This window comes from Lycium ferocissimum, chromosome 7 (genome assembly GCF_029784015.1).
Source record: "Lycium ferocissimum isolate CSIRO_LF1 chromosome 7, AGI_CSIRO_Lferr_CH_V1, whole genome shotgun sequence".
Lineage (NCBI taxonomy): Eukaryota > Viridiplantae > Streptophyta > Magnoliopsida > Solanales > Solanaceae > Lycium > Lycium ferocissimum.
Genome location: NC_081348.1, coordinates 35006256 through 35126030, shown reverse-complemented (window position 1 = coordinate 35126030; position 119775 = coordinate 35006256). Strand labels below are relative to the sequence as shown.

General features: G+C 35.5%; 7 protein-coding genes, 1 long non-coding RNA gene and 1 pseudogene across 24 annotated transcripts; 6 read left to right on the top strand and 3 right to left on the bottom strand.

The window, feature by feature from the left end:
- Positions 1-8303: 8303 nt before the first annotated feature.
- LOC132064625 (mitogen-activated protein kinase kinase kinase 1-like) lies at positions 8304-16359 on the top strand. The gene is made up of 9 exons (XM_059457672.1): positions 8304-9619; positions 10868-10946; positions 11026-11088; positions 11369-11526; positions 12993-13065; positions 13297-13356; positions 14378-14488; positions 15172-15386; positions 15870-16359. The coding sequence occupies exons 1-8, from the start codon at positions 8523-8525 to the stop codon at positions 15361-15363; spliced, it is 1833 nt and encodes a 610-aa protein (XP_059313655.1). The 5' UTR covers positions 8304-8522; the 3' UTR covers positions 15364-15386; positions 15870-16359.
- A 473-nt stretch (positions 16360-16832) lies between these two features.
- On the bottom strand, positions 16833-26211 carry LOC132064626 (kinetochore protein NDC80 homolog; annotated as a pseudogene).
- A 3057-nt stretch (positions 26212-29268) lies between these two features.
- LOC132064624 (WD-40 repeat-containing protein MSI1) lies at positions 29269-35883 on the top strand. Its single transcript, XM_059457671.1, has 6 exons — positions 29269-29699; positions 31562-31888; positions 32347-32499; positions 33779-33903; positions 34216-34311; positions 35400-35883. Exons 1-6 carry the CDS (start codon positions 29355-29357, stop codon positions 35638-35640), a joined length of 1287 nt encoding a protein of 428 aa, XP_059313654.1. The 5' UTR covers positions 29269-29354; the 3' UTR covers positions 35641-35883.
- A 3563-nt stretch (positions 35884-39446) lies between these two features.
- LOC132064623 (uncharacterized) lies at positions 39447-43256 on the top strand. 4 transcript variants are annotated; one of them, XM_059457670.1, is made up of 2 exons: positions 39447-39462; positions 41884-43256. In XM_059457670.1, exon 2 carries the CDS (start codon positions 41897-41899, stop codon positions 42989-42991), a length of 1095 nt encoding a protein of 364 aa, XP_059313653.1. In that variant the 5' UTR covers positions 39447-39462; positions 41884-41896; the 3' UTR covers positions 42992-43256. The 4 variants fall into 4 exon arrangements, with proteins under 4 accessions (XP_059313653.1, XP_059313652.1, XP_059313650.1 ...); XM_059457669.1 differs by lacking the exon at positions 39447-39462 and adding an exon at positions 39550-39568; XM_059457667.1 differs by lacking the exon at positions 39447-39462 and adding an exon at positions 39619-39857.
- Positions 43257-44906: 1650 nt separating this feature from the next.
- On the bottom strand, positions 44907-65852 carry LOC132064622 (separase). Its single transcript, XM_059457666.1, has 28 exons — positions 65124-65852; positions 64664-64841; positions 64479-64586; positions 60987-61148; positions 60511-60872; positions 60043-60148; positions 59750-59875; positions 58393-58686; positions 58158-58268; positions 57808-58029; positions 57577-57702; positions 56755-56889; positions 55422-55787; positions 55234-55323; positions 54651-54878; positions 54398-54521; positions 53762-54298; positions 53539-53673; positions 52289-52523; positions 50484-50598; positions 49759-49953; positions 49017-49072; positions 48701-48930; positions 48385-48622; positions 47699-48095; positions 47046-47312; positions 45580-45667; positions 44907-45471 (listed from the first exon to the last, which is right to left on the bottom strand). The coding sequence occupies exons 1-28, from the start codon at positions 65774-65776 to the stop codon at positions 44954-44956; spliced, it is 6402 nt and encodes a 2133-aa protein (XP_059313649.1). The 5' UTR covers positions 65777-65852; the 3' UTR covers positions 44907-44953.
- Positions 65853-72860: 7008 nt separating this feature from the next.
- Positions 72861-76104, top strand: LOC132064621 (uncharacterized). The gene is made up of 8 exons (XM_059457665.1): positions 72861-73017; positions 73135-73300; positions 74018-74108; positions 74228-74286; positions 74777-74837; positions 75248-75338; positions 75470-75546; positions 75688-76104. Exons 1-8 carry the CDS (start codon positions 72990-72992, stop codon positions 75802-75804), a joined length of 690 nt encoding a protein of 229 aa, XP_059313648.1. The 5' UTR covers positions 72861-72989; the 3' UTR covers positions 75805-76104.
- A 1415-nt stretch (positions 76105-77519) lies between these two features.
- On the bottom strand, positions 77520-83206 carry LOC132064620 (partner of Y14 and mago). 2 transcript variants are annotated; one of them, XM_059457662.1, is made up of 4 exons: positions 82865-83206; positions 82417-82539; positions 78630-78851; positions 77520-77856 (listed from the first exon to the last, which is right to left on the bottom strand). In XM_059457662.1, exons 1-4 carry the CDS (start codon positions 83099-83101, stop codon positions 77713-77715), a joined length of 726 nt encoding a protein of 241 aa, XP_059313645.1. In that variant the 5' UTR covers positions 83102-83206; the 3' UTR covers positions 77520-77712. The 2 variants fall into 2 exon arrangements, with proteins under 2 accessions (XP_059313645.1, XP_059313647.1); XM_059457664.1 differs by having other exon boundaries at positions 78630-78848; positions 82865-83204.
- A 2134-nt stretch (positions 83207-85340) lies between these two features.
- On the top strand, positions 85341-99611 carry LOC132064618 (uncharacterized). 10 transcript variants are annotated; one of them, XR_009416591.1, is made up of 6 exons: positions 87447-87605; positions 93944-94008; positions 94105-94174; positions 94702-95052; positions 95986-98328; positions 99040-99611. It is a non-coding gene; the product is annotated as an uncharacterized LOC132064618 (long non-coding RNA). The 10 variants fall into 10 exon arrangements; XR_009416590.1 differs by having other exon boundaries at positions 95957-98328; XR_009416596.1 differs by adding an exon at positions 88243-88338 and having other exon boundaries at positions 87453-87605; positions 94702-98328.
- An 8615-nt stretch (positions 99612-108226) lies between these two features.
- Positions 108227-117155, top strand: LOC132064617 (uncharacterized). 4 transcript variants are annotated; one of them, XM_059457657.1, is made up of 15 exons: positions 108231-108456; positions 109782-109853; positions 110136-110220; positions 110451-110590; positions 110983-111053; positions 111477-111558; positions 111999-112100; positions 112446-112501; positions 112921-112955; positions 113942-114158; positions 114766-114981; positions 115295-115354; positions 115487-115526; positions 116375-116596; positions 116973-117155. In XM_059457657.1, the coding sequence occupies exons 1-15, from the start codon at positions 108391-108393 to the stop codon at positions 117027-117029; spliced, it is 1521 nt and encodes a 506-aa protein (XP_059313640.1). In that variant the 5' UTR covers positions 108231-108390; the 3' UTR covers positions 117030-117155. The 4 variants fall into 4 exon arrangements, with proteins under 4 accessions (XP_059313643.1, XP_059313640.1, XP_059313642.1 ...); XM_059457659.1 differs by lacking the exon at positions 108231-108456 and adding an exon at positions 108741-108898; XM_059457660.1 differs by lacking the exon at positions 116973-117155 and having other exon boundaries at positions 108227-108456; positions 116315-116430.
- The last annotated feature ends 2620 nt before the right edge of the window (positions 117156-119775 follow it).

The window sequence follows — 119775 nt, the reverse complement described above, 5'->3', positions numbered from 1 at the left end:
GAGTTATTTACACAAAATAATAGACCCTTTCACTTCCTAAACTGAAAAAGAAATGAGAATAAATAAGAGTAAAGGAGAGAGGAGTAATTAAGAGACAGAAGGCAATAATATTTCTTTTTATTTTTATTTTTAAAGATAGCATTTAACATAATTAAGAGGATTAAAGGAATGATTTTTGAGCTTTTTAACATTGCATATAAATGAGAAAAAAAATGGAGAAGATTTCAAAAAAATGAGAAAAAATATAAATAGAATCTTTGGCCAAAGAGAGGTTATATATATATATATATATATATTTATATATATTATTGTGATCTTATGAGTTAATTAAAAGATTATGGTCGTTATCATACTTTGTTAGACTCGTCTTGTTTCCAATTCACATCTCTAATTTGTGCCATCAGTTACTTTAGATTTTATAGGTTCAAGTTAGATAAGGAAAGTAGATCTGGAATATTTTTAGAACCCATTTGATTTGGGAGCACAGTGTAATTTTTTTTTCATAAGATTTGTGCGATGTTTTAGTTTTATATTTATAATTTATTGATATAATTAACCTAAATAAATAAAAGACATTGCACTTTGATTTGGGATCGCAGCTAATTGTCAAATGAAACTTAATAGTTAATACTTTATCAAATGCTCAACATTTTTGTTTTTGGCCAAAAAAAAAAAAAAAGAAGACACGGGCACTATATTTTAAAGTTCTTTTCCAAATACTCACCTAGTAACTAACTTTAAGGTCATTGGAATGGCAGGAATTTGGGCAAAAGATATGAACAAGTCATTAATTTCTTTTTGTTGAAAAATGTTAAAATATTGATACTGAATAAAATAAAATGTAATGTACTAATAATCAACATATTGTATCATGAATCATTGTTGTGAAATAGATTTCGGTCCGATTATAACGCAATTAGTTTCGACGTATAGCTCCGCAAAATTTCACAGCACTTACAAACACGTGTGTTCATGATTGAAAGTTTGGAGTATGCAAAAATTATTCCCCATTCACAAAGGATGTTGCTTTTATAGGACAAATTGCTTGAGTTGGATTTAGCATTGAACTGGTACGTAATTAAAATATGACAGTTATAGTATTAGTTGTTATACATAATTGAATTCGATTGTTACTGTATACTTATTGTGGAGTAGTTACAAATTGAAGTTGTAACTAAAAACGGTAAGAACAAATAAAGCCTGGCTAAAGATGTGCGCCACACACAGGGATGGATGCAGCTTGTCAGTACTGGGTTCATATATGAACCCAGTACTTTCGGCACGATGTGTAAATTCACTAAAATTATAATAAAGGGCATATATGGGTTAAATGCTACGAACCTTAAAAGTTAAGCCCATAAAATTTGAATTCTTGCTCCGCCTCTAGTCACACACGTGTCATGATCACGAGTCGAATGAGACGGCTGCCACGTGTGTGTTTGTCAAGTTTCAACTCAGCAAGTATAGAGGAAACTCAACTAATATCGTGAGAAAGATATTTATATATAAAGTGCTCGAAATAATTTCATTTTTTTATGTGGGACTTTAAATCTTTCAAAGATTACAAAAAGTGGGTGAAAAAAAAAATCCACAAACTATTATTTATCTTTTGTGTTATCAATAAAATGAATAATAATGCCAACACGTTATACATTGAAAAGTGGCAGAAACATGGGAAAACGACACTTCCATTAATCTAAAAATTCAAAAATACACAGAGTTCAACAACTTCCTAGTACCAAATCACACACAATGTTCTCTTTTATATTAAAAAAAAAAAAAAAGGAAAAAAAAAGAGAGAGAGGTTATCGCAACTATTTTCTCCTTTTTCATTGTCTTTTGATGTCAATCAAAATCAAATTTGTCCGTCACCACATAATGAAACACTCAAAAAAAGTATTTTACATGAAATGTACTTACTCTTCAAAGGAAAGACAATGGAAAAGGAGTATTAACAAATCAAATAATCATCAATTGATTATATTTGATATTCCTTTCATATATAGACATCGCGATCGAGTTAAACACGGGGTGTCATTGACTTCTAATTTGGTTTTTTCCCTAGGTTTCAATATAAACTGATATGAACCTTCTAGTATTAGAATTCTACGTGCAATAAAGTTGTCAATTATATATGTTTTTGTGTCCCTTTTCATAGGGTTATTTATCGACAACCAAAGATAATTTTATGCCCCAATTTGGTTCGCGCATAAATAGCTGGTCCCTAAAAAAACTTTTTTTTGCCCTGATTGTCCTTCTTTTGGGGTAGTCTTTAATTTTTGCTCCTCAAATTGCTGGTCTTTAATTTTTGTACTTCGCTTAAAAAGGTGGCAGAAATTACCCCGAGGTTCTGGGTTCGAACCTCCACTCATTAAAAAAAAAAAAAAAAACGCAAGGCAAGACTTTGCAAAAATTTTGCCTTATAAGGCAAAGTCTGTTGTTTCCGACAAACTTTTAGTAATGCCTTAACGCAAAGTCTGCCGCATAAGGCAGACTTTTTACAAAGTCTTGTCTTGCGATTTTTTATTTTATTTTTACGACTAAGTTGGGGTTCGAACCCATAACCTCGAGGTATTTTAAGCGAAGAACAAAAATTAAAGACTAGCAATTTGAGAGGTAAAAATTAAAGACTAGCCCCAACGAAGGGCAATCGTGCAAATCGCCCCCCCCCCCCCCCCCCCCCCCAAAAAAAGGCTGGTCCAGACTTATTGGTAGGGGTTGGCGTTCGGGCCGTCTGATTGGATATAAAAATTTCGATTTGGATTTTTGATTTTCAGATTGAAGAAATTACAATCCAGATCCTATCCAAATAAGCTCGGATTGGATTGAAAAGTTCAATTTTAGATTAATCGTTTTGGATATTTAGAATTTTCAAATTTGACTTTTGAGTCTTTAAGACAGGCTTATTTGTAACTAAATTCATGTGTCCCAATTATTAAGTTACAACGTCTTAGCATAATGTGAAACCAAATTAGAACTAGAAACCAAAGCAATTAATACGCTTTCCGCATAAATTCAAAAGTGCATCTTTCTCTACTCCAACACAAGATTATTTTTCAGGTTTGAGTTCCACAGAGGAAAATCTAGATCTTAATTACTCTGTAATAGTAAGAACAGTGGAAAGAAAAGAATTTCTTGGATAACTTGAGGTAGTTCGATCACCTGGCACAGTGGCACTTGTTGCAAAACGCATTCGGGGCAATGCAAGATAAAATAATTATAAGATTGTAGCCAAATGTGAAAAAAAAAAAAACAAAAAAAAACCCTATATTATATTTGATTTAGTAGAAACTTCTATGTTTAGACTTATTATATAGTGGGTAGGTTCATAGCCCGTGGGGTAATAATCTATTGGCCCTTTTGAAGTTAGATTTATTTGTATTATTAGCCTATTAGACACATATGATATGGGTAGGGTTGAATATAAGGTATAAAAATTTCGAATATCCAAATATCTATAGTACATAATCAAACATCCAATCCGAAATCCATAAATTTTAAAATTATAATCCTCAATCCAATCCATAATCCAAAAATCCAAACAAAAAATTCAAAAAGTTCGGATTTTGGTTTGGATTTCGGATTGACCCAAACTATGTCCACCCCTACTTATTGGGATCATTCAACTAAAGCACTATGAAATGGGCCTGGACCAATCCATCTCGTTTGGTATGAGGGATAAGGATAAGTAGTGCCGGGATTATATTTGAGATGAGTTTATCCCGTGTTTGGTTGGAAAAAAATCGTGATATAACTAATCCCGGGATTAGTTATTTCGAAATTGTAGTGTTATTTTATCCCTATGAGAGAGTGGAGTAACTAATTTCAGAATAAATTATCCTTGTACAACTTGTTTCCAACCAACAACCCCTTAAACAGCCTTATAATGGGCCAAATCGGACCAGTTTTGGGGCAAAATTGGCAGATTTGCCGAGTTTGATCCTCTCCAACATGTTACGAATAAAATAAGAGATTTTTATTTCGAATTTTCATTGTGTTCGACTGGAGGAATATATTATAGGAGATACATTAAGTAGGCGTTTGGCCATAGAAACCAAAAACTTTTTCACTTTTTTGAAATTTTGGAGTTGGAGTTGTAGTTAAATTTGGCCATAGTTTTTGAAATCGTATTTTTTGTTGAAATGTAGTTGTTTTGAATGTGAAAAACAAGTTTTTTGTTTTGCAAATTCCGGAATACAACTTCAAGTTGTATTTGAAATTTTCATGGCCAAACGCTGATTCCGGAAAAAAATGAAAAAAAATTCCGGAAAAAAGTGAATAACTCTTATGACCAAACGGGCCCTAAATAATTAGAGACCAACTTCTTGGGATTAACTTGGGTTTTGCTAAAAAAAATCTATTGATTTTGCTAAATATTTAATATTACAGGTCTCATAGAAGACCGTCAGAGGAAAAGAAAAAAAGAAAAAAAAAAAAAGATTAGCATAAACAACGCTTTATGGTGTAAAAAAAAATACTAAATTTGCTTTCTAGTAGACTGCGGACATAACTTCACCGAAATATGTTTATTCATCTCTGTAGTTTGAAAAATGAATAAAATGTTAATAACGCTCTATCAGAAAATTATTTTTCTTTAATCAACATCAATCAAAATATACTATATCGTCAGTTAACTATTAACTATTAAGTATTAGTGTACTTGTTCGCGCTTCTGGATTAGAGATTTAAAATTTACCTTGAGGTTTCTGGATTTGCCACTCTCTAGTGTATTTATCTAGGAGTTCTTTGGTTGCTAACAAAAACTATACTGAAACTTTAGTACTGGAGTTATTATTCCACGTTGGATACAACAACAACAACATACTCGATGAAATTTCATAACATGAGTCTGGGGAGAATAGAATGTACGCATACCTTATCCCTTATCTTGAGAGGCTGTCTCCGAAAGATCCTAAAAACATGATTAAAAAGGTCAGATAAAGACAAATAATTCTAAACAATATGAAAATGAAAATAACAAAAAAGAATATGCTAATCGAAGTAAGAGAAATAACATATATAGTACTATTATATATAAGCGTGGAGGAGGGATGAACACCGCTCCTCCAGCTTGTACCATGAGCTGCACAAATTGTACACGCAATGAATGCTTGTACCATAAGCTATATAACTTGTACACTTTATCTAACTATTTTTATAGCCCACGTAAACGCGACTGTTGTCATGGAAAAATACTTTCTTTTCTGTTGAAGAAGCATGCTTAACACAACCTATAGCATAAAGGCATTCGAACCGCGTCTAAACTAAATGTTGGGCAAGGGCCCGTACTCTCTCTTCTGTGGATACGCTTAATATTTATTCCCTTCTCATGTATAGATGTATGCACTTCAAATTTAATTCTCGACACATTTGTTTTCTCCGTACACTTTAATTTGTTCGCTTTTGACTTTTCACATTCTTTAAGCATTAATAAATCCCACGTGAATATATGTCATAGTACTGAATATTTATTCTCTTATCGTGTATACACGTATGCACCTCTATTTTAATTCTCCGACACATATTTATTTCCTCCGTAAACTTTTACTTGTTCGCTTTTTGACTTTTCATGTTTTTTCTGAATATTTATTTTCTTCCCATGTATACATGTATGCACTTCAATTTTAATTATCCGATACATACTTATTTTCTCCGTGCACTTTTACTTGTTCACTTCTGACTTTTCACGTTATTTAAGAATTAATAAATAAAGTATTCTTTCCGTCCCATATTTCTTGGCCACATTACTTGACTTTTCACGTTCTTTAAGAATTAATAAATGAAGTACTCTCTTCGTCCCATATTACTTGGCAACATTACTATACTTGACTTTTCACATTCTTTAAGAATTAATAAAAATGAAGTACTCCCTTCGTCCATATTACTTGGCCACATTACTAAAAATATATGTCTATTTTTCTATTCTACATTTTCTTCTTTTCTATTTCTAATATATCTAAGTGTGAAGAGAGGACTACCACAACAATAGAAATTTGTACCACAAGCTATATAAATTGTACATTTTAACCAACTACTTTTTTATCCTATGTGGTCATATGTCATAGTATTAAATATTTATCTCTTCTCATGTATACACGTATGCACTTCAAATTTAATTCGCCGACACATTTATTTCCTCCGTGCACTTATACTTGTTAACTTATGAGTTTTCAAGTTCTTTAAGAATTAATAAATGAAGTGCTCCATCCATTCCATATTACTTGGCTACATTACTAAACTACTTTTTTACTAAATATTTATTCTTTGCTCATGTATATAAGTATGCACTTTAATTTTAATTGTCCAACACATATTTATCGTCCGTGCACTTTTACTTGTTCGTAAATGAAGTACTCAACATTACTAAAAATATAAATCCAAATTACTTGTTCATTTACAGAACCAAGATAAAATTAATTAAATTTTTCACATCTTATCCTCTCCGTCCCATATTATTTGGCCATATTACTAAAAATATATGTCTAAATTACTTGTTCATTTACAAAACCAATATAAAATTATAAGATAAAATTAATTAAATCTTTCCCATCTTACCCTTAGTGATAAATGTTGTTGAAAATAGTCAATTTTGATTAGAATGTATTTATTGGAGAAAGACAGGGGTAAGATAGTAAAATACATCTTTTACTTCTGATTTCTTAAGGGGCGTGCAAAAGGGAAAGTGACAAGTAATATGGGACAGAGAAAGTATATATTTTACCATAATATTCATATTTATTGGTGTAAGTCTCAATAGCCTTTAAAAATAATTTGAAAATGAGTAATTAAAGGGTAAAATTAATAATAAGAACAAACAAATATTCACTCATTAATTCCATGGAAATTAATGGCCAGCCCCTTCTGCATGATTCTCTCCACTCTTCTTACGTTGCCTAGCTTGATGGTCCCCACAATAAATAAAGGAATACAGGAAAAGGAATGATATGTATGCTTATAATATACGCATAGTCGTTATCTTTATACACAATCAACATAATTGAAGTTTCATACTAATTAATAATTATCATATTAGTTTCGTTCTCTTGATATGTTAACGTGGACAAGTAAAAGTAAATAGAGGGAGTGACTTTTATCCCCGTTTTCCTTATTTGTCAATACTTTAAACGTGAAGAGAGGCTGGTTAAAGGGAAAGGGAAGCCAGAAAATCCAAGGAATCGACGTCCCCCAAACTATTAGACTTCCAGAGAAGAGGAGTCCGGTCGCCATTAAAACACGAACAATACCAATGCAAATTTGTACCAAAAGTTTCATAACTTGTTCATTTTTTACTTTTCACGTTCTTTGAGAATTAATAAATAAAGTATATATTTTATCATAATATCCATATTTATTGGTATGTAGTCTCAATAGCCTCAGAAAATGATTTGAAAATGAATAATTAATGTGAAGAGTAAAATAAGAAGAAGATTTTTTTTTCCTTGATATGTGAACGTCGACAAGTAAAAGTAAAGGGAGAGAGTGACTTTTATTCCCGTTTTCCTTCATTGTCAATACTTTACTTATTTACTCTCTTTTGCAGTCTCTGATTATTATTTCTTTACATTTATAAAATGTTTTACTTTATATTTTCATTTCGGAATTAAAATTTGGTGTATTAATGATATAACATATATCTTTCTAATTTTGATTTCTTTGTAACAATTTGTTTTATCTATAATTGTTAATATAAAAAATTATAATATATTTTTTAATTAATTTAATAAAAATATTTTATTAGTTTTGCTTTTAAGAAATCCAATATATACAACAATAGTTCTTATGTTTGAATCTGAACAGTTACTTAATTGAAATGGATATCAACCCTAGTTTGTGATACATATAAAATATTAAAGAATTTAAAAGAAAAAATTTAGAATCAAAATATTAATTTTCCCTCATATTCTTACTAATTTTCTTTTACATCGATGAACAACTTTTATTGTCATGATAATGAGAAAAAAGTCCGACTCTTTCCATCTCAAAGACTTAATTCCATCAACTCCATTTTTAATTATAACTAAAGTGATGGTACATAAAATACATTTTGTATATATTGCTATATATAATGACAATTAGAATGTTTTTAAAAGTTATTTTCAAAATATAAATTTTAAAAATTGGCTAATTAAAGTGAACAGATATGTGATGCACGGGCATGTGTTGCTATTATATATATAATATAATAATATATATGTATGAAAAATAAGAGGGACTACCTGTGACTTTATCCACGTTTTATGTTAGGATAAAGTTAACACACTTCTGCGTGGCACCGCGTGATTACCGCGCTCTACTTATAACTGAAAAAAACACTGAAAGAAGAGCGAAAGATGAAAAGTAGCAATCAACTCACAGCGTTTTGACAATTGCAGTCGTCGCCGTCTCTTCTGAATTCCTCTTCTCTTCAATTCACCAGTCAATAACACAAACCATTAATTATTCATCTGAAACTTACGTATACGTACATGTAGGTATAACTATAACCTAACCTGAACTCTCTCTCTTCTATCTCAATTGAGGGGATGTATGGGAAGCAGAAGAAGCAGCTAAGACCTAAACTTGACCGGCGAAACGCCCTAAAAAACGTCGATTACGACGCTTCACAATCAACGCCGTCATCTCCATCATCGTTCGAAGATCAGCATAATACTCACCGCACTCGTTCGCTTGACCTTTATCCATTAACTGACCGTACAAGTTTCAGAATCCACGGTGCTGCTGGTGAATTCGACACTATTTGCCGCTCTTTAGGTATTTCTCCTGAAGACTTTGCGATTCCTGTTGCTGCTTGGGAAGCTCACAAACCTTGCTCTCGTTCTGATCGGTTACGCAGCACCAGGTTTGCTAGTACCTCTGGTATTAACCTTGAAAATGCGAATGAACTGTCTGTTGACGGTGAATCGGACCGTCCGACGGAAAATGAAATTGACCTGACGGCTAGTGAATCGGACAGTGAGGATGAGGTCTCTGATAGTGTTAGAAATGGTCTTAGGGTTAAATTGAGGCAAAGCTTAAATTTTTCACCTGAAAATGGGATTAGGGTTAGGGTTAGTGACCGGGAGGATGATAATTTGCCTGTGGATGTGAAATGTGGAATTAAGGGTTCTAGACCACCAAGGTTGGCTCGTCCAGTGGAGGATGAATTCACGTCTGCTTGGGATTTTATTAAAGGTTTTGGTCCTGCAAATGATGAAGATGAGGTTTCACCTGTACAGAGCACTTCTGATGACATAATTGGAGACGAGCAACTAGGAGAGATTGCTAAGAATGAAGAGCCTAATGAGGATTATGTAAGAAATGTTTCACAAGTATCAGATAGTGATGGAGTTTGTGAAAAGCCATTGGAGCAAGGTGTAAGAGATGCTGTTGAAAGCTCTAGATCACCGAGTAATGATTCCTACAGCCTGATATCGAAGAAAAGCTCCAAATCGTCTAGTGGTGAATTCTATAGCGTTTTCTCGAAGATAAGTGCTGAGTCACAGAGTGATGAATCCGACACGTTGATTTCGAAGAATGGATATTCTGTTTCTCCAAATTGTTCTCCCAGTATAAAATCTTGGCAAAAGGGCGACTTTCTTGGGAGTGGGTCATTTGGAACAGTGTATGAAGGCTTCACCGAGTAAGTGATTACATTTGACATCATTCCTTATCTGCACACATGAACAGTGATGGTGTATCTTGGAGCTAAGTTGCTTGCTTGTCCAAAATTAGAAGCTTAAGTTTACTAGGATATATCGTTAACAATTTGTGCTATTAGACTCTTCTGGGGAAAACAACAATGTCTATTGTATATTAACCTCCTTATTATCTGACGAACTCTGGTAAGAAAACACTAAAAAAAATTTGGATCAAGAGAAAAAGAATCACTAATGTAGTTTTAGCCTGACCCAAAGAGAATTTACGATTAAAGATAAAGCCGCAGGTTAGGCCTTAGGGATGAGATTTTACCAGCAGGAGTGTAGTAAATTGCCTCACCTTTCTAAGAGGCTAAGACGTTAGCAAGGCATACATGCTTCTAGATCTTATAAGGCATAGAACTATCTGTAATAGCAACAACTCCTTGTATAGGCATAATCATTAAAATCCCCAATTCCAAAAAGAGGATCAGACTTTGTACAATAAAACCTGTGAATCAAAATATCTTTGATTTTGGGGAAAACATATTTGGGAGCGAGTAAACCCTCAGAAAACCATATAACAAGAAAGCTGATCAAGGATATATATTTTGACCAAATTTTAGGAGGCGTTTGGCCATGAAAACCAAATATTTTTCACTTTAGCTGGAATTTTGAAGTTGGAGTTGAAGATGGAGTTGTGTCTGGTTATAGTTTTTGCAAAGAGTATTTGGTTGTATGAAGGGATTGAAAGTGAAAAAAACGAAAACAAGGTAGGTGCTTTTCAAATTCCAAATACAACTTCAAGTTGTATTTGGAATTTTCATGGCCAAACGCTGATTTTTAAATAAAGTTAAAAAAAAATCCGGAAAAAAGTGAAAAATTCTCATGGCCAAACGGGTCTTTAGTTATTTAGGTCTAAAGGTTGATATTTTGACACATAGGGGAAGAGTCCATATGGTGGGTAAGACAAAGTTTCCCCACTCCAGCTGCTTATAGTAGAGTAAATATGCAAGTATCAGCTAGGGCTCCCTCAATCATACCGGTTAAAAATGGATTCTTTGGTCTGCCCTTTGTTCTATTGAATTTCTTGATTCCTTGCATTTTCAGATGGACTTCGTCTCCTCACATGCATTCCTCTAATTTTTTTTGATAAGGTAGACACATGCATTCCTGTAATATGTCTTCTTTTTCTAAGTAGAAATAATATGTTTTTTTTTCTTAAGTTTCTTTCCTTGTTCTTCTGTGTGCAGTGATGGATTCTTTTTTGCCGTCAAAGAAGTTTCATTAATTGACCCAGGAAACCAGCAAAGCCTTTATCAACTTGAACAGGTATCTGTCGGCCATTTCACTACTTATCTTTTGGATATTGATTCTCCCTTATTCTCCTAACACTTGTTTGTTTGTGCAGGAGATTTCTCTTCTAAGTCAGTTTCGACATAGAAATATAGTTCGCTATCATGGCACAAACAAGGTATGCTATTATAATCCAGAGTGTGCATCTTCTGCATATTTACTTCCTCTTTGTTGTGTAAGTTGTGAAATTATAGTTCAAATGTGCTATACACATGGACAAAAGTACTATTAGATATTTGAAAGAAGAAACTCTTTTCTGCAGTTGTGTAACTTAGTTGGGGGTTGTGTCTTTTAATTGGTAACATCATCTACTAGATGGAGTCTGATGACGTGCATCTTGTAACTATGAACTTAAGAGAATTATTCTTCTCATCTTTTCAATGTTCTTCTATCTTCAGGACGAGAGCAAGCTGTATATCTTTCTTGAACTTGTTACAAAAGGTTCACTTGCAAGTGTCTATCGCAAGTATCGTTTGCGCGATTCCCATGTTTCAGATTACACCAGGCAAATCTTGAGTGGGTTGCATTATCTTCATTCCAGAAAAGTGATTCACAGGTGATACATTTGTTCTCTGCTTTGCTGGTTTGTGGTTATTGTTTGTCTTTTCTTTCAATCGATGGAGCATTGTCTTGATTCTTTGCTGAAGATGTGTGCATGCTGAAGTTATCTCTCCATCGCTAGAAGATCGTTTAGTTGTCGTCATGCCATGTTTTAAATAAATGACTTTGATTCTGGGTGGATAGTCTGAGCATTTCTTGCTAAGAAATATCTTGCTGTGATATCATCAAACTACAACATTAGCTCTATCTGCTTGTGAAGAGGCTGAATTTTGCACCAATAGTTATTTCATCTTCAGTAAGTCTATGACAAAGAATGTCGTAGTCTGGTAGTGGTAGGTACCTATTTTGAGCTCTTCTGTCTTCACGTTCTCTTTGCTTTGCCCATTGCTTGTCCTGCTCTAGCACCAGAATGCTTACTCAAGAAGCTAGAGGAAGAGCAGTAACATGTTATACTTTTTAATATGCCAGGACGAAGACTTCTGATTAATATGTCATTTTGTCGATCCTCATTAAAAAAGCCATTTTGTTGCTCCGTTCTAGCAGCAGGGTGCTCTTATCCGAGGAACAAGTCAGAGCACAGCTTCGTGAAGAACTCCATTCTATCAATCCTCGTCCCCTTGACCCAGACATGAACTAATACCTCTCTCTCTCTCTCTCTCTCTCTCTCTCTCACTCTCTCATATATGCTCGGTTTTCGTCGAATCTTTTTATCACCTTCAAAAACAAACCAGAACTCCATCTTGACACGATAAATAGTGATGCCCACTTGCAAAGTGTAGTTCGTCTTGATGTGATTTGAAGAGGAATTTACTATAAGATTGAGATAGATATGTTGGAATTTTTTTTCCTTTTAATTAAGTAATGCATAAAACTTTGTCATGTTCATCCTTACTAACATCCCATACGACAAGTCTTTCTGAATTAGAAGACTAGGAAGCGGAACTAGAAGAATTTTCATTAGAGATGAAAAGATTTCTTGATGATCACATCACTACACTTGGAGTTGGACTCATTCTTTAGAAACTAGACAAAGCAGTGAACTGCTTATCTTTTTCTATATGGTTGGACGAGGATCAGATCAATATGCTCATGGAGTGGTCTCATCAGGTAACTTTTGGAAGGTGTATGTTATGTGCCTATATGAGCTCATTAAAACGCGCTTCTTGCTGCTTACGGAAATCTTCATACCTCTGCATCTGCAAAGAACTCTAATTAGGAGGTGTCAAATAAGTGGTGCTGGTGTTTTTGCTTCGGTAAAGAGGATGATAGGGGAAAAGAGGATCAGTTAGCTGTCAGCCTGTCTTGTTGTCCTATACATAGACGGAGTGGTCAAGAGACTTTTCTGTCATACTATAATATCTTTATGACTGTAGTGAGAATCTGGAAAGTCTCTGAGTACATTTTACATGATGTCATGGAAACTTCTTCTTTCTAAGACTTTTGTTTATGCTCTTCTTGAAGGGACATTAAGTGTGCCAATATATTGGTGGATGTTAGTGGTTCAGTGAAGCTTGCAGATTTCGGACTGGCAAAGGTGAGAAAGTTATGCATTCTGTAGTTTTTTCCTTTGCTCGGTCTTATATCAATCAATCAATATCAACTAAGCCTTGCTCCCAAACTAGTTGGGGTTGGCTGTATGAATTGTCTATATCTGTTCCAATTCTACTCTCCCTGGTTCATTTCAAATTCCAATACCTAATAATTTGTCCTTTAGAATAAATTAAGACTATTTCCTCTACTCTTTTAACTTGCTAATTCTTTACAGGCAACACAATTGAATAACATCAAGTCTTGCAAAGGAACTGCATTCTGGATGGCCCCAGAGGTTTGTCTTCTGCCTCAGAATTTTGGAACTAGGAAGTCGGAAGTCTACAATTCCTACTCTCTCAAACCCCAAAACCCACAGACCATAGATCTGCATGCCTATAAGTGGTTCGAGTCATGGAAAAAGAAGTGGATACAATTTTTTCAGTCTGTACAATGTGCCTTTTTTTAATCGATGCCTCAATTTTATGCAGACATGGGGCAAAATAGCGCACATAGGGAAAAAAGATCCATATAGGTGATACCAGTTAGTTGTGAGTAAGGTTTAGTTCTCGGAGTCTCCTAATTCTGTTAGAGATTTGTATGACAAAAAGTAGAAAATGTAGAGAACTTTGGTGCTAGATAACCTAAATTTTCAAGCAGTGGATTGCTACGGGTCTAATTGGAGAGACATGGTTAGTGAGGATTCACATAGCTAACCCAATTAGCTTGCGATTGAGGCGTTATTGATGCTAAAGTCTCACTGGTTTTTTTTTTTTTTGTGGGGGGGTTCTTTTCGTTTGTAATTTCTGCGTTGTATTTGTATATATTATTGATCCATTTAAATTTTGATATCATTTTAATGAGAAGTTATTAAATAATATTATATAAAGGCTCGCTTAGGTTTCGGAAAAGAGAGATAAATGCACATTATACATGTCTATGCCGTAACACATTTGTTAAGTGTTGATAGATATCACAGTAGCTTGGATAAAAGTTTCTTGTGCAATTACATGGCTAATGAGATACAATGTGACAATTTAGGAGTAGAGTTCCATATATCTTTGCTGAAGCAAATGTCTGTTGATAGAAGCATAACAATTCTGGTTAATACTGCCTAGGAAATTTGTCCCTCCCTTCACCCCTTCAGTTTGCCATATTAAAAATGATTTCCAGGTCACCATATTGTTGGCCATATTTACTCTTTGCTGTAATCTATTTGCATCTTTTCTTATTTTTGAGTGTAGTAATATAGCGAAAGATTAAATTGGTTCAAGATATTTACAGCGTTGGCTCATAAATTTGTCTTAGAGCTATTTCAGGTCGTTAATAGGAAGAACGATGGATATGGGATTCCTGCTGATATATGGAGTCTCGGTTGCACTGTCCTAGAGATGTTAACTGGCAAACTTCCTTATTCTCACTTGGAAGGGGTATGTTATATCTCAAAGATTGATTTTTCTATATGGAAATTGCAGCACTTAATTTTTATGACATGTTTTTTGCTTGAGTTGGAGTATGAGAATGATTTAATCAGATTCTACATTTAATCTCTTGCTTGTTTATGTATGAATCTTCTGAAATATGTAGTCTAAAGTGAAATAGGAGGTTATTATGAACTCAAATGCAAAGCTTTAGTGAAAAATAGAATTTTCAAGAAGTTTACTTTTATGATCTAGTAGTTGACCAGTTCTTGTTTATGCTTTCTCTTTTAACAGCCACTATACATTTTCCTGAAAATATTCTTCTATTAGCATGAGTGTTTGTCTTTTAGTATTTTTTTCTCACTTCAATTTAACAGATTGTCTTTAAGCTTTAAGCTGTAGCTGATTTACAATTCAGAGGCAACTGTTGTTGCATGACATTGCACAACCAGTTTAAGTCTCTTATAGTCTTGGAAAAAGTTTACTTAGTATTAGTACTGGTAAGCACACATGCAACAATATGAGTCCTGAGTGAACATTCTTTATTCTCTTAGATGTTACTTAAAACAATGGAACTTCATAACTAGAAAAAGGTGAAAAAAAACATGGTTTATGGCTTAGAGAAGCTCTAGTTTTCGTCAGGCATTGCGGGGATTCACATGTCAAGATTTTATCCTTGTTTTGTGCGACAGATGCAAGCACTGTTCAGGATAGGCAGAGGTGAGCCTCCTCCTATACCAGATACCTTATCGGCAGAAGCTCAGGATTTCATAAAGAGATGTTTGCGAGTTAATCCGAATGATCGGCCAACTGCAGCTGAACTACTGGAACATCCATTCGTAACAAAGCAACCATCACATTTCTCAAATCCTGCAGCCTCATAAATTCTGCTGTCAATTGTACTGAGGTAAATACCATCTACATCTGTCAAGTTATAGGGAGTTCTCCTATAGTTTGTCCTCCTTTCCACAAATTCGGAAAAAAAAAAAAAAAAGTCTCATGTGGGAGGGATATGAAATTGCTTTTTTGGTTCCAATTTTGTAGGATTTCTCCAAAGGAACTGAAATATCCCGTCTGGTAGCATTAAAAAATATGACTTCTTTATAAAATGGGCTTACAAGAGACTGTTGAGTTAAACTTCCCTCTGGGAAGAGAGAAATGTTTTTTCTTTAGCTTGTTTAACCTCACAAGTCGCCTTACGACTTAGAAGTCCACAATTGATTCTTAACTGTCACCAGTAGGATTTGTATTAATTGTTAAGGGAAATTTTAAGGTCTATTATATGCTTCTCCTGTATTTAGTTAGTTCTTTTTTCCCTTTTTTTTTTTTTTTTTTTTTTTTTTTACCTAGAGTTCACGCTTGCATTGACATGGTATGCAATTTTCTACAGTGTTTATGGTCAGATGAATGAACCGCGGGGAACTCGTATGAGAGTTGGTTTGACTTCCCTAACTATGGCGGAATATTTCCAAGATGTTACTGTCAAGTCTGCAAGTTCTTGCTCTCTCAAAAAAGTCTGCAGCACTGGTCTAAGCTTTGATGACTCTGTAAGTCGAGGATCAATTTCAAATGTGATGCTTGTACAGGGATTGGTTGGTGTAGCATCTGAGAAGTCTGTCGATTGAAAATTGCAAATATTTGGACGTGAGCAGCTGAATGCAGAATGGTCATGGTAACTGTAAGTAGAATGAGCAACAAAGTTCATTCATAGCACTTGTGCCTGGTTGTGTTGTGTCTATCCAAGATAAACTGTAGATTGTAAGTGAAACGATGATAATCTTATAAAGGAAATTGTAAATACCAGATAAACAAGTATTGTTTGGTACAAAAAAGACAACGATTGCAGTTGGAAATGCTTCGTTTGCTGTTTTTTCCTGCTATGTTAGATGTGTAACATGCGATGGGACTTAAATTTTATAGTTTACCTCATCTGATGGAAGGTGAAGTAACTGTGCTTGCCAAGATCCCCAAGAATCCTGGTATGATGGAAAATCACCATAAAAGATTACTAAACGTTGCAAGTCCACTCGGAATTTTCTACCAAGAGCTGCTCATATAAATGAGGTTAACTTATATACACGGATAGTGTAAAGAAATTATAATCCTCCTGGTCGCTTCTCTCTTCACATATGGATGCGTCTGGTAGCGCTCCACTGCCAAAACCTCCAATAACCACCCTTTCCTACCTATCCTGCACTTTCAACGAGAGATTTCTGCATTTATTCAGTGACAAATTTCCACCAAATGTAGCCCAATCCCCGCCTGATATTTGGGTTTTTGGCTAAACAAACATTGTCCAGCTCAGTTATTTGGTATATCGTGGTTTCATTGTCCATCTGAATTTGAGTGGCAGGCTATAATCAGTCTGGAACTATGATAAGATGCCAAAGATCAGGTTTTCCATCACTGGTTCTGGTTCATACATTGGAAACGCATGGTTTTGCCTACAAAAACTTAAAAACGGAGCACAACAAAGCTTAAACTGTGGCAGCAGATATTCACAAGTAAGTTTGGGGCGCAGAAGGTAATTCCCTGTGTTATTTTGCCATCACATCCTCCAACTTCTCCTATCGAGGTGATAATCCATCAACCTTAAAATATTCAATTTTGAATTTGAACAAAGATTTTCTTGCATATGTCATATTGAGGCCACATAAAACAACAGGCAGCCAGAGAATACATAAATTTTCGTCAGTAGATGAGAAAGCTATGTGCACAAAGAATCCTAAGATATTCCTTTCTTTTTCAAATGAGCTGTACATCTAGTAACTGCTAACAAACATATGATTAATATGAGCACCACAATTGTTATAGGTTTAATAACAACGGCTCAGAGCCAGGCAAATCAGCTTTATGCATATCTGCTATAGCCCCTGCAGTTTCTCCGAGAGCATTCTTCATCATGGCAATTTTTTATGAGATATACTCTTTATATTTTGAAAGTGAATCAACAGCGGCAAAGAGTTCACGAGCACACATTTGCAACTTCAGTCTGTGCTATTGTTTCCTGCAGTTTGGCCTTTGATGCCTTTCAAAGTAAAGACAAGCCAATGAGAATCAAGATTATACATCTAAGACCAGAAAACCCCACAAATTGACATTCGTTGTAGGACATATAGAAGTCATGCATTACAATATAAATCTTGTCTAAATTGCAAAGCATTACCTTCAGAAAATCTGCAGCCTCTCTTTCAACCTGATCCGAGTCTCTGTTTCAACTTCCTCAACTATCCTTCTGGCTTCTGTTGCACAACTAGATGTGAAGTCCTGTCTTTCCTTCTTTACCAAGTCCAACTGAGCTTCCAACTGACATCAATCACAAAAAGGTTTTGCAAATAGTCACGTTAGGCTTCAAGGCTGTTAACTGCCATGACTCTTAACTATTACAGAAACCTACTAAATCTATAGCCTTGTGTTTATTTGAAAACAAATTCCATTGGTGTCTCAACCTGATAAGATCATGTGAAAGGACTTATAAACCAAAGCAAGGTAGGCCTCAAAGACACTGGTCAAAATTTGCCAATAAGGGTAATAGTACCTTATTTAATTTTCAAATCCAGCCACTGGAAGGCCAAAATTTCTCAGCTGTGCAAAGACACACATGCATGCAAGTGGAAAAAGAAACACCAAAATTGCATGGTAAAACTGATCAACAATCTAATACGCTAAAGAAAGAAAAAAGAAATTCAAAACTTTGAGGCATGATAAGTCGATGCGTACTAGAATTTCAATTATAAACAGTTCTACAACTGTCAATCCTTAGTCCTTACCCGACACATTCTTTTATGCGTTTTCAATATTCGGAATAGTACAGGTATGCAGATAGAATTCACTTACCTTATATCATTAGATTCAATATCAACAAGTTACTCCCTCCGGTTCAAAAAGAGTGTCCACTTAGCCTTTAATTTTTTATTCAAAAAGATGTCCACTTACCAAATCAAGAAAGAATTAACCTTAATTTTTCAGATTTGCCCTTATTATGTGTTAAGTGACCAAATCCCAATACTTACTAATTAGGGGCATTTAAGTCAAATTATCTATTTTAGCCTAGTAGTTAGTATTTTCTTAAGGGTGCGCAAATGGCTAAGTGGATACTCTTTTTTGAATAGGAGGGAGTATTACGCAAGATTAGATTATATGGGAACGGTGTGTGTGTGGCGGGGGGGGGGGGGGTGCGGCTATAAGGCGATAGGATGCTAGCTACATCTAACATTATCAATGTGAGCCTGAAAGAGCAGCTAAATGTTTCTTCTTTGACTCTACTTTGGAAACCTTCTCAGCTGTCTGTTGCTGGAGAGATATCAACTCCTCCAGTTTCAACATGTAACTCTTCTTCATCTCATCCTCAAAGGACGCAAGCATGGGCTTCAATGTTGCTTTGTAATCTATACCTAAGACCTTCGCTGGTGAGGATCCTTGCGCATTCAATTTATACTGAAATTCATTTCCCAGTTTTAACCTGAAACTTCAAATGAGATAATCAGTTGTCAGAGTCATAAGAAAAGGAAAGAGATGTGAAACAAGTAGGAGGAGAATTTCACTTCAAGCCAGAAAAAAAGCACACACGCGCAAAGATACTTGCTCGATCCAATTTTGATTGACCTAGGCCTAGCTTCAATATCTTGCCCCTCCCAAATTATGATCTATAACATACAGTCCTAACTTTTTTCCCTTCAACAGTTCAATCTGATAAACCAATACTACTTTATAAGTTCAAATTGCCTCCCTATTTTGCGATTTGTCTGCTTTCACATTTCAAACTTTCCTTTTTCAGTAAAAAAACTGTTTCACATGTCAAACTCTTATTTATACAATTCATTATTAATCAATTGAAATGTTTTACTATCAAACTCCAAGAGCACTAGCCTGTATCATTAAAAATGAGACAAAGTATAACTTGGGAAGATTAAAAAAGAAACGAATTTTCAAGCAGCAATAAGAAATATATGTTTGCACAGATATTCTTCAGAAACGAATAGATAGTGCATAGACACTCTCATTTAGTCATTTATCTCCGAAGTGGTAGTTGGTATACCGGTTGCAACTGGTGAAGTCAAGAAAGCAATGTGGTTGAATAGAACAGATGATGCACCTATACGTTCCACAATCCAAATCTGATTCAACCTGGGAGAAAATGAAACGTACTACCTCCGCTAATCTAACAAATTCCGGTGGCTAGGTTCTCAATTTCTCTAGATAATAAGACAATGGCCGATGAGAAGTAAGCTCATCAGGATGAAGCTTCACCCAAAAAATAAAAAGGAAAAAGAAACAACAACAACAAAAAAAAAAAAATCCATCACTAATTCCTGCTCATCAATAAAGTTTATCTTAAGTTAAAACTCTAAGAAGCACAATCGAAAAATAGTCTACATAGAAAACTATAATTAAACTGCACGCCCATTTTTAAGTCAACTAGCTTATCTGCTAAGAATCCAAGATAGATACAGTCTGAGTGCTAACATGCTATAACAGCTGCTATCGCTATTGGTCCAACTAAACTATCATAGTAATACAATAAATCCACCCCCAAGGAACAAGTAACAACAAACCTTAGATTACTGGAAACTTTAATCTCATAATGTCAATTGGAAGTTAAGTTACTGAACTTACTAACAAGAATAAACAACAGGAAAGAGTATGACTACCTCCTTAAAGATTGGTTGCACTCGAGCATTAGCTCTTCCAGCCTCTTGAATTCATTCCTAGCTGCAGAGTCGAAGTCCCACGCCTTCTCCTCCGATCCATTCCTTTGGTTCTCAAACTCCCTCTTCATCCTCTCTGTGTCCCTTGAATTAATCCCTTGCTCCTCCACCCTCTTCTTCAACTCCTCGTTCTCTGCCCAAATCATCTCCTTCTCTACAACCCAGGGGCGGATCTACACATGGCCCAGGGTGTTACCCGAACACCCTGGGCAAAAAATTACAGTGTATAGTTAGGGTAAATTTTCTGTGTTCATGTACATATATTACTTTTTAACACCCTGAATAAATGCAAAAGGCTAGCTCAAGTAGTCCAGTTGTTTTTCCGAACACCCTGAGTGAAAATCCTGAATCCGCCACTGCTACAACCTTAGTCTCAAAGCCTTTATCTTTCTCCTCCAACAACTTCTCCATTGTCACTCTATGGCCTTCTAACTGTTCAATTATTGTGTGAAACTTCTTAAATTTAAATTATGATATATACTGCTATTTTTTTCCTTTTTTCATGAATTTAAACTATATGCGATGGTGTAAAGATTTTTATATTGATATATATATTTAGTTTCCATTTTTAATAGATTACGACATAATTTTTACAGAGATTTACCTTAAACTTTTTTTGATTTGTTCAAAAAAATATTTTGAAAATTCCCTTGGTTCCTTAAGAATTTTACATGCAAATTTAAAATGTTATACTATAAAAAAAGGTATAATTTTCTTTTTCATTTTGCACTCGAGGTATATTTCTTAGTACTTTAATCGTATCTTAAACCAAATTCACTGCGCAAGAGGTGGCGCAAAAGAACAACCCTTAGGGGCAGCATCTTCCTCACGCCACCACTACACCACCAAGCCCGTGGCAACTGCTGTGCTGAACTCCAATTTTGCGTTTTCGTGTGCGACACTTTCAAACCTTTAGCGAAATGATAAAAAATTCTTCAATCTCCTCATGTGCCCCTAGTCATCACAAATATAGCAACATAAGTGCACGTGTTTGGAAGTGACCGTGGAACCTTGGGGAGCGAGCGGCTACAATGATTTGCATCCCTGTTGGGCCGACATCGCTTTCGAGGCAGTGACTTGCCACGACATGATTTTGTGATAATTTGTTTACTGGTTTAACTTTCTGGTTTGAATCAATATTGTACTGCTTTTTACTAACAATTACAACACAACCTAACAGGCTTTTAGTAGCGGTTTTTAAATACGAGCTACTTCATGATTGCTCACTTCCTAGAGATCATAGTTGCTTTATTTATGCATTTTATTTATTTCCCGTGTTGGCATAAGGAGCAATCAAGTAGAATTATGAAGAAGCATCTATTCTCATTTGATTTTGTGGTTCTCATTCCACAATCAGGCCTTCAAATTGATGTCATCTAGTTAAAACATATGCATCACATACAATTGTTGGCATACTACTTCATTAATGTCGTCCAACTAAACTTCATATCGGTAGTTTTAAGTTTGAACTATTAGTGCTAAATTTTAGACCCTTGAATATGAAGTTTCAAATAAAAGATGATTTCACAAACCAATGACCCGAACCCCTTTCAAAAAGTTTCCTGAAACATCAGATTCATTAACTATGTTTCTCACATACGATCATAAGTAACTTTGACGTGTATTTCAAGATTACACTATTGTATTCAATGAAATATGACGTTTAATATGAATACAATTTAAATATTGTAAATATTTACCTCTAAATATGATTGTTGTGTTGTGCCTGATATTGAAGATGAAGAACACCTATTTTGCAAAGGAAAAAATCAGTAGAACAGTGTGGAAGCATTTCAACCAGATGATGGGTATAAGATCTGGACAAGAGGAACTTAGAGAGTTGTTCTGATGTGGTGGATGACAAAGGCTTTTAATTCTATCTAGAAATTAGTCCTTCAAGCTGCTCCCGGCATTATTATATGGCAAATATGGAAAGCAAGGTGTAAGAGTAGATTTGAGAATACTAGGATGTCTTCCAATGGCATCATTTTACAAATCAATCAACAACTAACCCTTCTGGCTCACAAACAGTTCCTCAGAATACCTCCATTCATGAGATGGTTCCATTTTTATGATTTACTAGACAAAGTCAGGCCTGACTTTGAAGTCATCGCAATAAAGTGGCAACCTCCTAGAACTGATTGGATTACATTGAATACGAATGGTTGCTCTAAAGGGAATCCAGGTCTCAGTGGTAGTGGTGGTGTGATAAAAAATTGTCAAGAAAAATTTGTTGGTGCTTTCTCCATTAATTTGGGGTTTATCTCTAATAATCTTTCTGAAGCTCTTGTACTAAACACCAGCCTCAAATGGTGTAGGGATAATAATTTCAACATAATTGAGATTGAGACTAACTCTCTGATGCTTAGTAAACGGATCCAAATCATTGCCTCTGTTTCTCGGAGATTACAACCAGTGATTGTGGATATTAGATCAAATATGGAATTTCTTGAACATTTTAAGACACAACACTGTTTTCGTGAGGCAAATAGAGTTGCTGATTCTTTGGCTAATTATGGACTGAGTTGCAAAAAACTTAATCTTTTTGATGTCCCCTAAATATTGTATAGCTGCTCTTGAGGAGTGTGTATATGCTAACACCTTCTCTTTGGGACTTATTTTTGTGAGCTTAATTGCTAACCTACTCTCATGAATATGTTGGAGCCTGTTCCAAATTCCGCAGGCTTTGGAATTCCCTCTTTTGTAATGCTTTCTTATAAAGATATGCAGGTCCATGCTCAATGAGCAACGATAGACAAGATTTAATTTTTATTTTTTCTAAAAACAAAAAACAAATGTGCTTAATGTTTATACAAATTGTTGTGAATTTATTATAATGAAATAACTTAATAAGGTGATAATTCATGTTAATCTATATATATATATAATTGCGGGACATAGGTCCGGTGACGTGGCATTCTTTAGAGCCAAAAAACCTATTTATCTTTTTCCTCCTTTTTTTATTTTTTTATTTTTTCCCCTTTTTCCCTTTGTAAAATACAAATCAAAATATCTTACAGAGAAGCCATAGGACACGCATCGTTTCGGGAAATAGAGGCAATGCATCGTTCCGTTAAAAACATTATAATACACCGTTTACTTTATTTTAGAATTCCCTAAGTTTCTAACTGAACATTGTTCTGGAACAACAATGGTTAATTGTACCCTTTCAGTTTGTGCAAGAGACTTGAGCAACCCAGTCCCTTACTTCTCCAAAAGTCATCTTTATTGCGTGTCAAAAAACTCCTCTCTGTGAATATGGTCTTCTTCTCCGACCATATATTGTTAAAATTGCAAGAGACAATTCCTTTATGATCCCTGTCAACACAACCCAGTTCACGAAAAGGTACCGTATTGATTCACAGCGGTAGGCCAACAGTGGAATCCCTATGACAGAGTTAGAGTTCGTATCTGGGCTGGTTACATCTAACTGGTTAGATTTTATAATCGTTTTTAATATCTAAATTTCAGTCCTTCCCTTGTACATATTTTGTTTAATTGTACTCTCTGTATGTTCTCACTTATTTGGCAGCATATCCAAGATCATGGTTTCCGAGGGAGAAGCCCAGGAGAAAGGAAGCCCAAGCGAAATAGGAACTGGGTAAAGGAATGAAGAGTTTCTTCACAGAAGGTAATCGCAAAATCCACGGTGAAGACCCAACTGTTATTTATATCATGATAGTTTCAAGAAAATGTCCTTGCCCTGAAGATTCAGGAACCAGAAAAGAGTCTACTCATATATTCCTGCCTAACAACTTTGCTAGAGCATCCTCTATATGAGTATATAGTAAATTAAACAACTCATCCCTCTACGTGATAAAATGGTACGCAATCACAAATATCGATCGGTCGAGAGCTTCAATACATTAAAAAGAGTTATGAACTTCCCGTGCTCATTTTCACTGCCAAAAAAAAAATGTGCTGCCAATCAAGTAATATTCAAGTTAAGCTTTTGTGCAGGGATCGATGCACGCATTATTGTGCCATGACAAGTTCTGTTCGACTGGACATTCTTTTCTGATCCTTATATTAAACCATTGGTATTCTCTTCTTTTCGTTTACTTAAACTTTATCTGTTCTTGCCAGTTTTTAATGCATTTAATATTAACATAATGATACAATATTTTCAATTACTAATCTATCGTATAAATATAAACTTTATCCATTCTTTTCCAAGAGTAGTCAAAGGCCTTCTAGATAGATGAAAATGAAAATTCCCATATCAAATTTTTACTATTGAAGACCGAGACCACCTTGAGTTTCCAAGGATGAAGATATTGCTTAAAGACGGAAGAGGCAAGACAATTCTTAATGTCCTTGATGTAATGTTATAATTTCAAACAAGTTACAATTAGAATTCCATATTATGTTGTATTCTTTTTCCTCTTTATGTAAAGTCGCAATTTTATATACAAAAGGAACATTGAAGAGCAATTTTATCTTTAAGATATTCGATTTCCTATGTTCTTTGAGCAATTTTATCTTTAAGATATTCGGTTTCCTGTGTTTTTTTTGATAAATTATTTTCTGTATATACAAAGGTGGGAATATAATTAGTTGATCAACAAGAAGGAAGACAAAGGTGAAGTTGTAGAAATGTTAGACCTGATGTCTAAAATACTTTTTAAATAAACACAAGATTAAAAGGAAAGATAGCTTTTAAAAAAGTACATTAAAATGTTAAAATTCGATCTATTTAGATCTGAAGTCTAAAATACTTTTTAAGTAAACAAATTATTAAAATATTCATTTAAACGTATACTTCTTCATTTATCTATTTCAAAAAATCTGCTAATGTAAAACCACTTCATCTAAGTCTATTACTAAAAAAAACATTATAAACTTTATTTAGTCAAATATATAAAATTAATTACTGTATTCATATATAAAAAAAATTTAATCTATTCTATCTCAAGTAAATTTACAACAGTATTAATTATGCACTTAGTTTTCAACAACATCCTTTATATACTAACGCCTCGGTCGCACCGCGCGAAGCGTGGGCTACTTTACTAGTTAATTATGTTTCAATACTAAAGGTTTATGTATGTGTCACTTGTCTATTGCTTTGATGTAAAGTGAGTTTAAATACAAGCCAAAAAACAGCTATATCATATAATTATTATTTAAAATTGATTGATCGGGCTAAATTTGGGAAGTTAAAAGGGTTGAATTGTGTATAACCTGTCCAATATTTTTGGGTGAATCTAACGGATCAATTCGGGCTGAATAATGAATCATAACTTAACATGCCAATCAAAATAATTTTTTAGTTTGTGTGTGCTTTTGTAAATTACACGAGCACCAAGTAAAACACAGACAACTTTATCTATCATGACTATTTAACAAACCAATTTTTTATTTTTATTTTTGACAAATTTTATGTGTTAATTTTGGTCACCGAGGCAGCTCAAGTTGTCCAAACTTTTTGGTTGAACTAACTTGGATTATGCTCAAATTAATCGACCAAAAAATACTACACGAGTCTAATTAGCCCAAGCAAAACTAAATTGGTCGGGTCTAGAGACGTCAAAATGGGCTTGATCTTTGAGGCCAGGCCAACCCAGCTCATTATTGAGGTAGAGTTGAGCTAAGATTTATTAAGTCCATCTAAAACAGAGGCTTAATTATAAGCACAGTCCAAGTCAGCTCACTGATCCTTGAGACTCAACGAGGCTGGTCCATTGCCCAAAGGGCTATTTAATTTAAATTAAAAATTTAGAAGGAATTTGTGAAAAAGAAGAAGTAAAAACTGGTAATAGTGATTAACAAATAAGTCTTAGTATCTTACACAATACTTTACTTATAATCGTTAAATCATGATCACCCAGTATAGAAGTTGCATTCGTAATTGCGATTTGATTTCAATTTAAAATTTAAAAGAAGATTGTGAAAAAGAAGTAAAAACTAGGAATTGTGATTACCGAATAAGTCTTAGTATCATGCACAACACTTTACTCGTTTAACGTTAAATCTTTTTTTTTTTTTTTGCGCGGATTGCCCTTCATTTGGGGTGGTCTTTAATTTTTGCCCTTCAAATTGGTGGTCTTTAAGTATTGCCCTTCGCCTAACGCCCTAAGGTTGTAGGTTCGAACCCCAGCTCAGTTAAAAAAAAAAAATTACAATCCAAAATTTCGCTAGGCAGAATTTTGCAAGTTCTGCCCATGTAAATTTCGCTTAAAGAAGGCCAGAATTTGGGCACTTCACAGACTCAGCATAGTAGAATTTCACGCTCGTGCCATGCAAATTCTGCCCGAAAGGCAAATTTTAAAGACCACCATTTTGAGGGGTAAAAATTAAAGACCACCTCCAGCGATGGGCAATCCTGCAAATTGCAAATTCCTAATCAGTGGGTATAAAAGTCGCATCCATCATGAACATGTCCAAACACTTGTTTCTATTCGAAATTGATTGCACGGCTTTACCCAAATTCAAAATAGTAATATTGTTTAAGTAAAATTAAATATTATTAGTTTTTGAAATTAAGTTATTTTATAATTTTTAACTAATTAAAACTATGTATGGTAGATGAAGATGAAGATGTTAATTAAGACAACTTTATCACAAACATATTCAAACGTGCTCGGCAATGTGTTGGCGTTGACAATACTGTAAGTTGTCTCAAATTACGTCCTTCATATTTATATGCTAGAAATGTTAACAAATAATTGACATACTAATAAGTTTGAGTTTAGATTGAAAAGAATTTCTCTTGGAAAAATGAAGGGCTATCGCGACTGGAAAATGAAGGGCTATCGCGACTCTTTTATGGTTGGGTTGGGCTGATCATCTTAAGACCCTTTCAAATGGAGGGGCCCGTCCACCCTATCCCATCAAATTATTAGACATTCGCGGACCGCTTCTTTGGGGCCATTTTTAAATTTTTCTTCATATTCAAATCTTTAAATTTTGCTCCTTGCATAAATTCCATGGGTTTCGAGTTCGGAACCCCCACACAATAAAATTTTAAAAAAAAATTCGCAAGGCAAAGTTTAAATTTATTTATGCCCATCGGCATACACTTGTGAAGAATTAACAAAAGTTATGCGGACCGAAGCATACTTATGCCTTTATGGGCGACTTGGCATAAATATGCCGGTTGATAACTTTGATAATTCCTTTACAAGTTTACGGATCCGCATAAAAGTTTGCCCATTAAAAGTATGCCCATCTAAGATAAACTTGTTAAGGATTTACCAAACTTATGCCGATGGGGGCATACTTATGCCTTATGGGCAAACTTTGCCTTGAAGCATATATATGTATTTTTTCAAGATATATACCAAAGTTACATGGAAAAGTATTATCGTCGCAACCAAATGTCCTTTCCGATACAAATTCACACTTTTCGTGACAATACAAGGTAGATTAGAATCGTTGATAGACTTCGTAAATTTGGCATTCAAGTGCCACTCGATTGCATCTTACGTGCGGACCCAAGAAATATTTTCCCATCTTTATTTTGAATGCTCCATCACAAAAGGACTGTGGTATAGATTATTGGCATGGCCGGGGGTACGCTTAGAAGAATAGGGGGCAAGATGAAATCAAATGGATCTCACACATTGCTGACACAAATCGTGCCATCGCTCCATTACTTCGTCGCATTTTTGGTATGCTAGTGGCATTGGTTTGGAGAGAAAGGAACCTACTGTGATTTCAAAACACTCGGCTTCTTCCGATAGCTACTGAGAGAGATTGCACAACATATTCACATCCAAGGGCAGGAACAACTTCAAATGGCAAAGAGCTCTTTTCTTATGAATTCTATCCCTAGCTAAGTGTAGTTGATTAAACCGTTCGTTGTTTTTTTAATGTAATAGTTGCTCTAGTTTGACTTATACAAGTTAGTGTGTAGGAATTTTACCATGTACGGTTGAAGGTAAAACTTCAACTTTGGCCGTACAAGTTTTTTGGATGGAATAAAATAGACTTTCAACCAAAAAAAAAAAAAAAAAGTTTGCCTTATAAGGCAAAGTTTAAATTTAGTATGCCCCCTAAATGTACTTTTAGTTATGTGTTTAACTAAAAGTACGTACTTTGCTTCGAGGGACGTAATTTTAGTTATGCGGATCCGGCATAACTTTAACTTTTTCTTAAAGATTGTATGTTGGATCATACACCCCCTGCGCCCCGCTTTGCGAAATTATTTTTTATTTTATGCCCGAGCGGGGGTTCGAACCACCAGAACTTCATGTATTCGCTCATCTTTCCAAGCAAAGGGCAAAATTTAAAGACCACAAATATGAAGGGCAAAATTTAAAGACCACAAATTTGAGGGGCAAAATTTAAAGACCACCCCAAACGCAGGGCAATCCGTGCAAAAAAATGAATTCCTTAAGGCAATTTGTAGGATTGTGCTTCTTTGGGGGTGATCTTTAATTTTTGTCCCTCAAATCAACGGTCTTTAATTTTTTCCCTTCGCTAAAAGCCTCTTGGTTTTAAGTTCGAATTCCCGTTCAGTCAAAAATTTTAAATTTTTTTGCAAGGCATAAGTTGGAATTCGCAGGGTATAAGTTGAGTTTCAAACTTTGCCTTAAAGAAAAAATAATAAATTATTTTATTGAAATTTTATAAACCTCTGCCTTAAGATCTAACTTTGAATAAAAATTTACCTAAAGATATAAGTTGGGATCTAACTTCTGACTTGAGGCATAAGTTGGGGTCCATCCCAAAAGAAGGATAATCCGCGCAAAAAACATGAATTCCTTAGCCCATAACACTTGGGTTGGAGTGACCCGTTTTGACTGTACTGTGGAAATATATTCACGAATTAATTAAATCAATCTAGAAAATTTAACCTATGTATGCAGTCTGGATACCAGTGAAACAAAAGTAACAGTCAAATATACAATAGACGTATAATAAGCGTATAGCGACTAGAAGAAGAAAAAAAACAGTGATCAAGCGGCTATTTATGCAAAGATCCCCTTAATCTAGAACACTCGTGCTTCGGGTCACAGCCCACCTATACTCCTACTAATATAAAACCCTTTTAGATATCCACAAAAAAGAAAACTGAAAAATAGCAGTTCCCTCCAATTCTCTACAAACCCTCGTAAAAATCCCCAAACTCCACAAAACCCCCAACACCCGCTCATTTACACACACTGAAATTGAAGAGAAAAAGAATAAAAAAATCGAAACCCAGTTGCTAAAATCGTGTAATGGGTAAAGACGAGGATGAGATGAGAGGTGAAATTGAAGAAAGGCTTATAAACGAAGAGTACAAGATTTGGAAGAAAAATACACCTTTTCTTTACGATCTGGTTATTACCCACGCTCTTGAATGGCCTTCACTCACTGTAGAATGGTTGCCTGACCGTGAAGAGCCACCTGGAAAGGATTATTCGGTTCAGAAAATGATTTTAGGGACTCATACGTCGGAAAATGAGCCTAATTATCTTATGCTTGCTCAGGTTCAGTTACCTCTTGAAGATGCTGAGAATGATGCTCGACATTATGATGATGATCGGTCTGAATTTGGCGGATTTGGTTGTGCTAATGGAAAGGTTTGAGTTTGTTTTGTTTGACTGTTTATGTGGGGTTTGCCTTTTTTGGACTTCTGGTAGTTCTTGGATGCTTTGTTGTTACTCCCTTTGTTTCAGTTTGTTTGTCTGGTTATGACTTGACACATAGTTTAAGAAAGCAAAGAAGATTTTTGAATCTTGTGGTGTTAGATTAAAGATATGTCGATTGTACCAAAATGTCATTGGCAAGGTTTATTTCTCCTTTTGTTTTTATGCATTGTTTGGCTGTTTAAGTGGGTTTTCCTTTTTTGGTGTTCTTGAAGTTTTTGGATGCTTTGTTGTTGATATTTTGGTTAAATTCAGTGAAGGTATGAGATTTATGTGAATTTTCGCTAGTTTAGTTGGTCTAGGGCTGCTTGTTTAAAGATTCTCTTGAATTTTGGTTGTGCGAATGGAAAGGTTTGAATGTCTTGTGTTTTTATGCCTTATTTGACTGTTTTTGTGGGTTTTCTTGAAGTTCTTTGATGCTTTGTTGTTACGTGTTTTGGTTAATTTCAGTGTGAAGGTGTGAGATTTATGTGATTTCTTGCTAGTGTTTAGTTGTTCCAGGGCTGCTTGTTTAAAGAATCTCTTGAATTTGACTAGTTAATTTCAGTGTGAAGGTGTGAGATTTATGTGATTTCTTGCTAGTGTTTAGTTGTTCCAGGGCTGCTTGTTTAAAGAATCTCTTGAATTTGACTAGCTCTGGAAGTTTTTGGATGCTTTGGTGGTACTCTTGTGGTCTTAAATATGCCATGTGGAAAGGTGGAACTAAAGAGTTGCCAAAAAAAGGAAATAGACATTCTTTTCGAAACGGACTAAAAAGGAAAGTAAGACAAACAAATTGAAACAAAGGGAGTACATTTTTGGCTAATTTCAGTGTGAAGGTCTGGGATATATGTGATTTTACTAGAGTTTAGTTGTTCTAGGGCTGCTTGTTTAAGAATTCTTGGATTTGGCTAGCTCTAGGGTTATGTTATATATCACGTGGCTTAAAGTTTTCTCCTTTGTTGAGCTTATTTACTAGGTAGTTGTGAATTGGAAGTTGTCAGTTCAATTCCTGAATTTCAGCTTAAGGTACAATTAAAGTTTCATTAGAAATTTACCGAAGGAGAAAAAAGGGGCTAGCATAAATAGCACAACATTACCAACTCACCATGGCACCTAACAGGCCAGTCCCTTTGGACAGAGTTAACGCTTTGACTGACAAGTTCTTATTGAAGTTTTCTGTATTGTTGTAGTTTGAGTTTTTATTATTCCTCTGCTTCTTTCTGAGTCCTGATATAGTTGGAATGCTCTTTCGTGAAAGGACGCTTGAGGTTGTTATATGAATAGTGATGCTTGGAGCCCAACTCAGTAGTGGCTTGCTGATAGCGTAGGTGAAATGAGTAGTAACAAATAGCCAGTGCTTCCTGATTTGGTTAGAGTTATAAAACTATTGGTTAAGTTGCTCCACTCAACTGAATACGAAGATGATCGAAAACAGCAATGTTGCTGGAGAAAATTAATGAAGTTCTGAATTGCCAGCTAAGGAACTTCGAAAAGCTTCTTCTATGAATACCATTTATGACTATATCCTTTTAGTGTACATTGATGCTACCTGTTATAAAAGTTATTATTGACGTGTGGATTCAGTGGGAAGTTGATAATAAATCCTTCTATTTATGAAGAGGACATGGAACCGTAAAATCCAATTCTCTTAAAGAAGTTTTTTAAAATGGTCTATCGGTGCCAATTATCATTGGAGGCCCCATTTCCATATCTTCTTGCTGTACTATTATTTCCCCATCAACACCAGAGTGAACTTAGTGACACTCTTTCAACATTGAGTGACTTATATATACTGACAAATATTTCTCTTCCAGGTACAAATAATCCAGCAGATAAATCATGATGGAGAGGTCAATCGGGCTCGATATATGCCCCAAAACCCATTTATCATTGCTACTAAGACAGTTAGTGCTGAAGTTTATGTTTTTGACTACAGTAAACATCCATCTAAGCCTCCTCTAGATGGTGCATGTAATCCAGATTTGAGGTTAAGAGGCCACAGCACAGAGGGCTACGGTTTGTCGTGGAGTCAGTTTAAGCAGGGTCATTTATTGAGTGGTTCAGATGACGCTCAGATATGTTTATGGGACATTAATGCCACTCCCAAAAATAAGGCCCTAGATGCTATGCAGATATTTAAGGTTTGCCTTATGCATTTTTGACGAGTCTGCACTGGTTACTGCCTTTTACGCTGCATATTGTTATCAATTTGCTGCACCTGCTTACTGCTTGTACTTTTATCTCATGCAAATTACTATAATTGATATATGGAGGAGAACTTGCATGCTTTCCCTCCTAGCAAACATCCTCAGGCACCTTGAAGTAAAAGAACGGCAAGTGAAGCAGAACTGCATGAGTTCTCTTCACAGACCATGTAGCCCTTCTTATTAATATCATGTTACAAAAGTCAAACTGAAACTTCAATAGTGTCCTAACTTTTACTTTACCTCAAAGGATATTTATAGTCACATCATATCTGCTCTTTGCTGCCTGAAGTTTCTGTCTACAGAACCTGGACAAGAATCTTGTCTCTTGGATTATTTTCCCATTATGCTTTTGTCAACCTTTCTTGGTTTATTCTAATATTTAAAATGTATAGGTTCATGAAGGTGTTGTAGAGGATGTAGCATGGCATTTGAGGCATGAGTATTTATTTGGCTCTGTTGGGGATGATCAGTATCTGCACGTATGGGATCTGCGAACTCCATCAGTCACCAAGCCTATACAATCTGTAGTCGCACATCAGAGCGAGGTGCGCTTAGACTTCTTAGCTGGACTTTTCCATATTTGTGCAGTTGACAGTGCTTTCCTTTTGACTGTTGGGGAACCACCTGGATATTTCTTATTAACATAGTTGGCATTCTTTTGATTTCCTTGCATGGAATGTGAGAATCTTGTGCTTACAAAATAATTACAGTTTTTCTTAAAACTAGAATTTTGTATTTTCCAATTTTTACCCATACTTCTTTATTCATAAGATTTACAATGCCGGAATGTGCAACCAAGTGATAGTGCTGTCTGTGAAAAATATAATTCGACTTTCACGTTTGGGTTGCTTTTTGTCTCATATATACAATGTGGTGCATCTTCATGTTGCTCCATTAGCTCTATATCTCCTTCCCGACCTAGCACACTGCTGAATCAGTTGATTTAGTTCTCACATAAAACACCCTGATATGAACCCTATGATATGCTTTTTTCCACTCTTTTGTGTTGACTTTAGGTGCATGCTGTAAGATATTCTTTGAACTAGCATATGTTTTGATCTATGTTGCTCGGACTCGGTGTCGAGTATCGGATACGGGTACGGATCTAGAGGTCGGATTCGGCATAATCTAAATTTTAAGATTCGGGGGTACGGATCTAGGTGCGGATACGGGTGTGGGGATTCGGCTAAAATAATTCAAAATTATAAGAAAAATAACTAAATCTATGCCTAGAAATAAAAAACAAAAATAATTTTTTAAAGTTATGTTTCATTTATAATTAAATTTTAATTTTTAATTAACTTGAAACTCTTCTAGATACAATAAGTGTCCACTCTTCAAGAGCTCTCCGTTTCTTTCAATTTAGCCTCAAATTTTTTCTCAGATTGGTACTTGGATTTGGTCAAAGTATCCAATGTCGTTTGACCAGATCCGACACGAATCCGGTGTCGTGTCGGACACGGGAACGGCAGCAAAAGTGAAGGGTCCGAGCAACATAGGTTTTGATTGCTTCCCTATGTTTGTGAATTTTGACTTTAAATGGCTCAAGGACACCCCCCCCCCCCCCCACCCACCCACACACACAAAAAAAAAACCACCACCACCACTACTCTATGCTGCTTCATTAGATAGACATAACTCTTAAATGGGCCCGTTTTGATGGTGTTCTGGTTACTTATCATGTGCGAAGCATGATCATTACTGGACATTGCCTATTAGATGAAAAACCTTTCTTAATGCAGTTAAGTAGATCTTTAGTATCTGTAAGCAAGCATGTTTGAGTACATGATTCTGTGTGGTTGACCTCCTTTCTCTTTTGATCAGGTTAACTGCTTAGCTTTCAACCCCTTTAACGAATGGGTTGTAGCAACAGGGTCTACAGATAAGACAGTTAAATTATTTGATCTACGCAAGATTCATAGTGCACTGCATACTTTGGACTGTCACAAGTAAGATGTCTTTCTTACATATACTTCTGAGTAAAATTTTGGCTCTTTCATCATTCATGTAAAATAGTACTCCCTCCATCTTTGGAAACAATTTACCTTTATGCAATGATTTATAGCCACACAAAATATATGTGCCTCATTTTACACCACAAGTTTAATAGTCTTCTCTTTTTTCTTAAACTCCGTGCCCAGTCAAATTGGTTCACATAAATTGAAACGGAGGGAGTATAATAGAAAGTTTGAAGTGGATTATCGCTCATACATCTTATTTTACAGTTAGTCATCATTACTTCCCTTGTAACTTTTCTACAGGGAGGAAGTTTTCCAGGTTGGGTGGAATCCGAAGAATGAGACCATCTTAGCTTCTTGTTGCCTCGGTAGGAGACTCATGGTTTGGGATCTCAGCAGGTTAATCTTCCAACTATCCCTACTAGACTGTAATATCAGAGTGAATGTTCTGTATGTCCAGTGGGTGCTTTTCTTAGTCACAGGTCTGTAGAAGTGGGATTCTCTGTAGCTCTTTGATGTTTTGAATTTTTGTGATTCTATCTATACGTTATCCTCCCCAAACCCCACTCGTGGGATTATATTGGGTATGTTGTTGTATCTATACGTTAACACCTCCCTTATCTTGCCAGCTATAGTTCACCTAGAGTTGGGATGTATCATCCCCATTCCCTCCCTCTTCTGCATCAAGCCCTAGAACTCCGTAGAAAACCACCTCATGAAAAAGTGGGCAGAAAAGCTATGCCATTTCATTGTCTGCTTTTGTTCGTTCATTCTCAATCAATCTCATTTATTTGGAAAAGCATCTTTTAGACCTTGATTAATATTATGGCACTTCACTTTATTAAGTTGCAACTGTGTCACCTTACTCAACTATATGGATTTAGAACTCAGAAATAGGGTCATCCTGTTGTGTATTTGAGCCAATATTGTACGGAATTGTCCTAGCATGTGAAAATGACTATCATCATATGCTCTACTGAGTACTGTCATGTGTGGACTTGAAGTTCCATGTTGATTTGTGCACATGATAATCCAGGTGTACAATTGTAGTATCATGTGGTCCGAATCTTAGTTTCTGATCCAAGTCTCAGTATCTGGGATTTCAAAGTTCAATTTCAAAATATTCACATTTTATTCACTGAATTATTTGGTAGCCATTCTATTGTTTTTTGCTTTGTGAAAAACTTGTCGTATTAAAGTTGGACCAAGAGATTATAGATATCATTGCGTCAATGATTTGAACATGTACTTAATGCGGAACTACAGAAACACTAGTTTTTACCATGATATTTTGCTATGTCAAAAAACAATTTCTGCTCAGTGATACATTTAACATTAGGCTTGAATGCCGTTGCTTTTATTTTTAATGGCGTTACACGGGATTTTTGGATGATTCACAAGAATCACTAGAGGTTTTATATATAATGTTTCTCTCGAGATCTATAGGCAGCAGTAAACCTGAAATTTATTTTTTAATTTTGGTTTAGGATCGAAGAAGAACAAACTCCAGAAGATGCAGAAGATGGACCGCCAGAGTTGCTCTTTATTCATGGTGGCCATACAAGTAAAATTTCGGACTTCTCGTGGAACCCATGTGAAGATTGGGTCGTCGCTAGTGTTGCCGAGGATAATATACTACAAATCTGGCAGATGGCTGAAAACATCTACCATGATGAAGATGACCTACCACCACCACCACCTGGAGATGATGCCTCCAAAGGTCAATAGGAAACTAGTATAGCCCTTAGCGGGTATTGTAACATCATGTAGGAGAGTCCAAAAATATGCTTTTTCAATTTGCCCGTCTACTCCCCACCCATGTTGCGTATTTTTTTGCTTTTTCTTTTTCTTTTTTTGGACTGAGCTTCTCTCTAATGCTGTGATATCTATGGCTGTTACTTCTAACGATTTGTTCTCTTTAACATTTCATCTATGTATTTAGGCCAAAAAAGATTGAGCCTGGTCCTCCCACTTTGGTTCCTTTTCCATTTTTTGTATTGGCATATGATTCGGCCAGCTTTGTACTTTTCTGGATTCTTTTTCTTTTTCCTCTATAGTTGGCTGTGATTGCTTAAAGATGAAAGCGAGGTTCATGTGAGTTGATGATGTAATTTATTCTAGGAAAGAGGAGGATTGTGACAGGCTACTAACATGGCATGTGACCTAAATTGTATGCTTTAATATGGGGGTGGTGATCCGATCCCTCATCTGTAAACCTACAATGTTTCACGCGAGAGACAGTTAACAGATTAACCCACAAAAGATGGAACAAACCCACAGGCCATTTAGCCCAAAAAAATGACCTTTAATATTCATGTTGGAATATCAGGTGTATTGCTTTTAGTCTTACCAAATAGTAATGGTTTCAATTTCTTGCTAATAAACCAATCCTATTTAGAGCCCGTTTGGATTGGCTTATAAGTTCACGTTTTTTTGAGTGTTTGCATTTAGTCGATTAAAAAGTCATTTGTCTTAAAATAAGTTTAAAAAAATAATTGAAACTGTTTGAGCTTAACTTATCTAAAATAATTTATAAGTCTAAAACAATTTATAATTTCTTTTTTTTTAAATTTCATCCAAACAGGCTCTTACTTTTCTCTAGTCTCAAGGAATAGTCGTTTTGATAAACTGAGTTTGTTTCGACTTTTTAAAGAAAAATAAGAAACTATTTATTCTTTTTATTTCCTATCATTACTATTCTACTAATTAGTAGAGTATTAATTAAGTGTGACATTAATGAGAGATTAAAGGTAATTAGATACTAATAATCTTAAAGACATGTAATGCGGATCAAATACAACAATTCATTGATTACCTGTTCTTATGTTTTATTGCTTCACTCTCACTTAGCCTTGGCAATATGTAGTCAATTAAAGCTTAACTTTATTTTCTTTTCTTGATCATTACTACTCTCGTGTCGATGTATACTTACATGCGCAATCTCGCAAGATAATAAAATATAATTCATCTTAATTACGAAATGTAAAGAGTAAGTGATCCAGCACATTAGGTGTTACTTGTAAATTCATAATTTATATAGTTGAACTAGACAAATTATGAGTTGTGAAGGTGTATCAACTATTAGGTACTTATATTGATTCAAAAATAGCCACTTTCTAATTCTATGTAAGGATGTAATTAAAATATAGTAACCATCATGAAATTTCACTATCCTGAGTATGTTACGTTGTTGCTGTTGCCTGTTGTATCCTGAAGTTTCAGTTGTTAATATGGTGGCTATTTCTCAAAAGAAAAAGCTGAAAAGTATAATACATATTTCAAAGTTTCAAATAACTATCTTACAACGCAACTCATAATTAGAAATGCTACTTATTGTTCATGAGATTGTACATTCCGAGAGAGAAAAAAACAAGAGTTATTTGTTATGTTAATGTAGAAAAAATTAAAATAACAGAAGAATCATATTCAAGTAGCAGAACTCTTAGAATTTATTATACTCTCTTTTCTTAATGACTCTTCTTGCCTTACACGCTTTTCCTTTATATGTCTTAACTCCATAATGATTTGGATCAATTTACATTTACAATTACACTATATTTTAAAAAAAAAAAAAAAAAAAAATTCAATACTAGTTGAACTGGGGACCATAATAGCTTAATGGATAATATAAAAAAAAACTAAGAGATGTGGTGGGATAAATGAGATTTCTTTGTCAGAAGTTTTGAGATTGATCCTTGATAATGAATGCTTTTCATTAATGGAACCTTCATGACATGTTGATAAGTTTGATAGGGTATGCGAGTTCTGCATACTAGATGGTTTTAACAAAAAAGATAAAAATGCAAAGGACTATACGAAAATTTTGTTGAATGAAAGGCAGTTTAATAATATGAGTAACATAGATTTTGATGTTAATGTTTTGACATATTGTGCCTAAGTTGAAAAAGAAAAGCAGGTAAACAAAATAGAATGGCTTTCTATTTGACAATGAAACAATGGCCAAATTCTTAGGAACATTGTGAGAGAGTGTGATGGGTAGGTGGGACAAGTATAAATCATAATTGGCATATTAATTGTCTTTTTTTTTATTTATCAAAATTCCTTTAGGTTGATGTAAGTGAAGGATATTGATATCTGTAAAAATAGAATGAACTTGATGGTTTCAAATACTTTTTCATTAGTCTTTTGGAAAATATTGAAAATGGAGGTTTAATTTATTTTCAAATTAAATTTTTTAATTTCATATTAGGGCATTGTTTGTTGGTGGCCATTTAATACATCATCTTCCACCATTACATCACAATATCCTTTGCATTATCATTTGAAGACCAAACAGAAACTTTGTTTTATAGCCGTACAACAAAGATATATTCTTTTATAATTTTGGAAAAATATGTATATGAAGAATTGAGAACAAAAGTTGAAAAGTTTTTATTTTCTGGTACAAGCTCACATGGACATGTTTTAATTGTTAATTTCTTTTCTTAGTACAAGGTTACTCAAAATATATTACTAGCAATACTATTACTTTCATCTGACATTGTTTCGAAAAATGTGAGAAAACATAAAATAGGAATATGCTCTAGTACCTCCGCAAACTTAAAACTGACGTGTCAATTAGTCTAGTGTCACGATTCCCAATGTTAATGAAACACCTCACGTCTCAAACTAATGCAAATACCAATCATCTAACCACTCATCACGAGTAGCTTCACTCTCGAGTAACACACAAAATGCAAACATTCAAAATTTGTGTAAAAAGAAATGTTTATATAATTTTGCTCCTCATAAATGAAATTTATTTATAAATCTTATTGTTGTCTATTCATTTTTTCAAGTAATGTCTCCAAACCTTTGCAAAGTAAGCAATTCACAAGTTTTGATTGAGACGGAGGAAGTGTTAAATAAACAAGAAATAACAAGCTTAAAAATTACTAATAAAAAAATTATTTATAAACTTAAAGATTACAAATAGAAAACTTATTTACTTAGTTATTTACTTAGACTTATAGTTTATTTGTGTATAGAAAAAAAAAACATGAAAATTGTAATTAACAGCGACAGACGGGAGAACCACCAAAGAAAAGATGCAAAAACATAACGCAGATCATAATAGATGATACTTAGATTACCGCGTTCACATTTATATATATATATAAAATAAAACTTAATCAACTGTTAATCGAACTCATTATCTAAAAAGTTCATTAATTAATAACATTTTATAAATTTGAACTCATCAAACTTAAATTTTAGATTTGCATTTATTGTATCATGCATCAAGCCATCACCTTATGTGTTTTAATATTTTTGATTAAGTTAGAATTTTTTATATATGTATTGGCAAAAACATATTATATGAGAATTAAATGGGAGCGTGAATAGCAGGCGCGAGTGAAACCGCCACCTAAGTGTGCCGTCGAGAGGAGAAAAAGAGTAGCGTAGAAATGACTCCACGAATCCCCTCTTTCCCTTCTTTTTCCTCCAAATCCAAAAATTTATTTTCATTTTCAATGCCCGCGCTCTTCTAATTTCCTTCTCCTTTTTTACCAGAAAGAAAACCCTACCTCTCTCTATTTAATCTATTTGGTAAGAATCCTCCTTTTTTTGTTAATTTGATTGTAAAATATTGTGGATAATGGGACAATTGGATAAAATTAATAGTGAATCTGAGATTGATGGGTGATTGCAAAAGGTCAAGGAGTCATGTGCTTGGCTTTGTTTTTTTATTTTATTTTAATAGGCTGTAACTGAGCTTTTTTGTATTATTGGTATTAATTAATTCGTTTAGTTATCTGTATTCTCGCGTGATATTGTTGTGCTGGGGCACGTTGTTTCGTGTATTTTCTGAACCTACCTTTGCTTTAAATAGTAGGTAAATAGTTGGGAGTTGAATTTTATAGGGGTATATATAGAGGTATCGTGTACTTTTTTTGGTGCTCACAATTATCATTTTTTGGATCTAGATTGGCTCGAAACTCAAGGTGGGTGTGAGTCTTCTCTTTTTTTTTTTGATCAGTTTAATTAGCTTGATGGTGTGTGTAATGTGAATGTTCATTCGTGGTGTTTGAATGTATGTTGTTGTGAGGTGTTTTTACCCAATTGGGTTGATGATTCTGTGAGACCGATGGGGGTCAAATTGGCTGGTGTTTTTAGGTCATGTGAATTGCAATTAAGGCAATTCTGACTAAGTCATTGCATAAATTGATCTTTATGTTTGCAGGCAATCAATTTTTAATGACTTGTCATTGGTATTTCGATGTGATCAGGTGGTCGGATCATTTTGTTAATTATAAGAGGTGTTCGGATCGTTATGGCTCCTCGTCTGGCATTACTTTTTGTGATAGTCTGATTATCATTGTTATAATTCAATTGATCAGACTGACTGTCTCATTTGTTGTTTCGGGATTTGATGGTGGTACTTGAGATAGACTCAGGGGGGCATCCCAATTATACTTGCTTGAGAGGTTATAAAAATATTTCCTTTTTCCCTGAAAGAAGAAGATTTATTTAGTTGCAGCAAATGGGTTGAACATTTAGGCGTCTCTTGTTAACGTCTCAAATTGCTGATCAGACTGTCTTTTTTACATTTTGTCATACAGATTTTTGTTGTTATACACACGTGAATATTTGCACATATTAGCTACTCCCCCTGTTTTAATTTATGTGAACCTATTCCCTTTTAGTCTCTTTAAAAAAGAACTACCGCTCCCTAAATTTGGACACAATTTAATTTAAATTTCCCATGTTACCACATAAATGTTAGGATATGTTTAAGATCACAACTTCCTAAAGTCTTTATTCGTTTCTTAAGCTCCTTGTCGAGTCAAATAAAATGAAGCTCCTTTCCGAGTCGAATAAAATTGAAAGGGAGGGAGTATCTGTTTTCATCTTTGCAGGAAATTGACTCGTGAGTTCCTCCCATGAATCATGATGCTGTGGCTTTTTATTACACCTGTATGTCTTCTTTTTTTTTTTTTTTTTTTGGGGGGGGGGGGGTGTTCATAATATACCTTTAGAGACAATTCCTCCTTATTGTCCTCTCTGAGGAGCGTTGGATTGAAGTAACTTCCGGACAATATTCAGATTTTGAATCCATTCCTTGTGTAAAATATAAGGTCTAGGATGTCTTCTGTCAGTCTTGTGATTTACCACCTAGCACCTGCTACTTTTCAGGCAACTGCTGATCTCATTTAATGGCCTTTCTGTGCATGTTTGTATTTGTCTTCTTGATGGGAACAAAAGTTCTTCCGTCCGTCTTCTGTGGTCTTTGGCCTTTTTGGCATGGAGCTGTATTTTTCCTTTGTCTTCTCAGGTAAGCAGAGGGTATCTTTGCGTTCTTACAGTGATGATGCTATTCAAACTATTCCTAGTTGGCTTGGTTTGAATCCTTCACTCCATTTTTTTGAGGGTGGATTCAAGTTAATTGTAAAATTTGACTATGCTGTGAATATTAGCTTCAAATAGAACTTAATTGACACAAAGGATTCATATAGCTAACTCCAACTAATTTGGGATTGAGGGCATAGTTGATTGATATGATGTATATTCAATTATCAGACGGATGCATATAGCTCCTTCATCTGGTACCACTTATTATTTTCTCTGATACTCTCTCGCTAAAGGTGCATCCTACTTTTCTTTCCTGTCTGATCCTCATGCTTTCCTTTGTGTGCGTAGACATACCAGAAAATGAAGCAAACACTTGTCTCTTAGTTTTATGCTTGATCTGTTTTTCAACGTTCTTAGCAACACTATGCACTATGGATTGCTAGAGCACTTAATGTCACTGAATTTTATGATTGATGTATACTGCATGTAGTAAAATCTTTGCCCAATATCTTTTTTTTGGTCCTGCATTGAACTGTAAAATAGGAGGGATATTTTTTCTTCTAAGAAAGGTAAAATAGTTAGGAAGCGTACTTCGAGCACCTATCAGATATCGGATGTGACTGCTCTCTTTTTAATTTTGTGCAATCATCCTAAATGATTGATGTTCTATTCATGCAGATTTGTTTAGGAAATGGCTAAAGGGACCACAGGACGACGTAGGAATGGTTCTCGACGGTGCAGGGCGACCCCATATCCTTTGCCATCTGCTAACCTTTCTGAACATGTTCACCAAAAGAAATGCTCTAAAATCTTTGAGAAGAAAGACTGGGAAGATGCAACATGTTCTGTATGCATGGAATATCCCCATAACGCCGTGCTGCTCCTGTGTTCCTCTCATGACAAAGGTTGCCGCCCCTACATGTGTGGAACTAGTTTGCGCTATTCAAACTGCCTGGATCAGTACAAGAAAGCCTACACTAAAGCAACACTGCCAGATAATAATCAACCTACGCAGGGTACTACTGATACTCCAACTGCTGACTCATTTTCTACTTGGCCTTCTGAGAAAACTGAGGTCACAGAAGTTGCTTGCCCACTATGTAGAGGCCAGGTGAAGGGATGGACTGTGGTTGAACCTGCAAGAGAATATCTAAATATGAAGAAGCGTAGCTGCATGCAGGATGATTGCTCGTTTGTTGGAAGCTACAAGGAGATACGAAAACATGTTAAGGCAGAGCACCCCAGTGCTAGGCCACGTGAGGTAGATCCTTCTCTTGAACAAAAATGGAGAAGGCTTGAGAGGGAACGAGAGAGGGATGATGTTATCAGCACTATAACTACTTCTATGCCAGGGGCTGTGGTTTTTGGTGATTATGTGATAGAAGGAAGCCATTATGGTTTTGATTCGGAGGATGAAGAGGGTTTTGATGCAAATGAGATGATGAATGGGAATGAAGGTTTTGGTGCGGGAATCGATCGCAACTTGATGAATGTGTTTCTGTTTTTGCAGGCTTTTGGTTCAGCAGGTAATATTGGGTCAAATCGGGTTATGAGGCGGCATGAGAGGGACATAAGTGACACTGTGGATAGAGGTGCTGGTGGAATTGACCGAAACCTCCCAATTGGTGGTTTTGAGTACTCTGACGAAGACAGTGACAATAGTGGGGATGATAATGATGATAGTGGTATATCACTAGTTGGACGTCTTCGTCGTGAAGGTAGAGTCCTTTTGGGTCGTTCTGGGAGGAGACGAAGACGTAGAGAGGCCAACGCAGGTCGGAGATAGATGTAATTTGTGTATGTTTGAAACTGTGAAAAAAGAAATAATTATAGGTCTTAGTTTAGGATTTAACTGTGCTCTAACATTCTCATGCACATCTGCCTCAGATTGATGTTTGATACATGGTAGATTGTAGGATGGCTCAGAATTATTGGCGGGCACTTGAAGAAAGCTCAGTTTCACTGTGATTTGTAGTCTGTAATTTCCTTATTCTGTCTGAACATTTATCTGTCAATTCTTGTATGAATGCAATTTCTGATGTACATTTTTATTTCTTGTTCACCTTTTGTACCACTTTAGCTTGTATGAATGTTTTTTTAGATCTGGAGTTGTTTCTCTTCAGTAAATCCCATCCACAGTGAACCAGTTTGGGAGTAGAAGATTAGAGCATGTCTATAACCATAATTAGTTTTTGGTTTTATGAATTCTCTTTGTGGATGTTAAGTATTTGGAAAAAGTGAATAGTGCAGTTACGACATGGGAAGATACTTCTTCTGGAGTTCCGGTAGACCTTAAACTGCTAGTAGCGTCTACTTAGATAAAACAAATTTAAAAGAAAGTTGCACAATGTACTTAGAAGAGACTTAAAACTTATTCACTGTTTAGCGTTTATTAAATTACATGTAAGCGTATTTATGTTCATAACAATGTTTTAAAAGGTGCCGTTTTGCTTAGTACGGAGGGTAAGTCCCATGGATCTTTAAATTGTTAATTTATAATGTAGTAAAATAGTATAATAACATAAAAATTATAAAATATATATTAATAATTTAAAAACATGATTAAAGAAACTCATAGAAAACAAAATTTCTAACATGATTGTACAAGTATAAAATGTTATTATGAGATGCAAACCAACTCTAACTTCTTAACTTTTAAATAATAAAAGAATCACAATTTCTTAAAGCACACTATCACTATCATATATTCCATGCAATTAATCTCCCTAAAAGAAAATAATCAATAAAATTTATCATATTATAATTAAACCATCACTTCATGAATAAAAATAAAATTACTTTCAACTAACAAAAATAATAAACTATGATAATTTTGAGATGTAGGACAAAAACGTGAACAATGACAAGTGAAGATAAAAAAATCGGTTATGTATTTTTAAAAGAAATGTTAAGTGACATTCACCCTTAAATGTGTTATCAAATAGTAAATATGAAATACTACAGCTTGTTATTTGAGTTGCGTTCAATCGTCTTATTTCTATAGATGAAGAAAACTATTAAGCATCATTCATTTAATAAAGAATTATGAGGGTCAATAATGTTAACTGAGCAATTTGACACATAATTTGTGTAAGAACTCTTAGGCGGGCACCGAGCATTGGACGTTAGGCGTGTTGAGGGCATACAATTGAGCGCTTAGGGCGTAAGCCTCACAAATTAAGCCTCGAGACGTTTTGCCAGTGTCCCGCCCCAAGGCGAGTCCCAAAAATGCTTTTTAAAATACTGGTTCATAATTATTGTAAAACATAATAGAGAAGTGTATTTATATTAGTCAATGTGCGTTCCACATTTTATGTTTCAGAACATAATATATTTAAAAACTTTATTTTATCAGGAAGTTGGACATCAATGACACTAAAAATTAAGACCAATTGAATGATACATTCGCAGTTTCGCACAACTCAATAAACCGTAAAAGCTTCAGGGCGTCTGAATCAAATTCGCTGTTCCATACTGATTTTGACTTGTCGAAATGTTGTTTTGGCTCAAGAGGTATTTCTATGCAGGTATAACATCCTGGCATACTAGGTGATGGCCATTTATTTAGTCAATCAAATATTTGAAAGATTTGTCAGTGAAATTGACACTGTTTTCATCACTACGACGATAATACATATCTTTTACCTTTGGTCAGCTCAACAAGAGACTAGAATATTTAAAATGATGGAGATTCATGACAGTACAAGCAATGGGTGTGTAACATTACCATATACACAATGTCATAATACTACAAATTCTTTTTGCTTATTATTCCTGTGGGGACACCATAACAAACTGGGGCTGCTCCAATCAAAAAAGGGAGAGTGCATGCCTCTCGAGCTTGCCCCATGAATGATCCAATCTTTGGTCTATGGTTACAATGGTTAGTTGATGTATTGTTTTTACACATATCAGGTGTTGTATCTTTCTTTGTCTTTACCCTTTGAATTCTTTTTCTATCACTAATTTTCAAGGACTCAAGTTTATCTGAAAGAGTATCACATTGTTCACACGTAAAAGAAACATTTGATCTTTCTCTTAAAATAGCATCAAGCATGCTCTTCCCAAATCTGTCAATATCCTTGTCTGTCACTTCCCATAAATTAGCAACTATAACTGGAGAACCTGCGAATAGATAGCACAGCGGAGCACCTCTAGGAGCATAGCATCCATGCAGATACAGTGACCCACTGCTGCACCCCATAAGCAGAGTAGCAGCGCAACTCTCTAGTTTCTTCACCTCATGCTCTGGGATATATTGTGCTCCTGAAATACCAGCATAGCGAAGTATTATTTATAAAGGAGTTATAGGCAATAATGAGTAAAACCTAATGAACCATGATAATATCGTGGATCAGTTTAAATTGAGCGTACCACTTCCGTGGCCGAAGTAAATAAAAAGATCATGACTCTTCAAGGCCTCAGCCAATTCTTCTACTGCTGGTGCAGTTCCACACTTCCCCTGCACAATAATGTAAAATGCTTCTGTTTAACATATCCTAGGAAAGGGCACGTGACAGGCCACATTAACATCACGTTGTGTAATACGCTCCCGTAAGTATATCTGTTAATTGTCAAAAAACTGTTACTATATACAAACATAATAATTATCTTTTTCTCTCGATAATCTTATATATCACAAATTTTACACGAAATTTTTTCCAGAAAGATTAGGATATCAATGTATCTACCACTTGGGATTTTGCATTTGAGATAATGCTCATTTGCATTAAATGATAAATCATTTTACCTACAATCTCTTGGAATCCATGCAACCTTAGTGAAAGATAAGGAAAGATAGGGCCCAATGAAAGAAAATGATCAACGTCATCTATAACAATTACTAGTGAATACGTTCTAGTCATGTGTCCTATGCTTTTAAGAAGTCCTTTTATCCCTATCGGAGATTTTTATGCCTATAGAGCATATAGAGAACTTTAGTATTTTTTTATTTTTATTTTGTATAACATTGGCTTGAGAAGAAAAGGAAAGACATGTTTAGCAACTATGAATAAAGAATGTTTCTTAGTTCATGAGCTTAGTGTGTACTGTGTGTATATATATAGATTGTTTTTCAAGGGAGCAATAAGATTATTTGTACACCGTTTATATAAGCTCTACAAAGCATAGCTAATAGAAAGTACGAATACAGAAAGGTCACAGTAAGTTGACAGATAAACTTGTAAATAGTTTCAACTATAATGAATCCTCTGAATACTAAACAGAGGCGGATCTAGGATTTAGATTCTGTGGGTTCAATCTTAAGAACTTTAATATTGAACTCATTATATTTTAAAAGTTATGGGTTCATATCTACTATATATACAATTTTAATAATTTTTTACACATAAATTTATACCGTGTCGAAAGTTGAACCCCCACTTAATAGGCTAGATCCACCTCTGATGCTAAATGGACCTTAATAAATGAAATATATACAAAGGAATCATACAACATACCCAATTAATTTAGGAGTAAGGCAGTTGACCGATTGACTAATAAGATTATTTATCCTAATTATTTCCATAGTTATAAGATAGTCTATATCACTATTTTTTAGTGGAAACAAAATAAAATAATAGAACCACTGCAGTTCCACTAAGATAAACAACTTTTTGCTAATTTTCCTCCCATTTAGGAATACCTATAGCTCATTTTTGAAATTCATTAAAAATGATAGGGCCCTTTTAGCATTCATAAAACTGGAAGAAACATAAAAAGCATAACTTTTGTAGAGTATATATATAGATGAACCTTTTACATACATGCACGTGCAGAAAAGGCGAAATGTGATACTTAGTCCAAGGGGTTCTAATTCCAGGAATAAAGTAGAAAAATACCTCGAAATCCTGATCTCTGAACCAGTTTTCAAATTCACTCTGTGTGCTGCTAAGGTCTCCACCTGGATTCAAAAGATAATAGGAATCCAGTGGATCAATCAATGGAATGGAAGGTGCTGGAACCCCTTGTTTCATAGAAGATCCCCCCATCTGAACTTGCTCTTGATAGTGGCAACACTTGATCAGTGTTGCTCTGATGCTGCTAACTGAAGGCATGCGATAAACCTGCTGGTTTCTTAATACCGGTAAGTTCTCCCAAGGAAGCATCTGCAGAAGTCTCTCATTATTTTTCTAACCAAAACCTTCTGTTTAAAAGAGGTTTACTAGACTTTTGCCAATTAGGGAACAGTTAAAAAGAATTTTGCCAAAGAGAAACGTTTCCTACTTGGGGAAGTTCAAAAAGTTACAGCACAGCACAACTGCATAAACTATGCACACTGTATAGGCTGCATGAAACAACAAATAGCAATATCTAACAGATCTATGTTTCCAGAGAATTGAAACTTCTTGAAACATGGGAGGACTTTATATGTCCTTTCTGCAAAGCTTTTGGCTAGCGTAAGAAACTTTAGATATAATGAAGCAGAAAATTGAAGAGTCAAGCAACCAATACTAAAAGAATAACCAGGAAGCAAAGACAAAAGCAAACACACCTGCACCTCAAGATCCAAAACAAGAATAACTGGTCTTCTACTTATGAATTCAGTCTCTGCCATATCTTGGGCTTCATCAAGTATAGACTTGTATACTGGATCACAGAAATTTTCAACTTCTGTAGATGTCTTATACAAAACTTTCGAGTTTCCATGACCCCCTCCATGTAGGTGACATCCTTTATTTATAACCATCTGAGAAATGCAATTTTCTTTCTCACAACCGTACTTTGCACCTCCAAGAATTACTTTAAGAAGACTTTCGTGAACATCTGCTCCAGTTTTACATTTAAAATGATCATAGAGTTTCTTCACTAGTGAATCCAGGAGTTCACATTCTGACAATTCTCCCAAAAGCAAGCATCTCCATGGACCTAACCATGAATCCTCTAGATTCCTGAGGCATAAAAAGTTAAAATACTTTGATGTGCCTTAATTGAAAGTGAATTGACATCATGATAGCAATGATAAACATCACATTCAGCGACTTCACTCTTAACTAACAGATGGAAAGGTGAAGGCATCAACAATTATACAAAATCATCATCATGAGAATGATCTTTCAACTGAACTATTGGAAAAGACGAAATTCCAAGCAATTCAGTTTTGAAGATCATCCATATTAAGGGAGAAGAGCTTTTGCACGAACACTAAAGTAGATGAAAAATTATTTAAATAAGACTAACCGCAAAAATTTAGCAAGGCGCTTATCAAGATGTTTCCTCCACTTCCACCATGATGATCTGCTCTCTGTGGTATCTTCTAATAAGTGTACAGAAGAGGATAGATAATTATTCTCTAATATATCTCTAAAGACTGGAGCCACATCATCAATTACGCTGGATACCCAAGGGCAATGCCAGTGCTTATCTTTGACTTCAAATGAAAGACTGGACGTGAACTCGGCAACATCATCTGAAGCTTCTGATGGCATGAACGAAGAATAAGTTATGGATACTTTCATAAATTTACTGTTCAATTTAGAGTACAAGACTGTATTACCTTTTAAGATAGGATGCGCCGGCACAATTACAGTGATGGGCTGACTTATCGAGCTCATGCGGGATAATAAAACCCATGATTGAATAGGGTATGGAGAATGCAACAATTCAGTCAACAAACTGGAAACAGAGGGCTCAAGCAAGCTAAGACAGACAATTGTACAAGAAGGCAGGCTCTCAAAAAATCTCGTAACAAAATCTTCAAGATCTTCAACTGATTCAGGTGCAAACCTGCATTTGAAGGGGATACAGATAGAACAGAAATGAGCACATCTTCTTAGCAAAGGTTCTTAATTCATGGTAAGACTAAGAGATACCTGAGCATGCTAGGTTCTTCTGAACCAAGATACAGTTGGCTCGAAGAACATAAACCCTGAAAACAGGAAATCCAAAGACATTAGCTTATATGTAGGAAAAAAATTTAGATTCAATAGTAGGTTGTCTTTTAGGCTTTACTGTAGATTCTGTAGAAGCTTTGCTGGCTGTGGCTTTATCTAAGAGTCTTATGGTACGAACAGAATGCTATGTTTTAGGCCTCCAAGATGGCTTCTTAGAGTCATAAACTTTTGATCTGCTCTGTGAAAATTGCTACCCATTTTCCTTGGAACAAAGTGGGCTTCCTCAGTTTGACTTTTCTTCCCAGTTATTAATCTCATTTTCTATCTGATTTATAATTAATCTCTCTGTCTGCTATCCTCAAAGAAGATTTTATACTCCCAAAATATCTGCCTGAGGAATCCAACCCTTAAAGAACACTTTGTTTCAAGGGGAGAACGGCAAAGAAGATGCTGTGCTTGGTTAGTGATTGTCAATCAATAACATGACTATAGCAGAAAAATCACGGCATAAGATAGTCGTTGAACGATAAAAGAAGGCAAGGTACTAGGAGATCATACTTCTAGTATTAGGTGCAAACATTATGCAGAACACACGGCTAGGATTTGGGGAAAAACTGCATAACAAAGAACTGGTGCAAAGCATATAACGAGCACGTAGAAGGAAAAAAAAAAAACTTCTAGTAGAGCAGTTGTTGATGCAAACTAAACTAAGAACACATACCTCATAATCTACAACGTGTTCAGCTTTCTGCTTCTTCAACGGGCAAGAAAAGAAGTGTTGATTGAGATGAGTACCAATTGAAGCTTGATGGAAGAACGATGCCCATTGGCTCTCAGAGATTGCTTTGCTAGGTGCTATACTAAAAGACTTGATAGAAGTTGAAAGTACATAAACTGCTGCAAGCAACCTGGAAATCTGTTTGAATTGCTATAAAAGTCAATTTCCTGGGGACCAAACTGTTTCAGACGTTACGAATTGGAGAAAAACACAATTGCCACATATTTATTTAACATCTCAACAAGCACTAAAAGAATAAGCATACAATTGATCATACACAATTGCAGAATTCATTGCAGTACGGATCCACTCAAATGAACACCAAAAGACTATAAGAGCTGCCACCTAAGAAAATCAACCCACATGCAAGAATCAGAAAGCTAAATGAAAGATATTTGAACCTTACTTTGTAAAATACAGTATTGCAAGTCTTGTTATTTATTGACTTCAGGACATTAACCTTTGTTACTAGTTAGCAATTTGTTCTCACAGAGGCCAGTGCAGACAAAATTACCAGGCATTACTCATGCACCTTATGGTTTGTTTACAAGCACGTAATATGAAGGGCTTAGTCCAAAGGAGATGTAGATAACTCCAAGTGAGTAAAAAGGAAGCAGAAAGACTTATGTCTAAGAATGCAAGTTTCTCAAAACAAAAGAAAGTTTAACCTTTTGAGAAAGCAAAGGAATCTCACGACTGAGAATGAAGGCCAGCTTCAGCCAACCAATGACTTTTGATAACTTAATGCATGAAAAATTACAGCATTCTTTACAGCTAGTTTTCCTGCATAAGAAAGAAATTCAGGAGGACAACAGAAAATAATATTAGAAACTAAAACTTAATGACAATGCCTTACTACAGGAAAAATGTGCAAAGCGAGGGAAAATATGCCGTTACTAAACTTACGTACATATGTTGGTGAACGTTTGAAAAATCAATCCCATTTAGATATATCTATATGTAGGTACCACTATCACAGATCTAGGGGTGGCAAATGGGCGACTTGAGCTGAATTTGGACATGTCAAAATGGGTTGAATCAATAAATGATTTATTGTGCAACCCTGCACAAAAGTTACTTGGGTGGAGATGGACAAGGTCAAGGCAGCCTAAACAAGGGGTCATATCCCAACCAGCCCAACCCTTACCAAGTTTTAATTACTTTGTCTGTTTTCATATAATTTGTTTAATTACCAAGCACATAAGTAAAACTATTATTTGGGATAAGTAATAGTGGGACCCATGAAATTGTCAATTTTTTTATCAGGTAAATGATTATATAAATAAAGGGCAAAGCCCGTATACCAAACGTAGAGCACCTACAGCAAAATATGGTTCTCTACAAAAATATGATTCTCTAAATAAGGTTCTCATATTTAGTGATTATTTGAGATCGTTCAAACTACAAAACAGAAAGATGGATATCAATTTGGATACCAAGCATACCCAACCTTTGGAGTCATATTTCTAACAGTGTATAAGAGTAGAGCAGATAAATAAGGATTATTGAGCAACTAAAGTAGCCAACACATCAGAAGAAAGCAAGTCGCACAAAAAAAAAATTGAAAAGGTAACTAGAAGCTACAGCTCATGCTATTTACAGCAGACCCAGTGAGAGAAGATATGCATCCTTTTACTTCTATAAGGAAAACTCACGAGAGAGAAATATGCCCAGAATTTGCAGGAATGTGAAAGAAACGTCAAGTAAATAGTCCAACACCGTTTTCTGAAAGAAGCTACACTCAGAAATTACAAATTACTGATAATTGGAATCAAGTGGACCCAAACAAATTGGAGAAAGGATTCAGATAGGCACGGATTGAGGCATGATTGTGGTTATTCACTGAAATGGTCACACTAGCCTACACAACTATGATACTAGAAGGTCCAAAGGATCCCCAATGCAGAAGAAATGCCTGTACTTGGATATTTAACAGGTTCTCTCCAACCAAATACACAAGTGGTGGCAAAAACATTCAATTCAATATGCCAATTTTGGCTCGATCCAAATTTGTTGGAGTCGACTACATGAATATTATCCAATCTGCTCTGCCCTATTAAGGTCCATTTCATTTCAACACAAAATAATTGTTGTTGTTCATGCAAATTAAGGGTTCCCTAAAATTAAGGGAAATAAAGTTCTTAAGAACCACAAAGGTCTCCCGACAATTCATGCCAGTTAAATAAATACTTTGAATAACAGTATTTGCTGGACGCCCTTTAATGGAAGGACAAAAGTGTTAATTTATTTAACACTGACAGACCTTTGTTAAGTCATTTGCATGAAGAATCTAATTAACAATGTCTTAGCTGCTGAAGATTGTCAAATGCAACAAATAAAAATTGCTATTGCATTTACACCAGTAATTTGAATTTCGGAATTCATGATAGAGCTGACAGCAAGACCGAATTTTTTGTCCAAAATTCAAGATACGAAAAAATTCAACAACTTGCATATGTTGCTGCACGCGTACCTGGTTGCTTTGCAAGTATAGCTATTCAAAATGGAATAGCAAATGTGGTAAAGCATAACTGAATGATCAACAGCCAATTCAACCACCCAAATATCGTGCCCCATCTGGTCAACCAAGGACATTAGTGGCAGAGAAGAATACTTGGGACAAGATGGATCTGAACTGAACAGCGACACGCTTTTCAGAACAAGCTTTTGTGCTTCATGGCTATCACCAGAAAGACCTAAGCATTTTCCTGCCACAGACAAGATAAAAGGTAAGGCAAATGAAGAAGTTGAAAAACTTAATGAGAGCGAAAAAGATAAGAGGTATGATTATTGCATGCTTCTAGCACTTTCACCAGCAATTCCAGCATTCAATTTTAAGTTCACTACTTCAACAGAAAATCAAATTTTCTGTTTGCAGTTAATCAAACATTGAAAAGAATCACTGTGTAATATTACTTTTACATTTAATTGCATTAGGAATTGTGCTAGTAGTTATCTTAAATTGCAAGATTCATTTTCAAGTTCCCAAACCATGAGTTATAAATAAAGACTTAGATAATAAAAACAAGATAGAGAACAGACAAGAAAACTAGCTCACTCCCAGCACTCCCCGGCACTCAGATGGCAAAAGGCTCTAATAATCCTCTTCTTTTATTTAATTTTTTCTCATCTGTAGAACTTAATTCAAAGATTCAAATGCTTCTTGCTCAGATCATTTCGAACTTCATTGCATGAAGTCATTTTGCTTTACCCATGAGAAGAGATGACCCTGATTCACATCACTCTGTTGCTTTTAGCAACACTGTCCACCGCTATTGAGACATAATAACTTATGCCTCCATGCTCTTGACATGGACACACAAACTTTAAGAAACACTAATAATTTCTTTGTGTTGGTGCTATCCAGGCCAGTTTGCTGAAACGAGGCAGCCTGCAGTAGTACAAAAGCACAGGGGTAAACCTCCCACCAAGACTGAAGCAGATGGACTCACATTAAAAAGTGTAACCTGCTTCGAACCTGGAGCTTCAGGTTACTCCTACACCTCAACACCAATAATGTGACAATTTACTCCTTATCTTTTAACAATCAGGGAGTTGTGAGTTTATTACTAGTAATATATTCATGGGAAACAATTTTTAACAAAATGTTGCACTCTGAGTATCCATAATATGCCGCATAATGAGAAACCAGCCCAGAGCCACAGCTAAAGAAGGTGATATAAAAGATAACCACAATGGCATCAAGAAGGAACGTCATGCTACCCATAGTAGTTAGAAGCCTCAGCAAAAGTTGTCTGCGAACAAGCTCCCATTTCAAGTATATGAAATTACTCAAAGACCCAGATCGGAGAATCTCAAGAGGAAGATGGTGCCAACACTTCAATTTGTAGCACATACCTGTGAATTAATGATCAAAATCAGCAATGGATGGCAGTTTATATCTTAAGCTCTAGCTGAAAAGAGACATATTAGTAAAGTTGCTTACAGCCCATGTCTTCAGCACCACTAGCAGGTTCATCATCCACAGAACTTTCACATTTTCTCATAGAGAGATATCTGGACCGAGTCATCCTTAAATTATGCTCTGGCTCTTTCTTGGTCTTCCTAGTCCTTCTACCTTCAACTGCATTTTCCAGCTTGTCCTTCTGGGATGGGAACTCCTTCAAATCTGAAGGATCTTTTGCACCGTTTGCAAATGAATACGTAGCCTGGTTCTTGGTATGCTGGGAACTTGCTCCTAGAGAACAACCAACAGAATCCTCCCAGCCGAAGTTATTCAGCTTCTCAGAGGCAGATATATACTTCTCTTTAACACTATATACAAATTCCACTGTGGAGGAATTTATAGTATTACAATGTTGGCGTCTCCATAGATCTCCTAGTAGCAGATCAATTGAAACTTCCAGAATAATTCTGCATTTTAGGCAAGAGATGACATCATAGTTTTCTTCCAATGTTTGCTTAGCAGTATTTAGTTCCTTTTCTGCCAACTCCAGGAGATGTTGTTTAGCATATAGTTTTCCTGACATTAAGAAGATACTAAGTTGAAAATTCAGAAACCTCCGGAAAAACAGCCATAGTGATATACGAGGAAAACTAAAGAAATTGGGGAAAGAATTACCTAAGATACAACAGAATGAAATTATGAAGAGGGGCAAACTCTGAAAACAAGAGATGTCCTTCCCCCACACTAGAAGTGTCTTAGCCTCAATTCCATTTCCAAGCATCTCATGGACAGTTCCAACCTGTTGTATTGGTTTATGATATCATGGTCAATTAGATTCTCCACAACACACCCAATTAAAATTAAAGAACTACTTTTGTGCATGTAAAAAATATTGACAATTATAATAACAAATAAAATAGTGATAAACCTGTAAAATGCTTTCCAGATAACATTGGAGGATAATCCAAGGAGTAAGCGTAGAACCATCAAAGTCAAATGAGAGACCTTCGGGAAACCAAGCCTTTGCAGCCACGGAATCATATATCTGGAATTTGGTAAGACCATATACCTCATTCTGCTGCTCTATCTGATATTGGAAGTTTTCTTGAAGAAGTTTACTTCGTAAATGATGGGCTTCTTTTGCATAACCAAGAGCCTACAGGTGTTGCGTAAACATTAAAGAGCATCTCAACAATTTGCAATCAGCACCATGCTCATTAGAGAATAATTTGAAGTTTTGAAACCAAAACCACCAAGATGTCCCACAACCCCACTTTATGGTCCTAGTTTCACATAATAGATGTCAAATCTTCTCTTGGATCCATGTGGTCCGCTGAGGTATGTTAACCGTAGAATAAAATCCCAAGCGGGGGCACCCACATTGGATCTACTTTCCTCTGGTGAAACATTTATGAGTTCCGTGAAAGAGTGAAATTGATTCAAGCAAATAAGGAAGAAAACTTTAAGTTGCAGCCCTATAATCATGCAAAATGTTATAGCCATTATTTTACCTCAATCAATCGTCCATTTAGAATCAGTCTCTCACTCAAGTCATAGTAAAGATGAGCAGAAAGAAAGGCTGAACCGCTGGATAAAGGAACCTAAGAACAAATAGCAGCTCAGATTAACAGGTGCAACCGCACTTGTAGCCTGAATAAATGCAACAACGTAACTTGCTGTGTCTACGTTAGAAGCTTACAGCGTGAATGAGCTCTGAAGCAGTGAGCTTAACTTTATCCTCTGTAATGTCACAGTGGAGAAAGCTTTGATGACTACAAGACACTTTAGAAGAAAGAGAAAGGGTAAAAAAGAAGCTCTGCTGAAATCCAACTAATTGTGGTTGAGATTCCTTCATGCACTTCATCCAGTATTCAACGGACTTGGAAAGTTCACCACAATGGTTCGACAATGTTTTGACGAACATTTCATTCACTGGTGATGTACAAAGTGCATGACTAAGTCTTCTGTATCTCCATAATAACGAAACAGACTTCTCTAATAGAATATTCTTCTTAAATATTTGTATCATCATCTCATATATGTCTGGATGAATCTCCAGGTAGCCCTGAAAAATGGAAGCAAAAGATGATAGAGATTATGCAAATTGTCCTATCTCAATACCAAAAATTCAGCATTCTTCAGAAAATACAGACACACACATGCATATCCATATGAAAGGCAGAAAAGGTTTAAACCAATCAATGTTGAGTTTCAGAGAACCTTTGGAGTATCTTTTACTCCCTCCCTACCAATTTATGTGGCACCCTTTCCTTTTTAGCCTCTGTCTCAGAAAAAATGTCACCTCTCTATGATTAGAAACAACATAACTTTAAAATTCACCTTTTACCCTTAATGAAATGATTTATAGCCACACAAATGTCTAAGGTTTGTTTTAGACCACAAATTTCAATAGTCTTCCTTCCTTTCTTAAATTTTGGGTCAAGTCAAATGGTGCCACATAAAATGGGACAATGAGTAGGAATTGAAGATACTGTTGAGCCAGAAGAGCAATTTTATGCATTTAAATAAGTGATCAATAAGTACCTCTCGAAAAAATAAAAAATAAAAAAATTACAGGGAAGAAGCTTTCAGGAATCCAAGCAATGACTGTTTATGGGATTACCAGACCCCACTTGTGGGATTACACTGGGTATGTTGTTGTTGTTGTTGTGAGCAATAACTATTTATTTATCAAAAAGCATTTATAGTTTATGCTAATGAAACATGTATCTGTCAAGAAAATTGCATCATAGCAAAGGATTCTCATCTTGAAGTGAAAAATGCTTCTTATGGTTCCTACAACTAGAACATGAAACAAAGCCAAAAATAGTATCAGAAACTTCCGAAACCTGATGCATAAAAGCCATCAAAGATATAAGACCGGTCAGAGTGACTGGAAAGAGAGAAGTTTAAAGGGCAAAAAAAAGGTTATGATCAGTTAAGACTTAAGATGCATATTTAAATGAATGTGATGCGAGGCCCTTCTACCATGTTCACTGTAAATACCAAGTGACATCAACATTAGAGATTACCTTCAATGATAACAAGTCAACAATCTGATGCAACATATTCAACACAGTATCAGACATCCTACAATGATCACGTGCATGGCAGTGGTTCAGACTCATCCAGAGTCTAGCTGCAGCATGCATATCTTCATAAAGTCTCTGTTCAAAAAGGTGGGACGGGGGGGAATAAAACAATAGGTCAGTATTCAGCAATTACAGGAATGGATTTCTGAGTCAAGGAGAAAGGAATTAAACTAAAACATAGAAAAAACTATGAAAAAGTATATTAATTTGTACATTTGTTGTGAGATAGAGTTGAAAATGATAAGAAAATTTTCAGATTTCTTTTCTCTTCTTTAGACCAATCAATCATGAAGAAAATGGACCTTGGGCTTAACTCAACCCACAAACAAACTATGAGGTAAGGATTGCCCAAGACTATATAAGGAGACAAACTTTCATTCCATCAACCAATGGGGGGCATCTAACCCACCTACCCCCACGTCTATGGCTACATCTAGAGTGTGGACAATACAACATAAGGACCCAATACTGGCTAAACCAAGAATAGGAATATGTCTGGCTCTGATATCATGTGAGGAAAATAAACCTTAAGTCTAACTCAAACCAAAAGCTAGCTCATGAGGACAGAACTGCCTAACCCTGTATAAGGAGACAACAGCCATTCTCTTAACCAATGTGGGATATTCTAACACATTCAAATAAAATAAAAAAGGAAAAGCTCTCCTTTTCCTTCCAAGTTCCAAATGGAAGGTCATCAGCCCAACTGTTTTCCCCCCAAGGAAACATATCAATGCAGGAGATTAGCCTTTTACATTGTAGCACCTTTGAGTTTGGTTCAATCTCACTGGTACAAAGTGCACGTGCACAATATGCATAGGCTGCCAAATGAGAAGCTGAATTAGGGCAGGCTGAAGTTTCTCCATAGTTTTTCTGTTTTATAAAGCCTTCCTGCAAAAGGTATAACCTGACATAATTAACAACATCAACTAGACAATCAAGCTCTTATTACAGTAACTCAGCAAAGAAAGAGGCAGACACAAACAAATGACTTACTACTGTAGCTATTGCCTCGGATAGACACTGAATGCAATCTTTCAGATATTGAAATCCACGGGCTCTTAACACCTCTCCCTTAGCAATAAGGGCTCTACATCTCTGTAAATAGCTGTCCTTGGAGACATATACTTCTTGTAAAAGAAGACCTATAATTTTCAAACACATTTCCTGACATAATCTTGGATTTCGTACATTCAAATCTCTATATGCCATAAGCTCCTGATGAAGCATAAAAATCAGTTGTCAGCACCGACTGTTGAGCAAACAAAGCACATTAAATCAAATGTAACTGCTGAAAGGGATTACAAATATTATCAAGCTCAGCCAGGAAGGGTTTGTGTTAGAACCTGCTCCAAAATGATTCCAAGAGCCTGTTTTGACTTTACAGAAGGTGACAACAAAGAATACAATGTTGTGGTACCTTCTTCGATATCCACATCGTTAACTTTCAATTCCATCTGAAAGCAGATCCAAATCAGAGAAATTCATTAACAAGAAGCCAGAAACGCCAATATATAATTCTCGACTGCGTTAAATGAAAGGATGGTAAGAGAGGCAAACGAACAAAGCGTTAGATCTTACCTTCACATACTGTTTCACTACAGACATGGGACTTGGCAGTTTCTTGAATAAATTTTCTGCATCAGACCAGCTTTTAAGGCTATCAATGAGGACATTTTGTACCTTACAATCACCGCTATGTTGAAGCACCTCCAAAAGAAAAGCAGTTTTCTCACACGCCTCATCAATGAAGCCAATCACAGCATCTTCGGACAGATCATTTTGAAATTTATCTGATTCATGTTTAAACATTTCACAAAGACGTAACACACGGTTCCAAGATGCTTTGCAGCATAGCGTCAAAGCATTAGCAGCCTGCAAAAGAAGAAAGATACAATCAAAAATGGGACTGGAATATGCAAGGACGTTTTCTTCCAATAACAGTTGATACTATATTAACGTATTTATGCACCATGACTGTGTAGAGCGAGATTCAGAAAGGACTTCAATAAAATGATGGTACGGAGGAACTAGTTTACCACTTTTTAAGTGTTCTAAGTACAAAATAAGAGGAATAGGAAATTAGAATCCCCTAAGGCTCATCTTATCATTTCTTAGGAGTAAAAACAATTGCAGAAATAACGCAGATAATGAAGTCAGAGCAGTGACTTCATCCAACTCTGCCCAAAATATAGGCAACACTATCATATATTGTTTCTTTATGTCAAACTTCTCACCCCCCAAAAATTATTCTATGTCTTCTTCTTTTTTTCTTTTTTCTTTTTTTGGATAGGTAAAATTAATTAGTGTTGACCGTAGGATTCTAACTCCCACCGCTTAGGAGGAAAAGTTATTCGATGTTTTCTCTCCTTTTCCAGAGTAGATTTCCAGACATGAACAAACTATCTTGGTTTCCTATCTCTTTATTTTTCCGATAGATATTTGCTACTTCATCCGTACAGAATTTCTAGAAGTGCTTTTGCAATTAAGGTAGTTTATGGACCAGAATCACTTTGGCTTATGCAGCTTCCTGATGAAATTTGAGCATCTGCAGCAAAACATCATCACGGATCCTTTAAAGTTACACTCCTCTAACATAAACATCTTTCAGAACTAAAACCCATGCTTTTCCCCATGCAACTATCTTGTGGTGTTCTGGAACAACCGTCACTTCTTAAGCACATATAAGGACTAGCTCAAAGTTTCCACATTATGCCATAACACAGGCCTGTCCCTTATCTCTCATCCACCCCAAATACTAGCATACTCAATGACCTGAGTGCCTTCACTAAAGGTAATTTTGCTTCAAATGTGACAAAGCATCAAAAACTTGGAAGTTAATAATAAATCCCACCATCATCTTCATTTATATTAAACCAACCATGTAGAAAGTGAAAACAGTGAAAAGGATTATGAGAATCTCTTCAGCTGTCCATACCTCTTTCATTTGCTTGTTTCTGTACAATAGGACGGCAATGTTGTAAAAAGAGGTGAAGAGATACTTAAGTCCATTGGCTTGAACCCGCGTACTTGAAATGAGATCCTCGATAAATCTAACAGTTTCCTGTAATTATAAAGAAAAAAAGAAAAGATACATTTTATTGTTAAAGTGGAGCTAGTCTGTTTCTATTATTGATTGATATATAAATGTCATATGCGATAGTAATAGTGGTGATACATGATGTCAACAATAATCTTAATCAACTTAGTAGCATGAACAACAACATAAACCTCGGTATCACGTTTTGTTCTTAAAGATAGAGCGAAAGCAGCCACTGCTACAAGAAGTAACATTTTGCTGTTATCTTCACAAGGCTCTTGCTTGCTATCAGCAGCACTGCGTTCAAAAAGGTGAAAAACATAAGGTTTACCTAAAATAGCCTATGGAGAACTCAATTAAATAGAAGTACCGAAACAATCTTAAAGATGAAAAAGACCAGTAAATAGCTAAATCAATTTTAACAGAGAAGCTAAACGATTTATTCAAAAAACAGAAACTGCATTTGCTTATAAATTCAGAATATTCCGAGTCCAATAAACCTAGTAATGGCTTCAAGAATTTATAATTCCATGTCAAACTAAAACACTTTAGTTCTTTGTATTTATAATCTTGAAAAGTATAATAAGTTAAAATATCAAACTGTAAGCTAAAATCAAACTTACAAGAGTGCAAGCTTGTGCTATATGCTAGTGATGTACCTGTACTGTAGGAAGATATTAACGAACTGCTTGAATACATCCTGGATAATTTCTAAGTAAGTAGTATTGCAGGAAACAGCCTCTGTTTCACTAAGAATTTCTTTCCTTGCTGAGATAACATACTCGGCAAGTGGCTGGCACAGGAACTTCAATGCATCAAAATAAAGCATTCTCTTGTGTGAATAGTTGCTTCCTTTGCTGTCTATTTCAAAACAAGATTTTGAAAAATTGAGCAAACTACTTAATTTTTGCAACAAATCATTGCGATCCGAGAAGAGAGCTCTTGAGTCGTGAATACAGGAATCATTAATGAGCAATCCAGTAGCATAAAGCCCCAGAATCAGATCAGTCGGTGGCTCATCCTTCAAAAGAACCAATTCTGTCATAAGTAGGACTTTCCTTAACCAAAGTCTTCCATAAATTCATAGGACTTGGTAAAGAAATAAATAACACCAATAAACCGCTAAAATGGTTACCTGAGAACCTGTTAAGTCAACGTAATGTTCTTTCACGTGCATAGCTAATTCTTCTAATTGGGCAGCGAGGATACTACAAACATTTGAAGTAGCACTTCGGCATTTATGAGCACAGTAACAAACAAGCTCCAGAACTTCTATTATAGTGTTCTCCTGTCCAACCTGCCGTGTAAGATTAACACACCTTCATGAATCATACTACAGATGTAAGGACAATTCTATCGTCAAATGAATAACATAAACAGTGAAAAGCAAGTTCTGAAATAGACAATTGGAACTAATATTGCATTGCACAATTCAATGAAACATTCTTCAGATTATCTTTAGCAGAAAATGAGTTTAAAGATAACCATAAAGGCAATGATTTAGATCTAGTCATTAGCCTGGGAAGAAGAAAAAATCATTTCAGGTCAATAAACAGCATTACCTATCCCACATTATCGCAGTTTCATATTTGGGTTGTCCCAAGGATGTTTATAGTTTCTTTCTTTATTTTATAAGAGCAGTCCATATAAGTTTGTGCGCACCTCGACCAATCAATCGCGTACGTGCTATCTCCCACCATCACAAGTCTTGTGTAGCTCTACCCACCAAAGCTGAGACAAATAGGAAGAAATCACCTAGCTCTTTTCTGACTCTGCTTTGATTTGAACCAAGGTCTCCCGTGGTCCATTCCAGCTCGTTGACCACTTTGCCACACCCTTGGGTGCAGGATGTTTATAGTTTATTAACTAGATTCCATACTTTTTTATTTATAACTGATACATTAGAAAGATGGGAATCAGTGGCCAATTTATACTAGTAAATGGACGTGCCTAATGATTAATGTTCAATAGATCCACCTTTGTCATATATTCCATACATCACACTAGATAGATATCATATTCATGGAATACGATTCACTTTCAAGATGCCTTGGTGGTGAAATGGTAAACACGCGAGACTCAAAATCTCGTGCTAAAGAGCGTGGAGGTTCGAGTTTTTTTTATTTACAAATTTCTAAATAAAAAAAAAGCAAATTCGAAATACTAAATAATCTAAAATAAAATAATCGAAATAAATTCAATTGAAATAATTCAAAAGGTTTACGTTATCTCTACTTATGGCTCTCCTTCCATTTAAATACAATAAAATTGCAACCTGTGACTTAATTTTGCTTTCCTACAAATCAGATCAAATTCAGGACAACGGAGAGTTAACAATAAAATTTGATTGAATATCAGCACTTCTTGTTTTCTGATGAAGACCTCTTTTAATAGTAGCCCTCTTCCATCTCAAGAAGCCTTATTTATAATTTCAGCATATTGTCATTCCCTTTTCATTCGTGCATCTTTGGGATGCGTAGATCCAGGACCCTCGCGTGCAAATCCTAGATCAGATAAAGATAAACCTACTTGTTATGACCAGAACTTAAAATGTGTAAAGTGAACGCTCTCCTCTTTATTAATCCTTACTTCCACCAAACCAAGCAGGTGACATTGCTAATACTTGCATACTTGAATCAACTTCTCTTAACAATGAAAAAAGACTCTTTGAATGCTTAGACATCAATACTTTTGACTAAATCAAAAGGTATAAAGTGATTATCTCAATCCTCATAAAGCAATGGTAAAGGCGTTGTCTTAAATATAATCATGAAATTGCATATTTAGCAAGAATAGAACAGAAAGATAAGATTTTATTATCGGTGCAAGAAAAGATAAGATTTAAAATCATCATTAGACCAATAAAATAAAAAGACGAAAAAGATATTTCAATACAAAAGTACAACTCCAAACTCCTAAGAGAGAGAAAAGAAGTGAAACGAAAAGATATTTTATGAAAGTTATCGAGAAAGAAGCACAAAGCTTAAATGAAGCCATGAAACTGCATAAATTACACTTCTATATAGCAAGGATAGGAAATAAATGTAAAGTTTAGAATCGTTATTGTAACCAAGGAAATAAAAATAAAAAAATTCAACACAAAAGTACAACTCCTAGAGAAAGAAAGGCAGTGAAACAAAAAATAAACATTTTGTGAAAGCTATCAAGAAAGAAGCAAAAATCTTGTATGATGTGTAGGAAGTTCCTGAGGTCACATCAAGATAACAAATGGTTTCAAGAAAGCTACAGTTAAGAAAAAAATAATTAACTATGTGATGTAATGGCAACCAACTGGCAGAATAACATAAAATACATGAAGTTGTAACACAAGTAATTTACAATATGAAGTACACATGGTATAGTTAGGAGTTGTATATATGTTAAATCTCCACACCAGAGCCTAGGAGAATCTAATTTCATTTGTCAACTTAACCAATTATCAGAGTAACTCAAAAGATAATTAAATGCAATTTTAAAATAATATATAAAAAGTCGAGGCAAAGATGATGAAGTTTAACTCCTAAAAGTAAAGAAAAAACATCAGTCGAAAATGGAGGTGAGTAAAATATTTAATAGGCAAGTCATGGTTCATTTTGATTTGGCATGATTATGTTAGAGATTCAGAGGTGTATTGATCATTTTCTTTTATGCAATAAATAGGGTCACGGAGTCCTACTACCTATTTATAACTTCTCTTGTTTTATTTGGAGCAAGTTAAGTGTAGAAGCCTACGAATGTTTCATAGTTCAACTTTAGCAGTCCAGAAGACAGAGAGTTAATTTCTCTGGTGCTTTTATAATGGTTGTTGTAATAGCTTTACTGGTTTTAGCAAATGGCACTATATGCAAACTTTTGCAGGGATCCCAATAGGATTCTGGGTGGAATTCAAAATCTTTTTATTTCCTTCTTGTTAAGTCTCCACACCCTTTAGTCACATACTACATTGAAGAACGATCTGCACCAAAAACAGCTCTAAGTTCTAATTCTTCCACCTCAAACATCCGTCACTTTATCAGATCACATCTCATTTGAAGCCTCGTAATATTATTACTGATCCAACCTTGATTCAGCTACCATATAACCAGAACAAGTAATGAGTTAGATGTACTTAAGCTAGACAACTGTAGCTTCAGGTCCCCTAATTTTGCCCTACAGAAATTCATTAGTATATGTCACTGTATTGTCTCCACGTGTATTGGACAATGCAGAGATCAAGCAAATGAAAAGAATAAATATTAGATCCTATAAACAGAAGAAATATCTGTTTGGGGGTTCATGATATACCATACTTGGATGGCTCGGAATAGGAAAATTTTTGAAGGCTCACATGTACATTCAGAGGGAGTGGTAACACGGATAAAGAAGGAAATAGTGGATAGATTATCTTTACCTTACTTGTATAAGAAACTACATAGATGTAGAGGGATTATGCATAGAATATTGTGTAACTAGTTTGCTGGTTCTGTTGGAGGCTTAAGATCACTGCCAAGTGGGGGTGATTTTAGGTGCTCCTTAGGTTGTAATTCTGGTCTTTTGTTTAGTCAATGGTAATATTAACAGTGTTACCAAAAAACAGAAGAAATATCCTTGTTCTGGTTAATAATCTAAGAGAGGAGCAATATAATACCTTTATTTCTGCAGCCATGGCGTCGAGAACATATTTTAAAGTGTCAACAATCCCAGAGCATTCATCAAGTTCTTGTGAGAATAGAGAAGAGCATATCTTCCGTGCAAACTATGGCACGTATAACTGTTAGCATATACAGGGAAGACATCTCTAGAAAAGTTAAATGTAAAACATGAGAGGTTCACCTTGAAAAGTTGATCCTTTAGGGACGATTGTTTAATTTGACACAAAACTTCTATACAAAATTTGCGCACCAAGTCCTCATTGAATTTTGTGAAGTCCCCTACCATACTCAGTGTTATTCTATTCAAATATGTCACAAGCACCCGATGCAGTTTCTCACGAGCATTCGCATCCAAAACCCTGAATCACCCAAAGTTTGTAAAATTCAATCAGTTAAACAAGTTTTCTAGCATTGCAAAAACTATAATATGATCAAAAATTTCAAAGAATTTAAAAGTTTCAAATATCGGAGACAACCTCTCTAACCACAAATGTAGGGATAAGGTCTGCGTACATCCTACCCTCCCCAGACCCCACTTATGAAATTACACTAGGTATGTTGTTGTTGTTGTTATAAGGTTCAAATATTTCAAGAAATTAATCCACAACATGAGATATAATAATAAATGAAAAGAGGCTCACTTAAACCATGGCCCAGCTTCTTTAACCAAATCAAGAAGTCCATCATATTCATGGACAGCCTTGTTCTGATTTAAAGAAGCACACTTAACAAGCGTAACGACAATTTCCACAACCAAAATCACAAACTCTTGATCCACATTCTCTTCATCCAATTGGGGCAACAACCGCTGAGTCAACACCACTGATCTTGACTTCTTAATTTTACTGTTCGCGTTCTCTCGAAGAACCTTAAGTACAAAAAACCCTTCACATTCCACTTCCTCATATTTCCCCCAAGATTCAAGACAATGAATGTACCGAACTCTTTGCGCTTGAACAGTGTAGGGTTTACAAGACAGCTGTGAAGAAATACTCTCAAGACAGTTAAGGCATAACCTGTAAATATCAAACAAATGAGGGGCAGATTCGTCAGGGAGTTTAAGGGTTTCAGATAGGCGTTTAGGTAAGAGTGAAAGTGATGTGTTGAGGAACGAAAGAAATTGTTTGGCAAGTGAACGGATAGTAGTAATTTCGGATTTTGAGGGTTTGTTTGGGTTGGTGGAGAGAGTGGTGAATTCGTGAAGGTAATTAGAGAAGTCTTTGTAGGTATTTGTAGTGAATTTGGTTGAGGATTGAAGTTCTTTGAGGAGAACAGTGGCGGTGGAGGAATCCATTACGGCGGTGTGCGGTGGCGATTTTGGGAATGGGGACACTTGTTTGTTGAAATTTCAAGGAGCGGGAAAGTGTGCCGCTCTTTGTTATTCAAAATATGTAGTATGGAGAATGGGGAAATACATAGGTAAGTCTCTTTTTTAAAAAAAAAAAAAAAAACGTTGATTACCCTTCCGGGTTTCTAAACTTGTCCTGCGCGCCTTGAAATTTCACTTTTTTACTATTTTGAGGAGTATTAGGGCCATTTGGACATGGTTTGAAAGTTGAAACCATAATTTAAAATTTCAAATCATATTTTTTTGGATGATTTAAAATTTCATCTCATGGTTTCAAATCGCATGTTCAAACGCTTACTTAGTACTACTACTATATTAAAGAGTGGTTTGGTTAAAATTTATTACTTTACCATCAGAATGAATAATATTTTCGAGATAAAAGGAAGGATTTTATCGTGTGTTTGGTTGAAGAGTCTATTTCGGTATGATTAATTCGGATTATTTATAAGATAATTGTGTACTTTTTATATCAATGTTTTATGTGGGATAATAATCTCAGGATTACTAATCCCGAAATAAAACGAAAAAATGATATATTTGCCCATTTCTGAGCTTTTTTCCCAAATCTTTACGAGAACCTAGGTTAAGTTGAAACAAAATGCAAGTTTATCTGTGTAAAATCAAACACGTATTTTATATTATATAGTTTTATTTTTAATCCAATAAATCAAATATCAAGCAATAAAAAAATGGATTAATTTCACTCTATATAAAGGGAATTTTACATAAATGACTACACTTTGGGGGTTTAAAATTTGTCATAGCTACAGTTTCAATATTTACATGGCATAGCTACTGTTTTCTCGCTGTATTCACAAACGATTTTTAGCTGTATTCATGAATACAGCGAATAAAAAAATTTCAAAAATTCTTTTCACTGTATTCAAGTCATATGTATTCAACTCAGTTGTATTCACGTCAATTGTGTTCAACTCAGTTGTATTCATTTATAGCTACTTTTTACATTGTATTCGCGTTATTGTATTTGAAAATCAGTGGTATTCAAACAACATAAATACAAAAAAAAATTGTATTCAGCTTGCACAATTGAGTTGAATTTTCCCAAAAAATTAATGAATACACTCAAATACTGAATACAAGAAATAAAATTCACTGTATTCATTTGTATACACTTCAAATTTACTATATTCATTTTGTATACAAAAAGATCTCCTTCGAAATACATGCGATAAAACACTGTATACACTATATGTATACACTCCAATTTGAAATAAAAATAAATAAAAAGCTCAGCTCTGAGCTGCCACCGGAAAACGACCGGAGGCAGCAACGACGTAGATACAAAAACAAAAAAAGCTTTCTCTCTCTAAGAAAACAATAAAGCTCAGATATGTTGTTGATGATGATGAGGTGGTGACGGCGGCGGCAGCGATGAACGTCGCCAGATCTGAGCATAGCTCCGACGGACTTTGAAGCTTTGAAGCCATTAATGTAACTATGGAGCTTTCTCTCTCTAGAAAAAACAAAGAGATTTAAAGATAGAGAGAGAGAACAACGACGGTGGTGGAACTCACGGAGATCTCCATGGTGAGGTGGCGGTGAGAGAGAAGAAAGAGCGATGGAGGAGGCGTGTGAGTGTTGTCGGAGTACGGCGGTGGTGGTGGTTGTTGGAGCAAAAAAAGACTGCTTGGAGAGAGAGAGATGTGATGGAGGAGAGAGAAAATGGGAGGAGATTGTGAGAGAATAGAGAGAAAATAGTTTTAAATATTAAATACAATATAATTTTACTATACTAGTTATCTTGTGTAATTGACATATACGATTTAGCTATGAGATGTAATTTAGGCAAAATATAGTTACTAAATATAAATAAGGCTTAATGTTCTCTATACCATGTAGATTTCCCATTTTAATTGGGGCAACAATGCTATCAAATTAGGCTCATATTTTACTTTCTTACACCATTTGACTCACTTTGCGTGTAACTTAAACTTTCTTTCCTTCTCTAAGCCCAACAATGCTAGGGCTGTTGCATTTAAGCTTCAGAGGACTTCACTCCAAAATCTCATTTGCAGCCATCTCCCCCGCCTCGTACCCATGTCTTTTTGTGAAGATCTCCACTATCCCAGTTGTTTAACATTTTCCCTGAATCTCATATGGTACTGAAAAAAATCGAAAACCTCCATTGATGGAGCTCAAGTTTCTCATATTTGAAATTTGATTGATTAAAAATAAAACTCCATTGAAGAGCTTAAGCTTTAAGTTTGAGCCATATCATAGATTTCGAGGTTGAAAGTTAAACTCGGATGTGAAATTTGAGATTATTTTTGAAATAAGTGTTGCGGGGTTTGCTTGGAAACTTCATTGGGTATTGTTCTAATTGATTAGAAACATCAACAATAGTTCAAAATTTAAATTTGAAGTGATTTGGAGCAGATTTGAGTTAGATTTGAATTAAATTTCAAAAGAAGTTCAAGGAAGAAGAAGAACATGTGAAGCTCCATTGATACGATTCATTTGTATAATATTTTATAATAGCGTATAGGTGTGTATAAACACCTTTATACACTATTATACAAGATTGATACATCGTTTAAATGTATTTGGTGGAATTCTTCTTCTTCTTCTATAATAGTGTATATGGATGTATAAACATCTCTTATACACTATTATACAAAATTGATACATTGTTTACCGGTATTTAGTGGATTTCTCACTTCTTCTTCTTCTTCTTTAATGTAAACATGTGTTATCATTATTTATACACACCTATACAATGTTGATACATTTTTAAATACTATATATACAAGTGTATATAATTGTATAAGTATGTATAATTATGTATGAGTGTATATGGATGTATATGGATATATGAGTTATAATATTGTATATGGGTGTATATTATTGTATATGGGTGTATAATATTGCATACAGGTGTATATGGATATAAGGGTTATAATATTGTATATGGGTGTATAATATTTGTATATAGGTGTATATGAATGTATATGGGTATATGGATTATAACCTTTGTATAATATTGTATATATGGATTATAATGTTGTGTAATATTGTATATGGGTGTGTATGGGTATATGAAAATACTCTATTTAAAAAAATTTAAAAATAACAATAATTTTTTATTTAAAAAAAAAAAAAGAGGCAGTGGCGAACTCCAACAAAAAAAAAATTAAAAAAAATTAAAAAACGAAAAACAAGGAGGCAGTGGAGAGAGAGGGGAGTTTTGGGTTAGAGCTTTGCAATGTAAGTTTTAGGCTATTTTTTTGCAATGTAAGTGACTCAATCGTATATTTATGAAATTTTCCCTAAAAATATACTCATCAAATAATCGTGTTGTTCAATCTTCTTATTGTAATCCACACACCATAATACTAGTATAACACAAACCAAACAAATCCCTAATAAATAACAACAACAACAACAACAACCCAGTGTTATCTCATAAGTAGGTCTAGGGAGGATAGAGTGTACGTAGATCCCACCCCCACTTTGATAAGGTAGAGATGTTGTTTCCGATCTCGGCTCAAAGAAAGGTGAAAAAAAGGAAAGCAATAAGCAGTAGCAACAAGCGTAAACAACATCAATATAATAGTCTAAAAAATCAAGGCTAAAAAACAAATACAATAGAAATCATGTGTCACGCCCCGAACCATGGCCTGGGCGAAACACGGCACTCGGTGCCTTCGCATGCGACCGAGCGAACCACATGGCTTCTTCGAATCATCATGAGGCATCACATGAGCGGAATATAACGTGAATGCATGATGAGCCTTTATAAAACGTAGTAAGTCATAATACTTAATAAAAATACTTGTTTAAATATGAGTGCGGAAATAACATGAATGAGCCAAAATGGCTATACGACTCCGAATGTCTGACATAACATAACTGACTTGTCTAGTCTATGAAACCTCTATCATGAGTCGGCGCAAACATACTTATCGGACAAGGCCCTGATACCTTAGATGCATAACTAATCATAAAACAAAAGTTGACTAAACCCCGAATGAGATGGGGCTCACCAATAAGTCGATACGAATGTCGCCCTCAAGGGCGATGTGTCATCTTGTATATCGCACCGCATCGTGAAATGCAGGCCCCCGGCAATAAAAGGGGACGTCGGACATTGAAGGTAACGGGTATGAAAGAACCGAAAGAAATAACATGGGACAAAAGGAATAACATGATAACCGAAATCGAAAACTCGGGACATGAACATGTACGAGTACGAGTAGATATATATATATATATAACATAAGTAAAACTTGATAAGTAGGGAGAGCATTTTATAAACCGATAACATGATATCACCACGTGGGTACGTGGAGTCTGGTACCTCGCCGGACTCATAGAGCCCCCATACCTTGCCGTGTATAAGGCGGTAACGTGCTCGATGGATCAATTCGGTGTAAAATTAAGGTATCGTCCTAACCGGGCGGAGTTTTTATCCTTGTCCTACGGTGGCTACGTAGTTTCGGGTTATCCGAGCCTTCTCGGTAATTCGTGCAACTCCCAAAAAACATGAACATAATATAGTTGGAAGCCCATGATTTTCGTGAATTAACTTGTACTTGTCTTGTAATCATGATTTCACGAAATAACTTGTAAACATGGTTTCATGAAATAACTTGTAAACATGGTTTCATGAAATAACTTGTAAACATGGTTTCATGAAATAACTTGTATTTAGCATGTGTGTATCTTGAGTCATGACATGAACATAGTTATAAAATACAATTGCATGAAAACTTGTAGACATATAGGATATTCATGAAATAAGCATTTTTATTTAAAAACATGCATGCAAGAACCCATGGAATACAAGATATGGGTTTTCATGGATTACGGACGGATTCTCAATAATCATAAAGAAATATTAAGAACTCAATGATGGAATTATCACAATTCATACATAATATAATCATGGACATGGATCTAGGGTTATCATGAGCATGGTATAGAAACCCTAGTTTTAGTAGAGAATCATAATTTATGGATTATGAGGCGTGGGGAAGAAACAACGATGTTCCCACACGTAGATAGTAGCTCTACATACCTTAGTCGCTCCAAAACTTGAATTAAAGACTTGAGCTTTGAAGAGGATTTTCAAAATCTTGAATTCTTGAACCTTGAGATGGGTTTTCTTGAAAATCCTAGGTTAGGAATGATGATTTCTTATTTAGATTACAAGGATATATATATTAGAATTGACTTGGAATGATTAGAGTAGGTTTACCTTAGTGTTCTTGATGATGGGAGAGAATAGAAGGTCGTTCTAGGGTTTGGGGGTGTGAAGAATGAAGTGAAAAAGCCTTAAAACGAAGTTTTATAACTGCTGTCGGACCCATTTTACGCCCTATTTTACATGCAGTAAAATTTTTATGGACCGTACGTCTTACCGTAAATTCGTTCCAGTGATTTGGGCTTTCTGGGCCAATTTTACGATCTGAATATACGGCCCATATATTCCAACGTATATCGGCAGAATCCTGTTTTAGTAAAATGGGCATAACTTTTTGTACATAGCTCTGTTCAAGGCCCATAATATATCGTTGGAAAGCTATTTCAAAGGGCTACAACTTTCATGTTTTAAGCTTCCTCAAATTCCCAACGGATTTTTACAAATTCGACCGGAAGGCGTACGTATCAAAACTTAGCCGATTCTATAGACTTTTAAACGCCTTACTATTAGCCATATCGAGACGATCATATCTCCTTGCTCCGATCTCTCGATTGGCCGGTCCTTATATCGTTAGAAAGCTATTTTTACGTACTACAACTTTCATTAGGGTACTTTCCCAAATTAACAATTAATCAAAGAGTTATCACTGCCCGAAGTAGGCCTATCAACCATTTTCGCAAAACGTTCAAACCTTCAATTTTTCCGCTAAAATTCTAACGTTACAAGTCTAACATGAGTTATAAGATACGAGGTGTTACATCATGTCCTCGATGAGCTGAAGTTGTGTCATGTCCTGCCTAATCATCTCACCCCCACTACTTCTTGGACCTTGTTTCTACCAAGCCCGCTACAATCAACCTCTCACACCTCCTTACCGGGCACATCTCCTCTTTACATGCCCGAACAATCCTTAATAAATAACTCACCTAAAGATTTAAGTTTGGAAGTTGGATGACTCCTAAAAATCATAAAAGGACAAAAATTGCCCCTAACATAATGAAAATGACTTAAATCTGCTGTCGTTCGACCTCAATCGCCTTTAGCGTTAATTTTAGGGTTAAAATTTCCTCTTTTTCACCTATTGGACCCCAATTGCCCTGTTGTTGATTTTCGAGTAACAATGACCCTCGTTTTAATGGATGTAGAAGATAATAATGTCTTCTTTGTTTTAAACTGCATATTTTTGTTAAAAAATGTACAAACAAGTCCAACTAATTCTAGATTTAGGTAGAACTCAACTTCTTCATTCTTTAATAATGGTAGATTCTTAAAAATCCAACCCTAACAATTGCCGAATAAATGAGATGCATCGAGTTGCTTACGGGTCAGGTCTAATATCCACACGGATTAATAAATCAATATCACGTATTCCTTTTGACAATTTTGTTAAAAGGATGAGTATTTTAAACACGAAAATTAACAATGGGAAGAGCAAAAGACTCAGAGCGAGAGGAAAAAAAATCTCAGACATTCATTTATAGAGAAAAGGTCAATAAAATATGGCGTTACGTGCTTACATTTTATATGAGAATAATTGAGGATAACTTAATTTCTACAGAACTATGCTGGACAAGGTATAGTTTCTCTGTGACTTTGCCCGAATAGGCATAGTTTCTTATGAAACCTTGTCTTGCGAAATTAGGTCATATATTCGAATTTCTTTTTTTTTGTTTTTTTGCTGTCAGGGGTATTTTCAATCATTTTTTTATTACTTAAAATGCTGAAGGGCGTGCGATTTGAGGAGCAAAAATTAAAGACCACCGCAAGATAGGGTATTCGTGCGAATTGCCCGTTATCCAACCCAAACCTCTTCATCATGAAACCCAACAATTCACCCCAACTTTAGGTAATTGGGCTTAGTAAAACCTTAGGCCCATTACACGCCAAAACACCACAAAGACATTAAAACTAAACGCGCGGCGAGGTTTATACTTCTCTTTCGAAAGCAAAGCAAGAAGTAGGGTTTTAGCTTTCACAAAAAAAAAACCAAGAAGCATGCCTAAGTCCAAGCGTAATAGAGCCGGTATAGTTAAACCCTAGAATTTTCCTTACTCTTTAAGCACTTTAATTGATGTGTGTTATCTATATTTAGTGATTTCTAAGTTATTAAGTTGATTTGTGTTGTGGATTTTGATTGCAGTTACCTTATCTAAGACAAAGAAGAAGGGAAAGGAGCACAAAGAAAGTATTGTTAATTCAATAAGGGAATGTGCGGAAAAGTATTGTTCAGCTTATGTGTTTAGTTTTGAGAACATGAGAAATCTCAAGTTTAAGGAGTTCAGAGACCAGCTAAAGTCTTCTAGCAGGCAAGTTTGATTTACTTGCTTGTTTATCTATGGTTACATATATAGCTTATTGCTATTTTTTGGCTGTGAGTATAGCAAGGCAAGTTGCAACTACTAATGTAGGATACTATGAGCTTTAAACAAGCCCCATATGGAGGAATTTTGTAGTTGTTGTATGTCCATGTTTAGATTTTACATCATGTGGATATCCCGTGCTTGAAGTTTTTAGCCGACACTTTTAGCTGTTCTTGTTTGCAAGAGGATAGTTTAATAGGTACTCCCTCCGTCCCAATTTAAGTGTCTAAGCGGAGTTTAAGAAATAAAAAGAGTTTTTTGAATCTTGTGGTCCAAAATTAAAGATGTGTATAATGTACTGAAATGTCCTTTGAATCTCGTGGTTATAAACTTATCATATATGCTGTTTTAATTGTTAACTTACTAAATATAGAAAGATGCACTCTTTTTGGGACAAACCAAATCGGAAAGTAAGACACTTGAATTGGGACTGCGGGATTATATTTTACTGAACCTGGAATTGGCTTGTGTGGCTAGTATTGCTTGTTTCTAGAGTACATTTCTGTGCGTACATTTTCCCGTTCGAAGCATTTCTGGAGGATTATCGATCAGAAATCAGTATTGAGTTGGGAAGCATATATCTTGAGGGGGAATTTCGTTGGTCTTTCGTAATTAACTATCAGTATGGAGAGTGTATTAAGCATTATTTTTTTTCCATTTCAGATTTTTCCTTGGGTCGAACAAAGTCATGCAGGTAGCACTAGGCCGATCAGTTGCAGATGAGATTCGGCCCGGCCTTCATAAGATTTCTAAGGTAGGACATGCCAATGTACATTATATATCTGTTAAATATCCAATTGAATTAACTTTTTTTCTGAGTTATAACGTATCTATACTAAGTTATGTTTGGATTGGAATATCCTGTCTTTACAGCTTGTACGTGGAGATTCAGGGCTTTGCTTTACTAATTTATCAAAGGAAGAGGTCCAAAGGTAAAACCCCAGATTCAATGATGCATTTGAGATACCGGAACACTACATGTTATAACTCTGTTTCTTCATTAGGTGAAAGAAAGCTTTACATTTTTTGGAGGGTGGGTGGAGTCCCTAGTGAAATTACTTGGGTAGTTTGTTTTCACCCATTGTCTATTTCTTTTTAAAATATTTTTTGATAAGGGTTTTCACCCTTGTCTATTGTGTTGTGCTATATCCAAATTGTTGATGATTGTGTCTACCGCTTAACATTTACTAGTGCATGATATCTACTTATCTAGTTTCCAACAACTCCTTTAACGTGTCTGTCACTTTTGTTCTACATTGTATTATAATTTCTTCCCTTGCATGGAAGTAAGAATTCTTTGAATATCCTTGTTGCCTGTAGCACTAGCTGTTTCTCTTTGCTGGAGTGTGACCCCTGCTGTTTGTTTCCTGCTCCCTCCGTTTCTCTCAATTTTTTCTTGCTCATCATTTTAAACGTTTTCAGGTTGTTTAACGAGTTTGAAGAACATGACTTTGCAAGGACTGGCACTACAGCAGCAGAAAAGGTATGGCGGAAGTTACTATGTTAATACAAGTTATTTTTTTATGACCATGGTTTCCAGCCTGCACGCGCCCTGACTAAACTTCTGAGTACCTGCTATGTTCGTTGTGTCAGTTTGTGATTTGTAAAGCTAAATGCCATTTTGGCAACTATAATAAGGGCCATTTACTCGAGAGCTCTTTCATAAGCTGCTTTCTCTGGTTCAATTTGATGCCTTTGGGTACCCACATGTTGTCTGGTCTATATAATTAAATTAAACCATGTTGATTATTATATCCATTAAAAAGTGGTCCAAGTAGATGGATAATTTGGGAATATTTTTATTAAATTTGACCGGGGCACCTCTAAGGCACCTTGCCTCAATTTATATCCGAAGTACATACTGGGTTTTTATGTTTTGGTTCAATCTATCAGGTGGAGCTACAAGAAGGCCCTCTTGACCAGTTCACACATGAGATGGAGCCATTCCTGCGGAAGCAAGGGATGCCAGTAAGGTTGAATAGAGGTATTAATCATCTGCTCTTTTGTTTTGCGTTTTGCTGATTGATAATTGTAACATGATTTTGCTGTGTCTGATATGTCAGTAGTTAGTTTTATTACTCTATGATTTGTTGAATTCTGTCGGGCGGTGAGCAGGTGTTGTGGAGCTTGTGTCTGACTATGTTGTATGTGAAGAAGGGAAGCCATTGTCACCTGAGGCAGCTCGTATACTGGTTTGTTGATTTTTCCTATTCAAATTTCTGAATATAGTTCCATTCTCTATATTGTGTGTGCAAGTGCCTACTAAAAGTGCAAAATGATCGAAATAACATGTGTGACCAAGTTACTGAAAGCTATTACCTTGTCACTTGCAGCGTCTACTTGATATCAAGATGGCTACTTTCCGGCTTAGCTTAATATGCAGGTGGAGTCCTAATGAATTTGAACTCTACAGAGAAGGATTGGAAGAATCAGATATTGAATCCTCATAGTCTGCTCTGGAACCTCTGAGACAGGCGACTCATGTTTTATTAAAGTTGTACGCTATGGGCATCCTGAGAGATACTCCTACTACCTCTTGCTAGCTGAAGTTGTTGTATAAGGGAGTGTTTTTTTTACTTGGTCTCAAGAAATTACTTGACCAGTCGTCAGTTTTGGCAATATTAACTTTGGCATTCAGACCTCAGTATGTGTGGGAAAAGTGTTCGAATTATTTTTGACTGTTCAATGTAACAGATTTTATGTAAAATCTTTTACTAAAGTATATCGTGACAACTTATTTTGTTCTCGTACATTCTTTGGTGGTTTACCGTATGTCAAGATGCCTTATTTACGGATTCAGTTGATTGGTTCAAGATCTTTCTTGGTATATGCCTTTTTTGAGGGAATAATAGCAGAACAAACGTCCCCACTTAATAGATTACACTGGGTATGTTACTGTATTAGTAGAAAAAACTCCTATAGACAGTTCGGGATTCCAATTTGATGTGACCATAAGACCAGGTGATTTAAGAGTAGGGGTGTTCATGGTTCGGTTTGGGTCGGTTATTGGTTAAAATCATAACCAAACCAATTTAGTCGGTTTTTAAATGTCTAAAACCATAACCAAATCAAGTAAAATAATAACCACCGGTTTGGTTATTGTCGGTTTGGTTCGGTTTTTCAATTTATGACTAGCCGTGACAATTCAAATATTCTCTCTCTACATTCTTCAAATTTCTTATGAAGTCTTTTTTTCTCACTACCGCAAGGCGAACTTTGTTACAGTATATGATGAAAACATACGCGAATGCAATGTAAAATGAAAAGAGATAGTAGGATTTTACTTTTTACCCTTATGCTTACGACTTATTAGAGTTGAGGCTTGATTGTTGATTTCGGACATATTCTTTTAAGACATATGGGCCTTAAAAATAAGTAGATCAAAATTAAATTAATAATTAAAAGGTATAAAATATCTTTAATTATTTATGAAAAGTTAATATTATACATATAAATAATTATAAATTTTATGTATATAATTATCGGTTTAGTTCGGTTATTTATTCGGTTATTTTTTACTATAACCATAACCAAACCAAATATTATCGGTTTTTCAAATTTAAAACCAAACCAAACCAAACCAAACCAAATGTCGGTTTTTTTATTCGGTTTGGTTAAATTTTCGGTTTGGTTTTGGTTTTAACCAAAACTGTGAACAGCCCTATTTAAGAGTCTTTGAAATGGGAATCATTATAGCACGCGCTTGCATATAAAAGAACAAGTTGTATGGCTATTACACATTTTTTTTAAAATAACAGTCATTTATAGCATGAGTTTAAATCTAAAAGGATTAGTTGTGAAATGGCAACACAATCTTTTTGGAATAGCAATCATTTACCGCATGAATACAAGAAATTGGAAATCGGTTCAGCTAAAGGTGTTTGTTCGTGACCTGAAAACTGAGGTTGTGTTTGTCTCATCACTTTTTTATTGAGTACCTAAGTGAAGTTGTTCTTTCGGATGTACAATTATCCAGACAACACAACAAACTTTTCTTCCAACTTCCGCTTCATATAATTTTTGTTTTTCAGATTGCATCTGCAAAAGTGGTCCAACTGACTTGAGGAAAAATTCATGCCACAAGCCTAATATAGTAATGGTATTTCAACCGCTAGTTTTGACGTCTTTAGAAATCAAGGATGAATCAGATCAAGCAGGAGCTATGTCCTCAAAAATTGGAGTACTACCTGAAAAATACCACAAATTAGATCCTCCGTTGTTTTGCCCTAGCCAGTGCACAAAGAACAAAAATACACAGTTCCCTTAACAAAATCTGGGCGTGACGAGTATATTGATGCAGCGGTAAAATCCCACCAGGCTACCGTAGCTTTAAACTATGCGTTTCTTCAGCCTAAAATTCACAATGCTTCCAATTCAGCCTTTTTATCCTCCAAAAGCTTTAACTCTTTTCGCCAGCTTTCCATCTTAGCCACTTTTTCCAGCTGTTCTGGCTTCATATCCTTCTCCTCAGTCTTCTGCTGTTGAGCTTCTGTCAGCCGAATCTACACCAAATAAAGCAGGGGTTAGTTCAGTGAGCTCAACAAAAAATTAAAGCTCCAACGGAGACGGGTAAGTGAATCTTGAACCTTCAAGCTTCAGAACAATGTAGTACAGACAAATCACCAGAGATTACTAGTACATTGATTTTATTTATCTTTTCACAGGCAGTAAAAATCCACATCTTTCTAAAACTGCAGTTTTTTTCCAATGAACAGTTTCTAATATCTGCAGTTATTGAATGACGGGACTATTAGTAGAATGAAAATCCTCATATCACAGTTGGTCAGTCCCAGGAGGACTAACTTCTACCATTTAAAAAAAAAAAAAAAAAAAAAAATCCCAACGGGACTAATAGTAGAAATCAAATGAAAATCCTCATATCACAGTTGGACAGTCCCCAAGTGCTGATATTTGACAGTAGTGTTGAAATAGAAGCAGCACCTTCAACTGAAAAATGCAACTTAAAGGAGGACATATAATGGGTTAGAGATCATACAAAATGGGTAGCTGGAGGAGGAGATGAATTTCAACCAACTCATTTAGTGGCCCATACCATCTTTGGTTAAGAAAAGACTGCACAAAACACATCATTACCTTGAAACGAACTCGAATCATCCATTTTTTCCACCATGCAATTGCGAAGTAGAGAATAGATTCCACCAAGGCATGGAAAACAAAGATGATAGTCGAGTATCTCTAAAATGCTGTAAGATGCATCTAACTTACTTCATAGAGCTCAAATGATGGCATGCCCTCAGGGAACTAGAAAACGTACCTTTTTCTTCAGAGCTCGGATCTTTTTGTCAATGTCCTGCACACTATCTCCCATGGCAGAAGACTTGGTTGAATTTGAAGGAGGGACAACAGGATTTGCAGATATGGCAAGATTGTTTATCTGGGACATAACCGACTCAACCTGATCTGGACCGTCAACTGAATTGTCAGCAGATGATACTTCATCATTCTCTGGATTCTTTCCCTTTTCAGCGGCAGCCTGCTACAAGTTGTGTTAATCAAGCTCAGACGTTTTTTGTGCGATTAATTCTCACTAATATCACAATGAGATCGTTCCAGCTTGTATACAGTTTTTATCTTCCGAAAGATCCATCAAACTACATACACAAATGGCTAGGTCCTCTTTATACCAAAATACAAGTAAAAAGTAAGGAAATTCCAATCTCACCACCACCCAAACGACCTTTATTTCTTGTCCAATGTTACATCCTCAAACTTAGGACTTCAATCATTATTAGTTCGCCTATGTGATACTCATATTGTTGCATAATTCTATTCACATGTATGAAATGACCGAGAGGCCCAAAATTCTTCATCCTAAAGACATCTCCGATTCACCAGTATCTAAAAGGAGCATAAAGCAAATTGAATTGTTTTTTTTTAAAAAAAAAAAAAAGACAAAAGGCTTCCATGATTACAGAAGTGACTTTTTCAGTCAGAAAATAAGAGCAAAGAAAGTGTATTCTGCGCATTGCTTATTGTAGAGTTCAACTGATCTCAGAAATAAATAGTCTAACAGTTCTACTCGTCGTTGCAGCTCTTACTTAATTCAAGCAGTCATAGTTACCAAACTCTCAATTTCAAGTTCTGACAGATGTAGTTTCTACTTTCTCGGAAAATTTTGCATTCGGTTACCATTCAAAAGAGGATTAGGGTCTAATTGTGGAAGAACCTGCAAGATCAAAGAGATGGTACCCACGAAACAGGAGGGCCACCTCCTGTAAGCTCACTTGAGGTAATGCCTGCTTTGGTCCTACCCTGTGTCCTTTCAGGGAGGTCCGATAAGTTTGGAACAATATAGTTTTTATCTACACCACAGCAAGTGGAAACTGTTATAGATACCACCTTAAAGAATAGCCTTAAACTTTTATACCCCATAATCACCTAAGTAGCACGGTTCTATCCACTTCGACAAATCTATATAACATTTTTGCAAGCAAGGATTCTTATGAAATTACACAAATAGAACTTGTTTTTCGCCAAAACAGCTGTTCTTAAAAAATATTGTCTAGTAACCTGAGGGGCTAATGGGGAAAGATTTTATCTAGAGCCCGTTTGGATTGGCTTATAAGTTGCTTATAAGCTGTTTTCAGCTTTTTTGAGTGTTTGGCTGGCCAGCTTAAAGTCATTTTGTGCTTAAAATAAGCTCAAAAAAATAATTGGGCCCATTTGACTTAGCTTATCTAAAGCAGCTTATAAGCCAAAAAAAATAAGTTAGACTACCCCAACTTATTTTTTTTAGCTTATAAGCTGCAAACAGCTTATAGGCATAAGCCCATCCAAACAGGCTCCTACTATGTAATTTACATAGCTTTGAGAAGAAAAACTGTAGTTATAAGAAAACAAACTGCATGCTTTTCAAACAGTGTAGTAAGTGCAGAAAATCACATACAGAAATAGCTTCTCTGTATAGTGTTCAGTTGTTTAGTACGTATGCCTTGAAGAAAACAAGGGGTTAATGTAATAAGTCAATTCTTGCCCCAAAAAAGGGTAACAGTCAAGAAGCAGCTGTCTTCAACTTATGATAACAGTTTGACAAGAAGCAAACTGGAAAGCTGAAAACCAAAGATGGGATGGAATAGAAAAGTATTACACAATTTTCCAATTTCAGTTCTTAGTCACCTGTGTTACCTATAATTGTCCTTCAACTTCGACTAAGTGTAAGGACTTTTTGAACTGTCTCATTTAAGATTCTACCTTCCCTCTTTCCACCCTTTTTTGGATTTGATGCACAGTACCAAGATTCTACCTTCCCACTTTCCACGCTTGAAAGATAAAATAAGAAATTCTATTTGTAGAGTCAGTAAACAGTACCTAATTATAGGACCAAAGTCCTTCCAACATGAAGCAAACAAAATAAATGATAAAGAAAACAGAAGTTATTAAAAACACCATACTGGTGCAACATAAGATACTTTTGAGTTTAATTTATAAAAGAATTATAAAACAGCAAACAGGTAAGAGAAGAATCCATGTCATTTAAGAGATATCAAAGCATATGCTATAACATCTTGAGTGGGACCACGGAGACACATGAGAAAGTTAAAGGAAGAATTCAAAAAACATTTACTTTGAAGTGGCAGATGGGCTGAAGAAAATTCTAACAGAATCCTTGGCTTGGTCACACCTCTTTTTTGAAACCAAGAAATCCCCGAGGGCCACTGGCGCACTGTTTGAAACTCAGTGGATACTGGCCCGCTCCTCCACTTAAATATCATGCTTTTGGTTGTGGCTGGGTTCGGACTCGTAACGTGCCAGTACCCACAAGTGTTGCACTCTTACCACTAGACGAAAGCCTTGGGATCGGCATGGTCACACTTCTTTAAAGGGAGGAATACCCTGACCTACTCACAGTTCTACCTCTTGCCCCGAAATCATCCATAGCTCAATGCAAAGCAAATGGTAGTAGGAATATCAATAATGCAAAGCAAATAGTAGTAGGAACATCAGTTTTAGAAGGTAATTTTAGATCTCACAGATACCCTACACCTACAGGAATAGGATAGGGATACTTTAGGGGCACTGTCAATTGCCTTTGACATCCCATTCTACATATTTCACCACACTCTCGTAGTGCTATGTTTATAATATATTACGATTCTGAAAGAAATTCAGTTAATTGAGGGGCTGATATCTTTTGGAGAAACAGAGAAAATGACTTCATCAAGTGGAAAGGTGATAGTAAAGGGAATTTCACTGAATAAAATTATTGCAGCTTGATTAATCTTGGAACCTCTGGGCGTTGGCAAACAGTAGCCACTAGCCCCTCTTCGTCTCTTGGTTTGTTTGGATAGTGACATGAAGCACGCTTCTCCCAAGATAACTTAGAAAAAGGAGTTCACTTTGTGCAACAGGTGCTTCATGTGCGAAAGTGACATGGTCACATAGACGACCCTAATCATCTCTTCCTGGGAGACAAGGGAGTTCTGAGATATGTTCACTTTTGGATTCAATGGGCAATATCTCGATTTCTAATAGCCGCACACATCAGTTAGGCTGGTAGGAATCCATTAGCATCATTCAGCTTGCATTTCGTAAACTTTGTTGTCCGTTTCATTTAAATTCGAAGAGACATGAATGTTTCATCAAAAAAAAAAAAGAATCTGAAGAGACATGAAATTACACCTTACAGATTGGTCTTGCTGTTTGAGTTGAATTATACCAACCTTTGGAAAGGGTCTGCTTATCTTTGCTCGAGGGAGATAGACTTGGAAGGAAACTGATACCTATTTGCCTTTTCTGGTGCATCCACAAACAAAGGAACAACAGAACCTCGAGACTACTATGCGGAAACAAACCCTATCAGGACTGTGTCCGAATTTATACTCCAGTAAATGCCAGTTTCTTTAATGACCTTTTGTCTGAATATAAAGCTATTATGTAAAGATAGATGTCATGCCCTTTACACAATGGTGGATGCACCGGCAAGGAAGTATTTTTCCAACAAACTGTTCATGCCAATAAACTAACCTCTGGTAACCAAAACAATGCTAACTATGTAACTATAATAAACAAGAAATAATAAGGAAGAGGAACTAAGTATTAACCTGTTGACGCTTTTCCTTCTTCCTTTCATTCCGCTTGGCAGCTTTGGACTTTGGTTTCTCTTCCATTACCACCGGATCATAACCCGGCGGAACATCCTGGATTGACGCCATTTCCTTCTTCAACTGCCATCTCCCCATTCACCAATCAATCAACACAAAACACACATTAACATAAATTTTGAAAAAGAAAAGAAAACAAGCACAAAACATGTATGGCACAGCAGCCACAGGTGTGGCCTAGTGTCAATAAAGTGTATTGAGAACCGAGAGGTCTCCAGTTCAAATACCAGAGACAGAAACACTAGGTTATTATTTTTCTTTCAATCTATCCTAACCTTGGCGGATAGAGTTGCATGGAGTCGAGGTGCACACAAGCTGGCCTGAACACCACGGTTACCGTAATAGAATAAAAAAAGGAACATGTATGGGACATTATGTTAGTACATACAAGAGCGCCTTTAGATTGGTAAATTTGGACTTCATCTTGAGGGACATAGCCAGCCCTAATTCGAATAGGTTTACGTAGGGTTCCATCGGGCCGTCGTGTTGGTGCTAAAAGTCTTTCCCCTTCTTTTAGGGTTTTGCTTAACTCAGCTTCCATTTGTTTCGCTTCCTCTTCTACTTTGCTCGCCATTGCTGTCTTTCTCTCTTTCTCTAATGGAAATGACAAATCGCTTTCATTCATCAACTCATCATGTTTTGATTTGATACTCCACTTGTAATTTCTCTTTTTTACTTCTAATCATCACAATTAGCAAGTAGCAGCTCGTGTTTTGCTCAGTGTAAGATTAATTAGTTAGTCTGAGTCCATTAATGTCACCAATCGTGGGCCGGGTTTTTATTTGTTTAGTAATTTGGGCCTTGATGTTTGCAGGGCAATTCGCAGAATTGCCCTTCGTTTGGGGTGGTCTTTAAATTTTGCCCCTCATATTTGAAATCTTTAAATTTTACCTACTTAGCGCCAAACCCATAGGTTCCAGGGTTCAAACCCACGCACGATCAAAATTTTAAAAAAAAAATTACAAGCAAGTTTAAATTTCGCTATGCCTGGCGCATACAACTTTGTGAAGGAATTACGAAAGTTATCTCGGCCGGCATCTTATGCCTTGCTATAAATGGACTTTTGGCATAAGTATCTTGGGTCAATATAACTTTGATAATTCATTAAAAAGTTATCTTGGATCGGCAATAAAAGTTTGCCGATTAAAAGTATGCCACATGGCGTAACTTTGTGAAGGAATTACAAAGTTATAGGACGCAAACATACTTATGCGCTTATGGTGACTCGCATAAACTTTGATAATTCCTTAAAAGTTATGGTCCGTAAAAGTTTCGATTAAGTATGCCCCCGGCGTAACTTTGTGAAGGAATTATCGAGTTATGCGGACCGTATCTTTATACCATCACCCATAAGGCATGGTATCTGGTCCCGTAAAATGTGTAATTCTTAACAAGTGTATCTTTGTTGTGTAAGCGAAATTTAAAAGCGCATAAATTTTTTTTTAAAATTTATTTGCGCGTGGGTTCGAACTCCGGGACCTATGGGTGTTAGAAGGGCAAAAATTTAAACATTTCAAATATGAGGTAAAATTTAAAGACCACCCCAAAAGAAGGGCACTCCGCGCAAAAAAATGATGTTTGCAAGGATGGAATTTTTACATCATTTTTTTGCACGGATGTATTTTGGGTGGTCTTTAAATTTTGCCCTCAAATTCGCGGATCTTTAAATTTTGCCCTTCATATTTGATCTTTAAATTTTGCCCTTTGCTTGGAAAGATGAGCGAATACATGAAGTTCGGTTCGAACCCCGCTCGAAACATAAAATAAAAAAATAATTTCGCAAGCAGGTAGAGAGTGTGCGGATCCAGCATACAATCTTTGAGAAAAAGTTAAAGTTATGCGGATCGGCATAACTAAATGTCTTACCCTCAAGGCAAAGTCTGCCCTACCGACTGATTAGTTAAACATAACTAAAAAACGTGAGTGGGAGGATACAAAATTTAAACTTTGCTTATAAAAAACCGGTAGTTTACTCATAACCGTGGTTTTGGACCAAAAAAAAACTCGTGGTTTATAAAGATGCTTTAAGGATTAATTGGCTCGAAATATGGACTTGAAGTGATCGCTTTGTTTAGATTCTAAAGAGTGTACATATTTGAAGGCATCGGGAAGATATTATGTGGGAATTGAAAAGAAATTAAGTACATCACTGATTCAATATTTACATAGGTTTGTCTGGATGTTTGTAACTCTGTTCTAACACAGTTGAAGTGGTTAAAAAAAAAAAAATACATATATATGCTTCAAGACAAAGTTTGCTCATAAGGCATAAGTATGCCCCGTCGCGCATAAGTTAATGGGCAAACTTTTATGGGACTTGACATAACTTTGTGAAGGAATTATCAAAGTTATCACGAACCCTAAGATACTTATGCCAAGTCCGCCCATAAGGCATAAGTATCGGTCCAAGATAACTTTGATAATTCCTTCACAAAGTTATCGGGGGCATACTTTTAATGGGCAAACTTTTATCGGACCGCATAACTTTGTGAAGGAATTATCAAAGTTATGCGGACCGGCATCTTTACGCTAATCCTTGTGAGCATAAGTATCTAGGTCCGATAACTTTCGTATTTCCTTAACAAAAGTATCGGTCCGATAGCGAAATTTAAACTTGCCTTGCGAATTTTTTTAAAATTTTAGCTGCGCGTGGGTTCGAACACGAAACCTATGGGTGTTATGAAGGCAAATTTTAAAGATTTCAAATATGAGGGGTAAAATTTAAAGACCACCCCAAAAGAAGGGCAATTCTGCGAATTGCCCATTTTACATTGTTTAACCTTTTTAGCATGTATTTAAAATCTAACCACAATTTTTAACAAATTGTAAATATGACAACTTTAGAGCGGTTGACTCCCGTTTTCTTCTTCTTGATTCACTATTTGTTGGTTATATGGAGGAGAGGGGTGGATCTGAAAATGGGAAGCCGACTGCTGAAGAATATGAGGCGGAATTTACAAAAAAAAACAAAACTTTTTTTTCCACTAAGTAATACTCCATCCGTTTCAATTTATGTAAACCTATTTTCTTTTTTAGTCCGTGCCAAAATGAATGACCTCTTTCCTAATTTGGAAACAAATTCACTTTATGAAATGATTTACAGCCACACAAATATTTAAGACTTATTTTGAACCACAAGTTTCAAAAGTCTTCACTCTTTCTTAAATGTCGTGCCCAATCAATGGGTTCACATAATTTGAAACGGAGGGAGTACTTAGTAGGTGATATTTTAATAAGATAAAGAAATAATAAGAGATACAAATAGAAAAAGAACGAAAAAAGGAAAGTGAAAAAAAAAAAAACAATAAAAACCAAATGAAGACAACTTAGGTGTCTAAATCCTCAAAACTCAACCGACGCCGCCCCTAAAATCTCTCCACCTTCTTTTTAACCATCAATGTCGTCGGAGCTAACAACAAAAACCAAATAAAAACAACTTAGTTGCCTAGATCCTCAAAACTCGACTGACGCTGCCCTTAAAATCTCTCCACATTCTCTTTAACCATCAAAGTCGTCGGATCTATTAGATTGGAAACAAGATCGTTGAAGCTAGGTTCTCCGCCCATAAGGCTAGAGGCTCAATCATTGTAGCTGCACGTGCCGATTTCAGGCTATCGAATTTCATAGGTAAAATTTGTATTCTTTGGTATAGATTCACTTTTATCGCACCTTGAATCTCTCACATGGTGCGGTTAAATCCATATTCAATATGTAAGTTGAACTTTTGGAGATTTTACGAAAATTTTATGAAGCTTTATAATTGTAAAATTGAATTACGATCGTATGACATTGAAAATTATGTTGACAGCTATAGCCTATAAGATGTGACACTGAGCTAATTTTACTATGTAACATAAGATTTCTAGTTATTTGGGGGAATTTTATTTGTTTTGTACAACTTTCTTATTCGCACGGTTTATTGCTTTAAGGAGTGAATTTTTGTCTAATTACATAAAGATTTCAAATAGTTATATGAAGTTCTCAAACCTGCACTCAATATTATTATAATAGTTCTGGTTAGAAGCTTAATTAGTTAAACGTAATGGTTCAAACTTCTTAATACCAATTTTAAAGCCACAGTTTTTCCTTCTCCATTTTGTGTTCACTTAATAGCCTTTTTTTTCGTCAAGTTTATCAAGCGTGTTACTATAATTTGCGTGTTAGATTATATCATTTAAGTAAACATTAATATCATGTTACACAGATATAAGACCATTTTTCAATCCCAAAGATAAGCGACCATTTTGAACATTTCTCCATTAAAATTGGCTAGTTTTTGTAATGTTATCCCTATGAGAATAAGCCTTTACTGATGTATTTGCAATGAAGTTTCAAAATCATCTTTTTTATATTATAAAAGATACTAATGCAACCGATTTAATAAGTAGAAGGATCAAGGATATATACCAATTCAATTTTATTGCTGACATATCTAATTTCAACTATTAATTTTCTATCAATCACTTTTCATTCAGAAATATGTGAATTATATTAATTAGAAAAGCAAACATAATATTCGATCATCCCAAGTGAAAAAAAGTGATTTTAATAGGAGAAAGCCTTCCTTTGGCAATAGAAATGAGTCAAATAACCACGTCCAATGACACTCTTTAAAGCATAGTTATTTTAGGGATCGTTTGGTAGAAGGTATAAGCTGGGATATCCCAGCACTAATTTTTGTACCATATTTGGTAGAAGGTATAAATTCAATGCGAGATAAATTTATCCTTGCACCAAATAAAGTATAAAATGCATCCCATGGTATAAGCTGGGATATATCTTCTTATACCACTTATCGCGGACTATTTTATACCATCTCCTAGATGGTATCTCCTAGATGGTATAAAATAGTCCCAAGATATGAGATAAATTAGTCCTGGGATTATAATCCCGGGATAATTTTGGCCATGCACCAAACGACCACTAAATGGTTAAAGTTGGATTTTATTTTATTTTTAAAGGAGCTTTAAAATGACTATTTTTGCAAATGGTCCGAAAACAAGCAAATGGACCCAAGTTCGATCTGCTCTCTCTCTAAAAAACAAAAAAAAACAAATTAAAATTCGATTGCTCTTCTATTTGTCTGTTTCTGCCGTGAACTCATCACGTTTCTCTGATGGAATTAATTTGTATGTTTCTCTTTCATCCTTTGTACATATTTTCATTATCTTTTCTAGTCAGACAGAAAAATATTGCCTTTTGCGCTGATATTAATTGCAATATACGAATTATAGTGTATTGATTATAATGCTGATTTTGCAATGACTATTAGAGAAGTTGTAAAACACATATTTAGAATTTCTATTTGTAATTATTTATACGCGCTTTGTGTGATTTGAGGCATAATTGATACTATAAAGAGCATTACTACCATTTTTAAGAATGATTAAAGAACCGGATATATACAAGAGGAAACTATAAATTTTTCATACTTGTAGCAGATGACAAGGTTTAGAGGATCAAGCTGTCATTTCCTCAAGAAAAATGTAACGACTCGAAGGACAGTTAAGTAAATTGGATTGTTTCATATGAAAAATTGTTAGGCTTGTGTTCTAGTAATCAGTCCTTAACAGCTTGGTGATTCTTTTCTGAAGTACTCCGACTAGATTTCCAGCAATAGGAAGAAATATAAAATGACTATTAATGCTTGTCATGTTTTGGCAAAAGTAGAAATTTCAGTGCTCTTTGAAAACTCAGCAATGCTTTTCAATCAGGAGTACTAATTTATTTGGTAACTAGTACATCCGTGTCTTGTGCTGGGTGCAGGATATAGCAACAATGTGCAAATGTTGCAAAATAAAATCGAGTAGCTTAGAAGACATTATTGTTGGAATAACTTAGAAAAGAAGCAGTAAGATGCAAGTATGCTCTTAAGATTTGTTTCCCCTTGTTCCATCTTCAGTCAGGTAGAGAGTAACAATTTTAAGATGTTCGTTGTTTCTCGTCTGAAGTTTTCTGAAAAGTGCAACCAGTTCCCATTTTTGCCATCTGTGGTTCAAGCCTTTGAGTCTGTGTCTGATCTTCCATGATACATTCATTCAGATTATTTTCCATATTGACTGTAAATGTGTCAACTTTCCATCCTTTAATGGCTGATGTACCCGTACTGTCATCCAAATTAACTGAGTATATGGGGACATCTATTAAAGAGGAGCTCCAAGGCTGTAAACTGTCGTCTGCTGTTTGAGACCTTCCATCCTTGTGAAGATATCTTCCTGGAATATTCATGAGCAGCAAGTGGCATTATCGGTGTGAGAACTTCTCTTGGGTGGTTAAAGTGTCACTTCTGAACTCTTGTCAAATAGTGATAAATGATACATAGAGATAAAAAAACATGCTATTGAGACTTCAATGCACATACAATATATTTTTCCATGATATATGCACATACAAGCTACTTTAAGTAATATGTTCCCTCCGCTCTCCCTTACCACAGAGTGATTAGATTCCTCTGTGCTTGTAGAGCTGATAGACACATTCTCTTCCCTCTTTACTCTATATGCTACTCTCACTACATTTATGAATGTGACTGCAAGGAATCTGTTATTTGGGAATCTTCTTAGTAAATGTCAAGGATCATGCTAGAACAATTATCATGATTTTGCTACAATGTTGAGAAACATATCTATTAACTTTTGTAACCGATCCCTTGTTCCCTATGGATTGTATTATTCCTTTCTGGTCCGTTGCAAAATGTGTTCCGCTTTCCTAAATTGAAAATATTGTTCCTTAGATGAAAGATTTTACTGCTCCTTTTGTTTGCAAAATGCTTTCTGCTTTCCCCTTAAATCAAATATTTCTTCTTTTCCAGTTTATCACCTTTTTAAAATTACACTACAAATTATCGATATAAGGTTGCACATCTGTAGAGCCTCTGTTAATACAACTGTCCCTGATTAAAAACAAAGTTATATGGAGATCATTTTATTTTTCTGTTATCTCAACTTATGAGAAACATGACTTCAACTTTATACTTGGGTCCAGTTTCTCTATAACACTACATGATTTCAACTTTTCTCCATGCATAAGAGTACTAAGTCAGTAGAATTTTGGACAATGGGAGTATGATTCAAAGCCATTTTTTTGGGGGGGGGGGGGGGGGGGGTGGGGGAGGGAAGAGAGAGGGGAGAGAAACTATGCTCAAGATACCATCGTAAATTATTTCAAGTTTCCCAATTGGCTAACAAAAAAACTTTATTGGGATGATAGAGGGACGGATCATTATCCACCTAGTTTGGAACTGTGCGCATTGGCCCTCAGGGGATTTCTCAGTTCTAAGAAAGAAAAAACTTCATTGGGATGTGCCTATCCCTGCATAAGTTTGTTGATGCTGGTAGATATACCAGAACTTCTCTTTCAAATATGTGATGTTTGTTTGATTTCAGTTTCGTAGAGTTTCCTAGAAGGAGATTTATTAACCAAAACAAACTAAAGAAGATATGTACCTTGAGTTGTGGAGAACCGTGGCCGTCCTCTAGGCCTCTTAACTGGGAGTCCTACTTTTGCACCTTGAGTTGCGGAGAGCCGTGGTCGTCCTCTAGGCCTCTTAACTGGGCATCCTATTTTTGCTCCACAGCAAGCTCTTTGAGAATATAGTTTCTTGCTGGAGACCTTGAGCAATGAATGTCAAGCAGTAATCAAATAAGGAACCTCGTGGTTATGAAATATGTAAGGATGTACCAAATCACAAAAGAGGTTCAACCTATACTATTACCTAACTTTGCTGTGTACTAATATCCATACATTAACATTAGTTTGAAAGTCACAATTTGAGTTCTAGACTGCAAAGAAGATTTTCAACAAGGAAACAGTTGTATATTTGTATCTTCTTGTACATACAAAAACAAGACAGTGGTGGCATGTCAAATAAGTTCTTGGATGAAAGCCAAAGAAATGTTTGGAAGAACAAGTCTCTTAAAAATAAGAAGTGTATTGAATCCGTTGAAAATAAGTAAACTGATTCTTGAAGTGCTCAACAAATCAAATTGTGTCTCTACCTTCGTGTTGCGATTATTAGTACTTCAGGTGTTTTCTACATTTTCTATTTCAGTACATTGGAATGGGTGGAAACACCTCATGAACTGGAGATTAATAATGCAGCTGTTATCTTAACTAGAAGATTTCTGATTTTAGTTTCCTAGCAGTTAGTAACAATGAAAATACACATTTTGCTCATTTAGATATTAGGTGCTGATCTTCCAGATGGATATTCTCTGTTGGGCAGTTTCAATTGTCAATATGTCTGTACTTGAAGACTTATAACTATAGCCTCTTAATTACATCTTTTTTGTGGATGGATAATTTACCCAAGAGATTAAGAGGAAAAGGGACAGAAGCAGACGTGGTATTTTTGCGACAGATGCAAAGGAAGGAAAAAGAGGTTAATTTGCTTGAAGAAAAAAGAAAAAGGAAATGAAGTGGAACCAACATAAATACGGAGGAGTTATGGATAAATAGTTGGATATTTCCTTGTGATTGTAGTCCTTGTTGACATATTGGTTAGGTTACTAAAATTAGATTAGCAGGTTCCGGTGCTTTGATCTGTCCTCATTCACTCTGAACTTTGAAATACTTTTAGGATTCCTTTTTAGCACTAATTCCGAGTCTCTTTGTTAGCACTATTTTCGACTGTGGGGATTATCTGATTACTATTGTCTTTTATGGGGTTGAACAAGCATGGTTACCATGATTCATCAAGATACTCGCAATCATACAAAAACTTATAAAGTCAAGCTGTGCATACTTTGGCTAATATTGCATTATGAATGAACAAGTTAAAAATAATACAACTAAAATACTAGAATCAAAGTGACATAAAATATTATAAGCTAAAGTGAATATCTTTGTCACTTCAAGAAGTAATTAATTTGTAGACATGAGTGGTGATTAAAAAGACAATGGTAATTATGTTTTGATAAGTAATTTACATGATAAGATTTTAACCGCAGCATGTATTTTTTGATGATAAGTTGGTTTGGGCTAAACTTTATAGCATCGACTTGTAGCACATACATGATGACTGTGTAATAAAATGGGACAAAGTAAATTTAAGCAATGATCTGCAATCTTTTATTCTTGTGCTCCTAATATTTTGTAGGATAAAGTTTTTAGAAAATTTAAGGCTATGATGTTGCTGTAGATGATTTAACAAAAATCACAATTGTTGAAGACACAATTTTAATATATAAAAATGTACTTTCTCTAATTGCTTAAGCTTTTAGATGAGATGGTCACACACTTCAATATGACATTAAAGCGGACAGAGGTCCGGGATTCGAGTCTTACTGTCACCCATAATTAAAAAAATTCATGTGCTAGGAGCCCACATGTGAGGGGGTGTGTCGAAGATATAACTTAAGTAAATAAAGTTGTGCTATCTCTAGCGACTTAAGCTTTTAGATGACATGGTCACACACTTCAACAAGGATTAGTAGATTAATCTTTCCTTATGTCAATTGTGTTTACAATTTTCACGATAGAAGTGAGGCTTGCATGTGAGCTGATACATTCGGAAAGCGTTTAATTGAAATGTTATAGAAGGACTTCAATGTTAGAAATGAGGTATGATTGGAAGAGAGCAACATTGAGCACGGAACCTGCCTACTAATCGTAACATATAACTCCTAAAAGCTCTTTCTATAAGTAGTATATAAATGTGACAACGGAGGGGTGGTCTAATGGTAAGGACCCTCCACCTTCCAAGATAACATCAGGTTTGAGTCACTGATGGAGCAATGCGAGAAAAAGAGCTACTATTGGGCTCTTGGGTATGGGGTTTAGTTGGGGTGGTGGTGCTGGTAAGTTTACCATATCAAAGAAATGGTACTATGAAGAAAAAAGAAAAGAAATAGGGCTACCTCGGTCCATTTTAAATGTCGTTTTAGCCTTTCAAATTTGGTACGAAATAAGTGTCACTTTAGGAAACCAAGAAGGCTTGATTTTTTTTCCAAATCTACCCTTTGCTCCAATAAATGATCTAACAAGTTTGTGGAAAGATAATGGGTAATTTGAAAAGATATAAAGGGTAACTTAGTCAAATAACCCATATAATAAATGTTATTAAATGGTGTTCTTAATGTTTGTGCCAAAAGCTTAAATGACATTTAAATAGGATTTAAGGTAGTAGTATATAAATGTCTAATGTTCCCCATCTTTTTCGGCTAAGAAGGATGTCTGATATTGATTAAATTTTCCTGTACTAGACTAATATTGTGAACAGATTCTTAAATTAGGAGGGGACTCCTTTCAGGATTAGGGAGCACACTGGGTAGTATATAGTAGAAAACCAAAAGTAGCCTTTTTCAGTTGTATGATGCTCGGAGCCTAAGATATGCTTATCCAGTCCCATGAATCGATAACCATTGTTTCCTTATCTTTTCAGCTATGATCATTTACATTGCTCTGCCACTGTTCAAAAGAATGACAGCGATTTTAACGTTCTCAGTTTTTCCGGCGTCCCATTTTCATTTTCTAAGGAGTAATATATTTTACTCTCTTTGCTCCTTTCTTTTATTTTAGTACTTCTGGCCTTCTAAGAAGTTTTATGGTTGTGAATAGTCTATCCATTTTTTCGGTTTCTGCAATGCTTGTTACTACTGTAGCAGTATAGGTAGTTGAATCAAGAGTGTCACAAAAGAGTGTTGTCTTTTTGCTTTTACTCTGTCTGCTTCATAATTACTTCAAAGTCTACCAAGTAATATAAGAGTATAGATCTATTTTGAAGAGTGCTGTGTTGCTACTTGAGGGCATTTATGATTGCTCCTGGATTTTGTATTGATGGCTCCCTAACTTCTTTTTAGTGTAAATATTATTGGAAGGTGTAGTGTCTTATCGACTTGTCGTTATAAGAGATTGGAGAGACTTTTTGGACCACTTAGTTTTCAAACTTTTTGTGGTTGAGCATGCCTTATTCTAAAGCTGACCTATTTCCTCGTGTGGGCATACAAGGAGAGATAGGATTAGAAATGAAGAGATTGGGGATGAGGCGGGGGTGGCCTCGGTGGAGGACCAGATGAGGGAAGCGAGGTTGAGATTGTTCAGTCACGTGAAGAGGAGATGCACGGATGTCCCAGTGCGGAGGCGTGAGAGGTTGGCTTTGGATGGTTTCAGGAGGGGTAGAGGTAGGCCGAAGAAGAATTGGGGAGAGGTGATTAGACAGGACATGGTGCAGTTTCATCTCACCGAGGGACATGACCTTAGATATGAGGTTATGGAGATCACGGATTAGGGTAGAAGGCTAGTAGGGAGTTGAGCATTGTCACACTTCTATTTTCACACTTGTAGTTGTAGTATTATTTTTGTAGTTTCTTGCTCTTAGATTTTTGGTATTATCCGTGTTTTCTTGTACTTCGATTATCGTATGATTTTGTGGTAGTTATGGTATTGTCCTTTTTCTTATTGCTTTGTCATGCTTTATACCGTATTTTACCATTACTTCTTTACTTATATCATTTCTTTTTCCCGACAGCTTTGGTTGCTTTTCTTTGAGCCGAGGGTCTATCAGAAACAACCTCTCTACCTTCCAAGGTAGGGGTAAGGTCTGCGTACACTCTACCCTCCCCAGACCCCACTTGTGGAATTACACTGGGTACGTTGTTGTATATACCTATTTCTCATCTCCGTATACAGAAGAAGATTCAATAGCAGCAGCATCTTAGAGAACAATTTTGACATACCCTTGATGTAGTATCCATATGATGTAGAGCGTGTCTATTTTCACATGCCTTTGCTTTTCCACTCTCATTTCCAGTAGTATCATTTTGCATAGCCACATGATCTAGTACATTATTGTTTATCCTGAAACAAAGTATAATGCAAGCCATTACAGTTATAATGACTAGCATATGTAAGTCAAATGCCCTTTGAGATGTTACAATGTAAGTCTACCATGGAGTCCACACAAACTAACAAACTTGTAGGTAAGCACGTGGTGACTGACATCACAATAGACATATTAAATGCACCCGAAAAATAGAATAAACATAGTGAATATATTTATGCAGAACTGGCAACTAGATGGTCTCAAAACACTCAAATTGTTGTTTCTGTTAAAAAAAACACCCAAGTTATTCTATGTTGCCATTGGGAACATCCAGTGAATTGGAACAGCCCAAATTGTTTTTAACCAACATTGCACTAGCTAGACTATAAGAGTTGGCTTCCCATACCAGCTTGAACCTTTTGCATGCATCTCAAAATGAACTTACAGATATGAATTTTGTACAGGAACGTTCATTGATGAAGAGGCATTATCTTCTTCCATTGGAGATGGAGCCGTTGAGCGTTCTGTAGCAGTAGTTGGTGATACAAGCAGCACAGCTCCAAGACCAATCTCATTTGGAGGAATATTTCTGGTCTTTCCATAAATTATAATATTGTCATCATCGGCAGATAAGTTTTCAGAGCCTGGTTCCTGTAGAATGTTAAAAAGTTGCCTCTGGAGTCTTTCCACAGGTGACAAAATGTGTTGTCTAAGCTCTGATCTCTTTCTTCTTGGGACATTGTCGGGATTCCAGAGAGGATATTTGTCTGCTTCTCCTAACAAAAGGTGAACGTTAGTGCACATAAATCAATAAGGTATTAATATAATAAATCTTTTCTTGGGGGTTAAGCTTTTATTATTTGCATGGTTAAAGTATAGTTGCACTGGTCAATTCATATCTTTATTGAAAATCCAAATTACCTAAAATTTGTCAATGTCAGTTCATTGTGTAAAAGAAAGTAAGTTTTCGAAGCTTAGGGGAGACACTATAATTAATGGCCTTTGAGCGAGAAAGAAAGCCAATATTTTGTTTATAGAGTATTATATAGTGATTGCTTCCCTACTGCTTGTTTGGTAAAACCCTGAATGTGATTTGACATTGCATAATTTGAAAAGACATCACAATAATTGGGAAACGAAAGGACTTTCCTGCGTAAAAATAAATCTGAGTGTCGTGAATCTTGAAACATGCTTATCAAGTTGTCTTAGAGCTCATGGTGTAAGTGATTCTTTTGAGTATTAGATACTAGTGAAATCCGAACATAAAACAACCACTTGGAAAATGGGAGAATGCTGATGAAATTTTTTGTTTCACTGTTAAATTTGTTATGTAAGGTCTGTAGATTCTTCCCCTGTTTTCGATCCCTTTTTTTTTTTTTTTTTTAAAATCAGAAGACTACGCGCTGCATGATTACTTTTTGGGAAGGTGCATCTAGAATGATTTGGTTACCTGATTTCTATTTCATAATTTTCTTTGAGACTAAGAGTTTTGGGCTTACTACCAAGCAAAACAGAAGAAAGAAATTGTCCAGAAATTGAATAGGAAGATATTAGTTTTCCATATTTTTGTATCCTTTATGCTCAAGGAAGCGTTTGATTCAGAACGTGCATCATATTTGCCGAGACAAGTTAAGTGCTCTATATATAATTGAAACTATTTTACCATTTGTTTCTTCCATCTGCATGCAGTTGTTTGATGATGATCCTGCTGAACCTAAGCTTGATATGTTATTCATTGCCTCATCAAGACAAGCTGAAGAGCCATCCTGTCCAGCAACCTCTACTCCAACTTCTAGCTGTTGGTCATCACGAGCTAAGAGACGCGGCTTCATCTCAGAAGGTAACTGATAGCTCTGTATTTCTCTGTTTGCGTGTTTGGGAATATAGTCATCTAGCGTCCCCCTAGTCCGCCATCTTGATCCACATGCATTGCAGAGCACTGGTTTTCCAGATGGCCCGGTTCTCCAAAGGGGGGTTTCTGTTTGAGTTCACAATTAGTTAGTGTTTAAACTGGGACAAAATATGAACACATTCTTACAGGTCAGAAACTTATCTCAGAAACTAAAGCACAATGATCATTGACTATTAAGATTTTTTGTAAAAAGGTATAGAATGTATTGCACGAGAGCGTCACAAAACAGGGTATGTTTAGCGGGGAATTCTTTTGGCAAAACAAGGGGAAATATCTTTCTGTGAAACATGCATCGACTTTTAGGATGTGTCAACTGTTTTTGTACTCACATGTTCACCGCCGTGTTAAGGAACCATACAAAATAGTCAAACTTTGAGCTTGATGGCGGAAAGATTGAAAAGGATTTGCTTGATATGTTAAGGAACGATGCAAAATAGTTAACCTGGCAAACTTGCATTTAATTGCATGATATTTTAAGGAGTTTCTATAGTTATAGATAGAGTGTCAAGCATATTCGCTTCAGTTTATTCATATCTCCTCTAGCTGTGTGGCACCTGCTTGCATTTCTTTCTCTCAAATCTAACTTTCAGTACTGCAAGTCTGTTAATGGTTTGAGAACCTGCAGGATCTTAAAGGATATCTTACTACTAGAAGACCACATGTCAAATAGAAATATGGTAACAATGTCATTGTCTTTTATTTTGGTTTCATCACTCCCATCTTGAAGGAAAAGAGTTGTCCAGATCCATGCCTTGTCATAGTATCAAAGAAACTGGAGTATAGCCATGACAAGTATGCAATTAAAGACTTATTACATGGTGTGAACATTATAATTGGATAGATTGCTGATGACTATCCTGGCCTTTGAACACTCGGTGAACAAATATAAACTTCTTTGTTTATGGTCTTTAAGTTTCTTCAACGTGTGGACTCGGGACAACCGTGTGAAGGAAGTTTTATCTCGGGTTAAAGTAGCTCGAGAATAGCATGCGTGCATTCAGGACCTTTTCCCCTCCTTGTTACTTGCCATTATGAATCCAACTGTCTATGAATAACTTTTTCTCAGAAAGTTCAGAATGTACATCATCTAGAACTTAAGGACCACAGTTGTCAAAAAGATTAAATAAATGGCGACTAAATGTGCATGGATGCCAGAGATTGGGGACCGAATCTGCAATTTATCCTAGATGACCTCAGTTCCTGTTAGACTAATGGCTGCTGTGTTGAAAATCAATTAACACTTGGCTCGAGGTGAGAGAATCAAAGTACTCCATGTTTTATGTTTAACAGATAGGCAATTTAGGGAAATTTGGGTATTTAGTGTTTCATGCATGTGACTCTTCAAAGTTTATTTGTTGTAACATCAGGCACATTGAATCTAAGCATCACTGAATCAAGTATCCTGTAAAGCATAGGATTATTGATAAACATAAAAGGTGGGATATAGGTGGTCAATAGAACTTACGCTCGATGCCACAATGGAAACATGGCCCTTCTCTACCCATAAAATCTGGTTCTGAATGATTCAAGTTCAAATCAGGTTGAACGTGCTGCTGCTAAACCAAGAGAGTGCGATTTGCTCTCTAAATCTAAAATGTCTGAGTGAGTCAGCGAGGTGACAAATCACAAGATATACGTAAACAGATAAGAGATCGGTTAACTAGAGCTGGTCATTCCCATGGAGATAGCTGAAATCATGATAGAGTTGTCAGTTTACCTTCCTCAAAAAAAGAAGATAGACTTGTCATTAACATCGATCTATTCTGAACTATGCTGCTTTCCTTTATGATAGCTCATCAACATTGATTACTGTAATTTCTCATCTATTTACACTATATCTCCAATGAGAGAAGTCTTAGATTCTCTATTGAAAGAAAATGGGGTTGGCATTTAGGGGGTGGAGTGGGGTGAAAGCTGGATTTTGTGAATCTTGCTGATTTTAGGCCTTTAGTCTAGCGGTCAAGGCTTGTTGAGCAACAAATCTTAAGGCAAGAAAGAATGACTACATTCAGTTTATTTGCATTTATTGCTTTTTGCCATTTGTTTCCCCTTGCTAGTGTACAATAATCAAATAAATAGTTTTGCCTAAATATAAGGTGATCTCATTAACACTCTGCAGGTGAGATTGAAGTCCATACAGGTGGCTGCGTAGCTGATAATTGGATAGATTTCCTATTTGGTGAGCATTCTTCACTCGCGAATTAAATTGAGAAGATATAGATATTAACATAGACTGGCTATTTCCTTGCAAATTTTCTCAAAGTCTTTGGCTCCTTGATTCTGATATTCTGCTGCACCCGAAAATCACCGAGCCGTGCGGTTCGCAAAAGCTCAAGCGTCTTAAGGCAATGTTGGCACTGTAACATAAAAGATTTCTAAAAGAAGAATTAGGACAAAATTGTTCTCTAGAAGAACAAACAAACATTTTTTAAAAGAAAACAAAAAAAAAAAAAACAACCTTTTGTTGGTGGTTTTGTTTTTTTTACTCAAACCAAAAATGAACAAACTTCTACAATAGCCCCCAAATTCTAAATATTATCACTTTGACCCTCTTCTGGTAAGTTAATTTACTTTTTAATCACCTTCTTTTCCAGAAAGAAAGTGAAAAGAAAATCACTTTCCAAAAACTTCCCAATAGACTGTTCGAACACACCTTAGTGAGTTGCCAAATCATGAATATTCTCATTTTTCTTCATGGCTCTTTAATCGTCAATTTAAGAGGTCCTTATCTCAACGTTAGTCCTGAAAAACCGACTTGCAATTTTTTGTTAAGATGATATTGACTCATCTAAACAACATTTCCTTGTTCGCAGATATGCTATTATGGACTTCTGTCTTAGCTATTGTTTTATTGTTTAATGGACTCAGATATGAACATTAACTCTTTCAGGCGACAGTTTCCTTGCTATTGAGATGCAGCAACGACACTTATTTTTTCTACTTTACCATCTTGCACATTTATCTGTTGCCATTGACCGTATTTCGTGTATCTAGGGATATGGTTTTTCCTTTATGTCATGCTTACTGACCAAATAACAACCACTATTGTCAAGCAAGTTGGGGCGACTCCATGGATCTTTATTATCTGGCTTCATTTAAGCTCATCTCATCATGCTTACTGATGTAAAAATACTTGTTTCGTATTTAGGATTACTAACATATTACACATGCATAATGTGTAGAATATCACTGGCTTTGTGTACTGCTATGTGATGCCGAAAAATGTGTTTGTTGACATGGGAAGAGGAGAAGCATGCTGATCTTAGTTGTGTGCATAATCTTCTTGTATCCATTTAGTGGCATGATACTGTAGGGATTTTTTCTTATGACACTCTTGCATGGATGTAGAATTTGGTTATAAACTTCACAACTGCTAAGGGGAAATGCAACACATGGTGCCTGAGAGAGGTAGTTTTTCTGGTCTTAATGGTTCAGTAAAGCTAGCATTTAATCTAAAAATTATGAAGCGGTGTATCAAAGAATCTCAATGGCTCTTTCTTATCAGCAGCTATGAGTTTGTTCTTGTTTGCCTAGTAAGTAATTGAGAAAATCCAATCTAAAGATGATCATTCTAGGAAGCATGTGCTTGTCTTAATTTTCAGCTCTATCAACTACTTAGTCTTCCAGCTCTGTGACACATCAGGTGTCTTCTTGCCAGATCTCTCTTTTTAACTTCCTATCCAGCATTGGAAATGTTTGAACATACTAGATATGTTTGTTTTTGAAAAATTGATACTAGTAATAATGGTATTTCCCTTGCTTGCTGGTTTACTCGAATGTGAATGAGGCACGGCATTTTCAGTACATAAGAAACAGGAGGGAGTCCTTTGCCTGGGTACATAGATATATAAGAACTAGCATTCAATGTCTCAGTGTGTTGCTTTAAGCTTATGTTGGCTGTTTTTCACTGTTCCTCTTCTCTTGCGAAAGCAATCTTGATTCAGTCAACTTAATCTAGTGGAAACATTATTCATTACACTTGTGAGTTCTGATGTTTTCAGTTTGTATGTCAAACTTGTTAAGTAGTGCATTATTTGTCTTGCTGCTTTTAAGGTCCTCACACACCCACGGACCCACACACATCATGTTCGTTATCTGCTACTGCAGTGTGTTTGAAGCTTATAATGACAAAAGGGTAAACTTCTCTGTCTGTCTTCAGATGCAGGTTCTACACAGATGTTCTGGCTTAGCCTCTGCCTTTTGTGATGATTTAACTAGGTGGACTCTCAAAAATCTAATGGTCAACCTGAGAAAAAAAGTGACCACACCCATTAGTCACTCAATCCGTTTTGACCCGTATGAAGTATGAGCGAGTTGGCTTGTGATCCCTTTTTGTTTGATCCATTTTCAACCCGCTCATTTACAACCACCACTAAAATGTAGTAATAAGGAAGATCCTTATATATTCTTTGTCTAATCTTTACATGGAGAAAGTATTTGGTTCTTTCATCTCCAAATATCCTCAGATGAGCAAATTAATGATCAGTACATAATGGCATATTGATTCTTGAAAGAAACATTAAGCACAATAAGTAATCAATGATGGTCTTTAAAATTACTTTTCTAATGTTTTAACTCCACGCGAATAACATATGGTTGATTTTCAAAGGCGTGCAAGACTCAAAAAGTGAATGTTGCAATAATTACCAAAAAAAAATATGAAATCAAGAACAAAGTCCTAAAGAAAATTTAATCAAGGATCTTTGCAGATCCTTCTGTCGTCTATATATAAATCTCAATATGATCAAATTGCATCCATAACAATTCAATCCATAATGATAAACATAGTATTTCTAGGAGCAGTCCTATAAATAGACGAGAAAAAAAGCCACCAGAGAAATTGGACTCTTTTGTAAGCAAGAGGGCAACGAGAAAGATAGTACATGAGCAATAGACTCACAAAAAGGCAAGAAAACCAAAGATATTTTTAACTATATTTTTGGAGGGACAACTATTGCTTGTTACTTTTCCTCAATTTCTGAAGAATAATAAGATAAACTGGGTATTCTTATCGTCAGCACAGTTTGTTCCCCAAAACTAACATAGATGGGATTATATTGAGGGATGTCGTTAGGATATTAGCATGTGACCTCTGATTTGTACTCTTATTCTCCATTTAGTGTACTTGTTTCAACTTTCAAGGATGGAAAATGATTTTGACTACAAAATTTCCTTTTTTACCATTAGCAATGTTTGATCAAATACGCTGCAATCTTCAACTAGCTGCTTTTAACAAACAAGTCAAATAGTTTTAAGGGAAATTTACATAGCGTAGAGAACGTATATTTAGTAATAACTATACTTTAGTTTAATTATATCTAGTAGCTAAATGTTGTATTTCAATTACACAAGGTAATTAATTTAAAACTCATCTCCTCTTATTCCATTGTATCAATCTTTTCCCTCAACCCCCTCTCTCTCTCTTCTCCCTCAGCTCTCTCTCCTTTTTCACTCTCTCTTCTTCGTCGGCCAGCCGCCGCGGGTCATCTGGACTTTGCTGTTGCCGGATCTGACTATGGCTTATGCACGTTCTTCCTATTTTTCGATGAGAAATTGAGCTTCATCAGCTGCCTAAATGCCTATTGCTCAACACTATTCCACATTTAGTAGTTATTTGGATATATATGGTTGAAGAAGCGTTTGAAATTGGAAAAGGTATTTAGAAGTCTTTATGGCCGTAGAAGAGAAGGGAGGACAAAAGTGTATTTTGCTCAGATATGAGTATTTATCATTATTGTTGCTTGAGATGTATTTATTATTGTTACTTGAGATATATTTGTTTTTGTGTTAAATATATAGAAAGAAATGGTTTCTTGTTGGAACCTTACCGCACGATGGCGCCGATGCTCGCGATGGAAAAATCTCCGGCGATGTATTTAAGATCTGAGTGTATTTGATTTCTTATATCTCAAATCTGAGTGTATTTTTTTCTTGTATCTCAGATCTGAGTGTATTTCAGTCAATTGGTTATTTTTTTAGTGTAAAATAGAGTGTTTCTTTATGTATTTTTTGCTTGTATTTCAAAAGAGATTTTTTTTTGGTATACAAATGAATACAGTGAATTTTGAATACAGCTGAATATCCCTCTATTTGTTTGCATTTATGTTATTTGAATACAACCGAATTTAAATACTTTTAGGCCTCATTTGTTTGCACTTATTGGAGGTCTGAATCTGAATGGTTCAGACCTTAAGCCATTAAGTGCATTTGTTTGCATTAAGATCTAAGCACTTATTGGATTTGAATAGGTCTTAATCATTAAGATCTTGAACCAAGTCTTAATATCATTAAGAGGTATTTTTATATGAAACTTTTTTATCACCAGCTCCAATCCCAACCCCAACCCCAACCCTCCACCTCAACCGCACCCCCACCCACTCTCCACCCCAACCTCACCCATCCACCTCAACCCCACCCCCACCTCACCCATCCACCTCAACCCCACCCCACCACCCACCCACCTTCCCCACCAACCCCCCATTCTCCACCACCTTCACCCCACCACCCTCACCCCACCACCAACCTCAATCCCACACCACCCATCCCTACTCCCTACAACCAACCCCTACCCCATACCACCCATCCCCACCCTATATATATATATATATATATATATATATATATATATATATATATATATATATATATATATATATACCCCCACCCCTCACCACCTATATATATATATATATATATATATATATATATATATATATATATATATATATATAACCCCGCCCCTACCATCAACCCCTACCCCACACCACCTACCCCCACCTCCCACCACCAACCCCACCCCTACCCCCACCAACCCCACCCCCACTACCTCCCACCCCTCACCCCAACCACCCACCGCCCACTCACCACCTACCATGACTACAAAACATCTCCACCATTACTAGTGAACATAAATGTTTCATTTTTTTAATCAAATAATATTTTATTTTATTAAATTTGTATTTATTTTCTACTATTTAGTTACTTTTTAATTTGAATTGTATATTTATTATGTTTAAATAAATTCATTATGTACATTCAGATATTGAAAAACAAACAGTCTTAATCATTCAGTGTTCAGACTTAGAGACAACATCTTAATCATTCAGATGTGCATTCAGATTCAGATGTCTTAATCTTAATGAAAACAAATGAGGCCTAAGTTGAATACGATGTAAAAGTTGTTACAAATGAATACAACCAAATTGAATACATTCGAGTTGAATAGCATTTTTTTGTGGGGATTGCCCTTCTTTTGGGGTGGTCTTTAAATTTTGCCCCTTATATTTGTGGTCTTTAAATTATGCCCCTCATATTGCTGGTCTTTAATTTTTGCCCTTCGCATTGCAACTCTAAGCGTTCACGCGTAAATCATGAGGTTCCGAGTTCGAACCCCGCCTCGCATAAATTAAAAAAAAAAAATTGCAAGGCAAGGTTTGGGTGGCGTGTATGCCGGACCCGGCATACCCATGCCTTATGGGCAGATTTGGCATAAGTATCACCGGTCCCAGATAACTTTTGGTAATTCAACAAATTTATACCGGTGGGGGCATACTTGTGGGCAAACTTTTAATGGGCAAACTTTATGCCCCTACTGGCATAAACTTGTGAAGGAATTACCAAAGTTATGCTGGATCCGGCATACTTATGCCAAGTCTGCCCATAAGGCATAAGTATGCCGGGTCCGGCATAACTTTGGTAATTCCTTCACAAGTGTATGCCGGGGGGCATAATAAATTTAAACTCGCCATTTTTTTTTTTTTTAAATTTTGACTGTGTGGGGGTTCGAACTTGAAACCCATGGATTTTAGCCGAAGGGCAAGATTTATAGATTTCAAATATGAGGAGCAAAATTTAAAGACCACCCCAAAAGAAGGGCAATTCTGCAAATTGCCCGTTGAATATAGCGAAATATAGCTGAATTAGAATACAGTTGAATTTGAATACATGTTACTGTAGCTACGAAATGTAATTACAAAAGTGTAGCTATGCCTAAAAAAAACTCCCGAAGTGCAGTCATTCAAAAGATCTCAATGTTGTGTTGGAGTTAAAATTTCTATAAAATTTACCAGATAGACTAGTAGCAAGCAAAATCTATAAATGTTGACATGCCCTTGACCAAAGTTATTTTAGTTTTATTTCATATAATAATGTTACTCCCTTCCTTCCATCCACTTAGGTGATTTTTGAATCCGCGACTTTTGTAGGACAAAAAAAAAAAAAAGTTGAACCAAACTAACACAAAAAAAAAAAAAACATAAGTAGGTTTCACGCACTAATTTAGTGCGTGAAAGGACCAAACTGCAAAAATAGCAGTTTGGCCTTTCACGCACAAAATTTGTGCGTGAATGAGCATAACAGAGTAGCAGCTTGCAGTGCAATAGGATAAAGAGTAGCATAGTTACTCTTTATCCAAAAAGAGGTCAATTCGTTATTTGACCAAAGAGTTTTTTGCCATTGCATAGTTACTATGCACAAGTTGCTAAATTTGGCAATACCGAAAATAATTTCCTCTAGCCTATCATAACCTAATTATAAATAATTAATCCTAATATTAAATAGACTAATTTTACTCAATAGCGGACTCCGCGACTTGGTCCAAACTAATTAAACCAAAATATTATTTTCCAAACCCAAATTTCAATTTTTTGCGCGGAGTGCCCTTCTTTTGGGGTGGTCTTTAAATTTTGCCCCTCATATTTGTGGTCTTTAAATTATGCCCCTCATATTGCTGGTCTTTAATTTTTGCCCTTCGCGCGAGTTCGAGTTCGAACCCTCGCTCAAGCAAAAATTAAAAAAAAATCGCAAGACGAGGTTGAATCGCGTGTCCGGACCCGGCATACTTTTGTTAAGGAATTACAAATTTTATGCCGAACCCGCATACTCATACCTTATGGGCAGATTTCGCATAAGCCGGTCCAAGCATAACTTTGATAATTTCTTCACAAAGTTATGCCGGTGGGGGCATACTTTTAATGGGCAAACTTTCTTCATCACAACACTTGCACATAACACAAATTGGTTCTACACTCAAGCCCCATTGTATGATCCTATTGGCAGTCAGCAGTCTTCCATGTAAGCACAATCACATTGTGAAATATATTTTGGTCGAGTGGCATGTTGAAACACCATAAATTTTAGGTTGACTCTTTCGTGATTACCTAATAATTGCAAGAATTTAGTTCGAATCAAGCTTTTTCCAGGTTGAGAAGAAGTATGCACTTGCTCCAGATTCTCCAAGAACCAATAATTTGTCTAACCATCCAATATGTCCGGCCAAGCATTAAATTGGTCAAATCCTACTTTTGACATAGTAGGCATGGATCCACTTTATCCATAAACTTTTATGCCGGACTGCAAGATAACTTTGAAGGAATTATCAAAGTTATCGGGATCTAAGCATACTTATGCCAAGTCTCCGCCCATAAGGCATAAGTATGCCGGTCCCATAACTTTGATAATTCCTTCACAAAGTTATGCCGGCTGGGGCATACTTTTAATGGGCAAACTTTCTTCATCACAACACTTGCACATAACACAAATTGGTTCTACACTCAAGCCCCATTGTATGATCCTATTAGCGATTGCTAGATTTTCCATGTAAGCACACAATCACATTGTGAAATATATTTCGTCGAGTGGCATGTTGAAACACCATAAATTTTCAGTTGACTCTTTCAGATTACCTAATAATTGCAAGAATTTAGTTCGAATCAAGCTTTTTCCAGGTTGAGAAGAAGTATGCACTTGCTCCAGGATTCTCCAAGAACCAATAATTTGTCTAACCATCCAATATGTCCTGCCAAGCATCGTTAAATTGGTCAAATCCTACTCTTTGACATAGTAGGCATGGATCCACTTTATCCATAAACTTTTATCCGGGACCGCATAACTGTGAAGGAATTATCAAAGTTATGCCGATCCTAAGCATACTTATGCCAAGTCTCCATTATTACAGGCATAAGTATGCGGTCCCATACTTTGGTAATTCCTTAACAAAAGTATGCCGGTCCGGCATAGCGAAATTTAAACTCGCTTGCGAATTTTTTTTTAAAATTTTGCTCGCGCGTGGGTTCGAACCTGAAACCTATGGGTGTTAGCCGAAGGGAAAATTTTAAAGATTTCAAATATGAGGGGCAAAATTTAAAGACCACCCCAAAAGAAGGGCAATTCTGCGAATTGCCCCCCAAATTTCGTGCGTGAATGAGCCCAACAAAATATTAACTACAATAGGATAAAGAGTAGCCTATAAACACAAATTTTTCACTACTAAATACAATAGGATAAAGAGTAGCAGCTTGCAGTGCCAAATTTTTCACATGTTTGGGACTAATCTTTTAAGTTTTAATTTTTTTTTTTTTTTTTGGTGTGTGTGTGTAGCGCTTCATACTTTAAATATGTCGTGATCATTTTGTTACTTGTGCAGTTATTAGTTCTGAAACTTTATCTCAAGTCGTCTATTTTTTAGGCCTGGTAGTTAGTTTGCAAATTAAAAAGTAACAACTTCGAATGATAATATAGTTTATAGGTTATATGATATTTCAAAGTTTTGAAAACCACCCGAAATGTTAATTCAAAGTTTTTTTTTTTTTTTTTTCATTTCATGCAAAAATTAAATAAGTTATTATCTTTTTATTTGATAATATTAGGGCTTAAGATGAGATTTATTCATTTCTATAATAGTTCTTCATAATTAAAAGTTACTACTTTTTAACATTTGAAATATTATTTTCCAAACCCAAAATGGTAAGCTATTGAGTAAAATTAGTCTATTTAATATTAAGATTAATTAAATATAATTAGGTTATGACGCGTGCAACAATGGTTGACGAATAGGCTAGAGGAAATTATTTCCGGTATTGCCAAATTTAGCAACTTGTACATAGTAACTATGCAATGGCAAAAAACTCTTTGGTCAAATAACGAATTGACCTCTTTGGTACTGTGGTGGGCTCATTCACGCACAAATTTCGTGCGTGAAAGGCCAAACTGTTATATTTGCAGTTTGGTCCTTTCACGCATTAAATTAGTGCGTGAAACCTACTTATGTTTTTTTGTTTTTTGTTTTTTTGTGTTAGTTTGGTTCAACTTTTTTTTTTTGTCCTATAGAAGTCACGGATTCGTGATTTTTGAGTCTTTTAAATTTGGTTCAACATAAGTCTTTTTTTAAGAATTAAAAAGGATATTAACACAAATTACCCGTATCTAATAGTAAATGATGAACAAATTCCGAGGAAGTCTTTGAAGAGAGATAATGACATTTTAGTAAAGTAATTCATTTAATTAATATTATTAATTAAAATTTCCAATGAGTGTGCTAACTCTTTAAAAATCACTTAAAATAATTCGGAGGAAATATTGTCAGTGAGGAGTTAAACGAATCTTTTGAGTATGGTTTTCTAAACATCTTTAATCAAATAAAATTGTGAAAGAGTATTTATTGTGTTGTTTATTTTTGAAATACCAAAATTGCATACCACCTTTAATGATGAGTCATATCCGATCGTCTTTTAATATTATAGTAAAGGCTAATTTTATATTAAGTAAAATCTTAAAAAGTCATCTTACTAAGGGTAAATAATGAATTTCAATTAAACAATACCTAGGGAATCGACCCTTTCTAGGATAGACAAAAAATAAATTAATGTTATCAAAAGTGAGCCGGAGTCAACATTTTCTTGTTGATCAATATTTAAAATTACTTGTGATCTCGTCAAAAACTGATATCAAAACCACAATCTTTTAGGAAAAAGTTCTTAGGTGCTACTTCATCTTATTCATTTTATTTGTTACTCCATATTTTATCCTTATTACTCTCTCCGTTTATCTCTACTAGTCCTGTATATTAAAAAAAGTGACTATTTTTGTTTGTTCAAATTGAAAAATCAAGAGATAATTATCATTTTGTTCCTATATTACCCTTATTATTAATTATTGGGTTAAAAATTTCAAAAAATTATTAACGGCGGTAAACTCTTAAAGCATGGTTGATTAATTTCAATTATTAAATGAACTTAGTAATAAGTATGAGTTAGGAAGGTCATTATATTTATGACTGGACGTATCAAGTCAACACAGTAAAAATGGACAGCAGAAGTATTTAATTTCACCTTAATACTATTCTTCTTTCACCGTCTTAACTTCTCATAATATATAATAAGAATAAAGGTGGAAAAGATAATATTTTCTGATTAAGGCCTAAACTGAATCAAGTTACCGTTTTGATTTGTGGGGGCAAAGAAAGATGAGGAACAAACCAACGGCTGTCTTCATGGCTTTTGGAACTAAAGGCGATGTCTACCCTCTTGCTGTAAGTAATTATGCTATCATATTTGTTATTGCAACTAGTTGGAATTTTATCCAAGATTTAATTATTTCACTTCAACCTTGAAATAATTTCTTGCCCCTCACCCAATGGGCATCAAGTCAAGGACTTCAACATCTGCTACTGTATATATACACATAAAAAAATAATTTTTTTTTTTTAACACCTTGTATATGTAGTGTATTTTTTCGCCGACCCCTTGTTCATTATTGGCTCCGTCCCTGCCCTGACGTTGTCCAAGTAGAATATTTTACTCCATTCAAAAGCTAACCTATGTATCTGTTTTGCTACCCATAGTGGCAAGAATTGTGACTTTTGAATTTTGAGAGAAAGATTACTAATTCTCATTCAATTGGATGCTTCTAAACTTTATTTTTGATATTCCAGCAACATTCTAGAAGACAGTGAGCAAACCTATGAACTAGATGTGAGGAAACATAATTCTGTTGTCAGAACTTAACTTTATTTCAGATGTAATAGTGTATGTAATGTGGTTAGAAACAGAAGATCATGTGATCTACCGTATACACATTCAGTATGCTGCATGGTTAACGACTTAACAGATTGTATTATTGGAAAAACAAAGAGTGTTTAGGCAACAAAAGAAAATGCTATAGAGATAGCAATTCACTTTGTATTTGGAATGAAAAACAACAACAACAACAACATACCTAGTTGAATCCCACAATGCGAGTGCAGGGAGGGTAAAGTGTCTGTGACCTTACCCCCACCTTGGAAGGTAGGGAGGCTGTTTCCAAAAGACCCAAAGCAAAGCAAATTGGCCATATCTATGGTGTTTCCAGTGGAGATCTTCACCCTCAAAATGTCCACTAATAATGTCGAGAACTATGGGATACATTCAGAGCTATGGTTAATGGGAACCCGAACTATGCGAGAACTGTGTAAATTAACAGGACGTAACTAATGAATTTCTAGTTCAACTGATTAGAAGTATAAGAGTACTCATAAGTTGGGCTTTTTGGACAATGTTTGTTTATCATGTAGTAGAGAAAATGTGCAACACCAGTTAGATATTAAATTGAGTTGAACTATAATCAAGTTCATGTAGTTTCTATTTCTGGATTTATGCTGTACTGGCTTCTATAGATACTGAAGCTGTAGGCACAAAGTTTTGGATTATCTTCTAGTGCTGAATTTCATGAGGGGCCTTGTATATGCCCTTCTCCATTCTCATTAGTCGTTGGATTTAGTTAAAAATGTTTGCATGAAACATCAATTACCTGTATACAGGTTTTCTTTTCCTTGGTCCATTAACTGGATATATTTTTAATAAATGACTTGATGAACAGGCTGTTGCTGCAGCTTTTGCTTGTGATCAGGAGCAATATCAAGTTGTTTTTATAACTCATTCAGCTCATGAGGTTAGCAAAAGCACAACAGTTCTCATCTGTTTCTTGTTGCCACAAATTTAAGCGGAGAGTGCTTCTTGCATGTCATTTTTCTTCTTGCATGTATTTTTGTTAAAATAATGTGGTCTTGGTTGATTGCATTAAGCCCTGGAAAGAAATCCAGATAATTTAACCTTTAGGCTGGATATGGCAGCCAAATTCCTTTTTTCTTGTAGCATAATAAATATGTGAAATGTCAGAAAGTTGAGGCTGATTGCTTCAGAGTTTTCTTTTATTTCCTTTTTTTCCTGACAGAACTTGAGGGTGCACTTGAGAGCAAATAAAGTTATGGATATACCAGTTTCATCGCCACCTGTTGTTTCCCCTCTTGAACACCATGGTATGTCACTTTTTGACAGTTTGATTATGTTTATTCTTGTCTTTACTTAGTTTTTCCTTATCTAAAAATTATGTTTATCGTATCCTAATCTCCACGAGTCAAGTACTGCATGTTACTCAGCTTTTGCCTTGGATACAAGTTCTATTTTCATTTTCAACAACAACTTTTATGCAAATATGACAACCAGTTTCAGTATGTTGACAAGTTCTTATAGCTACTTTTATGATCAGGTAAGACAGAGTTGTCATTTTCTGTCCACAAAAGGGAAATTACCCAGAAGCATAGGTGTGAATGTACTTCGATCATTGAGGATATCTTTGGAGATGGCTTAGTGGAGGGTGATGTTATTGCTATTAATTTCTTTGCTCTGGTAAATTCTCTGGGCATTTAATTGTTCTGTATCCCTTTTAGTGTTTGTTTTAGGAGAGGAGATTTCCTTTCATCAAAATGAGCTTGCATAGTCTATCCCCTTACAAGGGTGGACAGTTTGCGGGAGGTGGATGTGGAGGGGAGGGGTGAGGGTGTGAATTGCTTTCACTTGTATGTATGGTAGTAAAGTCATTGTCAATTAGATGAGTGCCTATGGCGTTAAAATAGTGGGAAGAAAAATAGAGCAGAGTGGAACAGATTTAAATGGTATATAATCTGAGTGAAATTTTGCAAAAATATCAGAACTGTGGATTAACTGTTAGAGTTTTGTGAGAATTCATATTGTGAAAGTCACACTGCTTTCTTTTTTGCCCTCTATTACTTGAGTTCCAGGAAGGTTGGAGTCTTGCAGAGCTTTTTCAGGTCCGCTGCGTTGTGGTTGCTCCTTATGTTGTTCCCTATAGGTAGCAAGACAAACTTTCTTAATTCGCTTCTTTCCATAACAATCTTATTGTCTTCACCTCTTTTCTTCAATTATGCATTACAAGTTACAACAATTTATGGCTCCTTCAACTTGTTCATTGGTATACCATGGACTTGCTCCATATGGCAATGAACTTGATGAATATCTCTCGATGAACTTCTTGTTCTGTACATACACTTATTTTCCTTCTAACTAGTAAGGTAGACCTGTCTAGGCCTATGAGGAACTCCAAGCATTTTAACTCATGAATACCTTACTTATGTGTAAAATTTGCTCATCTTTCATCTGTTCATTCTGAAGCATCTTGGGCATTTGAAATTTCTGGATCCTTAGGTTGGGTACTAATGCAGAAGCTGTACTGCTTGTTTTTCTGACTTTTAGCTCGTCCTCTCATGCAATGTAGTGCTCCTTCATCATTTGAACGGCAATTTAGCAAAGAGCATCCAGATTTATATAACCATCTTCAGAAAGCTCCTGCTGATAAGGTACTTGATGAATTCTGTAGCACTTGGTATATTAGTTTACTTTCTCTGGAAAAATCAGTTCCAATTTTCATTTAAAATGTACAGGTGAGTTAATACATGGACTTATCGCTGTGATTCTAGTTCAATCTCCCTACTACATTTCATATCTTGTGCCCATGGTAGAAGCTTATGCAGTTATATACTAATACCGGCTGATTGGTCTTTAACTTTGTTTCAACCCTGTAAGGTTGTTAATGTTATAGTAGTCCTTACCTGCATTTTAGTCTTATTTACTTTGACTAAAGACAGCCTCTCTACCTCCCAAGGTGTAGGGGTAAGGTCTGCGTACACTTACCCTTCCCGGACCCCAATTTGTGGGATTTCACTGGGTATGTTGTTGTTACTTTGACTAAAGACAGCAATTGTATGAGTCATGGCTTTTGCATACTTGTTGATAGTAGGTTTGCTGGAAAGATGTCATCCATTGGATGTGGCCACTTTTCACTGAGGACTGGGGCTCGTGGAGAAGTCTGGACCTGAAGCTGAGTGCCCTTCCTTTTACGGTGTGCCCTTACTCCAACCAATGACAATATTCCAAAATTTTCCCTTTGAAGTTTGAGATGGGAATTCACTCAGTTTAGATTTTTGGCTTTAAGGGACCAACCGATCACTGAAACACATGGTTCAATTTTTTGGTTTATTTAGTGAAACAGGGATCAGGTATTTCGGTTTTTTGGTAACGGAAAATGGTATGGAACCTAGATTTTGCAAAATAAAAACCAGTAGCCAATTCACATTACCATAAACTGAATTGTTTTGGGTCACTGGTGTAGTGTTTAAAGGCGAGTAGTGCTCCCTCCCCTATTGAATCTATGTTAATTTTGTTGCTTCTTTTCATTTGGATGCAGGACCCTGTAACAGGTCTTCCGACGTTTCATGAGAGGCTTCCGTCTCCTCTACTATTGTAAGATAATTGTACCAGCTAAAAAACATCTATAGAACAATGGACCACTATAGAGTTCTAGAAGATAAGAGTAGGATAAATCTTAATGTGTAGAAAAGAATTAATTTGGGCCTTTACTGGCTTTTCCAAAATTTATTTAGAAAGTGCTTTCAGATTGTGGCTTTCTGGTAATCTTGAGAAGTCCATAGAAATCTTACCTGAGATTTGGTGTTCCGTTAACCATTTTGCCTTCTACACAGAGGAACAAGGAAAAATTGTGTAAAGATGTATTTTTTCAAAGTATTTCCAAATCGAACGAGTTGGTATTTTATCTTGACCTATAGGTTATTGGCATCTTGGTGTATATGGTTCCATGTGTCTATTTATTGTGACAGGATAACTGTTATTGCACTTTCTAACATATTGTGGCTTGATCACAGGTATGGATTTAGCAGAGAAGTTGTTGAATGCCCTGGTATGGCTTATGATGAAATATTTATAGAAATCTCTTCTTAGTTCCATGCAGAATTTTCCCTAGCACGAGAATAAAATGTCAAAATTTAATTGCCGGAGCCACTGGGCTACTAAAATTGGATCCCGTTTAATTGCTCAAGTCATGTGACATTTATTTTAATATTGCTTGAAACTTTTCAAGAATCAAAACTTGGCCCAAGAGACACGTTTTTCTTTGAAAACTATTAGCAAGTGAGCTTTAAGGGCCTGTTTTGGTTTGTGATTTTCACCTTCTTTAGTTACTTTTTCTGATCAAATTATTTTTATTAATCAGAATCGATTTTATCACTTTTTTTCCTACTCACTTATACTCTCATAAAGGTGGTTAATATGAAATAAATTCTATAATAGTTATTGGTTTAAAAATATTTGGTAGTTGTCTCTTAATACAAACTGACTTGGTCCTGCGTATATAACTTTAAATGAAGTTTTACAAGTTGCATTCTTCTGGTAATTTACATATGCATTTCCCCCATTTGGTGATATTTGACCTTCTGTAACATGACTACTTAAATCTGTAGAACTGCATGATTACAATAATATTCTGAGTAAAATAGTGGTGATGGAATTGCAATAATGGTGCTGTAAGGAATCAAGTTGATGGGTTCTCAGAATAGATGTCTGTGCCTTTTTTTCCCCCTTCTGAGTTGTAAAATTCCAATCGTACACATTAGTTGAAAGCCACTTTGCTTTTCTATTTTAGGGTAAATCCAGCTATATTACCAATTCAGCTACTCTATTGAGTTTAAGGCTACAAGAATTCCAAACTTTGGCTTTGTAAGATAACCAAACTATATTCTTTGTAAAATCGCGAAAAGAAAAAATTTGGTAAGCTGCCTGCTTTAGATAGTTTTGTCAATGCAAAAAGTGATAATTGACGAAGCCTTATTGGTAAAGCTATTATTCTGTTGCTATTAAGCTGATCAGTGAAAACCTTCAATATATTAGGTTATTGGCCATCAAAAGTGAGGGTTTGTGGCTTTTGGTTTCCTCCTTGGGAATGGCAGTTTTCGTGCAATGACTGTGCAGAAATCTCTGCATCGGTTTCTTCAGGGAATTCAAATAAACAAAACAAATTGTGTTCTACCCACCTCAGCTTGCAGTTTTTCATCGAAGTTCCTGCTAGAGAGCTGCCTGTTTTCATAGGTCTGAGTTCCATTGGAAGGTGAAGCCCCATTTTGATGATTTTATTTTCATGCAAAGCTCTGTTATTAATGCACTGCAATATTGCAAGCCAACTGCGGTGTTTATAAAACAATACTGGAACTGTGAAAAGGAGCGATGCGCAGTTGGACATGCAGGAGGAGGAGGAGAAGCAGGACATGAGATGTTGTGCCACTGACACTCATGTGGGTACTTTGGAGGAAAAAGAATAAGAGAGCTTTTGAAAAGGAAGAACATGGCTTTGCAAAGCTTAGAGCTTGTCTTTTATTTTTGCTTTAACGTGTAGAGCACCTACAAAGTTCATAACCATAGTTGTTATGTCTTTCGTAGATTTTGTTTAGGCTTTCTACTTTTTGGTATACCTCTTGTAAACTAGGTTTTGCCTCCATAACATTAATAGAACATTATAACAAAATCTCACAATCTAGATAATGTTGTTACTAAGTTTTGCAACTTGATTCGTGAAATTTTAATTTCATTCCTTCATTTTATGTTTCTAACATGTATACTTTCTGAAGGACAAACTTTAGTTGCATTTTGTTTAATTACTCTTTGTGGGATCGTTGAATACCTTCTTATCATGAACTTGTCTCTGGTTTGTTCTGCAGCATGGGTTTCTTAAGGAACCCTCGTGCATTCCTTCAGGTGCTTGGAACTGCATTAGACATATCAGGTAGCAGATTTATTTTGTTCTCAGCTGGCTATGAGCCTTTAGAAGCTGCAATTTACTCTTATGCCAAGGAAGCATCCTCTTGTACGGAACAAACACAACGGAGTAATGAAGGAATTTCTCTTTTTGGAGGCCGACTCTTTTGGTTCTCTGGGTAAGTTCTTTATATTGGACCCACTTGAGTCTTTAAAAATTCTGATAGAGGGAATGTTAAGTCTGCAGTTATGCTTTGGAGTATGTTTTTGCTCTAAAAGATGCAGAACGGACCACCTTGTTCCGTTTTCTTATAAGACTATAACAAATGGTTGTAGGTTATTTGCAATACGTGATCTTAAATCTCCATGTAGGTTATTTGCAATACGTGATCTTAAATCTCCATGTCTAAGATTTAAACTAACAGTTAGGAAGCTATTAGAAACATCATATACTGTTGTTCCTGTCATTGAGATCTGCTTGTTTTTCCACAGTTCCGTCCCATACAACTGGCTGTTTCCAAGGTGTGCTGCTGCAATTCATCACGGTGGAAGGTTGGATGTCTTCCATTTTTCTTTCTCCTTTCCTCTCTTCCTCACTATGTGTGAGGAGTTATGCTGTTAACCATTGTGCACCTTTTCTTGTTATTAATGCATTTGCTGCCCTTTGGGTCTCGATATCACCAGTGGATCCACTGCTGCTGCTTTACAGGCTGGACTTCCTCAGGTTTGTTTCATCATTGAGTTTCTGCAACTTATGTCAACCCCTTACTAGTTCTGGAAACAATTTTGTGTTTTTGGACAGAAAGACTTGGATGGTTTTTAGTTTATGTGATGAGCAGGGTTTAAGTTAGTTACTGATTAAATTGAAAACTTGAAAGCAATTCATTGTCTGAAAATCTTGGCATATGTAGGAAGAATCTCGATTCCTTTTTTTCTTTATAAGGTTTAGATCTGCGGAATCTTCATTTGACTACCATCTTATTTATAATTTTAGTAGCAAGTCTTTCTTGCTAGAGTGACAATACGAGAGAGATCACATCGGAGAAGTTATTGTAGCTCTGATCTGTGATTGATTTTCAGTGAGGAATTAGATTTCACCTAGCACAGAAGATTGCATCATTTCTTTTTAGCAAAATTGTCATGTGTTGTTAAAATAGATTCATATGTCTGGTGACGATGTAGAGAACATGTTGCTAGAGAACTTAAATTATTGAATATTGGAATGAGACTGATCTAAATGAAGCAAAATGGATAGTGAAGATTTATATAGCAATCTGAATGAGTTTGGGATTGAGGCGTAGTTGTTGTTGCTGTAATATGTTGATTACTGAGAAAAGGACGCTTAGAAAGATTAACACTGTCTAAGTTGAATTTGGTACCATCATGTATATTCGTTCACTTAACCTATAATTGCATTAACAGTTGGATCTATATTTTGAAATGTCATGCAATGTTTCGATTGATGTGGTGAAATCTGGTTGATTTCGACGTTAAGATTTTAGTTCAGTGAAGGTAAAAGGTCGGAAATTGGTGCAAATTCTCCTACATGATGTCTGCTTTACATAACGGCAGGTGATATGCCCGTTTATGCTGGATCAATTCTACTGGGCTGAGAGGATGTATTGGCTTGGTGTTGCCCCTGAGCCATTGAGAAGAGAACACTTGGTGCCAGATAAAGACGAGGATTTCTACATCAAGGAAGCTGCAAACATGCTTGTGAGGGCCTTGGGCTACGCGCTGTCTTCTGAAGTCAAAACCCGTGCTTTGCAGATATCTAATAAATTGTCCAATGAGGTAAGATCAATTCCGTGTGACGAATAAATGGAAGTTCTTTATATTGCTACATTAATGGTTTGCATGCTGCTGCTGCCTGTCAACGTGCCCAGAACAGATGTGATCTACTATTATATAAGTATTTATATTCTTGAATTTTCTTGCGCATGTATAAAAGTGATTTGAGTCGAAAGTAGTGAGTTCAGTTAAACCCGCTCTATATCTACCACTCGCTGCTGCTACTACTAATATTGTTGGAGCTACATTATAGTATTATTTGCATTCTAGCTGCTACCATTATTAAGAAGAGTAATAGGTAGTGTTTTTCACTTCAGTTTAACAGTGAGATTGAAGTGCGAGATTGCTAATATCGTACTTGGTTTTGGAAAATATCCAGGATGGAGTATCAGAAGCAGTTCGTCTCATTAAGGAAGAGCTAGGAAGTTGTCGATGATACTAGTACTAATATTTTTTTCTTGTTCTTTTGGATATAGGATGATAGCAGTACTGGATTTTTTCTTCCTTTGTAGCAATTTAACGACATTTTATCAGTTATCATCAAGGTTTTCTCTTTCTGTCATACTTTTATAGACACCCTTTTTAAAAAAAATAAAAAAAAAATTGTTTTTTATTACATAGGGGGAGGGGAAGGGGAAACGGGGAGGGGATTACGACGTGGGGGTTAGACCCTTCACCAATAAGATAAAAGTTCAGGTAGCCAATCAACTGAGCTATTAGATCCCTGCAGACACTCCTTTGCTTGATAGTTGAACTAGTATATTAAATTCCAAATTTCTTAATTGGGTTAAAAGAGGACTACTTGGAATCCTTACATTATACTAACTCTTCTGTGGAATTCTATTTTATGTTCATAAGATTACTTAAGTTACCAGTTAAAAAAAAAAAAAAAAAGGGTTTCATGAGATAACATGTCAAATCCAACTTAATATAGGGAAAAGCTATGCCAAAGAAAGAAGTTATCTAACGGATATTTAAAAGCACCCATCCTTTTTAAAAAAAAAAAATTATTATTTTTATCACGTTAGGGGGAGGAGAAAGGGAAACGGGGAGGGGATTACGACGTATGGATTAGAATCTTCAATGCAAGATGAAAGGTCAGATAGCCAATCAGCTGAGCTGTTAGATCCCTACAGACACTTTTTGCTTGATAGTTGAACTAGTATATTAAATTCCAAATTTCTTGATAGGGTTAAAGGAGGACTACTTGGACTCGTTACATTATACTAACTCTTATGTGTAATTCTGTTTTATATTCATAAGATTACTTAAAGTTACCGGTAAAAAAAAAAAAAAAAGAAGAGGTTTCATGAGATAACATGTCAAATCGAACTTGAAGGTTTCATGAGATAACATGTCAAATCAAACTTAATATAGGGAAAAGCTATGCCAAAAAAAGAAAGTTATCTACCGAATATTCTATGCCAAAAAAAGAAGTTATCTACCGAATATTTAAAAGCGCCCACTCCTTTTTTTTAAAAAAAAATTGTTTTTATTACATTAGGAGGGAAGAGGAAGGAGAAACGGGGAGGGAATTATGACATGAGTGTTAGAACCTTCACCAACAAGGTAAAAATTCAGGTAGTCAATTAACTGAGCTATTAGATCCCTACAGAGACCCTTTTGCTTGATAGTTGAACTAGTGTATTAAATTCCAAATTTCTTGATTGGGTTAAAAGAGGACTACTTGGACTCCTTATATTATACTAACTCTTCTGTAAAATTCTGTTTTATGTTCATAAGATTACTTAAGTTATCAGTAAAAAAAAAAAAAAAAAAGGTTTTCATGAGATAACATGTCAAACCGAACTTGAAGGTTTCATGAGATAACATGTCAAATCGAACTTAATATAGGGAAAAGCTATGCAAAAAAAAGAAGTTATCTACTGAATATTTAAAAGAGCCCACCCTTTAAAAAAAAAATTGTTTTTATTACATTAAGGGGAGAGGATTACAACGTGGGGATTAGAATCTTCATCAACAAGGTGAAAATTCAGGTAGCCAACTAACTGAGCTATTAGAACCCTACAGACACCCCTTTGCTTGATAGTTGAACTAGTACATTAAATTCCAAATTTCTTGATTGGGTTAAAAGAGGTCTACTTTGACTCCCTAAGTTATTCTCCCTCCGTTTTAATTTATATGAACTCATTTGACTGGACACGGAGTTTAAAAAAATAGAGAAGACTTTTAAACTTGTGGTGTAAAATGAGTCACATATATTTTGTATGGCTATAAATCATTGTATAAAGATAAATTATTTTCAAATATAGAAAGAGGTCATTCTTTTTTACACGAACTAATAAAAAAATGGGTGCATATAAATTGAAACAGAGGGAGTACTAACTCTTCTGTGGAATTCTGTTTTATGTTCATAAGATTGCTTAAGTTACCAGTAAAAAAAAAAAAAAAAAAAGTTTCATGAGATAACATGTCAAATCGAACTTGAAGGTTTCATCAGATAACATGTCAAATCAAACTTAATATAGGGAAAAGCTGTGCCAAAAAAAGAATTTACCTACTCAATATTTTAAAAACGCCCACCGTGGGGGCTCGAACCCATGACCACAAGATTAAGAACCTTGCGCTCGACCAAGTGAGCTAGACGAGCAGCTTTGTAAAATATTCGCAGCAAATTAATCATCCTAGTTTAATAAAATTTAATTAAATAAAAACAAGTTTGAATATAAAAGGTAAAATATAATCTAAGATCATACTATAGAGCCTTCCCATATGCATGATCCTTGTTTAAAACCTATGGGCGTCCTTCTTAGAGATAATATAAATTTTATGTATTGAGGATTTACACCAAACTTAAGAGTCAAATGTGGAGGAGAAATGGAGTAGAAACGGCCAGTTTTTCTAAAATCAACTATTTGGTTGGTGGGCTCAGATAGAGGGTGAAAAAGTTTATTTTTTGAAAAATCAGAGATCGAGTACTGAGCAGTAGTGGTCCAAAGGTCATTTGAATTCAATTCAGCAATTGAACGGACAGTTTGTTTCGTTTTTATTTTATATTAGTGGTACTCACTTTGGGGTAAAGTATTTCATATCACAGATAACTTCATTCTCAAGGATTAAACTCAAAATCTCTAATTAAAGATACTTAATTATCACCTCAAACACAATTGCTAATATATTTCATTTTAATTAGTATAAGCCTCTAAAAATAATGAAATCAT

What these genes read in the sequence shown, in the direction of transcription:
- LOC132064622 (XM_059457666.1), bottom strand. Translation starts at nt 65,776, where the DNA reads ATGGATTCCTCCACCGCCACTGTTCTCCTCAAAGAACTTCAATCCTCA. An exon ending in TAGTGAAACAGTATGTGAAG is followed by an intron (nt 58,269 to 58,392) that starts GTAAGATCTAAC and finishes ATCTGCTTTCAG; the next exon opens with ATGGAATTGAAAGTTAACGA. An exon ending in CTTCAGAGCTCATTCACGCT is followed by an intron (nt 55,324 to 55,421) that starts GTAAGCTTCTAA and finishes ATTTGTTCTTAG; the next exon opens with GTTCCTTTATCCAGCGGTTC.
- LOC132064623 (XM_059457670.1), top strand. Translation starts at nt 41,897, where the DNA reads ATGGCTAAAGGGACCACAGGACGACGTAGGAATGGTTCTCGACGGTGC.
- LOC132064621 (XM_059457665.1), top strand. Translation starts at nt 72,990, where the DNA reads ATGCCTAAGTCCAAGCGTAATAGAGCCG. An exon ending in GCCAGTAAGGTTGAATAGAG is followed by an intron (nt 75,339 to 75,469) that starts GTATTAATCATC and finishes GGCGGTGAGCAG; the next exon opens with GTGTTGTGGAGCTTGTGTCT. An exon ending in CTGAGGCAGCTCGTATACTG is followed by an intron (nt 75,547 to 75,687) that starts GTTTGTTGATTT and finishes TGTCACTTGCAG; the next exon opens with CGTCTACTTGATATCAAGAT.
- LOC132064625 (XM_059457672.1), top strand. Translation starts at nt 8,523, where the DNA reads ATGTATGGGAAGCAGAAGAAGCAGCTAAGACCTAAACTTGACCGGCGA. An exon ending in GCTATCATGGCACAAACAAG is followed by an intron (nt 11,089 to 11,368) that starts GTATGCTATTAT and finishes TTCTATCTTCAG; the next exon opens with GACGAGAGCAAGCTGTATAT. An exon ending in CAGATTTCGGACTGGCAAAG is followed by an intron (nt 13,066 to 13,296) that starts GTGAGAAAGTTA and finishes AATTCTTTACAG; the next exon opens with GCAACACAATTGAATAACAT.
- LOC132064620 (XM_059457662.1), bottom strand. Translation starts at nt 83,101, where the DNA reads ATGAATGAAAGCGATTTGTCATTTCCATTAGAGAAAGAGAGAAAGACA. An exon ending in ACCAATCTAAAGGCGCTCTT is followed by an intron (nt 82,540 to 82,864) that starts GTATGTACTAAC and finishes GGGAGATGGCAG; the next exon opens with TTGAAGAAGGAAATGGCGTC. An exon ending in TCCGAGCTCTGAAGAAAAAG is followed by an intron (nt 77,857 to 78,629) that starts GTACGTTTTCTA and finishes TATTTGGTGTAG; the next exon opens with ATTCGGCTGACAGAAGCTCA.
- LOC132064624 (XM_059457671.1), top strand. Translation starts at nt 29,355, where the DNA reads ATGGGTAAAGACGAGGATGAGATGAGAGGTGAAATTGAAGAAAGGCTT. An exon ending in TAGTCGCACATCAGAGCGAG is followed by an intron (nt 32,500 to 33,778) that starts GTGCGCTTAGAC and finishes TCTTTTGATCAG; the next exon opens with GTTAACTGCTTAGCTTTCAA. An exon ending in ATGGTTTGGGATCTCAGCAG is followed by an intron (nt 34,312 to 35,399) that starts GTTAATCTTCCA and finishes ATTTTGGTTTAG; the next exon opens with GATCGAAGAAGAACAAACTC.
- LOC132064617 (XM_059457657.1), top strand. Translation starts at nt 108,391, where the DNA reads ATGAGGAACAAACCAACGGCTGTCTTCATGGCTTTTGGAACTAAAGGC. An exon ending in CTATTAATTTCTTTGCTCTG is followed by an intron (nt 110,591 to 110,982) that starts GTAAATTCTCTG and finishes CTTGAGTTCCAG; the next exon opens with GAAGGTTGGAGTCTTGCAGA. An exon ending in CCTTATGTTGTTCCCTATAG is followed by an intron (nt 111,054 to 111,476) that starts GTAGCAAGACAA and finishes CATGCAATGTAG; the next exon opens with TGCTCCTTCATCATTTGAAC.